This window comes from Nicotiana tomentosiformis, chromosome 7 (assembly GCF_000390325.3).
Source record: "Nicotiana tomentosiformis chromosome 7, ASM39032v3, whole genome shotgun sequence".
Taxonomy (NCBI): Eukaryota; Viridiplantae; Streptophyta; class Magnoliopsida; order Solanales; family Solanaceae; genus Nicotiana; species Nicotiana tomentosiformis.
Window position 1 is genome coordinate 126,905,576 of NC_090818.1, and position 144,179 is coordinate 127,049,754.

General features: G+C 37.9%; 2 protein-coding genes and 1 long non-coding RNA gene across 3 annotated transcripts in view; 2 read left to right on the forward strand and 1 right to left on the reverse strand.

Annotated features, from left to right (window-relative positions):
- Positions 1 to 2,853: 2,853 nt before the first annotated feature.
- LOC108945447 (uncharacterized) lies at positions 2,854 to 5,749 on the reverse strand. Its single transcript, XR_011409255.1, has 3 exons — positions 5,590 to 5,749; positions 3,231 to 5,460; positions 2,854 to 3,155 (listed from the first exon to the last, which is right to left on the reverse strand). It is a non-coding gene; the product is annotated as an uncharacterized lncRNA (long non-coding RNA).
- A 543-nt stretch (positions 5,750 to 6,292) lies between these two features.
- Positions 6,293 to 111,465, forward strand: LOC104120739 (uncharacterized). The gene is made up of 63 exons (XM_070179739.1): positions 6,293 to 6,545; positions 8,890 to 8,971; positions 9,411 to 9,514; positions 12,289 to 12,384; positions 12,520 to 12,567; positions 14,464 to 14,514; positions 20,198 to 20,301; positions 20,477 to 20,594; positions 21,981 to 22,082; positions 22,241 to 22,441; positions 23,211 to 23,368; positions 25,666 to 25,824; positions 26,900 to 26,992; positions 27,136 to 27,481; positions 28,465 to 28,578; positions 32,994 to 33,089; positions 33,176 to 33,243; positions 41,861 to 41,981; positions 42,056 to 42,265; positions 42,401 to 42,628; positions 42,715 to 42,824; positions 42,942 to 43,038; positions 44,542 to 44,640; positions 44,743 to 44,883; positions 45,037 to 45,105; positions 62,060 to 62,470; positions 62,562 to 62,885; positions 63,047 to 63,178; positions 63,402 to 63,515; positions 63,976 to 64,160; positions 69,236 to 69,344; positions 69,417 to 69,560; positions 69,929 to 70,204; positions 70,401 to 71,018; positions 71,765 to 71,980; positions 79,602 to 79,705; positions 79,790 to 80,085; positions 80,175 to 80,259; positions 81,325 to 82,020; positions 82,113 to 82,431; positions 82,614 to 82,772; positions 82,857 to 83,020; positions 83,122 to 83,299; positions 83,371 to 83,640; positions 83,732 to 83,938; positions 84,361 to 84,415; positions 85,042 to 85,172; positions 85,285 to 85,767; positions 85,848 to 86,666; positions 86,826 to 86,902; positions 89,179 to 89,632; positions 89,706 to 89,792; positions 101,314 to 101,466; positions 101,564 to 101,748; positions 102,969 to 103,502; positions 103,625 to 103,802; positions 103,906 to 104,048; positions 104,133 to 104,259; positions 104,786 to 105,007; positions 105,931 to 106,287; positions 110,045 to 110,203; positions 110,356 to 110,643; positions 110,820 to 111,465. The coding sequence occupies exons 1-63, from the start codon at positions 6,531 to 6,533 to the stop codon at positions 110,943 to 110,945; spliced, it is 12,615 nt and encodes a 4,204-aa protein (XP_070035840.1). The 5' UTR covers positions 6,293 to 6,530; the 3' UTR covers positions 110,946 to 111,465.
- A 27,433-nt stretch (positions 111,466 to 138,898) lies between these two features.
- The window catches only part of LOC104120738 (serine/threonine-protein kinase D6PKL2-like), a 5,489-nt gene continuing 208 nt past the window's right edge, over positions 138,899 to 144,179 (forward strand). The window contains exons 1-4 of the mRNA XM_009632562.4: positions 138,899 to 139,107; positions 140,137 to 140,210; positions 140,300 to 142,295; positions 143,418 to 144,179. The exon at positions 143,418 to 144,179 is cut by the window's right edge and continues 208 nt beyond it. Of these exons, the coding sequence (XP_009630857.1) occupies positions 140,195 to 140,210; positions 140,300 to 142,295; positions 143,418 to 144,179 (2,774 nt within the window). The 5' untranslated portion in view covers positions 138,899 to 139,107; positions 140,137 to 140,194. The remainder of the gene's footprint in view (positions 139,108 to 140,136; positions 140,211 to 140,299; positions 142,296 to 143,417) is intronic.

Consider the following 144,179-nt stretch of genomic DNA (forward strand, 5'->3'; position numbering starts at 1 on the left):
AGTTTAGGAGAGCAGTGCAGCGAGAGTTGGGCACACGGGTTGAGTTGAGTACAACATTCCACCCTTAGACGGACGGACAGTTCGAGTGCACTATACAAATATTGGAGGATATGCTACACGTTTGTGTCATATATTTCGGGGGTGGGGGGTGGGGTGAAGTTTCTGACGCTTGCTGAGTTTGCTTACAACAACAACTACCAATTGAGCATTCAGATGTCTCCGTATGAGGCTTTGTGTGGGAGGCGGTGTCAGTCTCCGGTAGGTTGGTCTGAGCCGGGTGAGGCTAGGCTATTGGGTACTGACTTAGTTTAGGATGCTTTGGACAAGGTTAAGTTGATTCAGGATCGGCTTCGCACGGCGCAGTCTAGACAAAATAGCTACGCCGATCGGAAGGTTCATGATGTTGCTTATATGGTGGGGAATAGGTACTACTCAGAGATTCGCCCATGAAGGTGTTATGAGGTTTGGGAATAAAGGAAAGTTGAGCCCTCGATATATTGGCCCATTTGAGGTGCTTGAGAGGATTGGGGAGGTGGCTTATAGGCTTGCATTGACGCATAGTATATCGAGTGTTTATCCAGTGTTTCACATATTCATGCTCCAAAAGTATGTCGGTGATCCGTCTCATATTTTGGATTTCAGCACAGTTTAGTTGGATGGTGATTGGACTTATGATGTGGAGCCGGTGGCCATTTTGGATCTGCAGGTTCGAAAATTGAGGTCAAAGAACATAGCTTCAGTAAAGGTGCAGTGGAGAGGTCAGCTAGTCGATGAGGCTACTTGGGAGACCGAGCGGGATATGCAGAGCAAATATCCACGCCTATTTGAGACTCCAGTTATGATTCTAGACTCGTTCAAGGACAAACGTTTGTTTAAGAGGGGAAGGATGTAACGACCGGGCCGGTCGTTTTGAGTGCTGCTACTCCGTTCCCCCATTTACTGCTTATTCTATGCTTAATTGTTGTTAAGTGACTTGCATGGGTAGTTGGTTTGGTCCCGGGGATGTTTCGGAATGAATTTGGACACTTAGTCCCAAGGTTGGTAGCCTAAATTGAAAGAGTTAACCGGATGTTGACTTATGTGTAAATGGCACCGGAATAGAGTTTTGACGGTTCTGATAGATCTGTAGTGTGATTTTGGACTTAGGAGTTTGTCCGTGATTTGGACTTTTTGAGTTGACTTTTGATTAAGAATTTAGCATTTTCATATGGAATTGATTCTGATAGCTTGTGGTATTGTATCGAGTTGTTTGTGGTCAGATTTGAGGCGTTGGAAGGCCAATTGCAAGGCAAAGGCTTACTAGCGGAGTGATTCAATTTGCTTGAGATAAGTATCATATTTAAACTCAGTTGAGACATTAGTTGCCTGAATTGTTGTGATAGTCACGTGCTATTGGGTGCGCACATGCGTGGGCATGTGCGGACACTAGGGTCATATATTCATGTTCCGGTTGTAGACAGACTCTTATAAGCCTAGAATTGACTGTTAAGCTTTAAGCTATGATATCTCACATGTTGTAACAGTTTATGTGATCTATTTGAGCCATGCTGAGGCTACTTAGAGATTTAACCCGAACGAACTTGATGAATGCTTTTCAGTGATGAAATTGTCGATTTGAACTACGATAGCACATTTTGCACATGCCTACACTTTAGCATGCCATTTATACCACTCCAGGAGTACGAGAATCTTATTTCATTCATCATATACATATATACTTGTTTAATTGCTTATGTATGATATGTTTGGACTGGAGGCCTGTGACGATGATGGGCGGATTATGTTATTGGCACGTAAGTTGCATGTGTATCACGTGAGTTATCTGTGCGGATCTATATATTGATATTATTGGCACGTGAGTTATCCGTGCGGATCAATACATTGATATTATTGACATGTGAGTTGTTTGTGTCACACGTGAGTTGTCCGTGCAGATTCATATATTGATATTATAGGCACGTGAGTTGTCCGTGTAATACGTGAGTTATCCATGTAAATCCATATATTGATATTATTGACACGTGAGTTGTCCGTGTCGTACGTGAGTTGTTTGTGCAGGTTCTATTGTTAAAATATGAGTTGTCTGTGCAGCATGTGAAATTTGTATTTTTTTATATCATTTATCCGATTTCATTGTTTCCTTCCTCTACATGCCATGATATTGTCTAAGCAGGGCATTTGAGAATTTTTGCACATGCACACATGTATATTCTTCTCACGAAATTTGATGCGTTGGTTTTAAATATTATTCTGTCTAGTTTAAGAAGGCAGAACCACACCGGAATAGCTAGTATCATCAATAATTTAAGCTTCTCTTACCTTGCCTTGTTTATTTACGATAATTATTGAGTTGGTTGTACTCACGCTATACTCTGCACCTCGTGTGCAGATCTAGGTACTTCCGGGCATGGTGGTTGTTGATCTTGGAGTTTTACCTGTTTGGAGATTATCGAGGTAGCTGCTTTGGCGTCCGCATACCTTGACTCTCCTTCTCTATATTTTAGATTTACCTATATTGTTCTACCTTCTTAGACAGTGTTTCAGACTATGTTATTGTATAAATGCTCTTGTACTCAGTGACACCCGGATTTTGGAAAAATTGTATTTGAGTCGCAATTGTTTATATCGACTATTTATGAGAATTATTACTGTTAAACTTGCTTCATATTATTTTTAATACAAAATGCCTAGTTTTATTGTGAATGTCGGCTTGTCTAGTTCTGTGATAGGCGCCATCACGAAATGTCGAGTTTTAGATCGTGACAAGCCCTCATCTTAGCTATCCTTATCATGACCTTTACTCTAATTTCTTCTAGCATTGACACAATTGTCTTGTGTCTAGCTCCCAATATCCAGGCATTAAAACTTTCAGACATATTATTGTCTACACTGTCACATTTAGAGAATTCTTTGAAGTAGACTTTGCACCATCTTTCTTTATTGTATGAAATAAGATCTTCAACAATATTGTGACCCAATGTATTTAATTTATCTAGCCTTTTTTCAATTCGGCCTCAAATGTTGCTCTAGCACAACTCCAAAACTTCTCCCTTCTCTCAATTCCCCTCCATTTTTTGACCAGTTTGACAAAATATGTCTTGTACACATTCTGTGCTCACAAGCTAGAAATACTTCTTCAGCATCACTAACCAAACCTTGAAAAAGTAAAAGGAAATAATAAATAACAATAAAAACAGTAAAAAGCAATAAATAGTAGTATGGTATCATACCTTTTGCATGTCACTTATTATAGTGACCTCATTTCTATCTCTAAGCTGTAAGTCATCTTGCAATATCCTTATAAACCATATCCATTTTTTTTTTTGTTCAGTCCCAACAACAGGACATGCTATGGGCAACCGCAACTAATAATTGTCCTTTGGATATCTCCTTCAAGAAACAACCATCCAGTCCTATACACTTTCTACAACCCTCCATGAATCCCTTCTTCATAGCAGCAAAGCATATATATAAGCTTATAAACTCTTTCTTATCATCTTCTAAATTAGCTACCTTAACTACACATGTGCTACCGGGATTTATTTGTAGAAGCACATCTCTATAGTCATAAAGTCTACCAAACTCAGCAATATGATCTCCCGTGACTTTTTTCAAAATAAATTTTCTTGTTTTTAAACAAATAGCCTTACCCACATACACACCAAAGTCTTCCCGGACAAGATTTTGTATTTCACACCCTTTAATAGTAGGTTGTGAAATAATTCTCTTTTTATAATGATTGGCTAGATATTTAGAATTGCAAAGAAAGTTAATATTGGTCTTATGGCATTTATGTCCTGACTGTGAAATTTGAACTCCTACCTTCCTTGGTAGCATATATCATCCATGGGAAACTATATTTGCACTCCACCCTAACTGTATGTGGCTCATTCTAATAATTGTCTAGTTGAACCCCTTTCTTTACAGCGTACTTTGTCAAATCCTCTTTAAACTCTTTCACATTTTTAAATACTTGATCAATCTCCCAAATAACTTTCTCATAAGAAGGGTCATATACTACCTTGTTACTCTTTCTCCTTGCCCTCAAGTTTTCTTCTGCTACTTTATCATCACTGACAGTTTCACTTTCAGATTCACTAGCAAAGCTGTCAGCCTCTGATGATTCATAATATGGCTCATCATCATCACCTCCCAATTTATCCTTCAGATTTTCTCTCTCTTTATCAATATCATCACAACCTTCATCTAGTCCAACCTCACCTAGAAACCCATCATGTCTTTCTTTCCTATTTTTTCTCCCCTTTTTTTTTCTTTTCTTTGTAAGCCTTCAGATCATGTTTCACAACCTTAAGTTATTCATGAACATCACTTCCATAATCATCAAAAAGTTCAAATTCATCCTCAGTGCCTACATCTTCTTCAGAGGAAGTAATGGAATTGTTTAGATCTCCACTAGCAGAACCTTCTCTCTGAACATCACCACTGGCAGCATCTACTTCCTCTCTTATATTTTTTCCAACCCTTCCAAAAGTGTTTAGAGTAGTAAAAAATTCTAGATCTAGATCTATAGTTAGAGCTGGTGTAATTATCTGTGGATGTGGAATAAATAAAGGCTCAGATTCCCTGCTACCCCCGTTTATATTAGTTAATTGACTACCACCTCATTTTTTACCATTCACATGTTGGCCAACATGCCCCACATCCTCAAAATTAGAGTCATTGCAGATAAATATATCTATTGTGTCCCCATCATTCAACAATACTCTAAGGTCTAACAAATCCTTGTCTTTCTCTAGTTCTACCAATTTGCCACCCTTAGAAGGTGCAATATAAGTGGTTCCCAACTTAGTAACCCCAAAATCCTTTGCAATATCTACTAATTCAGGGATAGATAAGTGATCAAATCAATGTTGAAGGAATACTCAGTCCTACCTCCAACAAAAACTAGCCCTACTTCACTCACCAATATTACATTAATTTTCCATCTAAAATTAAAGTACTTAGAAGTCATGGGACAACCTACAACCATATACACAATTCATCAATATTTAACATCTAAAATTAATAATACAATATTGTAACATATTAAAGAAATGTTAGGTACAAATAAAATACAGAAAAAGATTCACTTTTACATAAAAATATTCCACCAACAGTGAGCTAAAATAAAATAGCAGAAAAGTTCTTGCAATACCTTTAAAATAACTAAAATTACATGAATAACATATGTCCAAACAACCATAAATATAAAAATAAAAAGCCCCTAATTTTTATAAGTTATTACAGAAAACCCTACACTCCGTGCATACACAAAATCACTGATTTTATACATAAAATTTTTAATTATGAAAGCTTTAACTCAAGAAAATAGAAGATTGAAAGCAAATCGATATTCATCTTTGTTATATATCACAAAACCCTAATCGAAAAGTAAAGCTTGAAATCCCTAATCTTTTGATTTTGTCTGTTTGAAATATTTGAAGAAGACCACCGAAAAAGCTTGACGACCGGAGAAGAAACCACAAACGATCAGAAATACACCACAATTGAAATCTTATTCTACTCTATTGGAAAAACAAATGACATACATTAAACCACAAAATCAGCAACATAGGTTCAACAACTCACCAAAAATCGATTATCAGATATTTAGAGACCGAAAACCCAAAATTTCTATATAAATCAAAGTGAAATTGGGAGAGGCATTTGAGAGATTTTTTGACAGAGTTCTACTAGAGAGAGAGAAAGAAAGATAACGGTTTAGAGAAAAACGAAATCTTTATGTTTTATTTCTAACGTTTTGCGTGCCTTTTACTTTTTCTTTATTTTTCCCTTTTTTTCTTTAGTAATTAGTATAAAAATTTGATATCATTTTATTTGGCCTACGTGGAGTACAAATAAGAAAAACTGTCCAAATGTATCACGCGTGCATACACTTAACTACGCGTATGTGACCCGGGAATTTTTAAATTCAGTTATCTAGTGTAGGGGTAATTCGAACCCGAGATAGTTTGTGGAGAAAACTAATAATTCGCGATAAGTTTAGGGGGATTTTGAGGTATTTTTGCCGTGAGTTTAAATTGCAATGTTTTCTAGTAGTATAATCCTACCAACGAGCAAATGGAATTTCTCCAAAAACGCGGACTTAGTTGTAATGTTAAACACACGAAAAGGTCAAATCCTCGAGATTTTCAATTATTACAAATATAACCTTCAAGTTATAGTAATTATAGAATCACCCCAAACCAATTTGAACATTAAATGCGTGTTCGTTACCCAACCTCTTAACCCGACAGAACCCGACCCATTTTACAAAAAAACCGCACGGCCTGCAATGCACAGTATTTGGAAATGACCGCTTATGCGTTTTTATGTATACTTTCATCAGCCCCCTTCCTCGCCATTTTTCCCCTCCAAAAACTTCCAAAGCTACGTGTCGATCTTCGAGAAGGTGCTAGGGTTTCATCACATCTTTGTAAATGAACAGCTTGCATTTGAACGGTGATCGCCGCTAATTATATCGGCGTTCGATTCCTGCCGCCGTGAAAGATCGCCGTCGATTCATCATCATGTTCGAAGCTCATGTAAACAACTCTCATTCTCACTTTATTTTCCTTTTCTATTTTTTTTGTGCGTTATGAATTATTCAATGTTTGTACTATATTTTATGTTCGATAACTGCATTTGTTTTTTAGAGTTACAGGTTCTTCATTAATTAAAATTTGAAACTCGTGAGGTGAATTAGTTTCGACCTATTTTCTGAGTAATGTATTCGAAGTAGTGGACTTTTTTTGATGCCAGTTACTGAACTACTATTTTTATAGCTGTTGTGTTATATGCTACTTTAATTTAACTACTTTGAGAAGTCAAGTAACAGTACTTATTTGATTCACTGGAAAAGGAACTATATGCTGTTAATGAAATTGAAAATATGGACTGTGTTTGGTCTACCTAGGATCAAGTGGGGAGCTTTGACTAAAGACAGAGCACAAGAGTTGGGGATAGGTTGATGGCTATGCGATCATGGAGGAGTAGCGGGGACGCGAGTGGTATGTAGACCGCGACTGCGAATTGCATTAGGGAGGATGCTAGAGAGATATTAGGGGTCTCGAAGTGCTCCTCTGGTGGCCGCAAAGGGGATTGGTGGTGGAGTACTGAGGTTCAAGGCAAAGTAGAAGCCAAGAAAGCGGCATATCTGAAGCTTCAGGAGAGCGTGGATGAGGAGGTGAAGAGGACGAATAGGGAGCGATATAAGATGACTAAGAAGGAAGCAAAATTAGCAATTACTGCGGCCAAGACGACCGCATTTGAACGCTTATATGAAGAACCTGGAGGCAAAGGAGGGGATAAGAAATTGTACATGCTAGACAAGGTGCGAGAAAGTAAGGCCCGTAACCTGGACCAAGTGAAGTGCATCAAGGACGAGGAAGACATAGTTTTGTTGGATGAGGCACTTATTCGACGAATATGGCAGACTTAATTCTATAAACTCCTGAATGAAGAGGTGGATAGGAGCATTGAGCTAGGTGACTTAGAACACTCAGAGAGTCGTCGGGACTTTGGGTATTGTAGGCGTATAAGAGTCGAAGAGGTTGAGGGGGCTATGCATAAGATGAGCAGGGGAGAGCGACCGGTCCAGATGAGATCTCGGTGGAATTTTGGAAAAGCGTGGGTAGGGCGGGCTTGGAGTGGCTCATTGGATTATTTAATGTCATTTTTAGGACGAAGAAGATGCCCCAAGAATGGAGATGGAGTACGATGGTCCTGCTGTATAAGAACAAGGGTGATATCCAAAGTTGCAATAACTACCTGGGCATCAAGTTACCAAGCCATACTATGAAAGTTTGGGAGAGGGTGGTGGAGCTAAGGTTGAGGAGGATTGTGACTATTTCTGAAAATCAGTTCAGATTTATGCAGGGATGATCGAATACAGAAGCTATTCACCTTGTTAGGAGTTTGATGGAGCAGTATAGGGAGAGGAAGAGGGATTTACATATGGTGTTCATCGACTCAGAGAAGGCTTATGGTAGAGGGTTAGGACAGGTAGCCGAGCCTTGTCGGTAACTGTAGCTTTAGTAGGTGATTAATTGTTATTTGTGTATTCTCGTATCCCTTGACTTTTGTGATTACTTGTTATTGCTTTCGTGTCGGCTTTCTGATTGCAGTACCTAGTGTATTTAGTTTTGTATTTTTGCTTCAGTTTTCTAATTGGTATGCTTGTTGTTGTTGTCCTTCCTTTTACCTATCCTAAGCCGATGGTCTTCCGGAAAAAGCCTCTCTGCCTTCTTGAAGGTAGGGGTAATGTCTGCGTACACACTACCCTCCCCAGACCCCACTTGTGGGATTACACTGGTTTTTTTTTTTGTTGTTATCATAATCACTAAGTTTTTAAAGGCTTGCACGCCCAAATTTGTTGCTAATTATTGGCATATCTAAATACAATGTGCCCTCGTCGCACTCAAATCCTGGGTCCGCCTCTGCTTGAGAGTGATAAACCTTCATTTATTTTCAAGAGAGAAATAGGTGGAAACTTTTCATGTGACCGCACTTCTTCAACGTTCTTAGATTTGTGAGTATAATAACAACACCTTAACATGGCAAAAATAGTTGTAGCTGTTTTTTATGGCTATTAGACATTTGAGAAATGGCTGGTGTTTTTCTTTGAGACTACAACATGAGAGAAATGAACCTTCATTTATTGAAAGAGCAATAGATAATTAAACAATGAGAACCATAAGCACCAAACAATTTATGAGAAATAATGTTTTTTAGTAAATCGTATTTGACAGAATTAAGGAAAAGGTACGAGAAGCAATTTATTCATGTCATGTTTTGTTGCTGTTACTTCTTTTTCCTCCTTTTTATATATATATTATTTTTTTATTTTTTATATTAGCTTTGTTGAGCAATATTATGTACATGGTGTAGGTTCTGCATTTGCTTCGAAGATATCTTGGTGAATACGTCCATGGATTGTCGGCAGAGGCATTGAGGATCAGCGTATGGAAAGGTATATTCATATTTTTCTATTTCCTATATGGTTTTTAAATCTCCGATTCAATTACTTTATTCACGTTATACTAGCTGCAAGCTGAAGTGTTGGTGATTTTTTTCTCTAATGAGTAATTAGTGTATTGATTTGACAAGAAAAATGCAGTCTAAAAGGTAGGTGATTCTAATTTCCATGTTACAAGTGTACCATTTTATAATATTGCAAATTTTAGGATCCTTGTTGCGCTCTATCGAAATGCGTGGTGTCCTTCCTTTTTTTTTTTAATAAATAAATTCACCTTCATTTGTCATAAAAAAAGGGGGCTTGGCGTCCTAAAGTTGTGCTGGTATCCCCTGTTACAATCTAATTTCACCTTCATTTGTCAAAAACAAAAAGAGGCTTGGCGTCCTAAATTCATGCTGGTGTCCCCTGTTACTAACTTTAGATTCTTTTATAGGTGATGTGGTTCTCAAGGACTTGAAACTGAAGGCAGAGGCTTTGAATTCCTTGAAATTACCAGTTACTGTCAAAGCTGGTTTTGTTGGAACCATAACTCTTAAGGTATTCTGATATTTGATTTGTTTTCAGTTACCTTTTGGCCATTTTCTAGCAAGTCAATCATCCTTTTTTTTACAAATTATTTACTTTATGTCTTTATGATTTTCGTGGTTTGTAGTTCTCATGCAGTGCTTCTTATAGGTTCTATTCAAAGGTGCTTTACTTGTTATACCTAGTGTAGCTACTCAAGCATAAACTTGTCACAATTTTACTCTAATTGTGATTATATTGATTTGTTGTCATTACAGTAATGTTGTGCTTACTAAGGTCCTTATTTTGTGCCTGCTTTGAGCGGTTTTCAATTGTTTTGGTCAATACAAAATTCCATGGAAATATTAGCATATGTCGAGGTATTAGAACAAAGAATTACTTTATACCATTTTGATATGTAAAAAAAAATGAACCTCTAGCTCATGGGGTGAGGATTACCCAAGATCATATAAGGAAAATAATAACCTATTCCTTCCTCCAATGTGAGACATTTAACACTGCTTCGGCAAGCTCACACCTGGTCGTCAGAGCGTGGATAACATAACATGGAACATTGGCTAAACCAATGGGTATGGTTTTGATACCATGTTAAGAAACTAGATCTTGAGCCAAACTCAACCCGAAAAGCTATCTCATGTGGTGAGGAATGACCAAAACCACATAAGAGGATAACAACCCATTTCCAAACCAATGTGGAACATGTAACACGATATATCAAAAAGTTGGTATATATAAATATATATTTTTGATAAATTAAGGTAAAAAGTTGGTATATCTTTTTGCTTTTTTTGTTGTTTTATCCTTCTGATAAGTTAACAGTATTCTATATAAGCGGGAACGATGCCTGCTTTTGGTTGTGCAACTTGCCAACACCTGCGGATCACGTTGCCGTGCATTGAGCTTCAATAGTTTTACCTACCAATGAGTTTCCTTCCTTTCCCGTTATCTTTTTATCAAAGGACATTCTTGTCTCTTTTGGCCTAGAGACGGATGCAATGTATCGGCGCCAGGTTCAACTGTAATTTTGACGCGGAGCATAAATGTATATGTAAAAATTCACTAATGAGTTTCCTTCCTTTCACTAATGAGTAATTTCCCCCTTTTATTACCTTCTTTACCTACTAATGAGTTTCCTTCCTTTCCCTTTATCTTTTTATCAAAGGACATTCTTTGTCTCTTTTGGCCCATATTTTCCCCTTTTATTACCTTCTTTATCCTTGGGTTTCAAGTAAAATAAAACAACCTTTGAGTCTGATGCTTCAGGTACAATGTACAGGGTAAATTTTGCAGAAGTTTCTTTTTGCCCTATTTTGATCTGTTTTTACAATATTTGCCCTCAAATAATCCTCTAATCAAGCCATCATTTATATTTGCTCGAATCTGTTATTGCTAGTATCCAAAATAGTAATAGATGCTTACTTCATTAAAGTTAGTGCACACTTTAAAGAAGCATAAATGAGTTTTTGAATTCATGTGGAGAAATAGTCTCTTCGGAAATGGATGTATGAATTTTGCAACAAAAATTATTTTGTATAAACTATTATACTATCTTTCTGAAATTTGAGATAAAGGAGACAAAACGTGGTTGGTAATAAGACTACCTTACTATATTCTCCGGGCTTTGTTTTTCACTCCACATTATTTGTACTTCATACACTTATATATTTGAAGTAAATTATTTTTTATCCCAAGAATTTAATTTCTAATTCAAATAATTAATTGGGAAGTGCAATAGCTTTTACTATTCAGAGTGAAGGTACTCTTTGAATCAACAACAACAACAACAACCCAGTAAAATCCCACAAGTGGGGTGTGTACGCAGATCTTACCCCTTAGCCATATGAGGTAAGAAATTCTCAAGTACTGTTCTAAGGGAAGGAATTGAACTACCTATCTCTCGTTCACCATCGAACACCAGCTCGTCTGGAAAGAGCCCTATCTCCTTAGGCGTTAATTTCCTTCGAAAAAGAGAATCGATCATCTTCGCCTTCAAATAGGGATTGAGAGGCTTTCCCCTACCCAACCTGAATTCTAAGGGTAATCGATGTGAACCATAGGGTTTAGAAGCAGCCACTTTCAGAGTAGAGAGACTGTTTCCAATAGACCCTCGACTCAAGAAGACAAAAAGAGACAATAGATCAGTAACAACAACAGAGGCCAGAAAGATAATACCAACATCGTAAGAACCAGAAAATAGATGAAAAAAGCAATAACAATAACCAATAACAATGGCAAGGTACTATGAAAACGGAAAAATAATATGAACACAACATGAACCACTAGCAGTCTAAGACAAAACTTTATCAGACTAGCCTCACACCCACCCAGTACAAAGTAGAAGGTACTCTTTGAATCATGTGAGATTATTAACTAAGGTATAGTTGTCACAATCCTGTTATCATCTTCAAAATTTCTTTTTTCGTAGATGATCAGCGTAATAAAGCTCTTTTAAGTCACCTAAGTAACTAAAGCCCACAAAATACCGAGTTCCCGTCGCATGGGCAATCATGAAACTTGCTTGTAATCCATCACAAACTATTTTAATTAAATAAAACATGGATGCTCTTAAAAAGCCAAATCAAACACTGTCAACCCTTTTTCTTTTGTAATTAACATGTTGGCACGGGCCATCCCTCATCTAGTATCTGTAATTTACACCAAGATTGTATCCAAAACATTTAGAAATTAGGTGCGCATATTTTTTGCTTGTATAGCTCTCCCTTTTTTCCTTGACTGTTCTATGCCATGTTTTTGCTTTCTAATATCACTTCTCTGTTTGAATATAGGTTCCTTGGAAAAGTCTTGGCAAGGAGCCTGTTATTGTTCTTATTGATAGAGTCTTCATTTTAGCTCATCCTATTGTTGATGGAAGGTCTCTTAAGGTAGCAAGTACACAACATCTGTTGATTCGATCGCAATGATATATTGCAACTTTATTATTTGAAATCTCTAATGTTCAGAAAGCATATTTAAGTAGTGCAGAAAATTAATTTATGTTTTCATTTTGTTCTCATTAGGAAGAAGACCGAGAAAAACTTTTCGAGGCAAAACTTCAACAAATAGAGGTGGACACTCATTTTATCCAATTTACTTCGTCAAATGCTTTTGATTATTGTCAAAGACTCCTATTAAGTTGGACTTCTTCTCTTAAATATATATTGTTTGACCTATTACTAACATGTTTATTCTTCATTCTGCTAATACTGGTCAAATAGAAACCATTCTCTTGATTACTGAAGCAATGGGATGATTTAACTTGAATGGTGGCTATGCTAGGTGTCACTACTGTTGTAGTGATGGGATGCAGTTGTTCATAAAATTCTGAATGCATGTTCACCCTCCTCCTTAGGAAGGCACACCTGTGTTTCTATGGGAATAACCCCCATCCCTGACTTCATCCCTATCCCTCTGAAGAAAATCTCTTATTAGCTGTTTGGTCTTATTTGCTACTATTAAGAATTAGGTAATTGTTGACATGGCGAGAGGCCATTCCTTGTAAATATGGGAGATGTTTAGAGTCCTTATAACTGTGTAATTAGGTATAGGAAGTACTATCATTTCCTTTTTAGGATTACTTATAATTTAAACACCAACATACTTGAGGGAATAATTGAACAATTCATTTCCAACATCTCTTCTTTTTTCATACTTTACTTACTAGAGTAAAAGATGAAGTGGAGACTGGAGAGTTAAAGTGGAACTGCAAGTTTGTATTTATTCCCGCAGAAAAAAGAACAAAAAGAGTGACAAGGTTGCATGAGAATAGTTGCCTCCCAAGGAAGATAAGGAAACCCTTCCAAGTGGCATCTTTTGGAATTCTGAAGATTTTTTTTTGATGAAGTAAAAAAAAAAAACCAATAAATCAATTTATCTAGGAGGCATGGTGAGGTTATTCTCTCATCAACGTGATGCTCACTAGGTCTCTTTAACTGTACCAATCGCTACTTCTTCACTTAGATTCCACTAGCTTGGGTGATCGCAGGAAAATTGTGATGGATTGTCTTTGCACCCATGGCTTCTTTAAATTTTAATGTGAACGCTTTTTGACACTTCAAGCTCTTGTGCGGTGTTGGATGTGTACAAAAGCTTTCAGATTTCAAATGTTGTTTTGTAAAGTAGCTTGATCGTTTTCTGCTGATTGGATAAGATGGGAGCACTATAGGATGATAAGGGCATAGAATTGTAATGTAATGAGGATAGAAGAACTATCTGGAATGACGAATCTAACGTTGATTGAATCAATTGTTGCTGTATTCATTTGGATGCTGGATTGGATCACTTGCAGTTGTATATTCAAATCCTTAGAAAGCAAACTGGCATCGTATATTTGGGCCCAAAACTGTCTAAAAGTTCTGAGACTTTTCAAGGAATATCATGGGAATGGAAAATAACAGATGAGAAATTCTTCGATACAAATTAGTGCAAGTTCACAGATTTATTTATTTATTTTGATCAGTGAGTTCACATATTTATTATGATTGGATCAAACCGATATATAAGTGAGAACTGAGTAGTTGGATTGTAGGGCGAACTATGTGACTAAGCATTCTTTTAATTAAGAACAAATGATTGAACATAGGAAAGGAAATTGCCTTCCATGTTTAGTTGTTATATGATAGGAATCAGAATGGTTCAGTGCAATTCCCTTTGATATTCTTGTTTTACGCTGAATACTTGGCGATATGGATACTTTTGATGGACAGAAAATTTTATATGGTGTTTTCCCGGTATAGCTTTTCGTCAGAGGTTCTACTTTTTGCCCTTGAAATTTTATTTACCTACCCCGCCTCCCCCTCCCAACAAAATAAAAAAGGTTGCTTTGTAATGTCTGCTGTGCGGTTAAGATCCACTTTAACTTCCTAAGTTTCTTTCTGAATAGCACCTTTCTAAAAACTAATTCTTGAATAGTTTTTTCTTACATTGATGCTTTATTTCTTTTCCCTTGTAATGTGACGATGCAGGAAGCAGAATCAGCCACCCTTGAGGCATTATCAAGATCAAAGTTGGGAAGTGTATGTTTTAAACTCTGCCTATTATTTACAAATTGAAATGATTTTTGATTGGTTGATACTCATGTTTCACTCCTCCCATTTCTCTTTTTTCAATTTACTTTGGATAATTTCTTCTACTATCAAAGACAATGCAATAATATCTTTCTAAATAACATCTGTTGGACGCTAATTGTGTCTAGGTGTATCTCCGTTTCATAAATGGATGTCACTTGATCATCATATGTTTGTGCTAGTAATGCGTCCTGTGGTGTTTCTTAAAACTTTTTATTAGTATCTTCGGATGTAATATTTGGCCTTTTTTGAAGTTCGTTTCCTCCTTGAATAAAGTAATATACTATTCAAAAAGTAATCTGTTATTGCTTGTAAATGATAGAGAAATTGGAGCAATCTCCTTGTGCATTATTCCAAGAAGTAACACGTATATAGCCCTAACTATAGAAAGAATAAAAAAAAGGAGATCCTATAAATCTGCTGTGAATCCTTATAATTCTGCTAGCTATGCACATTACATAAAAGTATGTCTACATTCATTCTGTAGTATGCCTACATTCATTCTATAACACTCTCCCTCAAGTTGGAGCATAGATGTTGATCATGCCCAACCTGTTCCGAAGGTAATCAATTCGAATTCCATTCGGCGCCTTTGTGAATTAATCAGCTGGTTGCTCTCCCGTCTTCACGTAGCCAGTGGATATCAAGTTCTCCTGAATCTTCTCACGAATAAAATTGTAGTCAACCTCAATATGCTTAGTTCTTCATGATACACCGGATTTGACCCAATATGCAACTTGATTGTCACTCCAGAGTCTTGCTGGTATTTGTCTATTGGATGCTCCAACCTAATTTCAGTCAAAAGATGATGGATCCACATAATCTCACACATAGACTGTGACATAGCTCTGTACTCAAATTTTGCCCTGGATCGAGATATAACACTTTGCTTCTTACTTCTCTATGATACCAAGTTCTCTTCAACAAAGACACAATAGCCTGTAGTAGATCTTTTTTTCAATTTTGGATCCGGCCCACTCAGCATATGCAAAACACTCAATACGAGTTTGGTCGTGATTACTATATAATATGCCAAGTCCAGGAGCTCCTTTCAATTAACATAAAATCTGTTCCAAAGTTGACCAATGTTTGACCGTTGGTGCGAACATGAACTGGCTAACAACACTTACCGCAAAAGCAATATCTTGACGAGTCACAGTGAGGTAGTTTAATTTTCCAACTAACCTCCTGGATCCTTATGGATCATCAAAAGGATGGCCATCATCTTTCATAAGATGCACATCAGGAATCATTGGAGTACTACAGGGTTTAGTTGCCAACTTTCTAGTTTTTGCAAGCAAGTTAAGAGTATACTTTCTCTGAGATAAAAAAGTTTCCTTCTGGCTTCTATTTACTTCTACTCCCAAAAAGTATTTCAACATGCCCAAGTCCTTTGTATGAAACCTAGTGTGCAGGAAAGACTTGAGGGATGAAATACTTTTTGGGAGTAGAAGTAAATAGAAGCCAGAAGGAAACTTTTTTATCTCAGAGAAAGTATACTCTTGACTTGCTTGCAGAAACTAGAAAGTTGGCAACTAAACCCTGCAGTACTCCAATGAAACCTAGTGTGCAGGAAAGACTTGAGGGATGAAATCCCCCGCATAGTCACTTCCTGTGATAAGAATGTCATCAACATATACTACAAGAACAGTAGTTCCAGTTGCTGATAGAAGAATGAATGATCACACTTGCTCATTTTCAGCCCAAACTCCTGAACTACCTCGTTAAACTTGCCAAACCAAGCTCGAGGACTTTGCTTCAAGCCATACAAGGACTTCTTCAAATGATAGACTTTCTCATACTCCCCCTGAGAAACGAAATCGGGTGCTTGCTCATATACACTTCCTCCTGAAGATCACCACGAAGGAACGCATTCTTGATATCCAACTGATGTAAAGGCCAACTCTCAAAAGCAGCTACAGAAATAAATAGGCAAACATAAATGAGTTTGGCAACTGGGGAGTAGGTGTCGAAATAACCCACCTCATATGTTTGAGCATACCCTTTAGCCACAAGTCAGACTTTAAGTCATTGCCACGGAACCATGTGAATTAACTTTAACCGTAAAGACCCACTTATATCCAACCGACTTCTTTCCCTTGGGTAAACCCACCAAATCCCACGTGTGGTTATCCTCCAAGCCATGTATTTTCTCAAGCATTGCATCAGACCATCCTGGATGATTCAAAGCTTCCTTCAATGTTTTAGGTACCGAGATGGAGTCTAGAGAAACAATTATAGTTCTAGATGTAAAGGATAAACGGTCATAGGAAACAAAATTAATATGTGAATTTGCAAGTACGTGTACCTTTGCAAAGAGCAATAAGAAGGTCAAGGTTTTCTTGTGGATCAGGCGGAGGAGAATCTGATGATGCAGGAACTGTTGCAGGACATGTATCATTTGTCTCTCGCCCCCATGAGTAAACTTGAACAATTGGCGGTCTTGCTAACACAGTTGGAGCAGGTGCTGAAGGCTTAATAGTTGATTTGGTGCTCAATAGAAGAACTAGGAGATGGAGGAACATTTGGTTGTTCTGTCAAAGCACGGGTAACCTGATATACTAGCCACTCATCTTCCTCCCCCTCCCTTGGACTATAAAAATAGGAGGTGCATAGAAGAATGGTGTAGTCTCTGAAAATACTACATCAGTTGACACTAGATATTTGCCAAGTTTAGTAGAATAACATTGAAACCCCTTCTGAAGGCGAGAATAGCCCGGAAAAACACACTTCAATGCCTTGGGATCCAACTTGGTAACAAATGGTCGAACATCTCGAACATAACATGTGCATCCAAACACCTTAGGTTCCATCGGAAATAATGATTTGTTTGGGAAAAGAACACTGTAAGGTACATTACCACCAAGCACAATAGATGACATGCGATTAATCATAAAACAAGCTGTAGAGACTGCATCAGCCCAGAACTGTTTAGGAACCTTCATTTGGAGCAAAAGTGTCCGAGCTGTCACAACTCACAAGTAGATCTTCCTCTCAACAACTCCATTTTGAGAGGGTGTGTCAACACATGAAAACTGATGTAGTATACCATGTTTTCTCATGTAGAACCGAAATAACTCTGACATGTATTCTTTAGCGTTATCACTCCTTAAAATACGCACCGAAGCAGTGAATTGAGTTTTGACTTCAGCATAGAAGACAGAAAAGTGAATAAACACATCAAGGATGTAGAGATCACTTGATAAATATCCTTTATCAATAATCTTGTTCGTTGTAAGATCTAAAAACAAAAAATGGTCGGAAAAAAGGCGATACAAAATGAAGGTCTCTGGTGATTTTACTGACGGAAATCAGATTAAAGGCCAAGTTTGGTAGACTTAATACAAATGACAGGGTAATAGAGGAAATTGGTTTAACAGTCCCAGATCCAACACTGTTACAAGTTGATCCATCACCTACAGTAACAGGAGAAGTTGCTTTGTGTGACCGAAAACTAGAAAAAATATTTGGATTACATGTCATGTGATTTGTAGCACTTGAATCAATCACCAATTTAGTTGAAAAGGTGACAAGACATGTTTTATCTGACTCTGCAAAATCAGCAACCGAAGAAGGGAATTTTAGAAACTCATCCGAAATCAAGATTATTGGACTAGAAGACGTAGCCATAAGTCCACAAAATCAGTAAACAAAAGGGAACTTCAACAAACTGACTACAACTAGAACTTTACACAAATAAAGTTACCCCACGTGTTACGGAAGCAGAAGTTTACCCAATAAATTAGAGAATAAGTGAGAATCAAACAAAATAGATTTTCAACTGATATAATCGAAAAGTTCCATCAAGAATTTGCTCAACTAGAACACTCAAAGTATCAAAATAATGGAACAGGAACCAGTAAAATTCCACTAAAAAGATACCCCAACAAATCTCCAAAAGATCAAGTAACATAGTCTCTCTTCTAACCCAATCGCTAAAATGATCTTCACAAAATAAAGCTCAACAAGCCAAAGATTTAACGAGGAGAATTTTACCAAGAATATGGAGTCCTTAGATAATATTCAGACACCAAATCAGCAAGTGGAAAGTAAAAAAGAAGAAGATAATTTTGACCAAAGAAAACAAAATTGACAAAACCTGGAATGCTTTGAAATCTACCCAACCGACGTCTGATGAAAAAGAGACCACAAAATTCTGACCGGAAATATCGAGTCTACATTAGAAATGAAACCCCGAACTGATTCCCTCGTACCAGACCTGGTCTATGACCTCCGACGAACTTTCTGAACCAACGCCGGCGAATCAAATATCTCTGCTCTGATACCATGTAAAATATAGAGAAATTGGAGTAATCTCCTTGTCTATTATTCCAAGAAGTAACAAGTATATATACTAGTACATAGAGCCCTAACTATTGAAAGAATTAAAAAAAAGGAGATCCTATAAATCTGTTGTGAATCCCTATAATTCTGCTAGCTATGTACATTACATAAAAGTATGTCTACAATCATTCTTAACATTGCTAAAAAGGGAAAATCCTGTATTAGGAGGTAAACAAGAGGGCCCAAGCTTTCCCTATCTTTCAGTTTAGATTTCTAGAATGCTGAGAAAGGTATGTTTGTTCTGCTGTTAACATGAATAACTGTTAAGGGGCAATCTTAACTTCTGAAAATTTGAGGAGTATGACTAAAGCATATATCAGCATTCAACTGGTGCTTTATGTGCAAATGGTTCGGAGATGATGTAAACCATTTACCAGTGCGTTGTCAGATTGCAAGCCAGTTGTGGTGAATAGTACTGTACTGACCATGTTTGGAATACAACAGACAACACTGGGTACAATGAAGGATGTGATGTATAGCTTGTCCTTTAAAGGGAAACAAAAGGAGATGTAGAGCGTATAAAGTAGCTTCCTTGGCGCTTGTTGATACTTTGGAGGGACTATGGAGCATGAGAGCATTTGCTACTTTGTGGTGCATGTCACGCTGTATCATTAAAAGTGGAGTCTTAAGTATTCAAACACTCAAGGTGGTGGTTTAACAGTCAATGCAGTCGGAATGGACTACGGGAGACCTAGGTTCAAATCTCAATAGAGGCAAAAAAATCATCTGCTTAAATCTTGGTAGATAGAGTTATCCGTTGCCTGTGCTGGTAGATGCAAATTATCTGATTATGCCTGGCAAAATTCTGAATATTTTCTGGCATCTAATGCTCAGTATGTTTGGTATTTACTGCTTAATGCCCTCATCATCGAACAGCTTTTGTGGTGCTGGAAACTGAAATGAAGGAGAGATTAGCAAGCCATGATTTCCTCAAGCAGTTATGTTGAAAGGTTCAAGAGTGGGGGCCGGAGCGAAGGAAATCAAAGGGTTTTGACCTTTTCCTTGTTTATGTGTCATAGTGATTCTTTGAGCACCACCTTGGTTGCTTCTCTAATCTCTAGTATGATAGTTAGCATCTTTAAATGAATGTGGTAGGCATAAAGAACATAAAAATAGCATTTCTGTCCTCTCTTTCGGACTAATTATTTGAATTTGTATCCAACTGTAGTATCTGATCAATTGCTTTGTAATATTTACTCACATTGGCAAGCTCTTTACCTTTGTTTGTTATTCGCTGCTTGCAGTCTTGAGTTGCCTGGAAAATTAATGTCACCCTTTTCATTTACAGCCACCTGCTGGAAATTCTTGGCTTGGATCATTAATTGCGACTATAATTGGAAATCTCAAGATTTCAATTAGCAATGTCCATGTCAGATATGAGGATTCTGTCAGGTTTGTTCGTGTCAGTTATTGATGTCTTTCTAACCTGAGCTGAGTTTCCCTATTTCGTTGATTGTATTATATCTCGATTATTTAGTTTTTTAACTGTGATCTTTGATTTATGGCTTCTCACTTAGGTTGCTTTGTTTTTCTTTCTTTTGCATATAATGGGCGGCCACAAATTTAGCAATCCTGGGCATCCATTTTCTTGTGGGGTTACTCTTGCAAAGCTTGCAGCAGTTACGATGGATGAACAAGGGAATGAAACATTCGATACAAGTGGCGCTTTGGATAAATTGCGTAAGGTAAGTTGTTCTCTTTTTCATGCGAAAGATTTTCAAGAAAATTGACTCTGTCCCAAATTGTGACAATCTGTCTTCAAGGTCAGAGTGAAACAAAGCACTTGTATCTATAATCTATAATTTGCTTTGTTGTGCATGACCATTCTAATGTTGTGTCTTGTTTGGGATATTGTTATTCCTTTTCCCGCTCTACAGTGAGGTAGATTACATAATGCCATTAAGAGAGTAGCGAGAGTTTTTTCATAGATTGTCTGCAATTACTTATTCAGATACAAGATTAGATTTAGTTCAATTATATTTGCATGTAAGCCCGACATTTGGCGAAATGAAGAAGACTAAGAGATCTTTCAGAGAAGTGACAATATTGCCGTCAATCGGAATCAGTTAGTAGGAGATAAATTTTTTTGAGTGTGCCTAGGAATGACGTGGATCTAAGAATGGATTTTTTGAGGCTTAATCTAGTGGGTTGATTCTGTAATTGGACCTGTTGATGCAATGGGAAGTGAGCTGCAAACTCATGAAGAGTGACATACGAAACTAAGGTTCGAAGTTTGGTGATTTCTGGGATACTTAAATACTTGTATGCCACCGATTCTGCATATCTAACTCCAGCTTTCTGTGTATTGCTAAATTTATTTAATTGGTCAAAGTAAAGGTAGATTTTTCTTTCTTCTATTTGAACTGGCACACCTTTCTCTCCTTGGTTAATGAGTCCATAATGTTCTTCTGGCTGATTAACATCCTCTTAATTCGTTTCTAGTGTTCGATAGCATGCTTAATTGGTCTTGTATAGCATGTTTGCTGAAGCTGTATTCCGGATAAACTTCACGATCTGGTTATAGTTTTTCTGAGTTGCGGGTGTTTGAGGCTGTGAGTCCCTTCCATGATATTCTGTTGATTGATCTTGAGTGAGATTGCGAAGTCCTGTCTCACAAATATGGGGTTTTTCAGCGTGGTTGGCTTGTTTTTTTGCTTATTCACTGAAGCTTCAATTTCACTTACAAATAGGGAAAAAAAAGATATATATATATATATATATATATATATATATATATATATATATATATATATATATATATATTACATATATACTTTTTCTCTTTATACTGGAAAAGTAATTTTAGAATATATTCAAAAAAAAAAAAAAAATCTTCTTACACCAAATTTGTCTTGTTTTGTGTTCTATTATTTGAGAACATAGTACTGTTCCTTGTAATTGGTAAAGCAGACATTAGAATTCCTTAGTATGCTTCATGATTACTTTTCTTGGAGCATGCTACATGCCACAAGTGGTTGGATTTCCTGGTTTTCAACTGTAAATGTGTTTTTAGTTTTGCAAAGAATAACGACCATGATTGCTGAACTGGGTGCATTTTTCTTCGTTTATAGTTGGTGCAACTTGAAAGGCTTGCCATGTACCATGATTCAAACAGCAAGCCATGGAAGTTGGACAAGAAATGGGAGGATCTTACTCCAAAAGAATGGATTGAGGTACATTATTATTTTGTCTCTTACTTTCTGTTGTCCTATGACTGTGGTTAGAAAATATGCCTCTGATTTACATGTTCATGTTAGCCATTGGATAGGATTCATGTCCACTCCCATGATATTCTCTCTTTATTCCTTTCTAATCTCTTCTCGTTGCTCAGGTATTTGAAGATGGTATTAATGAACCTTCAAATAACAGTAGAAACTTATCTGGATGGGCTGAATATCGCAACTACTTGGTGTCACCAATTAACGGAGTCCTCAAGTATCATCGTCTGGGAAATCAAGAAAGAAATGATCCTAATGTTCCCTTTGAGATGGCTTCTCTGATCATCAGTGATGTATCGTTGACCGTCAATGAGGTGCTAGTCTTTCACCTTGTTTTGTTGCTAAATCTTTCTAAATAATTTGTGATAATTGTTCTGTTTTAAGAAATGCCAAATGAAATACAATCCATGAAAAATCAAAGCACTTGGACGCCGCACTTGCATCATACAGTGCCCTAGCGCCTTTACTTTGTTTTAAAGCACCTATTTATTTCCTTTGTATCTTAAAACACAGTGCTTTCGAGTTTCTTTATTCGCGTTCCTATTCTCTGTCCTCTTCAATCCTTAGCTGTTACAATCGATTTATTACAATTTCCTAAGTCTTTATCCTAAAGCTGGCATAAGATTCTTCCTCTGAATCCCTAGTAATTGCTTTAATTGCCCCTGACAGGAATAAACAAGTTGGCTTGGAGAGATTGCTTTTCATTTTCTTGTTTTACTTCTCTTTTACTCTCTTGTTTATAAAACGTACTGTTTCTATGAAGAAAGGTCTGGGGTTTCTACCTATGACCTTTTTCAAATTGCTACTGAAAACTGTGTGACTTGATCCCATCAAATTCATCCCTTTACTTTCCTGGTGTACTCGAGAAACTTCTTAGTTGTGTCCTGACTTTAAGTTCTTTAACGTTCATCCCTTAAAGTTCTTTCTTTTTGTACACTTTCTTTGGTTTGCTTTGGTGAAACAGGGGATCTCCACTACTTTCCCAACATCTAATGGAAGGGGAAAGAAATAGAAAGTAACTTTTATTGTTCAGTTGTTGTCTGCTAGCAATGATTTGAGTTCTTATAATGTCAACCATAACAGGTTCAATATCATGATTGGATAAGACTTATGGAGGTCATTACAAGATATAAGACATACATTGAAGTTTCTCATTTGAGACCAATGGTGCCCGTTTCAGAGGATGTCAGTAGTTGGTGGCGGTATGCCGCTCGTGCAGGATTGCAGCAGAGGAAAATGTGGTAAGTGTTTGGTGTTCTCAAATGATATTTTTGAGAAAAGGGTAACTATTATAAATGTTGCACGAATTGTGCTTGAAATCATTACGGAATGATCCAGTTTCACATGAAATCAGCATGAGTGTGTCTAGTAGAGATTCTGCATCATTAATCAATTCCTCTTTACACCAAAAAGAAGACAAAAGTATACAGTTGTCTTATATCTCTGCATAGAGCTAAGCATCTTGCATTTCTCTCTTTCCAAATAGTCCACCATGCAACGGCGAGGATATTTCTCCACCATTTCTGTTCTTCTTTTGGCATGTCTGTTCTATGCCAACTTCTCATCTAATCAGTTGTATCTTTAGGCATTGTCCATTTACTATCCAGCATATTCAGAAATAAATTCCATAATTGTGAAACAATAGGATATGCAAGAACAAATGGTTAATGATTTCTGGATTTGTTCCACAAAGATGGCACCTGTTACAGAGTTGAACACCTTTTTTTTCTGGAGGTTATCCTGTGTCTCAGAACAAGCCACTTTAAGTTGTGACTTTGATCTCCATATGTTCTTCCAAGGACATGAGTTAGCATTCTGTGGTTCAGCATCTAAAAACCTGTAATAAGAGTGAACAGAAAAGGATCCAGATGCGTAGCTGGTGATCGTAAATGATTTAAACATCTTTTCTTTTGGTGTTTCAGCCTGGATTGGGGCTTTGTGAAGTGTGGGTGGAAATGTATCTTGTAAAGTAAAAATCTAGGTGATAACAAAAAGGACAATGTAGTTAATCTAAAGCACAAATGTATATTTTTGCTTAATTTTTGGTGCAACATAACCTCGGCAAATGTTTTAGAGCCGGAGGCGTTGGCTGAATTTCTTAGCTCTTTACCCTCACTCTAAAGTTATCTTTTAGATGTACTTCTATCCAACTTTTTCTTAAAGTTGGCCCCCTCTTTACATCAATAAAATTCTTTCACTTACCTATCAGAAAACAACAACAACAACAACAACAACAACCCAGTGTAATCCCACAAGTGAGGTATGGGGAGGGTAGGATGTACGCAGCCTTACCCCTACCCTGGAAGGATAGAGAGACTGTTTCCGATAGACCCTCGGCTAAAGAAAGGATGGAAGAAGCACCTATAGCAAGTAATATCAATACAAGGTATTTAAAAAATAAAACCCAAGAAAGCAAAAGAGTTTGAAAGAAGCACTAATAGTCCGTAATAACAGTACACGATATGAAATGATAACAAACTAAGGGCGTATGGAAGGCAAGTAACAACACAAAATATGTGGTAATAGCAAACTAAGAATAAAAGGGATACCAACTAACACTAATACTATTGAACTAAGGAAGACAGAGAAATGCTCGACTACCTACTAACCTTCTACCCTAATTTTCAACCTCCACACCCTCCTATCAAGGGTCATGTCCTCGGTTAGTTCCAGTTGTGCCATGTCCCGCCTAATCACCTCTCCCCAAGATTTCTTTGGCCTACCTCTACCCTTCCTCTTACCCCCAAGGCCAATCTCTCACACCTGCTGACTGGGGCATCTGTGCTTCTCCTTTTAACATGCCCGAACCATCTTAGCCTCGCTTCTCGCATCTTTTCCTCCACGGGGGCCACTCCCACCTTGTCCCGAATAACTTCATTCCTAATTCTATCTAACTTAGTATGCCCACACATCCATCTCAACATTCTCATCTCAGCTACTTTCATCTGCTGGACATGGGAGTTCTTGACTGGCCATCGCTCTGCCCCATATAACATAGTCGGTCTAACCATTACCTTGTAGAACTTACATTTAAGTCTCAAAGGCACATTCTTATCACACAAGACATCCGAAGCGAGCCTCTACTTCATCCAATGGAAAAGGCATAAGTACACCCCTAGAGTGTTATATATGACGAGATAAATAGATGGCTATTATACAGATTTTTGTGCCCCTTCCCGTGATGATTGACGTAACGCTTATGGCAAATGCAACATACAAAGGAAAAGAGATAGTGGAAGAATTATGAAAGGCACCAGAGACGACTATGGGGAGGGGGAGAATATAAATGTTTTAAATGTAAATGGTAAATAGGAAAGGTTGAAATACGTTGACCCTATATACATTTATATACTGAATGCTTTTGACACCATCTTGATTGTATCTAATTATCATTCAATGAAAGGATAACACAAAGAAATGCTTTTGACACCATCTTTGCTAAGATTTTGCCGTCTTTAAGTGAATTATGTTGATCTGTTGGATATATTGTTCATGTTTCGTTCACAAAAAAAAATTGTTTGGTTGTGCCCTTTTGCAGCTATAGATTCTCCTGGGACCAAATTCAAGCCCTATGTCATCTTCGTCGGCGTTATGTACAATTATATTCTGATTCATTGCAACAGCTGCCGAATATTGATAGCTCAGAGATCAGAAACATTGAGAAAGATCTTGATCCTAAGGTTATTTTGTTATGGAGGTAGGTTACATAATGTTTGTTCTTATTACCCGTACGTTTTTTCATGTTTCTTGATATTGAAATAGCTGGTGCTTAACCTCTTCATTTTGACTCTTATTAATGCTCTCCGTTTTTTCCTGTAAAATTGTCACTAAGCTGATGTGGGTTTTTGGGGGGGGGGGGGGGTTGCTAGGCAGTACACGATAATGTTTCTTTGTCTTGTTTTTTCTTTTTCCATAATTTTTTGGGGATGGGTGGGTTTCAGATTAAGGTTTTATTGATAGCAACAGAATGTAAATCCCCTTATGCGTGTACACTGTCATAACACAACTTTACGTAAAAGCATAATATCTCAAAAGAGAGCCACTAGCCATTTACATAAGTTTTAATTACGTACATGCTACAAATTGTACGAAAACATGAAGTACGCAATGTTGCACGAAAGAGCTCTGTCACTTTGGAAGCAGTTTATTTCCTTCTTGATGTCTGCATAGGTGACAGTGATATTATAGTCCATGCTCGTTCTCTTCTTTTCATGATCTCGTTTCTCAGTTAAAGCTTGTATATACATTTCAGGTCGGTGTGTCCTATGTTTAAGTTGCTATGCAAATCAAACTATTAAAGTCAGCTATCATTTCTTTGCGTTATCCTTGAGATTGAGGTTTAAAGAGCTGTGCTTGTGGTATTTGGTTGATAGAAAGGTGATTTCTGATTGGAGAGAGTTGCATGTCTTTTCCTAGAGTTGCAAATCTCCATTCTTATCCTAGAGTTGCATATCGAGATCTCAAAGTTGATTCTTTTTCAGATATATTGTTAAATTGCTGTCAAACATAAAAGAAACTTGCATATTTATGCTAGAGGAGTTTCTTACAATGGAATTTTGGTGTCAATGGTGATATCCCATTCCAAATTATTGGTTTTTGATGTACAACCCTAAGATCAGTTCTCTCCTTCCTGAATCCTTTGCCTTCTTTCAGACCTCTTCTTTTCACCACATTGTTATATCCTTGAATGCTCTGAAACTTCATGTTGTTTCTTGATCGTATTCACTTCAATTAATGATGACATTTTTTTTATTTGGTGGACTGTCTTCTAGGTTTCTTGCTCATGCAAAAGTTGAATCTTTGAAATCAAAGGAGGCAGCTGAACAAAGGATGCTTAAAAAGAGAAGTTGGTTTTCTTTTAGATGGTTTGTCATAAACTATCCATTGATCTGTCACAAACAATTTTATATTTTATCTTTTATTTTTCTGAAATTCCTTATTTGTTGCTCTTATCTTAGCTATCTTTGTCACATTTTAGATTTTGTCCTTTTTTTCCTTGTTACCTTAGGAGTACAGCTACTGCAGATGTGTCTGCAGGGGATACTTCTGAAGAAGCTAATACACTGGAGGACCAATTGACCCGGGAGGAATGGCAGGCAATCAATAAACTACTAAGTTACCAGCCAGATGAGGAACTGGTGCTGCAGTATGGAAAAGAGAATATGATCCAGTATTTGTTAAATGTTTCTATCAGTAGAGCAGCTGCACGGATAATTGATATACATCACACAGAGATTGTTTGCGGTAGATTTGAAAATCTTTGTGTGTCTACAAAATTAAAGCATCGGAACTCCCACTGCGACGTGACCCTCAAATTTTATGGATTGTCTGCTCCTGAGGGTTCACTTGCCCAGGTGTGTGCTTATTTTGAGTGTCATCTTTCTGAATGGTCATAATCAACTTTATCTGTGAAACTAAATTACAGTGCATAAGGTGTCTCTGTATAGCCTTTTCGTTTAAGACGTGATATAATTAGAATATTTCAGTTGATAATATCTGGAGATAGTTGCTATTCAAGTTCCTTTTCTGTTCCTCTTTCGTGGATTTTTCTCTTTAATATTATTTTTAATGTCAGATGATCCTATAATTGGTGTTACGAAGTTTTGTAAAAAGAAGTTAACCTTTTGCATATAGAATCATGTTTTTTTTTTGGTAATGGTGATATCTGGCGCACTCCTTGATTACTCCACCGATTACCTACTATCTTCGACCAGCACATGTATTGGGTAACATTGTCCACTAAGGCTTGGACAAATAGGAAGAATTCATATATTGTCTTTGTCGCTGCTGGGATCTGAACCATGGTCTCCCATGATCTGTGCCAGCTTGAGCGGTAGGCCATACTTGGGTGCTAGAATCATGGCTTGACTGAGCATGAATCTGCATGTTTGCATTTTTCTATGGTGTGTGTTTTTGTTTATAGCTTTCATGTTTGATCTAAAACGGTTTAGGGTTAGTCTCTTGGTTGAAATATTAGCATGGAATATATTTTTGTTCTTGATTATGCATTTTCTTGTTTTAGGTATTCAGTTAGGCATATTGGAAAAGGAGAAATAGATTATCAGTTCGATTGAAATGAAATTCATTTCTTTTCATTTCCTAAATCCGTGAACCCCAGATGAGTTGCTTTCATCTGTGTTTGTGCTGTAAACTTAACTATCATTAGTCGTTGCGTTGTGCCCATCTAAGCACACCCGAACCTGAATACAGTAAAAATAAAGACGATCCATATAGCTGACACCAACTAATTCTGAATGGATACGTAACTGTTGATATATTTGTTTTTTGCTATACATTTGGGCATAGTTGACTGATTAGGCGAAGTATTTCTGTGCAGAGTGTCATTAGCGAGCAGAAGGTGAATGCTCTACAAGCTAGTTTCATACAAGCACCTTCTGGGGAAAATGTCGACTGGCGTCTATCTGCAAGAATCTCGTCTTGTGATGTTACAGTATGTGGTTATGATTTCCTTTCCTGCCTGTTTGTCCAGATCATCAGATGCATGTGAAAGTATATGTTTGTTACTTTGTTTAGTATTCACTTTATCAAGAAATTTTGCAAGTTGACTGATTTTGAACTGTTGGCGTATATGACCCTGTTTCTTTTGTAGTCCATTCCAAAAAGAATGTCCCTTTTTCTAAATTTGAAAATAATTTACTTAAACTTCCCCATTTTACCCTTAATGACAAGGCGCCACACAAATATTATGGCATGTTTAAGCCCACACAAATATTATGGCATGTTTAAGCCCACAAATTTCAAAAGTCTTCGTTTCATTCTTAAACTCCGTGCCCAATCAAATAGGAACACATAAATCGAAACGAAGGGAGTATTGTTAAGTTCAATATATTTAAACTTTTGAGATTTCATTCCCAAAGTTTAATTAATAAATGTGGTTTCAGAATTTAGGGTTCCTTTTTATATGTCCCCCTAGAATTGCAGGATACTAATGATGGTAAAGGTTAAGTGGTTTTAGTTGGATTGTTTTTTGTGACTTGTGATCAGGATTTCGTTTGATTGGATGTGAGTTAAAGGAGCATGAATGTTGTAGGATTCCTGCTTGGGTTGTTTTTCTATAACATACTATATAATTCAGAAGCTTGACGGTATTCCTCTTAATGAAGCCCAGTGCACAAGCCATCCCGCGTTCACGCAGGGTCTGGGGAAGGGCTGCACCCCAAGGGGTGTGATGTAGACTGCCTAACCTAATGCAAGCATTAGTGGCTGCTTCCACGGCTCGAACCCGTGATCTATAGGTCACACGGAGACAACTTTACCGTTGCTCCAAGGCTCCCCTTCTCTTAATGAACTCTCAGTGTCTAGAAAAAGAAGAATGGATAAGGATGTAGATGTGGATGCCCGCCCCTCCTCGCTTTTATTAGTATTTTATTGTTTGTTTTACTTGTCGTTGGGGGCAGCAGGGACTTATTATTGTTTGGCAGCCCAATTGAGACCTTTCTTAGCCACTATATTGTTTCATCTTTTGTTGGACATGGTCCATTATTTGACAGTATTGGCCTCCTTTAATGCGCTTTAGTCCATCTTATCTTTTTCTATAAACTAAGTAACAACAACATATCCAGTAATATCCCATACCGTGGGGTCTGGGGAGGGTAGTGTGTATGCAGACCTTACCCCTACCTTGTGAAGATAGAGAAGTTGTTTCCAATAGACCCTCGGCTTAGTAAAGCATAAGCACCACATTAATGAAAAACTAAGTAGTTTTATTAATAATAAAGTGAAATTCCCACATACAAGGTGTTCTACATTATACACCTAATTTGGGAATGTAGTAAATGATTAACATCCTCTTATCCCCATGCACATGAAATACCGACTAGTGTATATATCTTTTTCTTTTCTCAAGTTCTCTAGCTTTATGGTAGCTTCACAAGCTGTTGGCCATGCAAAGAAGCCGTTTTGGTTGGTGTTGTTGGAGTCAGCACTGAGATGTAAGAGATGTATGTCACCTCCCTTCATAGTAATCTCGGATCATTCAGATCAATCTTTGTCCCTGTCATCTTGAATTATAGTTGTTCATGATTGAGATTCTTTACTTGTTGAGGAACCCAAGAAGCTGTGAAATTCTTCCATCTCTCAAACCTGCAAATTTCTTCAGAATTTTGAAGTCCCGCAGAGTTCCTCCTTCCTGCTCCCTGCATATGACAGGGAATGCATTGCATAAGGAGGCATCTCCACATAACCTCTGTCTCCAAAGGCTGACTCTAGTGTCATCTCCCACTTTAAACTAGACATGTCTGTAAAAAGTAGCCCACATCTTAATGAAGCTTCTCCACAAGGCTACCCCATATGGTCCAGGTATTTGAAAGTTTCCTTCAACCTCTCTGATATACCCCAAACATGTCGATGGTGACCATTCTCCATAAAGCCTTGTTTGTCCTCCAACCCAAATCTCCAAATCCATTTGTTCACCAGGGCTCTATTGAAAACCTTAATATCTATGACCCGCAAGCCCTTTATGGGTGATTTTGCCGCATCCAGTTTATGAGATGGTATTTCTTCACCTCCTCTTTTATCCCACAGAGGATCTCCATTTTTCTTCCACATTAGTAGGTAGCATTAATAGCATAAGGAGTTGGTAAAGATGCTGGATATTGTACTCTTCATAATATTTCTTTCCCCCCTTTAGATAAATCTCTTTTATCATTCTGCTAGTTTTTCCTATACCCTTTCAATTGCTGGTTTCTGTACTGCAGAATCTTTAAGGGTCTTGGCCAACTCTTATTCTAAGTAAGTTGTAGGAAGTAATCCTAATTACACCTGTGGATCTCAATGATCTGTTCTATGTTCTCCACCTTGTATGTTGTATAATCTCATGCTTCTTTAAAGTCAAAACCGTAGTAGCATGTATCTCAATTACTGAATCTGAACCACCTTGGCATTACATTGGGCTAGTTTCTTCATTTTATACGGAACGTCTTTCTGAAAATTGATACTATTGATGTTTATATTGTAAACCTCGTGAAGCTATGGCTCTTAAGTCGTTATGCAAGTGATGAAGGAATCTTAACATATTAAAAGACAGAGATGGATCTTGTGTATTCTTTGGATATGGTTGGTATTAGCCTTTAGGTGCTTTTTCTTTTGAGTTTACCTTGATTTATTAATAAGTATTGTTTGGGAAGGAAAAAAGGAATTTTAGTTTTGCAATAGTAATAGCGTGGCCGAAGTGGAGCCTTAGCGTAACTTGTAAAGTTGCTGCCATGTGACCAAGAGGTCACAGGTTTGAGCTGTGGAAACAACCTCTTGCAGAAATGCAGGATAAAGCTGCGTACAATAGACCTTTGTGGTCCGACTCTTCCCCGGACCCTGCATATAGCGGGAGTTTAGTGCACCGGCTGCCCTTTAATAGTAATAGCGTGGCCGATGGAGCAGATAGTGTGCTTGAACGAACAGTATACGATGAATACCTTTGTCTCATTCGTTAAACTGAGTTTTTCCCCGTCATCTCCAGATTTAGATAGGTATATTAATATCATTGAAAATGCCCTCAATCAGAACATTATGAAAGTTGACTTGGAAGGACAGTCTTACATGTCTGTTTTGAAATGTTTTTATATTGATCCGAATGATGGATTTCTGTTCCCTGAAATTTAATGCACTCATAACTACAAAAATCTACTAGCTATCTAAGTAGTCCAGATATAGGGTTGTGTCGGGTACATATGCATACATGAAGTTTAGGGGGACAGGAAATTTCTTAAGTTAGGGGTACTTGATGTTATTTGGGCACAACATTATACTTGATGCATGTAATTTATTTTATGTGAACCTATAAAATACCCTTACAAAATAATAGTAACTGCTTATGTTGCTCGGATCCTTCAAAATCCTTGCCGCACCCGTGTTAATCAGATATTTGAGTGTGGGTGTGGGATCCACACATGATTTGGTCAATTTACCTTGGGTTCTTTGACTACACCTTTGGCCAAGAAGTATAGGTTGATTAGATATTTGGTCTGATTTTAAGATTTGTCACATATTATATTTATATTAAGTGTGAGAAGGCTTTGCGATCACATGAGATATCTTAGGAATAAAATACTAAATGCTTAGAATTTCATTATATTACTTTTGGCTCAATAACTTCAATTAATTATTGAAATATACTTATATATGTCGTAATAAATTTGTAGGTTTTCTACCTTTTGGTATTCTTTTTGTACGCGTGCATGCTCTTTTGCGCAAACATTAATATTTTTTTTTACTTCAATCAAAATATAACTTATATACGTCTTATTATACATTTATTGGTCGTATCTCAATGCCCCTACCTTACTCCTATCAGTATCCCCGGATCCTAATATTTAGGTGATGACCTATCTGACTTCTAGATCCCCACCCGTATCCGAGCGGTGTCAGGAGAGCACCGACATTTAGGTTCTTTTCTTCTTCAAATGGGATTCGTCTTCTTCTCCAATTAGGATTCTTATCAGATCTGATATAGAAGGAACGGTTATGGTTAATTCTGTTTTCTCTATCATCATTGAGTTAAGGTCAATTTCTAATGTTCGTGGCCTCATGGTTTTTTTTAAAGCTTTTATTTTAGTTACACTAGGACTCCTATATACTTGTCAAAATTATTTCGTCCTATTTGTTATGCCTTTCCTTTCCAGAATAGGAGAGTTGTGCTCAGTTAAGGGACATACTTGTCCCAAGAAAAATAAACTGCACCCAGTATAATAATTATGTGTTGGATTCCATGTCTAATTCACAATTTTGCATAGGCAATTGTGCGGGTTCTCATGTCAAGATTGTTTCTGGCTCTTTGATTTGTGTTTTTGGTATTGCATCTGAATATCAAGCAAATCTGAAATCACTTTATCTTTCAAAATTACTTGACAGGTTTTCAGGGAAACCTATGACCGGTTTTTAGAATTTATGAAAAGGAGCAATGCTGTTAGCCCTACTGTAGCATTAGAAACTGCAACTGTTTTACAGGTGATTTTTTTTGAATATCCTGAATATCATTTTTACTGCCATATAAATGTAGCATTTCGTTAATGAAGCTAATGTTGCTAATGCAGAATAAAATTGAAAAGATGACTCGCAGAGCGCAGGAGCAATTTCAAATGGTACTCGAGAAGCAAAGCAGGTTGCTTAATTTGCTTTTTGATTTTGCCATTATTTCCTCACTCTAACATAAAGAAATCTGGTGCCTGATACATGAGGGCTATGCATTATTCTTTTTTGGCATTTAACATTCTGAGTGATAGGGTTAAAAGCATATCTGATATCATATATGTTTCCTGGCAAAAGTAGTTGGAAGCTTAAGCCTTCCTATGATGTCAGTTGTCTGAAACTCTGAATAACTTTGTGCGCTTTGGATCCAGCCTTATGGTTATGAATTGAAGAAGTTCGGGTAACTTATTTAGTGTTGTTTGTTTTCTTTATTTGATTTTGCCTTGATTGATGAGAAAATTTAGAACAACTAGCAATATTAGATGGAGTGAATGTTGGGTTTCTGAGGCTCAACAAATCCAATAGATGAAATTGTGTATGTTAATATTTTCTGCGGTTGTACGAGAGTTGACAAATCTAATGTTCACATGATAGGTGATAGGGGAAATATATAGGGATTGGAAGGGGGTTGGATAACTAAAAATGTCACCATACCCTATGGATGCGGTTTGTTGAAGAATATTATGAAGGAATGAGAAACATTTAGCGCCAATGTGTCATTCAGGGTAGGAGATGGGAGGAGCATATGTTGTTGGGGGCATAGGTGGTGTGAGGATAACATTTTGAGGTTTACTTTCTCAAACATCTACAGTATTTCTTGTTAGAAGAAGTTGTCAGTCCAATGAGTCCGGAGACTACAAGATGGAGAAGCTTTTTGGGACTTGAGGTTTAGGAGGAACTTCCAAGATTGGGAATTGACAGTTTCAATGCCTAATTGATTTGCTTCAAAAACAAAGCTCTGTACAGTCTTATTACAGAGAGCTTCTGACTGGGGAGGAGGTTGCCTTCTCATATAGTTCGATTTGGGTCTCTAAAGTACTGAGAAAGGTTACTTATGTTAGTTGGTGCTTTATGCACAAGGGTTCAGGTGAAGACGTCGACCATCTCCTAGTACACTTTCTGGTAGCTTTTAGATTATGGTGGGAAATCATGAATGGTCTGGTATACTTTGGGTGATGCCAGGCACTCTGCAAGAGGTATTGTTTAGTTGGAATGGCTGTAGAGGAAGGAGAATACGTAGGGCGTGGAGTGTTGCTCCATTAGCACTCATGTGGGTGGTTTGGAGAGAAAGAAATAGAAGGGCTTTTGAGGGGGTGGAGATGAATTTTGTACAATTGAGGAGGAGTAGCCTCTTATCCCTCATCTCTTTTTGGTTCACCCATGAAGTTCCTGTTTATACAGAAGATCGGGTGGTGTTCGTAGAAAATCATTTCTTATTGTAGGTTTTCTACTTTTTGATATACTCCTTGTATACGAGCTATTTCTTTGCCCTATTTAAATAAATTTCATTACCTTACCAAAAAAAATATCCCCATGAAAGTTCTCCGTTTAACCATGTTCTACTTGACCTTCGCGTGTACTGGTCCATAGGTGTGACCAAAATGATGATTTAAGGGGATGACAATTGACGCAAAGACCTAAAGTCACATCGAGGAATGTTGTCTCCTACGACCTAAAATATCTCTGTACTAATGTGAACTTAGTTAAGAACAGGATAAATAGAAGCAAAGGATTCTGATATCAACTCGTTGTGCTTTGTTGTTATTTTTATGACACTTCCATTAGGTCCATTTGTGTTAGGAACATGTTTATGTTGAAGACTTATATATCCGTGTAGGGATAATTGAGATTAGAGAATCCCTATTTTGGAGAATCCTTAGTTTGTATTAAAAGACAACTTATTTAGGGACATTAGGTTCACATACTAGTTATGCAGAAGATTATAGTGCAGTGATAGTAAATGGTATAGATGGTGAATTATAGTAAAGCATTGTTATAAGGTGAATAGTATTTCAGGGATTGTTATTTGCTGAATTATGATATGCAGAATGTTATGCAGGGATTACTTTAAGAACTTTTTTGTCTTTGAATACTTTAATCTTTGTAATTGCTAGTATGCGTATTCTTATTCAACCTTCTATCTTGCATAACATAATCCTCAGCTTCCCATATTACTTAATACAAGTATTAATTAATTCCACCAACTAAATGTTGCATTAGTTATACAGTGATTATATTTTCTGATAGGCAAATCAACCTCTGTATTAGTTATGTGGGGATTATGTTCCCTAATCCCTCCAACAGAGCATTGTATATTTTATGTTGTTTTTCCCCCTTAATCTCTTGAACCAAACAAACCCCTTAGTATCATAATTAAATGGACCTCAATTTAGCGGAATAAACAGAGGATGTGGCAGATACCAATTGATTTGAGAGATTTAGGCACTGTTGATTGAGTTAAAATCTCAAGTAGGTGCTAGGCTTCAGCATTTGTGGAATTCAAAGAATATCTGCAGCTCTTGTGTGCATAATGAGTTTGATGAAAACTATATGCAAGAGATCACTACATAGTGGAGCTAGGGGGAAATTACAGTGACACGTGATCAAAAAGATGTTTGTCTTTTCCATAAGTAGGAAATAACATTTCATTTAGGCTCCTTGTTGACCAAATAGTTGGAGGTCATTATAAAACCAAAAATTCCTTTTTGGGTTCACTACACTAACCTTACTCCTAGATTAGAATCTTGATAAATAAAATGCAAAAACTTTTCTTCTAGTCGAACATAGACATACCATTGAATTAGTTGGGAAATTTTAGGCAGTGCCGTTCTTTATCCCCATTCTCCACTTTCTCTTTGTTTCCTTCTTCCTCTTTACTTTTACTATCTCATTCTTTTACTTATTTTATTATTATTGAAAGGCCACCATTGGCTGGACCGGTGGAGGGTTTGGGCATCTATTTCTTTTACTTGATCAAATAAAATAACTGTTCTGCCTGATTATATGTAAAGATTTTAGATTCTTAAATATCAGAAATGCTAAAGAAACTTTTTAGAGTTTCTGAAATGTACTTTATGTATTAGGAAAAGAATTGAAAGAGAGTATTGGAAATGTCTCTTGGAATATTTGAACAACTTAACATTTAATTTAAAAAAAAAAAACTATTTTCCTAAATCTTGTACTAGTTGAGAATAGGTTTTAGACGGTTAGAGAACATCTAATATTATTTTTATTATTGTTATTATTATTATTATTATTATTATTATTATTGTATGTATATATATATATATATATATATATATATATATATATATATATATATAGTAAAAGTGATCTAGCCTATCTTGCTCCTCTATGCAAAATAGCAGTTCGTCCGGCCGTCTTCTAGCTTCGACCAACCGAGAGGATTCCTATAAGTTTTAAGATTGATCCTGCACACTCTAGCCATTCAGGTCTATGGCCATTGAGAGCGTTTTCCCACATTGACTTGCTTTGTCTTGCTTAACAGCTCGGAATTTTTCTCCAAAAAAAATATAAATATATTTATGTGTATATATGTATATCGTTTTCACTTTTATTTTGTTTTGGTATGATGCTGATATGAGTGAGCTTAAAGAAAGAAGTGATGATTCATATAGCCAATCCCGACTCGTTTGGGATTGGAGGCATATTACTTGTTATTCTAAGTTCCACAACTTTGACTAGTTTATTCTTTTCGTGGTATTTGTTTTCTTCTTTTTGATATTTTAAATAATTTACCATATTTTGAAGCAACTTTTGCACTTCTGAGTTCTGATTAACATGTAACTGAAAGTAAAAGACAAGGGAGGATAGCCTAGTGGAAGGAGCGCTCTACCTCTAGCCATGAAATTTGGTGGCTTGGTGTCACCAAGGGACCAAAATGGTAAAAGCTGTTCTTTGACTCCTGGGTAGAAGAGTTTGGGAAGTGTTCTTTTTAATATTAAAAGAAGAGAAGTAGCAGAGAGTAGAAAATAAGAAGATATCAAAGGCAGAGTTGAAGGCGGAGACTAAAAGAATCTTAGGGAAAACCTGCCGAACTAATTCGATTCTTTTTTCCTATTTAACCCCATTACTAACTAGCACTAGGAATTCTGAAGGTTCTTCCATGGTGTATTCAATTAGAAATGATGTTTTTCTTGGTAACTAACTAGAAATGATGTTGACGGGAGAGGTCCTTAAAATTATGGTGGGAGGTCATGTTGTTTCCCTTCTATAGTTGACTTTCACAATTTAATAGGACTTATCAAATGTTAAGCCTTAATTCGCTAAGTTGCATACTCTTTCATGAATACAATTGTGAAGAAAATCTTTAAATTTGAAGGAATGAGCATTCATCTAGTTGGCCGTACATTCACGATAGTGCGAATAATCAGAGTACTGAACTCTCAAGAAATCCCCCTTTCTTCGTATGAAGCTGTCATTCTAAAATCTTAGGAGGCTTGTGTTGCAGTTCTGGATCTATGACAGTTTAAAAGCAAGTTGCCGCTACAATTTTTTTATTTGGTTTAACCTGACAAGTGACTGATCCACAAAATAGTTATCACAATCAGATATAATTTGGTTATTCCTTGAGGTGTAATATACAAGAACCTTAAAAGTGATCAGTCATCAAACACCCATCTTTAATCAGCCGTTTTGTTTGTTTGTTGATGAAGTAAGATATTATATTATCAAAAGCATCAAGAAGATGCATAGTTACAAAAGTTGAGATGCAAAAATAAAAGAAAAACTAGTCCCTTTACAGTATGTCAAACTAAGACAAGGGAACTAACAAAGTCCAAAAGATGATCAAAACTAATTACAGTAGCTATCTTAGTCCAACAAAAAAGATAGAGTAGGCATCTAGCTTTGAGAGACTGATTTGGAGTTGAGATCCCATCAAAGCATCTACTATTCCTTTCATTCCACAAACACCAAAAAATAACTGTAGGGATCATCAACCGGATCTTCTTGATGGTCTTGTCAACTCTCCATCGACTCCAGCTCAGGTGTGCCTGTTTTATGTTTTGTGGCATAACCTATTTGAGGCCAAAAATACAGTAAAACATGTTCCAAAGGTCAGTGGGCAATGCAAAAACAGATGGCTGACTGTTTCCATATTCTCCCTGCACATATAACATCTATTGACCAGCTGAAGGCCTCTCCTATTGAGATTGTCTTGTGTCAGGCAAGCTTCATGGAGAGCAATCCAGTCAAAGCAAATTACTTTAATAGGCAGCTTAGTTTTCCATATTAATTTCCAAGGCCATGCATCAATCACTTGGTTTTGAGAACATAGCTGCCTGTAACATTCTTTCACTGAGAAAGTGCCCTTACTCCCCCAACAAATGGTGTCTGGTGTACTTGCATTCATGTTGAACCTTTCCACTCTGGCAAGCAATTCTATCAAGTTGTCCACTTCCCAATCTTGCACTTCTCTTCTGAGATGAACATCCCAGTTATTGCCACTTCTGTTCTGAGCTATGGAGGAGTCTTTATCGAATGCAATCTGGAACATGCTAGGGTATTCATCCATGAGTGTAATGTTGTTGAGCCATTTGTTTTTCCAGAATCTGATATGTGCTCCATTGCCTGCTTTGAAGTAGGATTACTGATTTTCTTGATGTACTTCCAAGGGCCCACTCCATAAGGTGCATTGGAGATTTTGGTGCTCCAACTGTCTCTTTTCCCATGCTTTGCAATAATCACCTCCTTCCATAGACTTGAATCCCCTGTGCCATATCTCCAAAGCCATTTCATTAGTAAACACTTGTTCTGGACCTCTAAATCTCTGATACCCAATCCTCCCTGGTGCTTTGGTTGTGTGACTTTATCCCACTTAATAAGATGAAACCTGTGAGTGCTGCTGTTCCCTTCCCATAAAAAGTCCCTCCTGATCTTATCTAATTGTTTTAACACCTTTTTAGGAATAGGAAACAGTGACATGTAATAAGTTGGGATGCTGTCAAGTACACTATTGATAAGAGTTAGTCTTCCTCCCATGGAGAGGTATTGCAATTGCCATGATGCTAACCTCTTGCTGCTAGTAGCTTGGCCACAATCTTATAGACACTGCCAATCAGATTTATTAGTCTGTAGTCTCTAAGTTCAATAGCCCCTTTCTTTTTTGGAATCAAGGCAATAAAGGAGGCATTACATGATCTCACCATATAGCATTGCTGATGAAAGTGATTAAGTGCCCCAATCACTTCTAGCTTGATAAATTTCCATATTTTTTGAAAGAAAGCCATAGTGAAACCATCTGGCCCTGGAGCCTTATCTGAGGAACATGAATTAATGGTTTCATGCGCTTCTTCTTCATCAAAATCTTTCTCCAACATCTCCCTATCCTTTTTTGCAAGTCTAGCTACTTCATCAAATTTGGCAGTAGGTCTCCTCACTTCATTTTCTGATACAGATTCTGGTAGTTGGTCAAGATCTCCTCTTTAATCTGTGTTTTGTCTTCTGTTATTTCATCATTCATTTTGAGCTTGTCAATATTGTTGAATCTTCTGTGTGAGTTGGCTATGGAATGGAAATACTTAGTGTTCCTGTCCCCCTCTTTCAACCATTGACATCCTGACTTTTAATCAGCCGTTTCTCATTCACTTTCCATTTTCTAGACCAAGTCACCCTATTGACAAAGAAAATGTACAATTGAAGAAGTTTTACGTGGTTTCCAAAGCATGCTTCCATGAAAGTGAAATAATTCTCTATTCATTTATGTGGATTGTGAACTCAAGTCTTGCAACATAGAGCTCTTTAAATACTCTCTATGTGAATATTCAACTGGGCCTCTAAACTGCATTGGCAACTAGTGGACCTCTCTTCTGTTTAGATCTTTTACTAGTTCAAAAGCAAGTTACAGAAATGCATAATAGAAGAGACGTGTGACTGGTGTCTGCAAAAGCGAAAAGTGCAACAAGCTGACAATGTCCATGGATCTTGAAGCAAAAAGAGAAGTGAAACTCACAAGTTAGGATAAATGCGTGATCATGCCAGTTGGTGAGGTGGAGAATATTGAGGTCATACCACATGTGTTAAAGTGCAATGCTGGGGCTCTTCTTACGGCCTATCTTGGTTTACCACTAGGAGGATCTGGACTAAGCAACTTGGAACCTTGTGATAGATAGGGTAGCAAAGAGCCCCCACATATTTCATGTCATCGTTACATGCTACGGTCATCATCACATGGAAGTGTCACTTCGTAAATTGGAAGACTGTCACCGGGCCACAATGTTGTGGTGGACTTGGGATTAAAGATTTAAGGGTTTTTAACAAGGCGTTCTTGTAAAGTGGTTATTGAGAGTTGGAGTATGAGATAATGCCTTTTGGAAGGGAGTGATTGCAGAGTAGAATGGGGTTTTGGAACGAATGTGGAAGATTAAAAATGTCACATGTTGCTTCGAGTGCAAGCTATGGAGGGATGTCCTAAAGTGATGAGAAAAGTTTAATGGGAACATATCATTCAGGATGGGTAACGAGAGCAGGGTTATTTTTTGGGCGCATAGGTGTGCGGGAACAATATTTTGAGAATCACATCTCAAAAGATGTATAGATTTCATGTCAATAGGAGATGACAGTCCAACCGATACAACGTCTAGTCGTCTACAATGGGAGAAGTGCATTGAGATTTAATGTTTAAGGGGAACATACAAGATTGGGAGGTTACAAAATTTCAAAGTTTGGTTGAATTGCTTGACAAATAAAAAATTACACATTTTAGCCATGTATGGAGATGTAGGACAGTAGATAATGGTGTCTTTTCTATTAAGTCCTATTATGAGAAGCTTCTTATTAGGGAGAAGTCAGCTTTCCACATATCTCAATATGGATATGTGTGTATTTTCTTGGCCTTTTTCGAGGGGGGTGTTCTTGACTGCAAATAATTTGAGAAAGAGGAAGATGACTTGTGTGGTGCTTCATGGGTAAAAACTTAGGAATGTGATTTACCATCCTTTTTAGATTGTCGTATGCTGACTAGTTTGCGGTGGGAGATTTTTAGGTTGTTTGGAATTCTAAAGTGATGCCAGGCGCTATTAAAAAAATAATGTTTAGCTGAACCTTTTTAAGACGGAAGAGAAGAATGAGGGCATGGGATGTTTTCCGTCTAGCTCTCATGTGGATCGTATGGAGGAGAGGAGGCTTTTGATGGAGTAGAATGATAATGTACACTTGAGGAATAGCCTCTTATCCCTTATTTCTTTTTAGTGCACCGACGAGGTTCCTATATGTATTGAAGATTGGGTGTCATTAGTAGAATACCACATCTTTTTTTGTAAGATTTTCTACTTTTTGATATACTTCTTTTATACGGGCGTGTTTTATCCTTTTTTTTAATGAAATTTTATTACTTTACCAATAAAGAGTTATGGAAAATTTAAAAGTACCAGACCTATAAGAATTTAGTACTATAATAATCAATTTGCAATTAAAATAAGTAATTTTGGGATTCAATTTGTGATAGTGGTGATATTAATCCAACTCCTCAAAGTTGAGATTCAAAGAATCGACAGCTTCTCGTTGGGATCAATTTGCACGTTACTGTTTGAAGCGCTCACTTCTCCGAAGCGCATAGCGTCATGCGTGAAGCAATGACCCCTCGGTACATCGGTTAAGCGATGAAACAATGGCTTTTAATAACACTGCATGTGACTGACAATTCGTTTCTTATGATTTAGTTTCTTGCTTCTTGGATGTTTGCATCTTGGACTGGATTATGCTTTGGTGCTGATAACTTCGTTTCTCAGATTTGCCCTTGACATTGATCTGGATGCTCCAAAAGTTAGAGTTCCTGTTAGACCACGTGGCTCCTCCCAATGTGATAGCCATCTTCTTTTGGATTTGGGTCATTTTACTTTACATACCAAGGTATGTCAATGTTCAAGAAGGTAAATTGTTTTTATACTTCACCTAACCTATTAACATGCGTGTCTTGGATATAGGGTGATGGCCTACTAGGTGATCAGAACCAAAGTTTGTATTCTCGTTTTTATATCTCCGGAAGGGACATAGCAGCTTCTTTTACAGATTGCGGTTCTGATGATCAGGCTTGCAGTTTGTCATGTCAGCCTTCGGCATATCATAACCCGGAAGATGCCAAGAACTTATGCTCTCTTGTTGATAAGTGTGGAATGGCTGTTATTGTGGATCAGGTACAAAGTAGTAAAGTAGATTTTTTTGTTTTAATATCATGATCTCTAGTGTTTAATTAGAAGTTGGGTTCTGATGTTCTTGTGCTTGCTTAATTTGTTACTGTTTATCTTTTTTTTTTTTTTTTTGGGTTGAAGATTAAGGTGCCTCATCCCGGCCATCCGTCAATGCGTGTTTCTGTTCAAGTTCCCAATTTTGGCCTTCACTTTTCGCCAGTGAGATATCGCAGGCTGATGGAGTTGTTAGACATACTATACCGAGCAATGCCAGATACTGAGCAGCCTGCTATTGAAAATCTCCCACCAGAATATGCCCCTTGGTATCCTCCTGATCTTGCAATTGAGGCTCGGATCCTTGTTTGGAGGGTATGTAGGTGTTGTGTGAATTGCAGCCACTATATGAATCAACAATGGCTTAATATTGTTAACTTTACTTTGTTTTCTTGATTTAGGGGATTGGCTACTCAGTTGCTTCATGGCAACCATGTTATCTTGTGTTATCTGGTTTATATCTTTATGCATTGGACTCTGAGCTCTCCCACAGTTATCTTAGATGCTCAAGGTGCGTATATAAGATTTTTCATATTTGTCTTCATACTTTTATCCACTGCTTTGTTTCTTTCACCTCCTTGATATGGAAGTTGTCTTGAACCTGTTTTTGATGTGGTGAACCCTATAGCATGGCTGGTAAGCAAGTACTTGAAATTCCTCCTGCAAATATCGGAGGTACCTTTTCCTGTATCGGCATCAGCGCCAGAGGAATGGATATGCAGAAGGTATGCAAGTCTCCTCATTGAAATCCTGTCCCCACGCATAGATGACCATGCATACACTTGTTAAAATGCATGAGTTTGCACATACTTGTGAAAATGCAGTATAGGAGGAAGAAAGGTTAGAAGGTGGGGAAATCAAGAATCAAGAGAAAATGTGGAGACGAACGTAGACACTATTTGATAAAGGCCTAAAATAAATAGAGTAAGACAACGCGTAACCTATTGCCCGATGGAAGTTCTCAGAGAAAGGAACATCTTACTATTAAACAATCAAGTAATTCTAAAGAGAGATCTTTTGCGAGGAAAACCATCTTTGAAGAAAATCCTATAATTCAATGGAAATTGGTTTACGGAATTTGGAAGTCCGAGAAAATTGTTTGGGCAATGGTTGTGTTGTTTCGAGACCCCTCTAGTCTCTACATCAAGAAAAAAGGAGTTATGCGTTAAGAAATGAAGGGAGCACGAGTTTATACATGTTCATAGAAGAAAAGAATCATCGCACCAGAATCGTGGCTCTTCAATCTCTAAGAAAATGACGAATGAGGGAAATGGTAAACAAATCAATAAGACAAAGAAAAGGATTTATCAGCACGGGCCTAGATCAGTACAAATACTAGAAGAGAAGGGCCGTATTAGGTGCAAAGAGCAAATGAGCAATGCGGCCATGATGGTCACTTATCCCCAAGAAGAAATTCAAGATTAGCTACTTGGATTTCTCAGAGGATATTGTTACATATTTCATATCTATCTTGTAACTGGTTAATGATCTTTTCATATGTAGGGCTTTTTATACATGGTTAGGTTTAGGAAATTAATACGCGTAGGTCTTTTGCATAGGCTCAAAATGTAGAGGAGTGGGCTTGTATTTAGGAGGTACGGCAAATACCGCGTTCCTTCTTTGTAACTCATTGCTTTAATTTCTTTCAATGAACAAGCAGGGTCAGGGCTTAACGCACAAGCTTTTCAGGTCGATTATGATTAAAAAATTACCTACTTTGGGGTTTGGATACACTTTGTTAGGGAAAAAGTTGAAAACATGATGGTTTTCTTTTTGTTGGGAGAACCTGGGAGATCATACATACATATATTGTTAGTTTGAGAACTGTATAAATGGTCCCCTGGAACTTTTAAAGTATTAATACTTTCCTTAAAGTGAAAGCAGATATGATGTTGGGATTGCCATAAACGAGAGCTGAAGTATCTTATATCATGGATATCAAGGGTTCTTTCCAATAAGATATTTCCATGATCGCAACCAAGCCTTGGTAGTTTAGCTATTGGCTTACCTAGTGGATGTGGCTACATTAGTCCTTGAACCCTGATTATTCCTGCATGTACAGGATGAGTAGCATGGCTCTTTCTCATCTATTCTAATTATTGCAAATTTTGTGGTACCACAACCAATGTGTTTCTTTTTTTCTCTCTGCTATGTATTTTACTCTCCTCATTACGTCATGAGTCCATGTGCTTTTTTGTTCTTCCATGTGTTTTACTTTTCTTCATTAGGTTCTGGAGTCCTCTAGCACAATGATAATAGAGTTCCGTGATGAGGAGACGAAGGCTACTTGGCTGAGAGAACTTACAAAAGCCACTTATCGAGCTTCTGTATGATATACATATAGTGTCTATTGCTTTTCTCTTTCTTCTTTGTCTAACTTCCTGTAACCACCTCAAACTCAGTACCTTTTTACATGTCTTTGGGTTTAGGCTCCTCCTCCTATGAACATACTTGGAGAACTAAGTGATGGTGTAGCGGAAATTGCTGAACCTCGAGCTGTAAATGCGAGGACTGCTGAGCTTGTTGTTAATGGAACACTGATTGAGATGAAATTGTCATTATATGTAAAGGTTGGTTGTCGGGATTATCGGCCCTGCTAATCTTTGTTTTGTCCAGATTTCGTGGAAGTATTTTGCTTTACTTGGTTCTTTTTCCTTGTGATGATTTTAGTAGGTTTACAAAGACTTATGTTTCTTCCATTTTGTTTCCCATCAAATTTGCAGGCCGTAGATGATCTGGCAGAGAGACTTGACGAGACACTACTCCTTGATGTTCTTGCTGCTGGTGGAAAGGTTTTTCTTACTTCCTATACATTAGTACAATTTCTAGTTGGTTATCTTTATTATGTTGTATGTATTTAGATTCTGTGTAGGATTTGATCAAGTAAATTATCTGCCATGGATGGCAGTGCTCAGGACCTATCAAAAGAAAAATATGCATCAATAGGAGAAATAAAGTTGGGCAAATACTAATTGGTCGCTAGCCGGCAAGTGTATAAACTATGTATAATTTTTGCATATAATGCACATATATAAAAAATATACATTTTGTTGGATATTATTTTTGGGAGCGGCTAAAAATATATATTTCTTAATAAAGTTTGGGTTTTTTTTTTGGGTGGGGTGGGGTGGGGGGAGGAGATTGTTTGAACAGTTGTCTGTTGATGCGCGGCATAAGCACAATAGATTTTGCTTCCTTTTACTTAATTCACGAAGGACTTTGCCTTTCCCTACGTCAATGTATGCGAAAACTCATTTTGTGATTAAATCTTCAAGTGGTCAAGCAAGATGACCTATGACGTGTTATGAAGTTCCTTTCTCGTAAGTAAAATACTGCTCATGTAGTATTGTTTCTGGAGGAAAAAATTAGAAAGTAAATTGAAAGGTTTGCAAAATGCTGAGGTGTTTTAGCCCGTTTTTTTTTTAGATATTTGAAGAGAAATTGAAGCTCAATTTTGTACTTGTTTTGACAAGTTAAGGGGTCAAGAAGATACATGTTTTCTTCCGAAGTGCTTGACCGATTTATAGCCCTAGCTACACAAGTATCTATACTATTAAAATGGTGACTGCCCTGTCAAATTTTTTATCTCTTAACTACCCAAACTCATTTAGTCTTGCACACTTTATAAAATTGTTTCCAAGTTTTTACTAGCTTGCCTAGCAATCAAGTTCAAAACAATCTTTCTGCTAAACTTCATTTTTTACTTTTCAGCCATTTTCACCTATTCTTATATTTAATCTGTCTTGAATTCTTTTTTTTCAACATAAATTATTAACAATTTACATTGAATGTGAACGATCTAAACTTTTTCCAAAACATGTGCTGACATGGAGTGTGTAATAATTTCCAAGAAGAAAGAAAAGAGAGAGTTTTTTGGAATGTTCAGCTTGATTAGCTTGATGATTCCCTTAAGCTTGGATATTTAAGTTCCTTTTACAAATATTCTGAATTGGAAAATCACACACAATAAGTTTTTTCCAACTATTTCATAATAATATCTTCGAAGTTTAAGGCATAATTATAGTGTTGATACCATATTATTAAAATCTTAACATCTAGTATACTTATCAATCATACAAAGGGGTGGAACTAAGCTATTTATACTGGGGGTGGTGGTGGAGACCCCATTATACACGTGGACTGTAAGAGCAATTAACCACGCAACAAAAAGAATAGTGTGTTTTTATTCTGAAAGGTTGTGCTTTATTTGCACATCTTTGAATAGTTGGGGAAGTGGGAAAAGAGGCTTGGGTTGTAGTACTGCCTTGAGTAGTTTAAACACAGACTCAGTTGTCTAGCATCACACATATTATTCTCCCTAATCCCATAGATTATGAGATATGACTTCTTAATCACTCTGACTATGAGATAGCACCAATTAAGCAGTTAACTGATGCGCACTACTACAACAACAACATTAACGACAACATACCCCGTGTGATCCCACAAGTGGAGTCTAGGGAGGGTGTGGTGTACGTAGACCTTACCCTTACCTTGTGTGAGGTGGAGATGCTGTTTCCGATAGACCCTCGGCTCAAGAAAAGTGTTTTCAAAATAGGTTTAAAAAATAGAGTAAAATACTATTGTGAGAAGGCACGGGAGAAAATATGTTATTGATATATTGAATGAATGAATAATACTACACAAGAGGTCCTTATTTATAGCTATACTATACAAGGACATACTACTCCTCTACCAATGTGGGACAATACTACACTATATACATGCTGTAAATTAACACTCCCCCTCAAGCCGGTGCATACAAATCATATGTACCGAGCTTGTTACATATATAACTAATACGAGGACCAGTGAGAGACTTGGTGAAGATATCTGCAAGTTGATCATTTGACCTCACAAACTTTGTAGCAATCTCTCCTGAAAGTATCTTTTCTCTGACGAAGTGACAATCAATCTCAATGTGTTTAGTTCTCTCATGGAACACCGGATTTGATGCAATATGAAGGGCAACTTGATTATCGCAAACAAGTTCCATCCGACTGATTTCACCAAATTTCAACTCCTTGAGCAATTGTTTGGTCCAGACTAGCTCACATGTTGCCATAGCCATTGCTCGATATTCTGCTTCTGCACTAGACCGAGCAACTACATTCTGTTTCTTGCTCTTCCAGGACACCAAATTTCCTCCTACTAAAACACAATATCCAGACGTAGAACGTCTATCAGAAGGTGATCCTGCCCAATCAGCATCTGAGTATCCAATGATCTGCTCATGACCTCGATCCTCAAAGAGTAACCCTTTGCCTGGAGCCGATTTTATATATCGAATAATGCGGACAACTGCATCCCAATGACTATCACAGGGAGAATTCATAAACTGACTTACCACACTCACAGGATAGGAAATGTCGCGTCTAGTCACTGTGAGATAATTTAATTTTCCAACCAGCCGCCTATAGCTTGCAGGATCGCTAAGCGGCTCCCCCTGTCCTGGCATAAGTTTAGAATTCGGATCCATCGGAGTGTCAACAGGTCTGCAACCTATCATCCCCGTCTCCTCAAGAATGTCTAAAGCATATTTTTCTTTGAGAAATAACAATACCTGAGCTAGACTGGGCAACCTCAATACCCAGAAAGTACTTCAATCTGCCTAGATCCTTAGTTTGGAAGTGCTGGAAGAGATGCTGTTTCAGGTTGGTAATACCATCCTGATCATTGCCAGTAATAACAATATCATCAACATAGACTACCAGATAAATACAGAGACTTGAAGCAGAGTGCCGATAAAACACAGAGTGATCAGCTTCACTACGAATCATGCCAAACTCCTGGATAACCGTGCTGAACTTACCAAACCAGGCTCGAGGAGACTGCTTTAGACCATAAAGTGACCGACGCAAGCGACATACAAGGCCACGAGACTCCCCCTGAGCAACAAAACCAGGTGGTTGCTCCATATAAACCTCATCCTCAAGATCACCGTGAAGAAAGGCATTTTTAATGTCCAGCTGATAGAGGGGCCAATGACGAACCGCAGCCATGGATAGAAAAAGGCGGACTGAAGCCACTTTAGCCACGGGAGAGAAGGTATCACTGTAATCGAGCCCAAATATCTGAGTATATCCTTTAGCAACAAGACGGGCCTTAAGTCGATCAATCTGTCCATCGGGACCAACTTTGACTGCATAAACCCAACGACAACTAACGGTAGATTTACCTGAGGGAAGAGGAACAAGCTCCCAAGTACCACTTGTATGTAAAGCAGACATCTCGTCACTCATAGCCTGGCGCCATCCTGGATGAGACAACGCTTCACTTGTAGACTTAGGGATGGAAACTGAGGACAAAGAAGATATAAAAGCATAATGGGGAGATGACAGACGATGATAGCTCAAACCGACATAATGAGGATTAGGGTTAAGTGTGGTCCTTATACCTTTCCGAAGTGCAATCGGTGTACTAGGAGCAGGGTCCGCAGCAGGAGCAGGGTCAGGTGCAGGACGAGAACCAGTTGGGCCTGATGGAGGACGCAAACGACGATGATAAGTCAAGAGTGGTGTTCCTGTGGCCGGGGAACTAGGGGGAACAACACTAGACTCCTCAACGGTTGGTATGGATGAAAACTCTGTGGTCGAAGGTGGAGGATGAGCTATAGTAAACTCCTCAAAGGTCGGTATAGGTAAGACCTCAGATATATCATGGTGGTCAGCAGAGGTAAAGAAAGGTTTAGACTCAAAAAATGTGACGTCAACTGACATAAGGTACCTACGAAGATCTGGAGAATAACAACGATATCCCTTCTGAACACGAGAATAACCAAGGAAGACACACTTGAGAGCACGGGGAGCTAACTTATCTTTCCCAGGGGCTAAGTTGTGAACAAAACACGTGCTCCCAAAAACACGAGGTGGAAGAGAGTATAAGGGTGACTGGGGAAACAATACTGAATGCGGAATCTGATTCTTGATGGGAGATGAAGGCATCCGATTAATCAAATAACAAGTTGTGAGAACTGCATCGCCCCAAAAACGCAACGGAACACGAGATTCAATTAGAAGTGTGCGAGCAATCTCAATAAGGTGCCTATTCTTTCTCTCAGCAACCCCATTTTGCTGAGGGGTATAAGGACAAGATGTCTGATGAATAATTCCCTGAGAAGTCATAAATTGCTGAAATTGAGAAGATAAATATTCTAAGGCATTATCACTGCGAAAAATGCGAATAGAAACACCAAATTGGTTTTTGATTTCAGCACAGAAACTCTGGAATATAGAAAATAACTCAGAACAATCTTTCATTAAGAAAAGCCAAGTACATCTTGAATAATCATCAATGAAACTGACAAAGTAACGAAATCCCAAGGATGAACTGACTCTACTAGGACCCCATATATCAGAATGAACTAAGGAGAAGACAGACTCTGCATGACTCTCAACACTACGCGAAAAGGAGGCTCGGGTATGTTTCCCAAGTTGACACGACTCACAATCTAATGTAGACAAACTAGATAAACTAGGCACCATCTTCTGAAGTTTGGATAAACTCGGATGTCCTAAACGTCTGTGGATTAGATCTGGAGGATCTGTAACTAGACATGTTGTGGAAGGACTGGGTGAGTTAAGGTAGTAAAGGCCTTCTGATTCACGTCCTGTACCAATTGTCTGTCCCGTACTGCGGTCCTGCATAATAAAAGAATCGTCAATAAAGTATATACCACAATGGAGGGCACGAGTCAAACGACTAACAGATGCAAGACTAAAAGGACAGCCAGGGACATAAAGAACGGAATCTAGGGTGATAGAAGACAAGGGATTAGCTTGTCCAACTCCTTTTGCCTTAGTTTGACATCCATTGGCTAAAGTAACAGTGGGAAGAGACTGTGAATATACAATATTTGACAAAAGTGATATATTACCAGAGATGTGATCAGAAGCGCCGGAGTCCATGACCCATGGGCCAAGAGTGCTAGACTGGGAAACACAAGCAAAAGAATTACCAGAAACAGAAGTATCAGTCTGAGCAACTGAGGCTACTTGTGGAGATGTCTGCTTACTTGCTCGATACTGAAGGAGCTCATTATATTCTTCTTTAGATAAAGAAAATCCTTGGTTACCTGCAGTGTCGGTCTGAGCAATGTAAGCATTTTTGGGTGGACGACCGTGTAAGGAATAACACATTTCACGAGTGTGTCCAAGTTTGTGACAATAAGAACACTTGGGTCTAGATCTTCCAAAACGACCTCCTCCTCGTCTATGCTTCATAGTTTGAGATGCCCGAACATCTATTGTCTGGGATGCAAGAACAGAGGAATCAAGTATCTGTGATGAGCTCACTGGTGGACTTGGTGCTGCAGCAAGGCGGAGTAATCGAGAGAATAATTCATCAACTGTCGGGACAGACGGACTAGCCAAAATCTGGTCGCGTACTGAATCAAGATCATTAGGAAGTCCAGCGAGGGTAAGAACGAGAAACATCTTCTGTCGCTGCTCTTGTTGTTTTTCCACACTAGCAGAAACTGGCATCAACTTCTCAAATTCCTCCATGACTGCATGTACTTGACCCAAGTAAGTAGACATATCCAATTCCTGCTTTTTTAAGTTTGTCATCCGTGATATCACATCATAGAAGCGAGATATGTCATTAGTGTATAAGGTGCGTGCCTTTGCCCAAACCAAATAACATGTCTGGAATGGACGAAACAAGGGCATCAACTTGGAATCAATAGATCGCCACAAGATGCTACATAACTGAGCATCGATTTTTGCCCAAAGTGCTATTGCCTTTTCATCTCCATCGCTAGACTGTTTGATTAGATGATCCTTGAACACCTTGACCTCTACACCATAACTCGACAGATGAAGCCCAAGCTAAGTAGTTTGAACCTCCCATTAAAGGTTCCGAGGTAATAATAGCACTAGAGCTTCCAGAACTCATGTTTCTAGACCCAAAAGCATCAAATCCCAAAGACATTGTTGCAAATTATTACCAAATAGGAGAAAGAATCAACTGTAATCCACTGAAACAGTGTACGGAAACACAGAAACAGAATACTGAAATACTGTAGCTGCCGGAATCTACTGTAGCTGTCGGAATAGTACTGTAGCTACCGGAAAAAACTCAAAGTTGTCGGAATGAAATGAAAACAGTAGGGGTAGGATCGGAATTACCAGGCGACCCAACTGTTCTGAAGGAAGATTTTCAAAAAATGGCCGGAAGTGGTCGTACGCGCCGGCGCGTGAGCTCACGCGCGTGAGCTTCTGGTGGCGCGTGGAGGCGCGTGAGGCTGCTTCTGCCGGAGTTGTTCACTGGAGTTTGGTCGTCGGACAGTGACGACTCTTGTGGTAGTGTTGGATTTTGCACAACACTGACAGAAATGAAGCAGATAGAAAACAACCTTAAAAAAATACTGATTTCTCTTTCCCGGAATCGCTGGAATTTATGCACAGCGATAAGTCTCTCACAATTGCTCTGATACCATGTGAGAAGGCACGAGAAAAAATATGTTATTGATATATTGAATGAATGAATAATACTACACAAGAGGTCCTTATCTATAGCTATACTATACAAGGACATACTACTCCTCTACCAATGTAGGACAATACTACACTATATACATGCTGTAAATTAACAACTATCATGAAGAGAAGAAGTATTGAGAGCGAAAATGAAATAATAATGATACTGACAAAGGGTAATGGTACTTTAAACTAGAACCATGCTTTCTTACGGAAAAGAGAAAAATTGCCTAACTACCCACTAACCTTCGCTAATCCTCGACTTTCATGTTCTCCTATCTAGGGTCATGTCCTCGTTGAGCTAAAGACGTGCCATGTTCTATCTAATCACCTCTCCCTAATTTTTCCTCGGTCTCCCTCTACCTCTCCTTAGACTTATCACTGCCAACCTCTCGCACCTCCTCGCTGGAGCATTTGTGCTCCTCCTCTCTACATGCACGAACCACCTCATCCTCGCTTCCGCATTTTGTCCACTATGGCGGCAACTCCCACCTTGCCCCGTATATCTTCGTTCCTAATCTTATCTCTCCTACTATGTCAACACATCTATCTAAGCATCCTTATTCTCGCTACTTTTTTGACCGGTAACACTCTGCCCCGTACATCATAGTTGGTCTAACAATCAGTCTATAAAACTTATCTTTAAGTCGCGCTGGCACATTCTTATCACATAGGACACCGGACGCCCCGTTCCAATTGTGTGACATCGTCGATACCATTTCTTGGATTATTAACGCAAGATACTTGAAACCTCCTATCTTGGGGATGACATATGTATTAATCTTCACTTCCACATCTGACTCATATGACGCGTCACTGAATTTGCACTCCATGTACACTGTTTTAGTCTTGATCAACCTGAAATCTTTAAACTTTAGGGTCTATCTCCAAACCTCTAGTTTATCGCTTTCTCCGCTGCATGTCTCGTCAATCAATACTCTACAATCTGCAAATAACATACACCATGGTACCTCCCTTGAATATGCCGTGTCAATTCATCTATCACCACGGCAATTCCAAAATTATAAGTAATAAATAGCTAAACATGTCCTAACAATCAAGAGTATCATGCATGCCTTTAACAAAAAGAATGCGATGCAGACATGCGTACTGTGAGAAATAATGGGAAGAATATATTATTGATGTGTTAACTATAATACAATGGGCCTATTTACAACAATACATAATAGATACCCTAATTCTATTCCATGTGGAACTATACTTATTTACATTGCTATCTAACACTCTCCTTCAAGCCGGTGCATGCAAATCATATGTACCGAGCTTGTTACATATGTAACTAATATGAGGACCGATGAGGGACTTGGTGAAAATATCTGCAAGTTGATTATTCGACCTCACAAACTTTGTAGCAATATTTTTCGAGAGTATCTTTTCTCTGACAAAGTGACATCAATCTCAATGTGTTTAGTTGTCTCATGGAACACCGGATTTGATGCAATATGAAGGACATCTTGATTATCACACACAAGTTCCAGTTCTATCGGGCTGATTTCACCTAATGTCGACTCCTTGAGCAACTATTTGATCCAAACTAGCTCAATGTTGCCATGGCAATTGCTCAATATTCTAATTCTGCATTAGATTGAGTAACCACGTTCTGTGTCTTGCTATTCCAAGACACCAAATTTCCTCCTACTAAAACACAATATCTAGACGTAGAACGTCTATCAGATGGTGATCTTGCCCATTCAACATATGATGATCTGCCCATGGCCTCGATTCTCGAATAATAATCCTTTGCCTAGGCCTGATTTTATATACAATGCGGACAACTGCATTTCAATGGCTATCACAAGGAGAATCCATAAACCGACTCACAACACTCACAGGAAAAGAAATGTCAGGTCTAGTTAGTGTGAGGTAATATAACTTACCAACCAACCGCCTATATCTTGCAGGATCGCTAAGCGGCTCCCCCTGTCCTGGCAGAATTTTAGAACTCGAATCCATAGGAGTGTCAACGGGTCTGCAACCTGTCATTCATGTCTAACGCATACTTCCGTTGTGAGATCACAATACCGACCTAGACTGAGCGACATCAATACCTAGAAAATACTTTAACCTACCCAGATCCTTAGTCTGAAAGTGCTAAAAGAGATATTGCTGCTACTTAGTAATACCATCCTAATTATTGCCGGTAATAACAATATCGTCAACATAAATAATCAAATAAATACAGAGATTTGAAGCAGAATGCCTATAAAACACAAAGTAATTAGCTTCACTATGAGTCATGTCAAATTCCTGAACTGTGTTGAACTTACACACCAGGCTCGAGAAGACTGTTATAGACCATAGAGTGACCGATGCAATCGACATACAAGGCCACTTGACTTCACGTTCATCGCTCCGGCCAGATGTCTGTGATGAGATCACCGGGTGACCGGGTGTTGAAGTAAGGCGAAGTAATCGAGAGAAAAATGCATCAACTGTAGGACTAGCCAAAATCTTGTCGTGTACTGCATCAAGGTCATTAGGAACTCCAGCGAGTCTAAGAACTAGAAACATCTTCTGTCGTTGCTCTTGTTGCATTTCATATTAGCAGAAACGGGCATCAACTTCTCAACTTTTTCCACGACTGCTTGTACTTATTTCGAGTAAGTAGACATATCCAATTTCTGTTTCTTAAATTTGTCATTTGCGATATCACATCAGCGAGTCTTTTCTCAAACTAAATGACATGTCTGGAGTAGAGGAAACAAGACATCAATAGATCGCCACATGATACTACATAACTGAGCGTCGTTCTTCTTCCAAAGTGCTTTGGTCTTTTCCTCTCCCTCACTAGCTTTTTTGGTGAAGTGATCTTGAACACCTTGACCCTTATACCATATTGAAATAGAGGAAGCCGAAGCTAAAGATTTTGAACTTCCCATTATGGGCTCTGAAGTAATCATGAAGCTTGAATTTTCAGAACTCGTGTTTTAAGAACCAAATACATCAAATCCCAAAGATACCGTTGGATTGAAGAGAGGTCCTTGCAAAATATCGCCAACTAAAACAATCAACGGTATCTTGCTGAAACAGATGAAGGAAACAATGTTTCTGCTGGAAAATCACTGTAGTTGCCGGAAAATTTGCAAAGTTATCGGAATTAAAAAAAAGGACCGAGAGCCATCACAAAAAATGCTCCCAGGCACCTTTCCCGATGTTAACATCTCCTAACTTTTCCAGCTAGTTACACCACCTTCAAAGGGTTTTCGCTGGCAACGTCAACAACATTTCTTAGCGGTAATGGATGACAAGATGATATATTTTGCTGTGGGTTTCAAATCGTATGATATTACCAGGGATGAATCAAGGGCAGAGACATGGTACAACTGGACAGAACAAAGTTTTAACATGATCACAAGAACCTTTTTCAGCCAAAAGACGATGGAATGACTATGTTATGCCATCAAGGAAGCTTCGAAAATAAAAGGAAACTCCGTAAGACGATGGAAATTCCATGAAATTTTTTCAGAATTTTTCTGCTCGAGAAACTACAACAAATATGGTCGCTACATCAGTATTATTGGCTTGCAAGGCACTCAATACATGATGGATGGACATTGCATTTAAGACCTCAAACTTCATTAATTTCAAAGCCCAGAAGGCAGTTACATTTATTCCTAGGAATACAGTTGATGGCCTTCTTTACACAGAGACAATCAGAAGAAATAAATGGACTACTAGAGAAATAAATGAAGCCAATACTCAGGCCTGAGTATTGGCTTCATTTATTTCTCTAGTAGTCCATTTATCAGCATCTCAGAAGGACTCGACTCTTCTTAAAACGAACTCCTTTCAAGGAGTGTAGTGGGTAGTCTACCTTTTGGGATCTCTGACACTCCCACTCTTTCAGAAATTCGTCGATGGGCTAGTAGCACTTGGAAGCAGTCACACTCCACAAGTTTCTCCTTCAATGGTGGTCTCCAACGGTGGGCTCCTTCTCAAGATCTGATGATATTGGCAAAACCTGCATCAGGCTAGTGGGACTGCCTTTACACCTATGCTCTCAGAAATTTTTCAGAAAAGTGGGAGACTTGTGGCGGCTGGATTCAGACTGAAGAAGAAACGGAACTCAAAAATCATCTTAAATGGGCGAGGTTGCTGGTGAAAGGTAACCGAGATTTAATCCCAAAGATGGTCGACATAGAGCATGCAGGGATTATATTCTCGATTCATATTTGGTGCGAAGCTCCGGTGAGATTTTGTTTCGGCAATGGCAGTTTGGAGAAAGATCTGGACCAAAGGATAATATAGCAGCCTATAATAACAGGGGGAGGGGCTCAAGACTTTTTGCGATGGGATGGGGCACATGGGTTGTTCTAAGGAAGTACATCCTATGTCTAATGCTATAAAGGTCACACGTATTCTGGCACATGAGGAGGCTGAACCTTCTTCTGATCCTTTAATTAAAAGGCCCCAATTCAAATTAAAGAAGAATTTGGGCCCAGATTTTGGCCCAAAGCCTCATGGAGGACAAGTCCACTAATGGTCTTAAATCGGACATGAGGCCTGACCCACTGGTTGAAGAAATAACTGTTAACTCTCCTTCTTCTCCTATCTTTATACAAGATGCAACCCACCATACAAAACCAAATCTGGAGAACACGATCAAAACAACTGAAGAAGAAAGAAACTTAGAAACCCTAAGTAATGCATGCAACGAAGAAGACAACACGAATTCTGCCAAAGAAATAGCAAGTTCCTCGATCGACATACAGAACTCTAACAACATGCAAATCATCGTAGTAGGGGAAAAAACGACCTGGGCAATTGAAGTGGTAGAACCACTGAATATTCGAAACCAAGAAGTTGAGAAGGACCCCGAATTCGACACTCCTATTTGGATTCACCAGAATATCATCAAACTAAACAAAGAATTTGGTGTAGACTTCAAAGGATGTGAAAAGGAGGCCTATAGTTATTCGTGAAGATCGATCATAAGAGGCAAACAAACAAGGGCGACACAAATTTGATGGTGTCATCAACTCCAAAACCAAAGGGTTCCAAAGAGCTCAAAAGGTTGGATATAGGGAGTAACTTTTAAAGTAACGACACCAGAAGTAGGGGGTTTCCTTATCAATACAGATCAATGAAACTCAACATTATATCATGGAATGTAAGAGGTTTAAACAGGGCAAGGAAGAGAAGAATGATCAAGAGTTGCATCAACACCTGGAAAGCTGATATATGTTGCTTTCAGGAATCCAAATTAGAAAGAGACATCAAGAAAATTGTAAAAGATCTTTGGGCAAACAGATAGGGGAAATTTGCGCAGTTGGAAGCTAGTGGAACCGGGGGAGGCATCTTAATTATGTGGGATAACAGGATTTGGGAACGGGAAATCAGCAGCTTGGGATCCTTTCTATTTCTTGCAAATTCACTGGGAGAACCTAGGATTTTAGCTGGCATTTAACCTGTATTTATGCCCCAAATGATGGGCGGGGAAGATAAGAGGTTTGGTGGGAAGTTACTGCAGCTAGGGGCTTGTTCTTTGGCCCTTGGGTCATTTGGGGGGATTTCAACACAGTTCGATTCCCCTCAGAATAAAAAGATTGTACCAGATTCACTAGATCAATGAATGATTTCTCTGAATTCATTGAAGATATGGGCTTGGTGGACTTACAATTGTTTGGAGGAAGATTTACTTGGAGGAGAGGAGTTAGACATAATACTGCTACTAGACTACAAATTCTTGATCTCCGAAGATTGGGATGAGGGCTTTAGAAACATAAAACAATTGACTCTTCACAGGGTGACTTCTGATCACACCCGGCTTTTACTGCAATGTGGGAACTGGGAGCCAATTAAAACTTATTTCAAATTTGAAAATTGGTGGTTGAAGACAGAGGGATTCTCAGACAGAGTTAAAGACCGGTGGAGCTCAATTACATGTGAAGGAAGACCTGACTATATCCTAGCCTTCAAACTGAAAGCCTTGAAAGACAAACTTAGAAATTGGAGTAAAACTATTCAAGGGAACCTGGAGATGTAGAAGCTCTGTATGACCACCCAATGGTCTGAGCTAGATTAGATTTAAGATTACAGGAACTTAAATGAGGAGGAAGTACTCACCAAAGCTGCACTTGCTGTGGAGTTTGAGGAAATTGCTAGACATGAAGTGGTGGCATGGAGGCAAAGATCCAGGGCAACATGGTTGAAACAAGGAGATAAGAATACTAAGTTTTTCCACTGAACAACTAATGCTCGCACGAGGCAAAACAACATCGACCAGCTAGAAATAGAAGGACAATCTATGAGGAACCTTGCCGACATAAAAAAAGAGATTGTAACATTCTATCAAAGCTTGTACTCAGAAGCAGAAGAGTGGAGACCTCAAGGCAACCTCAGAGTATGCCTCACAATCACCGCAAAAGAAAATTATATGCCACAAAGTCCATTTGAAGCTCAAGAAATCTGGAGCAATGTCGAAGCATGCGCCGGAGACAAAGCTCCTGGCCCTGATGGCTTCTCCATGGCTTTTTTCACTCATTACTGGGAGGTGGTCAACACTGATGTTATAGCAGCTCTTCAGAACTTCCATGAAGGAGGGGTCTTCGAGAAAAGCTTCAATTCCACTTATGTGGCCTTGATTCCAAAGAAGAAGGGTGCAAAAGAACTGAAAGATTTCAGACCTATAAGTCTTATAGGTAGTATCTACAAAATTATCTCAAAGTTACTGACCGAGAGACTTGAGAATGTCGTGCACAAACTGGTAGACATTCAACATATGACCTTTATCAAAGGTAGACAGATTATGGATGCTATTCTCATTGCTAATGAGTGTATAGATGCTAGAATTAAAAGCAAGAAATCAGGAATACTATGCAATCTAGACATCCAGAAGACCTTTAATAATCTAAATTGGAACTTTCTGCTTGGACTTCTGGTAAAGATGGACTTTGGAGATAAATGGGTCAACTGGATCAAGTTCTGCATAAGCACAGTAAGATTCTCTATCCTTGTAAATGGTTCCCCAGCTGGTTTTTCCCCATCACAGAGAGGGCTAAGGAAGGGTGATCCCCTATCTCCTTTCCTATTCATTATTGCAGCGGAAGGCCTAAATGACATGTTGAAAACTGTTCAAACAAACAACTGGATCAAGGGTTTCAATGTGTCTCACAGGGCAGATAGCAACCTGGAAATTACACACCTACAATATGCAGATGACACACTGGTGTTTGTGATGCTGACAGAGAACAACTGAAGACGATGAGGGTGATTTTCATTATATTTGAAGTTATTTCCGGGTTGCACATTAAATGGAGCAAGAGCCACTTCTATCTAGTTAATGAGGTTAATGGATTTCAAGAACTGACTAATATCCTACGACGGAAGATAAAGGAACTACCTGTTATTTATTTGGGTATGCCTTTGAGAGCCAAGAGCAAGTCAAAGGGAATTTGGAATGAAGTTCTGAAGAAATGTGCAAAGAAGCTTGTCAACTTGAAAAGTCAATACTTATCTTTGGGTGGTAGGCTAATCTTGATCAACAGTGTACTTGATGCCTTACCTACTTATATGATGTCTCTTTTTCCCATCCCTCCTAACGTGGTCAAAAGAATAGATGCAATGAGAAGAAACTTTCTGTGGCAGGGCAATAGTGACAACAACAAAATTCATTTGGTCAAATGTGATACTTTAACAATGAGCAAAAAGGAAGGGATCACGAATCAGGAATCTGAGAATACTAAATCAGAGCTTAAATATGAAGTGGCTTTGGAGATATGCTTCTAATGAAACCTCACTTTGGAAGGAAGTAATCAAAAGAAAATATGGAGTAGAAGGAAATTGTACAACCAGACCATTGAACAGCCCTTAATGGGTAAGCCTCTGGAAGTCTATCAGGAACTTGTGGCCAAAGTTCAGAAACAAAGCCAAGTTCAGAATAGGTGATGGCCTGAAAACTTCCTTTTGGGAAGACAACTGGCTTGGTCAAAACACACTGAAGGAGCTATACCTTGACATCTACAACTTGAACCTACAACAAGGAGCTACTGTTGGAGAGATATGGTCAACTCAAGGTTGGAACCTCAGCTACAGAAGACTTTTTTAATGATTGGGAAATTGCAAGGATAACAGAATTCTACAACACATTGAATCAGTTCAAGGGGGCAACTTTCTCTGAAGATTGTATCTTTATGGCAAGGGAACAAGCAAGGAAACTTTACAGTCAAATCAGCATACAAGGAATTCAACCTAGCTAACAGCCAGATTGGTTCCTGACTATGGAAGCTAATTTGGAAAGTCAAAATTCCATTCAAAGTTGCCTGCTTTACATGGCTGTTGGCTAGAAAATTAGTTTTCACACAGGACAATCTCGTCAGGAGGGGCTCTTAACTATGCTCCAAATGCTACTTATGTGGTGAAGAAACTAAGACAATCAACCATCTTTTTTAACACTGCAAGATTACAGAGCAAATATGGAGGGTTTTTATTAATTTGAAAGGGATCATGTAGGTAATGCCTAGGGGTATATTGGATGTTTTAAGATGCTGGAGCAAACATGGTACTTCCCCCAACCAGAAAGAGATGGAAGATTGTCCCACCCTGCATTTGGTGGACAATTTGGTTAGAGAGAAACCAAAGATGTTTTGAACATAGAAGAAGCACTATCCAAAAATTGATAATGAAATGCTTACTCCTTTTCCACTTTTGGTGTAAACAAGAGTATTTGGAATATCCATAATCTATTATTGAATTTTTAGGAACCTTATAGTGTAGAAATCTGGATCTTCATATACCATTTTTTGTAAATTGGGTAACTGTTTCCCTTAATGCAGTCAATATATATATACAAAACTTGTTACCTTCTCAAAAAAAGAAAATAGTATGGGTAGGTTCGAAATCGCTGGACGACCAAACTGTCATGAAGGACTTTTGTCAAAAACTGGCCTGAAAGTGCCTCCCGCGCTGGCAGGTGAGACGGAATCTCGTCGAAATTTTTTCTTTGGGCAGCACGTGAGGGTGCGTGGGGTGGAGGGAGTTGTGCCGGAAAGTTTTTTACGGGTTGGTCACTGGAGGCTGATCTACCTCGTGGTGGTGTTGGCTTTTGCACAATATCGACGGATAAAAAATTTCCGATTAATTGATTTTTCTTCCCGGAATCACTGGAATTTTTGCATAGCGATGAATCTCTCACGGTGGCTCTGATACCATGTGAGAAATAATGGAAGAAATATATTATTGATGTGTTAACTATAATACAATGAGCCCTATTTATAACTATACACTATACATACTCTAGTCCAATTCCACGTGAGATTACTTATTTACATAGCTATCTAACACGTACACACTAAGAGAGACACATTTTATGGATATGCCTACACATGCGCACACTCAGAACTTCGCATGGATATGTGTCTAATAAATCTTTATATAAAAGATGTTACCAACAATCTAGTAATAGTCAAAGCTGTGTGTTCATAATCTCCTTACTGTGCTTTGTCGTACATTTGTACGAGATTTGTATTTCAGCTGTCTGGTGTTTGACTGAATGCTTGCTTCCCTGTCTTTGGTCAATAAGTTATAGAAAAATTGTTGATATATGACTTTGGTTGTCAATTGAATTACCGTAATATTGAATATTGATAGGAAAGGAAGGGCTGGTAAAAGGGTTTTCAGATTTGAGATCCTGTTAGTGGAATTCAATGAACTGCGAAATATTCTCAACCTTGTAGATTGAAATGATGTTCTGATCTTGAAATATCAACGTGGTATTCTATGCATGCTATAGGATAAGCATCATGAGGAGAAGTTACAAGTTTGATTATCTGATGCCAACAAGCTCACATCTAAGCCTTTTATTTTGCAAAGCTATGAAGGACAATTTTGTAAACATTTCTGCATATTGTTATATTCAGAATTAGTCTTCTTTATAAAGTTCAAATTTGTATCTCGAAGTGGAACTTACTCAAGAATTTAAAGGGAACAAGGACTTGCCATGTAGCTGCAATAGCTCTTTGGTTCTTGCATGTCTGACAGACCATATTCTGCAGGTTATGCAGTCAGGAGGGATTTTAGTATTGTGGACTTCACTCATGTTCATGTAGACGATAACCCTTTTCTATGTACAGATTGTTAAATGCATGTGGAATCAAGAACCCTGTTAACAATTTAGTTTCAAATGCTGTCTTGTGAAACTCCTTTCACAATTTAGCTTTAATTAGTGATAGTTAAACTGAAATTCATCAGATACTATGCATCGTTGTTTTAAAAATTAAACATTAAATGGAGTTATATTCTTTACCAGGTGCGTGTATTGCATTCTGAAGGTGACTTGACAGTAAAGATGAAACTGCACTCCTTGAAAATTAAGGATGAACTTCAACGTTCTTTATGTTCGGGTCCCCAATATCTGGCTTGCTCTGTTTTGGTGGATCATGGTGCTGCCAGCTGTCCTGACCCCTTGGAACCTCATGGGAAAGAGCTACCTTTGATGGTAATAGAAGAGGATGATATTTTCAAGGATGCCTTGCCAGATTTCTTATCCTTTACAGATTCTGCTGAAGCTACTACCCCTGAGAAGGAGCTATTGAGGGGAAGAAGTGTTCCTGGTGATATTTTCTATGAGGCATTGGGGTCTGATGACTCTGATTTTGTGTCTCTAACATTTATAACAAGGACTCCTGATTCTCCTGATTATGATGGCATAGATACGCAGGTAGCATACTTGACTTGAATATAGCTTTCTTGAAGGAGTAAAAGCTGGAGAGATTCACTTACCTGTTGCTTTTCCCTTTGAAAAATTTCAGATGAGTGTTCGTATGTCCAAGCTGGAATTCTTTTGCAACAGACCTACTCTTGTTGCTTTGATCGATTTTGGCTTTGATCTGAGTTCAGGAAATAACATGTTAAATAATAAAGATCTCCCGAAAGATCCAGATGAATCTTCAGTGAACAAAGAGAAAACAGAAGAACAGGGCCATACACATGTCAAAGGGTTGCTTGGTCGTGGAAAAGACCGTGTTGTGTTTTTTCTAAACATGAATGTTGACAGTGTTACAGTGTTCCTCAATAAGGAGGATGGTTCTCAGCTTGCTATGTTTGTGCAAGAAAGTTTTCTGCTGGATATTAAGGTGGGACCCTTGCATGATGCTAAATTCATATTGCTTTTTCTCTCTTTTGAATTTTGATTGGCCATTCAGACATTCTTGTTGGATTCCCACATATGATCGCAGTTTTAGAATTTATGCCTTTATATTTTTTGTCCTGATATTTTACTTTTATATCTGACAAGGTTCATCCAAGTTCTACTTCCATAGAAGGTACCCTTGGAAACTTCAGGCTATGTGATCTAACACTTGGCTCCGACCAGCGATGGGGTTGGCTATGTGATATTCGTAATCAAGGGGCTGAATCACTCATTCAGGTATTCAGTTATTTCTTTGAACAGAATTTTCAAGCCACCACCATTTCATGGATGGGAGTCAGTTGACCAATTTCTCTCATATTTATGCACACACACACACACACACACACACACACATATAGAATATGCGATTAACTGGGGTTCTGTCGTAGCTACCTGTTTTTAATCTCTTAAACAGATATTTCGACTTCTTTGTACTAAGATGATTTCTCCTTTGCATCAGTTTGTATTTAAGTCTCATAGTACAGAAGATGATGATTATGAAGGATATGACTACAGCTTGCGGGGTCGACTTTCAGCAGTTCGTATAGTTTTCCTTTATAGGTTTGTTCAAGAGGTAAGCCTTTTAGTTCTTTAACATATAAAACTTGCTCTTTCCATTTGCCTTCTTTGTGACTTAGCATTTCTTGATGCATTGCTCTAATTATAACTAGTGGGTATTCTCACTGTCAACTGTGTGGTATGATTTCTTTCAGTACAATACAAAAGAACGTAATCGTTTTTTTTGGAGGTGAACATGTACTTCCACATGGACCTGGAAAGCGCTAGATCAGTTTTTGGTTCCTTAAGTTTTCTAAATCAGAACATTATGAATGAAAGCAGGATTAGACATCATGCATTCGTGGACCTTCCACGTGGATGTCTGATAGATGATAAGAGTTGTTAGGTTTTTCCTCTGTATATTATACTAGGTTTTGTTTCGTCAATCGGAGGGATACTTTCACGGTATGTATGTCTGCATGAAAATTTTGGATTGTTATAGGAACTGAGAGATTCGTGCCTTTTCTATTCTGCAGATTACTGCGTACTTCATGGAGCTTGCCACACCCCATACTGAGGATGCTATTAAACTCGTTGATAAAGTGGGAGGGATTGAATGGTTGATTCAAAAATATGAGGTTGATGGAGCCTCTGCAATAAAGCTGGACCTTTCACTCGATACTCCCTTAATAATTGTCCCAAGGAATTCCAGAAGCGAAGAGTCAGTCATTAACCTACTATCTTTATTTATTCGAACTCTAGCTTGTCTACATTATGCATTTGTCAATTTAGAGTTTTGTCTTTCCTGGAAACTAGGACACTTAAAATTGAATGTCATCTTCCAGCTATTTAGCTGTTCAAACGGTTGTTTGTCTGCATTATGCAATTTCAGTTAAGAGTAGTTTTTTCCCTGAAAATGAGATGCCTCATATTGAAATAGGAAGTTATTTGGTGCAATAGCTCTAATAGCTTGGACTCTTTTTTTTCGATAATCGGGAAATCCCCGAGGGTCAGCCGGCGCACGGTTCAACACGTAGAAATGGCGTGGGATAGCCACTTTTTAACATGGTATTTAGTTTTTATCCAGTATTTTTAATGCTGAGCAAAAATAGCCATTACTCTATTAAAATTAATACGAAAAGACGTTGTTACCCTTTCTTCACGAGTGTTGTGTAAATATTAAGGACATGGTGTCCTTAACATTTACACTGCACACATGAAGTTAAGGACGCCATGTCCTTAACATTTACACGGCACATATGAAGTTAAGGACATGATGTCCTAAAGTTTAACAACGGAAGGTGCAAATACATGACACTTTGTCCTTAATATTTACACAACATTCATGAAGTTAAGGACACCATTTACACAACACTCATAAAGTTAAGGACACTATGTCCTTAACATTTACACTGCACACATGAAGTTAAGGACACCATGTCCTTAACATTTACACTGCACACATGAAGTTTAGGACATGAGATCCTAAAGTTTAACAACAGAAGGTGCAAATACAAGTTAAGGACATTATGTCTTTAACATTTACACTGCACACATGAAGTTAAGGACGCCATGTCCTTAACATTTATACTGCACATATGAAGTTAACATGATGTCCTAAAGTTTAGAAACGGAAGGTGCAAATACAGGACACTTTGTCCTTTATATTTACACAACATTCATGAAGTTAAGGACGCCATGTCCTTAATATTTACACATCACCCATGTCTAGCACAGTGGTATTTTTCGTTCGGGCGGGTAAAAATTTATTAAGCACTGGCTAAAGAGTAAATACATTTTAAACAGTGGCTAAAGAGTAAAGACATCTCTAATTAGTGGCTAACTGTGCACTTCCTCCGTTCAACACTCGGTGGATAATGGGCATGTCTCTCTACTTTTCTCCACTTAAATACTAGGCTTTATGTCTGAGAAACTTTGGAGCTCGTGACATGCACCTAACCCACATATTACTCGTTGTGCTCTTACCAGAACCATAGCTCAGGTGGGAACCTCTGATAATTAGGACTCTTACAATGACTTCATTACATGATGCTATGCTGTTTTGTAAGTGCATGTATATAGTTGTGCTTTTGGAGTTCAGAGATTTTGCTTACACCTCTGACAATATACCACCTTATCACTAATTCCTGAAGTACTTAATCTAATTGAACCTTGCTTAACCCAATGATTTGATGAGCTGCAAGAAATGATAATTGGGCAATTGTGGAGGATGATCTTTTAGTGTTCTGCCGTTTTCTCTTTCCGTATTGCTGGGTTTATCTGGCAAAAGCTCCACTCGAATCAATTGGTCTTCTGAAAAAGTTAAGAAAGGCTTAGTAGCGCCAGAATCTTGCACTATACCCAAAAAATTAGGAAGGTGCCAGAAGGTTCTGGCTTTCAGTTGGGAACACCTTGTTATGCGAGAAGGTTCTCACAATTGTTTTTTGTTTTTGATAATCCAGTAAATATCGAGGGTCAGTGAGGCATGGATAATGGCTCACAAGCTTATGCACATATTTTCACCTCTTGCTCCTTTATTAGCCTTTCTTACACATTATTTTTCTTTCTTAAGATCACTCCTTTTCTTTGCCCCATTTCCTGTATTTTTGATTCTACACTGATCTTGGTTGCCTTATGCTCTCTATCATTTTTTATAAGGTAAATAATTTTTATAAATATTGGGAAATCTCGAAAAGAAATCTATTGATCCTGTCCCAATTGGTTGGATCATTGGTGTGATGATTTATTTCATAGGCAAATTTTTTAGTATTTTTTTTTTAATTTCATAAGTAGCATTAAATATATCCATCTCCAATATACGAGCAGTATTCCCAAAAGTAGAGAATCTACAACAGATGAATCTCTAGAGACGACATTCTATCTTCTATACACAGTAGAACTTCATGGATGCACCAAAAAGAAACTAGGAATGAGAGGGTATTTTTGAAATGTTACATAGTGGTTCTCTATGCCATCAAAAGATCTCCTATTTCTTTCCTTCCACAGCATCCACATAAGTACTAGTAGGTCCTGCAGTGGTTTCAGTTAGTATCAGGACTCAAAAATCAACATCGGCAAGTGTGAGATTTTCCCGGTAGGTGAGGTTACTAATATTGATGCCTTGTCTGGTGTTCTCAGATGCAAAGTGAGCTCCCTTCCCACTACTTACCTGGGCCTCCCTTTGGGCGCTTCATATAAGGATACTACGGTTTGGAATCTAATGATCGAACGGGATGAAAAAAGATTAGCAGGGTGGCAGAAACGGTATTTGTCAAAAGGAGGTAAGGAAGTGCTTATCGAAAGCACTTTATCGAGTATGCCCACCTATTACTTATCACTGTTGCAAGCACCGGTGAGCATCACAGAAAAATTGGAGCGACTTCAAAGGAACTTTCTGTGGGATGCGGCGGATGGAACTAGAAAGTTTCATCTAGTGAATTGGCAGACAGTCACTTCCCCAAAGAAGTGGGGTGGACTTGGAGTGAAAGATATTATGGTATTTAACAGAGCTTTAATGGGAAAGTGGTTGTGGAGATTCGGGGTAGAAGAGCATGCTCTATGAAAGGAGGTCATAGTAGAAAGTACGACTCAACGGGAGGGGGTTGGAGGACCAAGGCGATCACAACACCTTTTGGGTGTGGCATGTGGAGGAGCATCATGAAGAATTGGGAAGCATTCAGTGGCAACATCACTTACAGGGTGGGAGATGGAAGGAGAATCAGCTTTTGGAATCATAGGTGGTGTGGAGAGGATACTCTGAGGGTCTCCTTCCCCCACGTCTTCAGAGTTTCAAACCAGAAAGAACTGATGGTCCAACAGATTCGCAAGGAGCATGAAGGGGGGTAATGTGGGACCTCTCTTTCAGGAGGAACATGCAAGATTAGGAGATTGTGGAGCTCCAAGTTTTGTTGGCGCTGCTATACGGGCAAGACAGGCTTCAGCCATCCTGTGACTCTTGGAGATGGGGCTTGCGTGGCGATGGTTTGTTCACCGTAAAGTCCTTTTACCAGAGTATGTTGGTGAGAGAGGAGGCTACTTTTCCATACTCCTTGATCTGGATTTCTAGGGCACCCACGAGGGTGTGCTTTTTTGCATGGCTAGCGGCAAGGGGAGTGATCTTGACTGCTGAAAATCTCCGAATAGAGGGGAATTACACTTGTTAGTTGGTGCTACATGTGCAAAAGCTCAGGGAAGAAGTTGATCACCTTATGTTGCATTGCCATGTGTCCTCTGCTTTGTGGAGGGCAATCCTGAATATTTTTGGTGTTCAATGGGTGATGCCAAGCACTGTAAAGGAAATGTTACATAGCTGGGGCGGTTTTCGTAGAAGAAGAAAGCAGAAGGCGTGGAAGTTCGCCCCGTTAGCTCTCATGTGGGTAGTATGGGGGGAGAGAAATAGGAGAGTTTTTGAGGAGATTGAGTCTCCTTTTTCACATCTTAAGAATAGTCTTTTATCTTTGATCGCTTTTTGGTGCACTCATTTAGCCCCTACTTGTATAGAAGATTGGGCGTTTTTTGTAGAGAATCATGTTCTGATGTAAATTCTCTACGTCTTTGGTATACTTCGTGTATACGGGAGTTCTCTCCCTTTTGATTAATACAATTTACCTTATCAAAAAAAAAAGGTACTAGTAGGACAAAACCCTAAGCTCTTTGACTTCTCTTCCTTCTTCTAAATTTCCAGCAGGAGAGTCACTCTTTCACTGTGCTCGGTATCGCCCATGGCATCTTGAACCATCTGAAAATCGCATACTACAAGCGAGTTACCACCGAACAATGTATTACAAGGTGGTCCATATCTTCACCTGAACATTTGCAGATGAAGCACCAATTGACATATGTACTCTGTTAAGAGTCTCATATTGGTTGAAGGATGTGTTGTCTGTCTTCTTATATGGTCTTAGGCCATCCTCACCTCATGAGCAAATTTTTTGTGGTTGAGTTAACCCAAGGTCCATTCTCTTAACATGGTATCAGAGCCAGACCCATCCCTGTTATTGTATTTCTTAATGTTGGGCCCCCATATGATGTTATCCACCGTCTATTTGACATGCAAGGGAATGCAGGGGACTATTAAGAGTCTCACATTGGTTGAGGGCTTGGTTGTCTGTACTTTTATATTGTCTTGGACAATCCTTACCTCATGAGCTAGCTTTTAGGGTTGAGTTTGGTCCGAGGTCCATTTTCTTAATGTAATCCACCTTTTCCTTAAACTTTCAACTGTCAATATAATTCCCCGCGCTGCAAATCAAGTGAAAAAACACGCCTTCCTTGGTGCCCTGGGAATCCAAACCGATAAATGTGGAAAAAGAAACTCTTCCCTCACTAAAAGCTTATAATAAAATGACTTTACTGAAAACAAACCATCTCTTCTCACCCTCTATTTCCATGCGTCCTGAATAACCTGAGATGTTGCTATCTCTATCATCTAACCGACTGGCGAATGCCTAATTGTATGTGCATATTCTCAAATAAGACAGAACCAATAAGTTTCATGTCAAAAATATGCAAACATGTTTTGATGTTGGATAAATTGAATCTCTTTTTCCTTACTGACTATTGCCACTATGTTCTACATACTACTGCTTGCTCTTCCCCTCGTTTTTTTTCCTATCTATTTTCTTGATCGTATGTTTTTCACTTTGTAAGCCAAAGGTTTTTAGCAATTTCTTTGTATACTTGAATTCAAGTACAAAGGTCTTCAGTTCTCTAGGCTTTAGCACTTGTGCCATTTGTTTTCTAGTGCAGTTCATTTCAATTAATTTGCGAAGACAAATATGTTTCCTTTATGTGCAGTTTCATGCAACTTGATCTTGGCCATCTGCGTGTCCAAAATGAATTTTGTTGGTTTGGGTTCCCCGAAAAAGATCCTTCAGCTGTCCATCTCGATATTCTTGATGCAGAGGTACTTGATTTCTGCTTTTAACAATCTTGGAATAAAACATAGCACTTTCTAAAATCTTTTGTACCATTTCAGATTTTGGGGATTAACATGGCCGTGGGGATCAACGGATGTATAGGCAAACCAATGATACGTGAAGGCAGAGATATTCATGTTTATGTTCGGCGCAGTTTGCGAGATGTTTTCAGGAAGGTCCCTACATTTGTTCTGGAAGTAAAGGTTGTTGTTCTGTCAGTAACCTTCCTATTCATGGTTTCATATTGCTTTATGTGTAATATAATATTTTTTAGATCATATGCTGTTATATTAATTTTTCTATGACTCGTATTTATTTGCGGCTCATTATATTTTGTCTTAGCTTGTTATATTTTATTTACAAGTCAGTTTACCATTATTTGGACTGTCGCTGGGCAGAGGTTTCTTGGTTCAGCATTTGCTGTTTTTCTCATTTTCATTAGAGCCCAAAAGTTGATACCTTTTAGGTTTTTTTATTTTTATTTTTTTAAATTTTAATACGTTATACTTTTTTAGGGTTTGATATTCCTTATGTTATAAGTCTTAGTGTTTATTTTGGGTTTTTGAAACAGGTTGGTTTGTTACACGGTGTGATGTCAGATAAAGAATATAATGTCATTCTTGATTGTTTCTACATGAATTTCTCTGAGAACCCAACACTTCCACCTAGTTTCCGCAGCAGCACATCTGCTTCAAAAGATACAATAAAAATGCTAGCTGATAAGGTGAACGTGAACAGTCAAATACTCCTATCACGAACGGTTACCATAATGGCTGTGGAAGTGGGCTATGCCTTGCTGGAGTTGTGGAATGACACTCATGGGGGGTCATGCTTGGCTCATGTTGCGGTGAGTGGTTGTGTATGTGACACTAAATTATGATATGTACAGTCTGGACATTGTATTTGAGCTCGGTCTGACATTTTGCTTCTTTCTTCTCCCCCTTTCTCTTTTTTTTTTTCTTTTTTCAGTTGCAAGTTGTGGTTTGGTAATTTTGTATCCATGTCGGATTTTACCTTATTGTGGCTCTTCACTGTCTTTGCAGCTTGAAGGTCTTTGGGTGTCGTACCGAATGACATCTTTATGTGAGGCGGACCTTTACATAACTATCCCAAAGTTCTCTATTTTAGATATTCGCCCAGATACAAAGCCTGAAATGAGGCTGATGCTTGGGTCGTGCATTGATGCTCATTCACAGAACTCTCCTGAAACTGATGTTGGATTTCCAACTTCAACAATGTTTGTGATGGACTGCAGATGGAGATTGTCATCTCAATCATTTGTTCTTCGGATACAGCAGCCTCGTATTCTTGTTGTACCAGACTTCCTACTATCTGTTTGTGAGTATTTTGTGCCATCTTTGGGAGCGCTAACTGGTAGAGAGGAGATCATGGATCCCAAGAATGATCCTATTAGCAAAAACAACAGCATAATCCTCTCTGCTCCTCTTTATGAGCAGAAAGAGGATCTAGTAATATTATCTCCCAATAGACAGCTAGTTGCGGATGCTGTAGGGATTGATGAGTACACGTATGATGGTTGTGGAAAAACAATACGCCTGACCGATAAGGTGGAAGTGAAGGGGATCCATTCATCAGGAATTCAACATATCATCATTATTGGACGTGGCAAGAGACTGAGATTTGTGAATGTGAAAATTGAGGTACTAACAACTCTACCTTAGAAAATGCCAATTTAGAGAGCATCCTTACACAGCAACTGCTGTACCATCAGTGCTATCTTGATTGTGGAGGGGATATTCTCAATAGTTTCTGTGTATCTTGTTGTTCTTTTGCAAGAAAGCAATAATGTTTATCTCCTTCCCTGATCCCCGGAGAATAAGCTGATACTTTTGGGCATAAAAACCTTTGTGATGCTTTCTTTATTTTTCCTGATGTAATTTTATAACTTATTGATATGATGCGGAAACCCCGGAAATAAGGAGTAACTAAAGTGGAGAAGTTTACAAAAAGACATGATTTTGCATAAGAGTATCCATGTACTGATTGATAACTGGAAAATTATAGGTGCTCCTACAATATACTAAAATTAAAAGCATTATTGTTCTGAGAGACGGTCACCTTAGTTGCCATGCTCTGTCCTTGTACCCAGTGTACATCTTGAATTTCTGCTTTTCCCCCCTCTTTCCTTATCCATTCCTTTGTCCCTTTTGTGTTTTTTTCATTTCTATACACTTTAATATTTTTTATTAGTTGGCTTGTTGCCTTTGTGAGTGCCAAATTCCTTTGTCCCTTTTATGTTTTTTTCATTTCTATACACTTTAATATTTTTTATTAGTTGCCTTGTTGCCTTTGTGAGTGCCAACGTGGATGATCACCCTTCCTGGTCATAGAAAAGCTCCTAGTCTTTTGAAAATGACGCCGTGCCCTTAATTTGTTTATTATGCAGAATGGTTTGCTTTTAAGGAGATATACTTACCTGAGCAACGAAAGCAGCTATTTGGTCTGCCAAGAGGATGGTGTCGACATAATGTTTTCTGAGAGTAATTCTGACAATGATGAAAATGGTATGAAGTCCATGGAAGATTTGTTATATAATTCAGATGCTTCCGATTTTGACCCTAATGGATCTAGTAAAATACAAAGCTTCAGTTTCGAGGCTCAGGTAAATCAGTAATGTTAAATTGATTTTAAATTCTCTGTGATCTATTATATATTTTTGTGTTTCTTCATATGTAAATTGTGGTCGTGATATTACAATGTTAGCCTTTGTTTATTTATTTCCAGTTGTACTTTGGGATATAATTTTCTTTATTAGCAGAAGCTGAATACAATTGGGTGCCTAACAACAAAACAATAAAATAAAACAAACCCAGCATTTTCTATCTTTAAGACCTACCACCTGAAAACTGAGTCTTTTCTTCCATTCTCGTTATTGTCTTGATTGCATTTATTACGGGAACTCCGACTCTATCAAGTATTATTTCATGATACAAGAGGTCCATCTTACCTATTTATAAGATGGAAATTGTTAGTTTACAGCATGTATGTAGTGTAGTATTGTCCCACATTGGTAGAAGAGTACTATGTCGTTGTATAGTATAGCTATAAATAAGGACCTCTTGTATTGTATTGTTCATCTAATATCAATAACATATTTTCTCCCGTACCTTCTCACATGGTAATGAGAGCAATTGTGAGAGACTTATCGCTGTGCATAAATTCCAGCGATTCCGGGAAAGAGAAATCGCTGTGCATAAATTCCAGCGATTCCGGGAAAGAGTAATCAGATCTTTTTTAAGTTTGTTTTCTATCTGCTTCATTTCCGTCAGTGTTGTGCAAAATCCAACACTACCACAAGAGTCGTCACTGTCCGGCGACCAAACCCCAGTGAAAAACTCCGGCAGCAGCCTCCTCACGTGCCTCCACGCGCCACCAAAAGCTCACGCGCCGGCGCGTACGACCACTTCCGGCCATTTTTTTGAAAATCTTCCTTCAGAACAGTTGGGTCGTCTGGTAATTCCGATCCTACCCCTACTGTTTTCATTTCATTCCGACGACTTTGAGTTTTTTCCGGTAGCTACAGTACTATTCCGGCAGCTACAGTATTTCAGTATTCTGTTTCTGTGTTTCCGTACACTGTTTCAGTGGATTACAGTTGATTCTTTCTCCTATTTGGTAATAATTTGCAACAATGTCTTTGGGATTTGATGCTTTTGGGTCTAGAAACATGAGTTCTGGAAGCTCTAGTGCTATTATTACCTCGGAACCTTTAATGGGAGGTTCAAACTACTTAGCTTGGGCTTCATCTGTCGAGTTATGGTGTAGAGGTCAAGGTGTTCAGGATCATCTAATCAAACAGTCTAGCGATGGAGATGAAAAGGCAATAGCACTTTGGGCAAAAATCGATGCTCAGTTATGTAGCATCTTGTGGCGATCTATTGATTCCAAGTTGATGCCCTTGTTTTGTCCATTCCAGACATGCAGGACCGCAGTACGGGACAGACAATTGGTACAGGACGTGAATCAGAAGGTCTTTACTACCTTAACTCACTCAGTCCTTCCACAACATGTCTAGTTATAGATCCTCTAGATCTAATCCACAGACGTTTAGGACATCCGAGTTTATCCAAACTTCAGAAGATGATGCCTAGTTTATCTAGTTTGTCTACATTAGATTGTGAGTCGTGTCAACTTGGGAAACATACTCGAGCCTCCTTTTCGCGTAGTGTTGAGAGTCATGTAAAGTCTGTCTTCTCCTTAGTTCATTCTGATATATGGGGTCCTAGTAGAGTCAGTTCATCCTTGGGATTTCGTTATTTTATCAGTTTCATTGATGATTATTCAAGATGTACTTGGCTTTTCTTATTGAAAGATCGTTCTGAGTTATTTTCTATATTCCAGAGTTTCTGTGCTGAAATCAAAAACCAATTTGGTGTTTCTATTCACATTTTTCGCAGTGATAATGCCTTAGAATATTTATCTTCTCAATTTCAGCAGTTTATGACTTCTCAAGGAATTATTCATCAGACATCTTGTCCTTATACCCCTCAACAAAATGGGGTTGCTGAGAGAAAGAATAGGCACCTTATTGAGACTGCTCGCACACTTCTAATTGAATCTCGTGTTCCGTTGCGTTTTTGGGGCGATGCAGTTCTCACAGCTTGTTATTTGATTAATCGGATGCCTTCATCTCCCATCAAGAATCAGATTCCGCATTCAGTATTGTTTCCCCAGTCACCCTTATACTCTCTTCCACCTCGTGTTTTTGGGAGCATGTGTTTTGTTCATAACTTAGCCCCTGAGAAAGATAAGTTAGCTCCTCGTGCTCTCAAGTGTGTCTTCCTTGGTTATTTTCGTGTGCAGAAGGGATATCGTTGTTATTCTCCAGATCTTCGTAGGTACCTTTTGTCAGCTGACGTCACATTTTTGAGTCTAAACCTTTCTTTACCTCTGCTGACCACCATGATATATTTGAGGTCTTACCTATACCGACCTTTGAGAAGTTTACTATAGCTCCTCCTCCACCTTCGACCACAAAGGTTTCATCCATACCAACCGTTGAGGAGTCTAGTGTTGTTCCCCCTAGTTCCCCAGTCACAGGAACACTACTCTTGACTTATCATCGTCGTTTGCGTCTTCCATCAGGCCCAACTGGTTCTCGTCCTGACCCTGCTCCTGCTGCGGACCCTGCTCCTAGTACATCGATTGCACTTCGGAAAGGTATACGGACCACACTTAACCCTAATCCTCATTATGTCGGTTTGAGCTATCATCGTCTGTCATCTCCCCATTATGCTTTTATATCTTCTTTGTCCTCGGTTTCCATCCCTAAGTCTACAGGTGAAGCGTTGTCTCGTCCAGGATGGCGACAGGCTATGAGTGACGAGATGTTTACTTTACATACAAGTGGTACTTGGGAGCTTGTTCCTCTTCCCTCAGGTAAATCTACTGTTGGTTGTCGTTGGGTTTATGCAGTCAAAGTTGGTCCCGATGGACAGATTGATCGACTTAAGGCCCGTCTTGTTGCCAAAGGATATACTCAGATATTTGGGCTCGATTACAGTGATACCTTCTCTCCCGTGGCTAAAGTGGCTTCAGTCCGCCTTTTTCTATCCATGGCTGCGGTTCGTCATTGGCCCCTCTATCAGCTGGACATTAAAAATGCCTTTCTTCACGGTGATCTTGAGGATGAGGTTTATATGGAGCAACCACCTGGTTTTGTTGCTCAGGGGGAGTCTCGTGGCCTTGTATGTCGCTTGCGTCGGTCACTTTATGGTCTAAAGCAGTCTCCTCGAGCCTGGTTTGGTAAGTTCAGCACGGTTATCCAGGAGTTTGGCATGATTCGTAGTGAAGCTGATCACTCTGTATTTTATCGGCACTCTACTTCAAGTCTCTGTATTTATCTGGTAGTCTATGTTGACGATATTGTTATTACTGGCAATGATCAGGATGGTATTACCAATCTGAAGCAGCATCTCTTCCAGCACTTCCAAACTAAGGATCTAGGTAGATTGAAGTACTTTCTAGGTATTGAGGTTGCCCAGTCTAGCTCAGGTATTGTTATTTCTCAAAGAAAATATGCTTTAGACATTCTTGAGGAGACGAGGATGATAGGTTGCAGACCTGTTGACACTCCGATGGATCTGAATTCTAAACTTATGCCAGGACAGGGGGAGCCGCTTAGCGATCCTGTAAGCTATAGGCGGCTGGTTGGAAAATTAAATTATCTCACAGTGACTAGACCCGACATTTCTTATCCTGTGAATGTTGTAAGTCAGTTTATGAATTTTCCCTGTGATAGTCATTGGGATGCAGTTGTCCGCATTATTCGATATATAAAATCGGCTCCAGGAAAAGGGTTACTCTTTGAGGATCGAGGTCACGAGCAGATCATTGGATACTCAGATGCTGATTGGGCAGGATCACCTTCTGATAGACGTTCTACGTCTGGATATTGTGTTTTAGTAGGAGGAAATTTGGTGTCCTGGAAGAGCAAGAAACAGAATGTAGTTGCTCGGTCTAGTGCAGAAGCAGAATATCGAGCAATGGCTATGGCAACATGTGAGCTAGTCTGGACCAAACAATTGCTCAAGGAGTTGAAATTTGGTGAAATCAGTCGGATGGAACTTGTGTGCGATAATCAAGCTGCCCTTCATATTGCATCAAATCCGGTGTTCCATGAGAGAACTAAACACATTGAGATTGATTGTCACTTCGTCAGAGAAAAGATACTTTCAGGAGAGATTGCTACAAAGTTTGTGAGGTCGAATGATCAACTTGCAGATATTTTCACCAAGTCTCTCACTGGTCCTCGTATTGGTTATATATGTAACAAGCTCGGTACATATGATTTGTATGCACCTGCTTGAGGGGGAGTGTTAGTTTACAACATATATATAGTGTAGTATTGTCCCACATTGGTAGAAGAGTAGTATGTCGTTGTATAGTATAGCTATAAATAAGGACCTCTTGTATTGTATTGTTCATCTAATATCAATAACATATTTTCTCCCGTGCCTTCTCACAGAAATCATTGTGCTTTACTGGTGATTTGATCTGCAAAAATGATAAAATGCATCGTCAACAGATTTCATAGGTTTAACCATCTGTTAGCTAATTTTGTTTTAGGGCTGGCAGTTTGTTGGCGTCATTGTTAACTTTTTCTTTACCCATCAAGTATACAAGGTTGGTTGTTGGCTCACAAAGCTCTCTCTCTATCTGCTGTAAAGAGAGGAACTAGGGTCCTAAACTCTCATTCTTTTTGGTGGATTATTTTGGTCATATGGAGTCACAAGACCCATCATCATTTTATGTTTATACAGTACTGCGGGAAGAGAGGTTGAGATGGTTCGGGTATGTGAAGAGGAGGTGCACGGACGCCCCAGTGAGGAGGTGTGAGAAATTGACGATGGTGGGTCCGAGGAAAAGTAGAAGTAGGCCGAAGAAGTATTGGGGGTGAGGTGATTAGGCAAGACATGGCGCATTTTCAGCTCATCAAGGACATGACTCTTGATAGGCGGGTGTGGAGGGCGAGGATTAGAGTATAAGGCTAGTAGGCAATTGCAAATCTTCCCTCTTGTTCCAGTAGTAGTAGCGTATTTTTAGTAGTTTCATATGCTTAAAATTCTATTACAACCTGATGTTGCTTGTGTTTTTGGTTTCTATTTTTTTGCTGTTGTTACTGCTTCCCTAACTTTTACACTTCTGTATTTCTTCTCTATACCGTTGTGATTTACATGCTTGCTTGGAGCTGAGAGTCTACCGGAAACAACATCTCTACCTGCATGAGGTATGGGTAAGGTTGCGTGCACATTACCCTCCCCAGACCCCTATTTGTGGGATTACACTGGGTTTGTTGTTGTTGTTGTTGTTGTTGTTACAGTAATGTGAAAGGAGAGAGAAGAGAAAAAGACTTCTTAATGACTTGCTTAAGTGTTCCTTAGTCTAAACTCTTAAGTTAGTATAATATAATATGTAGTTATTCTCTTATTTGGTCATATGGAGTGACAAGACCCATCATCATTTTATGTTTATACTGAACTGTGAAAGGAGAGAGGAGGAAAAAACTTCTTAATGACTTGCTTGACTAACAATGTAGAGGAATTATTCCTTAGTCTTAACTTAGTACAATATAATATGTAGTTATTCTCTAATTCTAGCAAGTTAAGTATTCTGCCATAATTGCATAATATTCTGCAGAATCGTTCTGCCATAATTGCATAATATTCTGCAGAATCGTAGAAAATGTTCTCCAATATTCAAATATTTAAGTTAAATAAATCTAGACACATGATATTATTTATGCTAGTCGGCAATGGGGTGTTTGAGTGATTAAGGGATAGAAGTAACATCATGAAAATACCAAGTTTAAAGTCCAGCTACAACATTCAGTTTGAGCCCATCTGCTCCATCTTCGTGTGACAATATTATCCAGCACCTGCGCTTGTGGGCTGTAGTAGGCTACCTAGTGGATCAGTTGAGGTGCATGCAAGTTGGCTGGGAGTCCACCGTCATAATAAAAATGATGTCATTAATTCTTGACTTACAACACGCTTCCCCTAACTCAAAGTGGTTTTTAAATCACTGAAAAGACAAGTCAGAGTAATTTGTACCAACCTCTCTGTCGCACCATGAGGAAAAATAACGGGATAATTGTTCTATCCTGAATTCATGAGGAGAAGTTGTGTTCCCTTGGAACAGTGACAGGAAATTCAATTGTCAAAGGAGGGAGTCTGATAGCATGAAGAAAAAGACTTTCTGGATCAGTGACGGGGATATGTTCAGATGAGGGGTTCAATATCTAACATGCCCGGTCAAACTCAAGATAGTGAAGCGACTTGAGTTTGAACCACTGGAAAATTAAGGCAAGTAATATGGTATGGAGGTAGTGTTGTTGAAGAAGCTTTCAGACCGCAACATTTGGTAACATACATAAAAAGTTTTTCCATCTTTTTTTCCTCACCTTCGGTCATAATCAGTTCATTATTGTGGTTGGATAGTTGAAAGCTGATGTCATTTAATTCCCTACAAAGCGTCGACCTATTGATGCACCGGTCTGTAGGTGTGAAACTATGGTGATGGAAGGTGTTAAAAAAGGATGGGGTAGACCTAAAAATCACATAGAAGGAACTTGTCTCGAAAGACCTACAAATCTTTGAATCAATGCAGACTTAGCTAAAGATAGGGCACAATGGAAGAGAAAGATCCATATATATATATATATCCTGAATTCATGAGGAGAAATTGTGTTCCCTTGGAACAGTGACAGGAAATTCAATTGTCAAAGGAGGGAGTCTGATAGCATGAAGAAAAAGACTTTCTGGATCAGTGACGGGGCAATGTTCAGATGAGGGATTCAATATCTAACATGCCCGGTCAAACTCTAGATAGTGAAGCGTCTTGAGTTTGAACCACTGGAAAGTTAAGGCAAGTAATATGGTATGGAGGTAGTGTTGTTGAAGAAGCTTTCAGACCGCAGCATTTGGTAACATACGTAAAAGTTTTTCCATCTTTTTTTCCTCACCTTCGGTCATAATCAGTTCATTGTTGTGGTTGGATAGTTGAAAGCTGATGTCATTTAATTCCCTACAAACACTCTACCTGTTGGGTATTTCATAAGTAGGAACACTGATTTTACTTCTTCAACTTGTTATCTTGGCATTCCGTTGATTTCATTTTTCTTGAGATGGTTGGTCATGTTCATGTCCTGCGTCGACCTATTGATGCACCGGTCTGTAGGTGTGAAACTATGGTGATGGAAGGTGTTAAAAAAGGATGGGGTAGACCTAAAAATCACATAGAAGGAACTTGTCTCGAAAGACCTACAAATCCTTGAATCAATGCAAACTTAGCTAAAGATAGGGCACAATGGTAGAGAAAGATCCATATATATATATATATATATATATATATACTTTCACTTTTATTTTATTTTGGTAATGATGATGATATGAGGTGAGCTGACTCCCAACTTGTTTCAGACTGAGGCGTAGTTGTTGTTGTCGTTGTATTCCGTTGATTTCATTTGCAGAGTTATACCCACTGCATCAAATTTCTGGTAACTTCATGATGATCAGAAATACTTATTGTTCTTCGTTGTTTTTGTTGCATATATGTTTCCTTCTCTTTTTTCTTCCAACTTCTTTCTTGTATTCTAGTTGTGATTGTTACAGCTCACCGGCTTTTGGTCAGTTCTTAAACACTATCATTCTGTTTCTTAACATCTAAGTTTTTTTTTTCTAGATTGAGGCATAATTGATTGATTGCTATATTGCCTCTCCCAGGTTGTCTCTCCTGAATTCACATTTTATGATAGTAGTAAATCATCTTTGGATGACTTTGCTCATGGTGAGAAGCTCCTCCGGGCGAAAATGGACCTTAACTTCATGTAAGATGCTTGTCACTGAAAGCTACCATTGTTTCCCAGTTATTATATTTCATTTTCCAGATATTTATAGATTTGATGCAACAGGTATGCAGCTAAAGAAAATGATACATGGATCCGGGGACTTGTAAAGGATTTAACTATTGAGGCTGGTTCTGGTCTTATTATTATTGACCCAGTTGATATATCTGGAGGATATACTTCTGTGAAGGATAAAACAAATATATCTTTATTGTCAACGGATATATGTGCCCACCTATCTCTTGGTGTTGTCTCCCTTCTACTCAATTTGCAGAGTCAGGCAACCACTGCTTTACATTTTGGGAGTGCTGATCCCCTGTTGCCTTGTACTCAGTTTGATAGAATTTGGGTTTGTCCCAAAGGTATTTCTTTTTTCCATGTCTTATAAATTCGTTGTTGTTAATCTGTTCTGTTATTCATCTGGATGTTTGATTCTATTGCACTTGCGCAGAACATGGGCGTCTTAACAACCTTACATTCTGGAGGCCCAGAGCACCGTCGAACTATGTTATTCTGGGAGATTGTGTCACATCAAGGTTAGAAGATCCATAAAGTGTGCGACCGCTTTGATTAATTCGAAATTTCTCCTACTTTGTTTGCGAATTTCAAATGCAATATTTTCATACTGTTGGTACCTGATTCTTTGTTAATCTTTTAGTGGAAGACGTTTGATGCTTTCATTTTATCTGGGCGAGTTGATATAGGATTGGTAATGCTATGATTTCAGGGATAATGATTTTCCCCTGCTCCAAAGAGCACTGATATAATTCAGTATAATTAGGGTTTTAGCTGTCATTGAAACCGTACAACATTTGTATAATGGTTCATATCATGTCGCTTGTTATTGTACTGAGTGAAGCTTCATACCCAATTTTACAACTTTCATTAACTGAAATGAAAAACTTATGTAGTAGTTTATTCTATTCTTTTAAATATCATGCTGGTGGTACTGCATAATAGCATCTCAGATGCCCCAATAGCTATAGGCAAGTAATACAGCCTTGTATCTGTTGTTACATCAGAAGATTGGTCAGATTAAATGATCCTGTTTAGAACTGTTAGAAATTTTCTTTTTGCACCAGAAGTATACTACCATGCTTAAAATAAACAGCTGAAGTAAAAAAATGGAACTTTATTTTGCTGGTGATATGCATAGAACAATTGTTGGCAAGGCTTGTTTTTTGGAGTTAGAGCATTGGATTCTTCACCGTGGTGCTTAATTTTGCTGCTGGTTCTCCATTGCTTGTAGTCTAGGATCAAACAATGAACCTTCAGCAAGATGTATGGTTGTAAACTGTAAATTTTGTTTATTCAATGTTTCCTCCATCCATATGCTCTGAAGTATCTTTGTAGTCATTACAAGTTCAATTTCAGTTCAACTGTCATTATTTGAACTTTTAACACCTTTATGAAACGTAGTAGCTTTTTGGTTGACGTAGTTTTTCTTCGGTATTCTTGTGCCATATAAGTTCGGGTATTGTTGTCTTTTCAAAGAACATGTTATTGGACATAGAAGCAATATTTAAGCAATAATTATGTTTGTTTTTTGCTTGAAGAATCTAAATGTCTTGCCTAATGCATGATCATTTCACTCATGTCAGACCAAATCCTCCGTCACAAGCTGTTGTCGCTGTGAGCAATACATATGGGCGTGTTAGGAAGCCCCTTGGTTTCAGGCTGATAGGTTTATTTTCTGATATTCAAGAATCTGAGGAGGCACAAGATGCTGATGATTGTTCTCTTTGGCTGCCTATTGCACCGCCTGGATATGTCACAATGGGTTGTGTTGCTCATGTAGGAACACAACCACCTCCTAATCACATAGTTCATTGCATACGTTCTGATTTGGTAACATCAACGATGCTTTTGGAATGTATCTTCAGCATTGCTGCTAATACTGCATTCACCTCAGGTTTCAGTATTTGGCGTTTGGATAATGCTCTTGGGTCATTCTATGCCCATCCATCTAGTAGTCATCCTCATAAAAGCTGTTGTTTTGATCTGAATAATCTTCTTCTTCTGAGCTCAAGTTGGTATAATTCTTCCTTAAAAGTACCTACTATAGATTTAACTAGTGAGAGCGAGCACCTGCATCTCCAGACAAGTAAACAGAGTGCAACTTCATCAGGATGGGACATTATCAGATCGATTTCTAAAGCAACCTCTTGTTATATTTCAACTCCAAACTTTGAGCGGATCTGGTGGGACAGGGGTAGTGATCTTCGCCCTGCAGTCTCTATATGGAGACCTATAAGACGTCCTTGTTATGCAGTACTGGGGGACTGTATTACCGAAGGGTTAGTTGTTTATTTTGCTTTCCTTGATTCTACTTTGCCTGCTTTACACCAGTACATCTTGTTTGACATGTGGGATGATTCCTTTGCTTCAGCTTAGAACCACCTCCCCTTGGTATAATCTTTAAGGCTGACAACCCTGAACTTTCTGCAAAGCCTGTGCAATTTACAAAAGTTGCTCATATTGCGGGCAAGGGACTGGAGGAAGCTTTCTTCTGGTACCCAGTTGCTCCTCCTGGTTATGCTGCTTTGGGTTGTGTAGTGACACGTAGCAATGAAGCACCTGATCTGGATTATTTTTGCTGCCCAAGGATGGATCTTGTTAGTCAAGCTAATGTTCTTGAGATGCCCATTTCAAGATCTTCAGGCTCCAGAGCTTTTCAGTGCTGGAGCATTTGGAAAGTTGACAATCAGGTCAGAGTTATTATCTTCTGCATGTGCCCTTTTATTATTTTATCTTAATCATCCTCAATTGTAGTATCTGTTGCATTGTTGCTCTATTTTCCCCTGGAATGTGTAAATCCAGAGTGGCTTATACTTCCTTGACTTGCTGTTTACGTTCCTTGACCACACAATAGTTCTGTACTGCATTACAGGCTTGCACTTTCCTTGCACGCTCTGATCTGAAAAAACCTTCCAGTAGATTGGCATTTACTCTTGGTGATTCAGTGAAGCCAAAGACAAGGGACAACATAACAGCTGACATGAAAATCAGATGCTTTTCTGTGACTCTATTGGACAGCTTATGCGGAATGGTCTGTAGCCCTAAGAAACTCTGTTAGCTTATATGATTTTTCTCCATTTTTGGCTATTTATTTGTGCATTTATTGTATTTTCAGGTAACACCTCTTTTTGATGCAACAATCACTAATATTAAGCTTGCAACACATGGGCGACTAGAAGCAATGAATGCTGTTCTCATTTCTTCAATGGCTGCTTCCACCTTCAACACGCAATTAGAAGCGTGGGAGCCACTTGTTGAGTCTTTTGATGGAATATTTAAGTAATATCTTTCACCATGCACCCATTGTCATTTGTTACTATGTTGACACATTTTCTTCTGTTGTTGCTGCTTTACCACATCTGTTATTCTTCATTTTGCAGGTTTGAGACTTATGAGACCAATTTACATCCGCCTTCAAGAGTTGGTACAAGGGTAAGAGTTGCAGCAACCAGCATTTTGAACATAAATCTGAGTGCAGCAAATATTGATGTATTGGGGCAAGCTGTCGAGTCATGGCGAAAGCAGAGAGAACTGGAAAAGAAAGCAATTAAGATTAAGGTGATTGTGTGATGCTCAAGATACGCTTCAGTTACTGTTGGTATGTTTCTGATTATTTCTTGCTTCTGCAGGAAGCTCGTTCTGGGGATGCACATCAAGATAATACTAGTTTTGTGGCACTGGATGACGACGACTTTCGGACGGTGGTGGTCGAAAATAAACTTGGGTGTGATATGTACCTGAAAAAAGTTGAGCAAAACTCAGATGTATTTGAGTTACTACCTCTTGATAATTCTGTTTCTGTATGGATTCCACCTACAAGGCATTCTGACAGATTAAATGTTGCCAATGAGTCAAGGGAACCTCGACGTTATGCTGCTGTTCAGATAGTTGAAGCCAAGGTGGTTGACATACTGATTTCTATTAGTGGGGTTTGCTGTCATTGAACCTTAGTTGCTCATGAGGTTCTCATTTTATTTCTCTCTCTAACAGGGTCTGCCTGTCAATGATGACGGCAATAGCCATAACTTCTTCTGCGCTTTGCGCTTGGTTGTGGAGAATCAGGATTCAAATCAACAAAAGCTTTTTCCTCAGAGTGCAAGGACGAAATGTGTGAAGCCAGTAATTGCTAGAAAAAATAACGTGGATGAAGGCACCGCTAAATGGAATGAACTCTTCATATTTGAAGTTCCTTTGAAGGTAATTGGCTGAATGGATTAAGAGAGATGTGTACTTGTAGGCACTCTTTTTTCCCCAGTTGCATAAACTTTGTAATGAAACAGAAATAAGAGTAGGAGGGCGAGAACAACGTGTCAGTAAATGAGTATGGATGATACATAGTACCAGTAGAGCTTTCCCATATCTTTGGATGTCTTTTAAGGCTATTCTTGAACACCATAAGGTAGTCTTAACTCTTAAACAGAATGGCCAAAAACCTGCTTTATCCCATGAATAACATGATTACATGAAGACATTCGCCTACTTGGAAACATTCTCAATCTTTTCTCAGTCCAAATCCTCCACCTGTGGTGGAAGTTATAGTTACTGGGAGCATTACATTTCTTTCAGCACATCCAATAAGCATTTTCCATTCTTAAAATCAACCTTCCATTTTCTTATAGGGGCTGGCAAAGCTGGAAGTGGAGGTGACAAACCTTTCTGCAAAGGCCGGAAAAGGTAACTTGGTGCTTTAAAGCATATTGTTCTTCCTTATAAACTCCTAATCTGTTTATTTGTTAAGGAAAATGAAAAATTACAATCTTAAATTATTCTCCCCGTATTGATATTATACTTTCGGTTACATAAATGGTGTATCTCTTGGTTTGTATTTCAATTTTCTGTCTCAAAATGCATGCCAAAGAAATTAGTCACTGTTACAGCTTTCTGATTTTTGTATGGAAATTGGAAGGGAAAAAGCTTTTCTTTGCAATTTTGTTTAGCTATAGCTTAACTGAAAATGAAGGAAGTTTCTTCCATCTCCAAAAAAAATAATATTGAAGGAAGTTTCTTCTGTTCTGAAGGATTGTTCATCATAAATGCTGTAGTTTGCGGAACTTCAAATTTCTTAGTCTCATGATTTGGAGTTTTACTTTTCTTTTATTAGCTAGTTTTATCACTTCAGTGTACCTTAGCCTCCCTCATTCTACTCCATCTCTTATCAATATCATTTCTTGGTCTACGAGAAGTTAGAGTTATTTGACTTCCTCTAAAAACAGATCAGCGAGGCTGGAGTTTGGTTTTATTAAATGGAATTCGTTCGATTAATTGATTCTAAAATTTGTCATTGCATAATTTCAATGCAGGTGAGGTTGTTGGCGCATCGTCCTTTTCCGTCGCACATGGTCCAAGTATTCTAAAGAAGGTTGCTTCACTCAGAATGCTGCATCAAGTGTCTGACGTTGAAAACTTTGGATGTTATCCTTTAAGAAGAAGGGTTAGTTGCACTGCCGCGTCTTTCATCTTGGTTCTTTTCTGTTTCTGTAATTTTGGAAATTTTATTGTGACAATATTACATCTTTCTGTGCTCATATCAATATGATTTCCAGGGCCAACTTAACAGTAATGAGACAAATTCTTGTGGCTGCCTTTTTGTCTCAACGTTGTACTTTGAGAAGAAAATCGTATTAAACTTTGAAAATGACGAGGGAGAAAAGAGTGGTGCTAGTGATACAGGGTTTTGGGTAGGACTTACACCTAAAGGTCCATGGGAGAGCATCCGCTCCTTCCTACCGCTATCAGTGGTCACCAAAACATTGGGAGATGATTTTGTGGCTTTAGAGGTTGTCACCAAAAATGGAAAAAAGCACATAATTTTCCGGGCACTCGCTACAGTTACGAATGATTCAGATATCACATTGGATATTTCATCATGTCATGAGTCCATGATTCATACTCAGGATCTGTCTTCAGAAGGTAGAAATTATAGCATATTTGTTGAGGAGATTTTTGAGAATCAACGCAATCATCCAGTTTCTGGTGGAAATGACCCAGGGCGGTGGAGCACTAGGGATTATGCCTATTCCTCAAATGTGGGTATTACCTGACTTCTGCTTTTAAAATAGTTGATGTTGATTAGCTTTTGTTGACCTTTCCTCTTTTATTGTGAAAGGACTTTTTTGAACCTACCCTACCTCCTGGATGGAAATGGATATCGTCTTGGACGGTTGACAAATCTCAGTTTGTTAACATTGATGGATGGGCATATGGACCTGATTTTCAAACCTTGAAGTGGCCACCAAATTCTTCCAAGTGTAGCACAAAGTCAGCTCACAATACTGTTCGTCGAAGACGTTGGACTCGTACAAGGCAGCAAGTTAAGGAGAGGGGTGCAAATAACACAGATCACATTGTTACTAGTCCTGGTTCTTCGGCTATCTTACCTTGGAGATGCATGTCCAAGGACTCTAACCACTGTTTACAAGTTCGTCCATGCCTTGGTTATTCTCAGACTCCTTATTCGTGGGGTCGTCCTATTGCTGTGGGCTCTGTCTTTGGCTTGGGTAAGGACCAAACATCTATCGAAAGCAGTGCACTTTCTCGACAAAATACTGCAAGGCAGGGAAACAAAATACCTATTTCTGCACTGAAGCTAAACCAGCTTGAGAAAATGGATCTACTTTTATGTTGTCCTGGTGGCAGTGGTAAACAGCTTTGGCTCTGTGTTGGTACAGATGCCTCTGTTCTTCACACAGAGCTAAATGCCCCAGTTTATGATTGGAAACTATCAATTAGTTCTCCCTTGAAATTGGAGAATCGGCTTCCTTGTGGAGCTGACTTCACGATCTGGGAAAAACTGAAAGATGGCAACACTGTAGAGCGACATCGGGGTTTTATGTCATCCCGGGAGACCGTGCATATATATTCTGCGGATGTGCGCAATCCTATATATCTGATGTTATTTGTTCAAGGTGGTTGGTTTATGGAAAAGGTAGTTGTTCCTGGAGTAAATATTTTCATATTTATGCTTCTGGATATCATATGGGTGTCCCCACACCGACACACACATGTACATAGCATTTTTACATTGCAAGAAAAGTTTTTTGTTAGTAGACCTGCTCTGATCAGCTTTTTTCCTTTATGCAAACAGGACCCCGTACTCATCTTGGATCTTACGAGTAACAATCATGCTTCTTCATTTTCTATGGTTCACCAACAAAGGAAAAGGTTTGTATTGCTTGACGTAGAAGTATATGCACCAAGAAATGGCTCATTGAGCAACATCCTCACTGTGCTCTTTTTTTTTTTTTTTTTTTTGGTGTTCAAAGTTGGCCACCAGCAAAAATGGCCATCAATATAGAACTTAGAAAAATAATTGAAACAAACAAACAAATAAATACATCAATGAATTAATTTTACCCCAAACCGGAGTTACTTGGGGTTTGGCTATATTAATGCTTTGTGTCATTCAGCTCTAAAATAATTATACACTGTAGCAATTATAATAATACTTCATTTACGATAGGATGCAGCGAGAAATCTATTGACAACAAAATAATTAGATAGAAAGTTTAGCATGGTGCTCTGTCAAATTATTCCCATTGGATAAACTCTGGCAAATTCTTTCATAAAATACAAGGCCCATTAACAATTTTATCAAAGAAGTGTGCCAAAGCATAAAGCCCACCCTAATGCAAAACTATATAGGCAGAAAGCAAAGTAAGAACAGCAATAAATGTAAACAACTCTTTTTTAGTCTTATTAATAACTACTTTAAATTACTATTACTAATAATAATAATAATAATAATAATAATAATAATAATATTGTTATTATTATTCTTAGTATTATTGTTGTTGTTGTTGTTGTTGTTAATCAAAAGAAAACATTCTGGCCTAGAAATCAAAAGAGCCTACAAAATAGTGATTTTCCTAGTTTTGAAAATTATTTAGAAAATGGACATTGGGCTACCTTGATTTCAAAAACTAGCTCATGGGTAGAAGATTGTCCGAGACCATATAAGGAGGCCACAACTCATTCCCTCAACTAATATGGGATGCTAACTCTATGACAACAAAAGTTTGAAATGTATTATCTATGTTTATTAAAAGTTTTGGGTTTGAATAAGAAAATATTCTTTCTTTATTCTCGAAACTATCATATGCGATACACATCCATGCAATATAGTCCAATGGAAAAGTCCGGTTTGACATTCCTTGCACTATCAAATGTCTAATCTAAATTAGTAGTTGTCAATGAGATTTTTTGTTCTCCTAATGACCTTTAAGAAAAATAATTCGCATATGATCTTAGTAGTCTGACGAGGAGTTTTATCAATGTGCTTCTCACTTATTGCCTGTAAGGTGCATGTGTGGTAATCTTGTGCCTTTCGGTTTCCTCCCTTTCTCTTCCTCTGTGAGTGGGAGATGGATGGTTCCATTTGGTGGTTTTCAATCTTGTTTCAGGAGTTACCAAGCTAGACCTCAGTCTTTCCATTACACAAGAGCTGCATTTTTAAAACAACAACAACCCAGTGATTTTTCACAAGTGGAGTTTGGGGAGGGTAAGATGTATGCAACCTTACCCCCACCCTGGAAGAGCAGAGAGGTTGTTTCCGATAGAACCTCGGCTGGAAAAAGGATGGAAAAAAAGTAATGGCAACAAGTAGGAACAACACCAAGATAAAAAGACCGAAACCAAAAAAAGCAGTTAAACTCTAGGTAGTAATAGCAATCTATGAATAAAAGCATATCATACTAACACTAATGCTAGCGAACTGAGTAAGACAAAGAGAAACGCTCGACTACCTACTAGCCTTCTACCCTAATCTTCGACCTCCACACCCTCCTATCTAGGGCCATGTCCTCGGTCAGTTCCAGCTGCGCCATGTCCCGCCTAATCACCTCTCCCCAAGATTTCTTAGGCCTACCTCTACCCTTCCTGTTACCCACCAGGGCTAACCTCCCACACCTTCTAACTGGGGCTTCTATACTTCTCCCCCTAACATGCCTGAACCATCTCAACCTTGCCTCCCACATCTTATACTCCACAAGGGTCACTCCCACCTTATCCCGAATAACTTAATTCCTAATCTTATCTAACCTGGTATGCCCACACATTCATCTTAACATCCTCATTTCAGCTACTTTCATCTTCTGGAGATGATAGTTCTTGACAGGCCAACACTCTGCTCCATACAACATAGTCGGTCTAACTACTACCTTGCAGAACTTACCTTTAAGTTTCAGCGGCACATTCTTATCACACAAGACACCGGAAGCGAGCCTCCACTTCATCACACAAGAGCTGATTTCTTACAAAAATTTAATTTATACGGAAAAAGCTATGTTTCTATGCCAAGTGGAAAATAGGTCTCTTTGTGCGTTTGTATATGCTCCTGCGCGTGCACGCACGCACATGGCACACCATGATTTTTCTCTGTAATTATCTGTTTGCGGAGACTATATGTGATACTAGTTTGTATGGAATCATGCCTTGTACAGGAGGTTGCGGATTAGTGTTGAACGTGACATGGGAGGAACTACTGCTGCTCCTAAAACCATACGGTTCTTTGTTCCATATTGGATTAGCAATGACTCATTCTTGTTTTTGTCTTATCAAGTTGTGGAATTTGAGCCATTGGAAAGCTCAGATGTAGATTCACTTTCACTTTCCAGAGCTGTTAAATCAGCTAAACTAGCATTGAAAACTCCCCCTACTTCAGTGCTCAGTAGACAGATAGGTGCAAGGAAAAACATTCAAGTACTTGAAGTTATTGAAGATTCCAGTCCAACACCCAGCATGCTTTCTCCACAACACTATGTTGGCCGCGGTGGTGTCATGCTGTTTTCATCGCGTAATGATGCCTATCTTTCATCACGGGTGGGCATTGCTGTCGCTCTTCAAAATTCTGAGAACTTCAGTTCTGGGATATCTCTTCTTGAGCTGGAAAAGAAGGTAACATGGATAAATTTTGGGTGATTCACAATGGCTAAAATTACGACTCTCATTAAACTTGGCTTTCCTGCAGCAACGTGTTGACGTCAAGGCCTTTGGTGCGGATGGATTTTATTACAAGCTTTCGGTGGTACTGCGCATGACTTCAGACAGAACAAAGGTATTCTTAATTGTCGCCACTCCTTGTCATGTTGAATGGTGCTTAGTGGTGAATAGACTGCTTGTTATTTGTCCTGCCAAATTGTTTTCAAAATGCATGTCATTTAACCAACTTTGTCATAAATGTATTTCAGCTAGCCCAATCATATAAGGAAACCAGTCTAGAAATTCTATGCGAAGTTCAAAGTTCTTGATGAATTTTTCTTGTAGAGAAGGGCTTCAATGTGGTTTAGTCCTGTCACGGAATACTTTTATTCAATAATAAAATCATAGGCAAAATTATTGGATGTGAATGTTCTAAACTGAAGTCTTGGAAGTTGCAACATATGCTTCAAAATCATTCTGTCATAATCTGCTTCTTTACGTATTCTGATGTTGCATTTAATGTAATAATTCTTAATTTCGTCTTGCTTTTCCTAGACCTTCCACAAAACATAGTTTTGATCTTTCAGATGTCACTGGAAACCCATGATACACATTATTTTCTAGCATTACATTATCAAAGAAAGATTTTTGGCTGCTAAATGATCCCTCAGCTACTTGAGAGAGCCTCTAAGTAATTAGCCCACAAACCCTCCATGATTTTTTTTTCTAGTAGAGAGAATTTTAACTTCTAAATAAAAGCCACAGTAATTATCCCACAAACCCTCCATGATTTTTTTCTAGTAAAAAATATTTTAATTTCTAAATAAAAGCCATAGGAATAAAAGTTAAAAGAAAATTGCCAGCATCAGCTGTGATCAGGTTTCTCCAAAGAGAACTGAATTCTCTGAATTTCTCTGATGGCAAGCATCTCATCCTTCGTGAAACTATTTCACCAGCTCCAACTGTTGAGTTATGGAGAAGAACAGTTTATAGTGAAGCAACAAAAGAACTACAAGGGTACAGGAGATTATATGACACTGAGAATAAAGGTAGACTACAAGTAACAAAACCACAGAGCAATGAGAAAAATAGAATTAGAGAATGGAGAGATCATAGGATCCAATGATGATGGATTGCTAAAGCAATACATAAGAAATTGTCCCACATTATGGATATCTTATCTATCATATGGATAGAATAATTTGAATGGATAGGAAGACCATATTGGAGCTCAAAAAGGTAAGATGATTCTTTAGAGCCGGAAGTAAAACACTTGTTTGATTGGAGAGTTGATGGAGCTTTCCCCTATGGATATAGAAGCTTATTTGAGTAGTCATGTATCATGCACTTGATATACAACTACATCGAGTAAATGCATTTCTATTAATGCTAGTCTCTATGTTCGTGCGTTGCACGAATATCGTATATCAATATCACAAAACGCGTATAATAAATAATTAACTTTCAACTCCATAGGAATTATAGATATAATTGTTTAAGTTCAATAATTAGTTTCCTAAAATTAATTAATTTAACCAACTCATCAATAAATTTTCGATACATTAAAGCACAAAATGGAATTAAATATTCTAAAATTGCAAAGTTATACAATTTAAGTTGTAAAATAAGTTAAAGAACGCAATAAAGTGGGAGACATAGTTTGTGTTAGGTTGTTCTTCAAACAGCCTGTGATCTTATTACCCTGCAGCCTGCACGCCTGCCAACAAAAACTGCCACATAGGAGAACCTTTGAGTAATAAAATTATCTAACATTATTTTCTTCAAGAATTGTATTACAACTGCAATTGAATCCTGATGCCAATATTGTCCACTTTGTGATTATTGTGGAAAAAAATATTAATCATCTTTAAAGGTTACAATAAAAACCTCACATGTAAAATCGAATTTCTCAGCTTTATACAATTTAAACCATCAATGTATATAAACAAAAGGAAAAATATGAATAACAAAACATAGTTGATTAATATTTTTCTGAAAATCATCTTTAAACAATAGTAACACGAACCAAAAAAAATTTATAAACACAAGAAACAGTAGATTAGTTTTTTTTTTCCTTCTAAAACCATCTTTATGCAAAGAACAACAAAAATAGATAAACATCCTTTAGACTTAAAAAAGAAATCTTGAAATAAATATGCAAAGTTTTAACATCTAACCTCTGTAAAAGTAATACATGCGGACAAGAAGCTAAAAAAGCAGAATGAAGCAGCAAATTGACATAGGATTCAATGATTGGTATTTGTTTGAGAGTTAGCTATGTAGATTTGTCCCCTTAAAAGGAATTTGAATTTGTGCTGAATTCTTCCCAGCATAATGTGAATAAAACATTATGGTCAATGTGAGAAAGCACGGGAGAAAATAGGTTATATGATATTAGATTATAAATACAATACAAGAGGTCCCTATTTATAGCTATACACTACAAGGAGATATTACTCCTCTTCCAATGTGGGACAAGACTACACTATACATATCTGTAAACTAACACTCCCCCTCAAGTCGGTGCATACACATCATATGTACTGAGCTCCCTCAAGTCGGTGCATACACATCATATGTACTGAGCTTGTTACACATGTAGCTAATACGAGAACCAGTAAGAGACTTAGTGAAAATATTTGCTGGTTGATCATTCGACTTTACAAACTTTGTTACAATATCTTCTGAAAGTATTTTTTCTCTGACAAAGTGATAGTCGATCTCAATGTGTTTAGTCCTCTCATGGAACACCGGATTTGACTCAACATGAAGAGCAGCTTGGTTATCACACACTAGTTCCATCTTGCTGATTTCTCCGAACTTTAACTCCTTGAGCAACTGCTTGACCCAAACTAACTCACACGTCGCTATAGCCATGACTCGATATTCGGCTTCGGCGCTAGATCGAGCAACTACATTTTGTTTCTTGCTCTTCCACGAGACCAAGTTACCTCCTACTATAACACAATATCCAGACGTAGAACGTCTATCAAAAGGTGATCCTGCCCAATTAGCATCTGTGTACCCAACAATCTGCTCATGACCTCGATCCTCAAATAGTAATCCTTTGCCTGGAGCTGACTTTATATACCGAAGAATGCGAACAACTGCATCCCAGTGACTATCACAGGGAGAATCCATAAACTGACTTACAACACTCACTGAAAAAGAAATGTCAGGTCTAGTCACTGTGAGGTAATTCAATTTGCCAACCAACCTTCTATATCTCGTAGGGTCTCTAAGAGGCTCCCCCTGTCCAGGCAGAAGCTTAGCATTCGGATCCATAGGAGAGTCAATAGGTCTGCAACCTATCATTCCAGTCTCCTCAAGAATGTCTAAGGCATACTTCCGCTGTGAAATAATAATACCTGAGCTAGACTGAGCGACCTCAATACCTAGAAAATACTTCAATCTGCCCAGATCCTTAGTCTAGAAGTGCTGAAAGAGATGTTGCTTCAGATTAGTAATACCATCCTGATCATTGTCAGTAATAACAATATCATCAACATAAACCACTAGATAAATACACAGATTAGGAGCAGAATGCCGATAAAACACAGAGTGATCAGCCTCACTACGAGTCATGCCGAACTCCTGAATAATTGTGTTGAACTTACCAAACCAAGCTCGAGGGGACTGTTTCAAACCATATAGTGACTTGCGCAATCTGCACACACAACCATTAAACTCCCCCTGAGCAACAAAACCAGGTGGTTGCTCTATATAAACTTCTTCCTACTATAAGGGACTTTTAAGTTGGATCTAGTTCTGGTTAGGATAGAGGCTAGTTCTCCGGCGTAACAAGTAACAATGAAGGAACCCAACCGGAAAACCTTGATGGGTTATTCTCAGGATCGCACCACCACCCACCAAGAGACAAGCCTATCGCGACCAAAACCCAGCTAGAATCTCTGGCGTACAACCACTCATGCGCGGCCCAGTTCTGGCGACCTCTTAGCCACACGCTGGCGCGTGCGGCATATCCCGGCCAGATCTCACTTTTTCTCCTTCAGACAGCCTCATCGCGAGGCTGTTCCGAGTCTTCCCATCCAAGAACATCCAAATTCCGACGTTATTTACTATTTTCCGGCGACGGGTAAGGCTTTCTCCGACCAGACCTCAATACTTCTTCTTCAGACAGCCTCTTCGTGAGGCTATTCCGAACATTCCCATCCCAGTTCCTCCTAAATCAGAAGCTTCTTTTTATTTTCGGGCGAAAATCTTCAGATTCAGGCGACATTCTATGAATTTTCCGGCATCATGCAGCACCGGAGTTACAATAGTATTTTGGGATAGCCGAAATTAGATATGATGGACTCTAAAGAGAGATCCTACTTCTCTTTAGAATCTAGAAAGCTGGAAAACATGTCTTTCATCACAGCTGCCTCTTGGCCAGCCCTAGAACTTGGGGGAAGATGCCATCGAAAGCTCGACGTAGGGCAGGAGCCGCACTTCTTGCCGTCTCAGGAGCACACCCTCAGGCGCAAGGATTTCTTGGAATCTTGTCTGATTGGATCTTTCTCCAAATGGGTTGGCTCTCCAGAGGCTGTTAGGAACTGGGCAGCAGAGGTATGGAACGTCAAGGACGGACTGAAAATATCGCAACTGGGGGAGACACAATATCTCTTTCGATTTGTCGATGAGTCTCAAGCTTCAGAAATTCTTGTCAGAGGAAACAAGTGATTTGATTGGAACTTCTTAAAGCTAGACAGGTGGGTGGAGCACGATAGGTGTCTCGACCCTCGTTTCCCCGGGAAACTTTGGTGGTCAACATGGTGGGTCTCCCGGTGCATCTTTGGTGTCTTGACGTATTCAAGAAAATTGGGATAATCTGTGGGGTTTTTATTGATGTCACTTACAGCCTACACGATCTCTCGCGAGTGAGGATTGTGGTGAGGAAAGGGGGAAGAATCCCTGTCTCCACTGTTATGGAAGATGGCTACTTGAGTTACAGGGTTTGGTTGAGCCCTGAATTTCACCCTATATTTATGCCTGTGGTAGTGGCGGAAGAAAAGGGAAGGTCAAATAGAAGGGAGGGGAGGGCTCACCGGATCAGTGGACTAAGCTGGAATCAGACGCTAGATCAAGAAGAGACGGGGGGTTTGAATTTGGGAGAAGAAGACAAAAATTTATCGGGAGGAAAAGACGTGAATGCCCCTAGGTTAGTGATGCGGGCTGGAAAGGCAGAATGGGCCGGTCCTCGTATAACTATCATAGGGCCGGGCAAGTTCTCAACAAGTATAGGCCTGGGCCTCCACACATGGGCCCAACAACTTTTCCCAATTCTATTAGAATTGACCCCAAGGGGCCCAGATTGTATCAACCTGCGTCTGATAAGGCTCCTAAGCATAAGGGAGCAGTCGCTCCTTTTTCTGCCAATGGTGCTTCACACAGTGGTATTTCTTCACCAAGCTCTAGTGACATGCGCCCCTCTTCGGCCGCTGATCCAGGGGTAGCGCCAGCTAAAGCTGGTGGTGTTATTCCACGACCTCCCTCCTCTGATGGACCCAGCTCCATCGCCCCGTCATCTCCCCTGTGCTTAGCTATGTTGAGGTTACACTACAAGCTCCTTCTCTTGGGGAGATTGTTGCGCCTGCCCCAATTGATGTCAGTGGCGGTCCAGTAATACCAATTAATATGCCGCCAAAGGTTCCATCCCGATACCCTGTTGGCGTTTCTGGTCATTCTAATAGCAGCGAGGCATTTATTTCAGAGGTAGGTGCCTCTCAAGGAAATGGTGAGATCCTCCCGGCACCTAAAGTTCCTATTGCTAGCAATATTATGGTCTTGTATTCCTCCGGTAGGGGCAAGGAAAGGGTACATACAGAAGACGCCTGTCCAATTTCGTCACGGATTGGAGAAGGGGATATGTTCTTCTGGATGGAGGATAAACTATTAAACTTTGGGAAGTTCTTAGGTGTTTGTTTTGAATGGAAGGGAGATAAGGTGCTAGAACTGTTGAGGGAGATTGAGCAACAGTCTTTTTATGAAGGTGCAGGGAGGGAGTTGGGTAAAGGTGCTAAGTAAAATAATTTAGGGGATGTAGTGGTGTACCAGAGAAGGGTGTGTGACAGGGAGAAAGGGACCTCGGCTGGGGGGGTGGGGAAAAGGGGGATATTGTTACTTATGGAAGTTAAGATTCTTTCATGGAATGTGAGGGGGATGAATGACCCAAACAAAAGGGCCATCATCAAAGTGGGAGTTAGGGAGTGGGGTGCCAACCTAGTTTATTTTCAGGAGACCAAAATGGAAGTTTTGTCGGATGTGATCGTGAGAAGTGTCTGGGGAGGTAGTTGGGTGAAATATGACTGAGTCCCAGCAGCGGGAAGTGCCGGGGGCATTCCTCTTATGTGGGATGATAAAAGCTTGGAGGTAAAGGAGATTAAGAAGAGAGTTTTTTCTTTAGCAGCTCTCGTCAAAGATAGAGTGAGTGGGGTGGAGTGGGGATTTGGGGGAGTGTACGGACCGGTAGGGGAAGGGTCCAAGGTGTCTTTCTGGGAGGAACTGGCCAATATTATGGGGGAATGGGATATTCCATAGGTTCTAGTGAGAGACTTTAACACTATTAGATTTCCGGAGGAGAGATTAGGGTGTAATCTGATTTCGAGGGCCATGGAGGAGTTTTATGACTTCATCAATAAACACTTTCTCATTGATCTCCCTCTGTCAGGGGAAAGGTTTACTTGGGTTAGGGCGGAGGATTTTAACTCAAGGTCTAGACTTGATAGATTTCTGATATCGCCTTCCTGGGATGAGTTGGTGCCGAATGTGCTGCAGATTCCTTTACCTAGGCTGACTTCGGATCATTTGCCTATCTTGCTAGATGGATGCAGAGGGAGGGGGTGCGTGCTCCCTTCCGATTCGAGAACATGTGGTTAAAAGTGTCAGGATTTGGTGACAAAGTGAAATAATGGTGGACAAGCTACGGGGTATCAGGGTCACCTTCATTCCGTCTTTCGAAGAAATTCAAATTGCTCAAGGGAGATATTATTAGGTGGAATAAGGAGGGTTTTGGGAGGGTAGAGGTTAAAATGAGGGAGTTTGTGTATGAATTGGGGGAATTAGAGAGAGGGGAAGGGGCAAGGGAGCTAGATGAATCTGAGAAAGCAAGATTGGGAGAGGTTAAGAGGGAAATAATCGAGTTAACAATAGCTCAGGAGACTAGTTGGCGGCAAAAATCGAGGGCGCTCTGGTTAAAGGAGGGGGATTCGAATACCAAGTTTTTCCACAGGGTTGCGGTCGCAAATCGAAGGAGAAACTTCATAGAGTCCTTAATTGTGGACGGGGTGAGGATTGAGGGAGAGGAGGAGGTAAAAGGGGCGATAGTGGGGTTTTATGAGAACTTATACAAAGAGGAAGTTAGTTGGAGGCCTACTTTGGGAGGGATAGAGTTCAACCACATAGGGAAGGGAGACAGTGAGTTGCTCTGGTTAAAGGAGGGGGATTCGAATACCAAGTTTTTCCACAGGGTTGCGGTCGCAAATCGAAGGAGAAACTTCATAGAGTCCTTAATTGTGGACGGGGTGAGGATTGAGGGAGAGGAGGAGGTAAAAGGGGCGATAGTGGGGTTTTATGAGAACTTATACAAAGAGGAAGTTAGTTGGAGGCCTACTTTGGGAGGGATAGAGTTCAACCACATAGGGAAGGGAGACAGTGAGTTGCTAGAAAGGGCTTTCGAGGAGGAGGAGGTGCACGAGGCTGTGTCGAGTTGTACTGGTGATAAGGCCCCCGGGCCTGATGGTTTCTCCTTGGCCTTCTTCCAGCTTTGTTGGGACACCATTAAGGGGGAGTTGATGGAAGCCATTGAATACTTTCACGTGAACGGTGTTTTCGAGAGAAGTATCAATACTTTTTTTATCACTATTGTGCCTAAGAAAGAAGGCGCATCTTGTATCAGAGACTACAGGCCTATCAGTCTCGTGGGGAGCATTTACAAGATTATTTCTAAAGTGCTATCCAACAGACTCAAGAAAGTTCTTGACGTGTCTGTCTTGTTCTCCCAGAATGCGTTTGTGGAAGGTAGGCAGATCCTGGATGCTGCTTTGGTGGCAGATGAACTTGTAGACTCCAGAAGGAAAAATAGAGAACCCAGCTTACTGTGCAAGTTGGACCTTGAGAAGGCTTTCGACCATGTCAATTGGGAGTTCCTGGATTTCATTATGATGCGGATTGGGTTTGGGGAAAGATGGAGAAGATGGATCAAGTTCTGCATTTCCTCAGTCAGATTCTCTGTCCTGGTTAATGGTAGCCCGTGTGGTTTCTTTGGTAGCTCCAGGGGTCTCATGCAAGATAACCCCCTATTCCCCATGTTATTCATTCTAGTGATGGATGTTCTGAGCAAAATGATGGATCGTGCGGCGGGTGGAGGCTTCTTGAGAGGATTCTCAGCTCCGATCGGGGTGCTTAGTGCCCGAAGAGTCTCTCATTTGCTTTTTGCGGATGACACCTTGGTTTTCTGTGATGTCGATATGGACCAGTTGACCTGCCTGAAGCAGGTCCTGCAGTGGTTCCGGATAGTATCAGGACTCAAAATCAACCTCGGCAAGTGTGAGATTTTCCCGGTGGGTGAGGTCGCTAACATTGATGCTTTGTCTCATGTTCTCAGATGTAAGTTGGGCTCTCTTCCCACTACTTACCTGGGTCTACCATTGGGCGCTTTGCATAAGGATACTACCATTGGGCGCTTATCAAAAGCACTTTGTCGAGTATCCCTACCTATTACTTGTCCCTGTTGCAAGCTCCTGTGAGCATCACAGAAAAACTGGAGCGGCTTCAAAGGAATTTTCTTTGGGAGGCGGCGGATGGAACTAGAAAGTTTCATTTAGTGAATTGGCAGACAGTCACTTCCCCAAAGAAGTGGGGTGGTCTTGGAGTAAAAGATCTTAGGGTATTCAACAGAGCTTTGCTGGGGAAGTGGCTGTGGAGATTCGGGGTAGAAGAGAATGCTCTATGGAGGGAGGTCATAGTAGAAAAGTACGATTCCACGGAAGGGGTTGGAGGACCAAGGCAATCACAGCACCGTTCGGGTGTGGCATGTGGAGGAGCATCATGAAGAACTGGGAAGCTTTCTATGGCAACATCACTTACAGGGTGGGAGATGGAAGGAGAATCAGCTTTTGGAATCACAGGTAGTGTGGAGAGGCTACTCTGAGGGTCTCTTTCCCCCACGTCTTTAGAGTTTCAAACCAGAAGGAATGGATGGTCCAACAGATTCGCAAGGAGCATGAAGGAGGTTGTATGGGACCTCTCTTTTAGAAGGACCATGCAAGATTGGGAGATTGCGGAGCTCCAAAATTTGCTGGCACTGCTATACGGGTAAGCCAGGCCCCATCCATCTTGCGATTCTTGGAGATGGGGGTTGCGTGGCGATGGTTTGTTCACCGTAAAGTTCTTTTACCAGAGTATGTTGGTGAGAGAGGAGGCTACTTTTTCATACTCATCGATCTGGATTCCTAAGGCGCCCACGAAGGTATGCTTTTTTGCATGGCTAGCGGTGAGGGGAGTGATCTTGACAGCTGAAAATTTGCGAAAGAGAGGAATTACACTTGTTAGTTGGTACTACATGTGTAAAAGCTCAGGGGAAGAAGTTGATCTGTTGCATTGCCCTGTGTCCTCGGGCTTGTGGAGGGCAATCCTGAATCTGTTTGGTGTTCACTGGGTGATGCCAAACACTGTAAAGGAAATGCTATATAGCTGGGCCGGTTTCCATAGAAGAAGCAAGCAAAAGGCGTGGAAGTTCGCCCCGTTAGCTCTCATGTGGACTGTTTGGGGAGAGAAATAGGAGAATTTTTTAGGGGATTGAGTCTCCTTTTTCACATCTTAAGAATAGTCTTTTATCTTTGATCGCTTTTTAGTACAGCCATATAGCCCCTACTTATGTAGAAGATTGGGCGTCTTTTGTAGAGAATCAAGTTGTGATATTAAATTCTCTACTTTTTGGTATCCTTCTTGTATACGGGAGTTTTCTCTCCCTTTTGATTAATACAATTTATCTTATAAAAAAAAAAATAAACTTCTTTCTCAAGATCACCGTGAAGAAAAGCATTCTTAATGTCTAACTGATAAAGAGGCCAATGACGTACGTACATATGCTACTTTAGCCACGGGAGAGATAGTATCACTATAATCAAGCCCAAAAATCGGAGTATATCCTTTTGCAACAAGACGAGCCTTAAGCCGATCAACCTGGCCATTCGGGCAGACTTTGACTGCATAAACCTAACGACAACCAACAGTAGACTTACCTGCAGGAAAAGGAACAAGCTCCCAAGTGCCACTCGCATGTAAAGCAGACATCTCGTCAATCATAGCATGTCGCCATCTTGGATTAGATAGTGCCTCACCTGTAGACTTAGGAATAGAAACAGTGGACAAAGAATATATAAAAGCATAATGAGGTGACGACAGGCGATGATAACTTAAACCGACATAGTGGAGATTAGGATTAAGTATGGATCGTACACCTTTGCGGAGTGCAATTGGTTGACTAAGATGAGACAAGTCCGCAGTAGGTGCAGAATCTTATGCGGGGCGTGAATCACCTGGGCCTGATGCTGGATGTGGACGACGATGATAAGTCAAGAGTGGTGGAGCTGCAGAAGGTTGAACTGTATTATGTGGAGGAACTGGAGCTATAGGTGGTGGAGCTGGAGTGACTGAATCTCCAAAAGATGAAACTGGTAGTACCTCAGAAATATCTAAGTGATGGCCCAATTTTTGAGGGATATTTTCGTCATGCAACATTTAGTGTTTTAACATTCGTACTTTTATAATAGTATAGATATATTTACAGCACGTAGGCCTCTTCTACTAGCTGGCTAATCCCCCCATGTATGAGATTTCTTCATTTGGTCACTTCTCCTCGTTCTATGAGCTTCAATTTTTATAAAATGAAAATAATCTCGTTAAGGAAAAGAGGGAAAAAGATTTCCTCAGCCAGATCTAGTAGGGAATACCTGACTTGAGCATTGAGTGTGAGATCCCTACTTATCCAAAGCAGACAGAAAGAGAAATATGAAATGCTTTTTATAAAAAATAAGAAATGGCCATCTTCCTAAAGCTTTTAAGGTTTTATCATGATGTTTGGAAAGTCCAAAACATTTCAGCTGTGATCATACTACTATGACATGTCTAGCCCATTTGCCAAACACCAGGTTTTTGTATAACTGTATATTAATATAATTATGGATTTATTAAAAGAAAATGATATTTGTAGCCCTTAGTTAGTTCGGGTATTAAATTAAAGTCAGGAAAAGGTCAAAGAAAAGCTATGTTAAAAGTAGGACTTGGCTTTACAGGAAAGACAACATATGAGTAAAATTTTCTTTCAGTGAAATTTTCTCAACAATAGGCATCATATTAGAAAATTCCTAACTCCCAACTTACGGAAGAGCAAGCTTTGGACCATCAGGATGATACGAAACTTACTCTTGGTACCAAGTTGTTAGGAGTCGTGATATCAAGAGAAAAAGAGAAATATTGTGCAGAAATGATAGTCTTTGAAGGATGTGCACAGGAAGTATTTTTATATCCCTACTTACGGGCTGATTCGAAACATGTGATATCCATGTATTCTGAAGTATCTGATTCTTGAAGATGTCAAATGCAAGAAACGACCGAGATGTCTATTTAATACTGAATGAGTGATCCATCTGCAGGTTGTCCATTTTCAACCACATAGCTTATTTATCAATAGGGTTGGATGTAGTGTGTGCCTGCGTCAGTGTGATTCTCAGTCAGTGGAATGGATTCATCCTTCAGATCCTCCAAAACATTTTTCATGGCAGTCTAGTAAAGTGGAACTTTTAAAGGTCGGTATATAATCAACATTATTCTCCTTGCTGTTAGTCATAGTCTCCCTCAATATAAAAGTTAATCTGTTAATTCATTCTTATTTCTCTTTCTCAGTTGCGGCTTGATGGATATGATTGGAGTGCACCATTTAGTGTTGATAGTGAAGGTGTTATGTGTATTTGCTTGAAAGATCAGATCACTGATAACCTAATGCATCTCAAGGTTGAAGTGAGGAGCGGAACAAAAAGTTCACGCTATGAAGTCATACTTCGTCCCAATTCCTTCACCAGTCCTTACAGGTTTGACTGTTATCACATACTTGCATTCTGATGCTTCTTCTCTCTGGAGTTTTGACATTTAATCCTTGATTCGTTAATTTATTCTGTTTGAGGTGTTCGTGCTGTCATTACTTCATTCTAGTGGGAATAGCACCGCATGTTTGGTTTCGCTATGATAGTCTTCTTAAATACCATTGATATTGGATGAGCTAGAAAATCCTTACATTTTGTAAGCTGGAGATAGAATATCTCCAGTGGATAGAGATACGAAGGCTGGTAGAGCCTGTCTCTCTTTTTTTTTTCCTCTTCTTGGGGAACTTGGATAAATTGTATTTGGTTGGATGATCTCAGTTTCATCTCGATAGATGTTCTTATGTTCTCTTTCGCTTATCCTTTTTGTTACAGCAAACAATAGCTTTTGATACCCTGTTGGGTCCGATTATTTTTCCTTCTTTAACCTTCATTTTTATTAAATCGGCCTCTCAACTGTAATAGTTTTTGGTTCATATGCAAAAAAAATAAATTGTTGAATTAGTCATCTGGTTTAGAGAAAATATGGTGCAAATGCTTTCAACTTTAGAACTGGAGATATAGAAGTGGTAGCTATGGATTAGAAGAGCTGTCGTCCCGATCATATACCTACACTGAAAGCAATTGAGAAAATAAAAAGAGCCCATTCATTGTTGCTGATATAGAGGCTGTGTCTGCCTTCAGTGCAATAAGGCACCACCCTGTTGTGCCTGCAGCCAACGCCGGCGTGTCCGCAACAATTTGCATGAAAGATCAGATCACTGATAACCTAATGCATCTCAAGGTTGAAGTGAGGAGCGGAACAAAAAGTTCACGCTATGAAGTCATACTTCGTCCCAATACTTGTCTAGATCCCAAGTCTCCTTGTTCGTTCTTTTTAACATCTCTTTCTATTCTTCTAAAGTAATGCTATCAGTCACCTCGGTGCTGCTTCATTCATTATGCTCTTAAATTTCATGAGTTAAATATTCATTGGGATGAGGAGACGTGTTATTCTTTTTGGTCTTGCTGTTTCTCCTTCTTTCAGATCACATAAGTTTCCATTGTCATTTATGGAATGGCTGGCAGGATATAGGACGTTAGAATTGACCAGTCGCACTTCTTCCAACATTTTATCTCTCTTCACTTTCAGCATCTGCCATTAAAATTATCAGTTTGGAATATTCTGTCATGACCTTCTCTACCAAATTACTGACTGTTTGTGTTCACAGGGTTGAAAACCGCTCATTGTTCTTTCCTATACGTTTCCGGCAAGTGGATGGTGCTAATAATTCATGGAAGTTTCTTCCTCCCAATGCCTCAGCTTCCTTTTCTTGGGAAGATCTTGGTCGAAGACGATTGTTGGAGGTCTTGATTGATGGATCTGATCCTGCAGCATCACTGATTTATAATATTGATGAGATATGTGATCATCAGCCCATCCATGTCTCTGGAGGACCTGAGAAAGCTTTACATGTCATTATCCAAAAAGAAGAGAAAGTTAATGTAGTCAAAATCAGTGATTGGATGCCTGAAAGTGCAACCTACGCTATTTTGAATAGAAATCCTTCTTTATTACACTCTTCTGGAACTAGTTCTGTGTCTCAGCAAACACTTTCTAACACAGAGAGTGAATTCCATTTCATTGTTGAGGTCGCAGAGCTTGGATTATCAGTTATTGATCATACACCAGAAGAGATATTATATCTGTCAGTCCAGAATCTTGTGCTCTCATATTCAACAGGATTGGGGTCTGGAGTCAGCCGGTAATAATATATTTGTGCCTTCTATATAGGCGATGGATGCTATACTATTTTACTCCTGTTTAAACTTACATTATTTATCTATGAAGTTACTGATTTAACAGATCTGAGATTTTATTATTCAGGTTAAAAGTAAGAATGAGGGGTATTCAAGTGGACAATCAATTGCCTTTAACTCCAACCCCAGTACTCTTCAGGCCGCAGAGAGTTGGACAAGAGAACGATTATGTTTTGAAATTTTCACTGACGCAGCAATCTAATGGATCATTAGATCTATGTGTATATCCATACATAGGTTTCCAAGTTAGTAGATGAACCCATTCCTTTTTTATGAAAAGACTGCTCCCTTATATTCATTTCTGTTATGCTTAGTATTGCTAATATCATGGGGGCACATTTCTTTCAGGGACCTGAAAATTCTGCCTTTCTAATTAAGATTCATGAGCCAATAATTTGGCGACTGCATGGGATGATTCAGCAGACCAATCTAAGTCGATTGTACAATACAGAAACTACTTCAGTCTCTGTTGATCCCATAATACAGATTGGGTAAAGGTTCACGTTTATTATGCTATTATTTAGTTTCTGAAATGTCCTAAGCTTTTATAATAAAAGGCCTTTTCTTATTGACAGTGTTCTCAACATATCCGAGGTCCGCTTGAAGGTTTCTATGATCATGTCCCCAACACAAAGGCCAGTGGGTGTTCTAGGGTTTTGGGCTAGTCTGATGACTGCGCTCGGAAACACTGAAAATATGACTGTAAGCACTTTCTGGTGCTTCAACTCAAGATTTGAATTTTTGTTTGCTGTTTTTAGGGGTTATAATTCTGGGGGTCATTTAGTAGCACTGGATCTACAATCAGGAAGCTTAATGCACTTATTGAGGTAGCTTAAAACTACTTATAAAGATGGACCTCTCTAACTTATACCCAAAAAAAAAAAAAAATACTAAACGAGAGAGACCTCTCTAAGTGCTAGGACCTTTGATAGTTCTCTTATTAGAAACCTGCACCCTTTTCGTATATGCAGTCTGCAATCAAGAAGAGTTTCATGTGCTCATGTATTTACTTTACTTAAATGAATCGCTTAGTAACAATTCAGTCTTGGTCACCAACCACTTCAATGTTCAGCTAGCATGGTTGTCATTTCTTTTTGTTCTCAATACTAGGACCATTATGTACGGATTGTTTCTTAACTTAGTGGTCATGTCATCTTTGGGCTCCCTTTTGTACCTTAGCTGTTAAGTTGAATCTGATTGTGTGATTTTCTTTTTCATATTATGTCAGGTCCGGATAAACCAAAGATTTGTGGAAAATGTATGCATGAGGCATAGTGTTATGATTAGTAGTGCTATCGCGAACATTAAGAAGGATCTTCTTAGCCAGCCTCTCCAGCTACTGTCTGGTCTTGATATATTAGGCAATGCCAGTAGCGCACTTGGACACATGAGTAAAGGTGTTGCTGCGTTATCAATGGATAAGAAATTTATTCAAAGCCGACAGAAACAGGTTCATCAATGTCTTAACTTTTCTCTCATCTTTTTTCTATTTTCTTATGTCTTTTCTTTGTGAAATTTGCTAAAGATGCATGGAACTTTATCTCTTGAACAGCAATAAGTACCAAATACATTCTTGCTCTTGGAAATTTTGTTCGAAAACAGGAATGCCTCGGAATAAGAAAATGCTGCAATTGAACTCTGATCAATGGGATGGTGCACCAGAACTTATCATATTAAAAGCAGGGCTCTTTTTACATGATTTTCCTCATGTTTTCACTGTCCAGTTAAACAACAACACGCCCAGTGTAATCCCACAAGTGGGGTCTGGGGAGGGTAGTGTGTACATAGACCTTACCCCTACTTGTGCAGGTAAGGAGGTAAGGAGGTTGTTTCTGATAGACCCTCAGATCAATGAGAACAAAAACATAGCAATTAATGTGATTCGATGATTGATTTACAAGTCATGTAAAATTGCTAAAATTCAGAAAATGTAAATCTTTGGTTTTACCTTATCTATGATGTGCATGCGGTGCTGCAAGAAAAACAGGGATGCCTGGGAACAAGAAAATGCTACAATTGAAATCATGTGAGATGGTGCTCTAAGAATTAACATGTTATTGAGCAGGACTCTTTTAATATGGTTTTCCTCTGTCAAACTTCTTTAATCTTTCAATGCTACTGAATAGCAATTAATGTGATTCGACCACTAATTTACAAGTCATATTAAATTGTCTGAAATTTAGAAACTGTTAAATCTTTAACTTTACCTTTTCTATAATGTGCATGTCTTCATCTTTATTGACATTGTAACACTTCCATGAAATGTTAATGTCCCTCCTAAATGTTACATTACTATGTTGAATTTACATTTATGTTGTGGAAATTTAGTTCTGGTTGATATTCATTCTCTCTGGTCTATTCTTTTTGTTTCAGGAAAGCAAAGGTGTGGAGGACTTTGGTGATGTTATTAGAGAAGGTGGAGGAGCATTTGCAAAGGGTCTCTTCCGAGGTGTCACTGGAATTTTAACCAAACCCTTGGAAGGTGCCAAAGCTTCAGGAGTTGAAGGTTTCGTACAGGGTGTGGGGAAAGGGTTAATTGGTGCTGCTGCTCAACCTGTTAGTGGTGTCTTGGATCTTTTGTCAAAAACAACTGAAGGTGCCAATGCTATGAGAATGAAAATAGCATCTGCTATTGCTTCTGAAGATCAACTCCTTCGAAGGAGGCTGCCTCGAGTGATAAGTGGTGATAATCTTGTTCGACCCTATGATGAGTTTAAATCACAAGGACAGGTAGAGAACTTGGTCTACTTTGCTGGAGTGGCCCTTTCTTTCCTCGTCTTTCCTACTTTGTGGCATTCTAATATGCTTGAACATGAGATTCATAACAGCAATATGCTACACATTAAATGGGACAAGCTACTATGGACCCTTGCTTCCTTTCTTTCCTGCTATTTGACGTGCCAATATACTCGATCATAAGATTGAATAAGGAAAAGGTACCAAATATTCGAAGCATATAAATAGGAATAGTACAAGTGATGTAAGTCTTAACTGAGAGAATAGGAATAGTACCCTGAAATTTGTGTTTTCTCTAAAGCCATCAAGGGGGAGTTGATGGAAGCCATTGAATACTTCCATGCGAATGGTGTTTTCGAGAGAAGTATCAATGCTTCCTTTATTACTATTGTGCCTAAGAAAGAAGGTGCATCTTGTATCAGAGACTACAGGCCTATTAGTCTCGTGGGGAGCATTTACAAGATTATTTCTAAAGTGCTTTCCAACAGATTTAAGAAGGTACTTGACATGACTGTTTCGTCCTCCCAGAATGCGTTTGTGGAAGGTAGGCAGATACTGGATGCTGCCTTAGTGGCAAATGAACTTGTAGACTCCAGAAGGAAAAATAGAGAACCCGACTTACTATGCAAGTTGGATCTTGAGAAGGCTTTCGACCCTGTCAATTGGGAGTTCCTGGAATTCATTATGATGCGAATGGGGTTTGGGGAAAGATGGAGGGGATGGATAAAGTTCTGCATTTCCTCAGTCAGATTCTCTGTCCTGGTTAATGGTAGCCCGTGTGGTTTCTTTGGCAGCTCCAGGGGTCTCAGGCAAGGTGACCCCCTATCCCCCATGTTATTCATTCTAGTGATGGATGCTCTGAGCAAAATGATGGATCGTGCGGCGGGCGGAGGCTTCTTGAGAGGATTCTCAGCTCCGATTGGGGTGCTCAGTACCCGAAGAGTCTCACATTTGCTTTTTGCGGATGACACACTGGTTTTCTGTGATGCCGACATGAATCAGTTGACCTACCTGAAGCAGGTCCTGCAGTGGTTTCAGTTAGTATCAGGACTCAAAATCAACATCGGCAAGTGTGAGATTTTTCCGGTAGGTGTGGTTACTAATATTGATGCCTTGTTTGGTGTTCTCAGATGCAAGGTGGGTTCCCTTCCCACTACTTACCTGGGTCTCCCTCTGGGCGCTTCATATAAGGATACTACGGTTTGGAATCCAGTGATCGAACGGGTTGAAAAGAGATTAGCAGGGTGGCAGAAACGGTATTTGTCAAAAGGAGGTAAGGAAGTGCTTATCAAAAGCACTTTATCGAGTATGCCCATCTATTACTTATCACTGTTGCAAGCACCGGTGAGCATCACAAAAAAACTGGAGCGACTTCAAAGGAATTTTCTGTGGGATGCGGCGGATGGAACTAGAAAGTTTCATCTAGTGAATTGACATACAGTCACTTCCCCAAAGAAGTGGGGTGGACTTGGAGTGAAAGATCTTAGGGTTTTTAACAGAGCTTTAATGGGGAAGTGGTTGTAGAGATTCGGGGTAGAAGAGCATGCTCTATGGAGGGAGGTCATAGTAGAAAAGTACGACTCAACGGGAGGGGGTTGGAGGACCAAGGCGATCACAACACCTTTCGGGTGTGGCATGTGGAGGAGTATCCTGAAGAATTGGGAAGCATTCAGTGGCAACATCACTTACAGGGTGGGAGATGGAAGGAGAATCAGCTTTTGGAATCATAGGTGGTGTGGAGAGGATACTCTCAAGGTCTCCTTTCCCCACGTCTTCAGAGTTTCAAATCAGAAAGAACTGATGGTCCAACAGATTCGCAAGGAGCTTGAAGGGGTAGTATGGGACCTCTCATTCAGGAGGAACATGCAAGATTAGGAGATTGCGGAGCTCCAAGTTTTGTTGGCGCTGCTATACGGGCAAGACAGGCTTCAGCCATCCTGTGACTCTTGGAGATGGGGCTTGCGTGGCGATGGTTTGTTTACCGTATAGTCCTTTTACCAGAGTATGTTGGTGAGAGAGGAGACCACTTTTCCATACTCCTCGATCTGGATTCCTAGGGCGCCCACGAAGGTGTGCTTTTTTGCATGGCTAGCGGCAAGGGGAGTGATCTTGATTGCTGAAAATCTCCGAAAGAGGGGAATTACACTTGTTAGTTGGTGCTACATGTGCAAAAGCTCAGGGGAAGAAGTTGATCACCTTATGTTGCATTGCCCTGTGTCCTCTGCTCTGTGGAGGGCAATCCTGAATCTTTTTGGTGTTCAATGGGTGATGCCAAGCACTGTAAAGGAAATGTTACATAGCTGGGGCGGTTTTCGGAGAAGAAGAAAGCAGAAGGCGTGGAAGTTCGCCCCGTTAGCTCTCATGTGGGTAGTATGGGGGGAGAGAAATAGGAGAGCTTTTGAGGAGATTGAGTCTCCTTTTTCACATCTTAAGAATAGTCTTTTATCTTTGATCGCTTTTTGGTGCACTCATTTAGCCCCTACTTGTATAGAAGATTGGGCGTTTTTTGTAGAGAATCATGTTTTGATGTAAATTCTCTACGTCTTTGGTATACTTCGTGTATGCGGGAGTTCTCTCCCTTTTGATTAATACAATTTACCTTATAAAAAAAAAGAGTCAAATAACAGTCGTAAAGTGAACGTCATTTTCTCAACATGGAACAAGTAACAGAAGAATCTCTTGATGTTCGGTAAGAACCACTCTAGTAGCGATGAAGTTATCAAAATATTTTTCAAGTTAAACACATTTTATTTCCTTCTCTTTAAGCCTTATTTCTAGTGCAAGCCAGAAGTGCATTGCTAGTAGCGGTCTCTTTAAGCCTTATTTCTAGTGCAAACCAGAAATTCATAATTGTGTTAATAGGGGAGAATGCAAGCATAACTAAATGTTTTTCCTGGGGGGTTTGCATATGAACAACTGATTAAGTATCCGAGCTTTAAGTTTCTGGTAACTCTGCTGTTACTCGGACAAAGTGTCAAATTATAGTATATCCGTTACATAGGACTACTGTCCATGTAATTTGAGTAATCTTCTTAAAGAACCAGAGAACTTTTTCTAAAGAGAACGTTATATTGCCTCTGTCCCATTTTATGCGTCTCCATTTGATTGAACACAAATGTAAGAATGCACGGGAGAAAAACTGACTTTTTGGGATGAGTTTGAGGTATAAACTATGTATTTTCCCATTATTGTTTCTTGCATTACATGTATATTTTTTTTCCCATTCATCCTTTCTTCGCTAAAATGAACTCTCCAGTTGCGTTTTATGCTTTAAGCCCTAGTAGAATTTGGTTCTTTTCTACACTTCTGCAGTACCATGTTCAAATATTTATTAGAATAATTTAAGTTATGCCGTATAGGTTTCAGAGTTGTGTTAGAAGAAAACATCAAATATAGTTGTTGGGTCTGAACCAAATTATCTTCTATTAAAAGGAAAAGTAAATGGATATCGTAGGAGCCTAAGTTTCATGTAGCTTGCGAAAATTGTGAACAGACCAACAAAAAGTGTGGTAATGCAAAAGGTGAAACTGAGGTAGTGCTAGTTGATTGATATACATAGAGATGCAGATGAAAATGTTGCTACCAGATTTGAACTTTCTTCTATGTGTACTACATGAATGAAGTCTTTCTTACACATATTGTACCTGTTTCCGTGCTCCTCCTGTTTGCTTGTGACTTTTTATGGCATTATTTGTGGGTTCAGATTTACAGTCAGATGTAAACTAAGAGTTACTCTCTTGTCTTTGTGAAGGCAATCTTGCAACTAGCAGAATCTGGATCATTTTTTGGCCAGGTTGACCTTTTTAAAGTACGTGCGAAGTTTGCCTTGACCGATGCCTATGAAGACCATTTCATGCTACCTAAAGGAAGAATAATTCTTGTTACTCACCGGAGGGTTATTCTGTTGCAAGTAAGTGAATAAGTCAAATCATTTGAATAATTGAAAAGGGACTAAAACTCTTTTTTTTCATCCCAGCATTCTTTCGCATCTGAACCCTTTTCCTGCACTGTTTTGTGCACTTATCCTCAAACTGAAAATAGTTTCTACTTTGTCGTTGGCAGCAACCTTCAAATCTTATTGCACAAAAGAAGTTTAATCCGGCTAGAGATCCATGTTCGGTTTTATGGGATGTCCTGTTGGAAGACCTGGTGACTATGGAATTGACTCATGGAAAAAAAGATCTTCCAAATGGTCCCCCTTCACGGCTTATAATGTATCTACAAAGTCGTTCCCTGGAGGGAAAGGACCAAGTTCGTGTCATAAAGTGTCATCGTGAATCTAATCAAGCATTTGAAGTTTATTCTTCTATCGAGCAAGCAAGAAATGTTTATGGGCAAAGTCAATCAAAGGTATATGTTTATGATTTGTGTAAGAAATTAAGTGCACTTAGTGATCAAGGAAAAAGGTAACTCCAGCGCAAATAGGCTACTGAATAATGGAAGATGCATAACATTGTGATTATTGCTGCTAATATTTGTTTATTCATGTGTATATGTTTGTGTAATTGTTTCCCCCTGATGTTCAGGCATTGGTTAAAACAAAAATGACTAGGCCATATTCTCCTATTGCTGATGTGGCCAGCGCTGAAGGAATTTGCACCTGGTCTCCTCAACAGATGCCTGCTTCGACTTTTGGAAGCAGTGAGCAGTGAAGGAATAAACAATGATGGTAGCAAAAAAGTGAAGGATAATATCACCAACTAATACCTTTTCAAGTTATCTATCGCTTTCCTGGCTAGAATAGCACAACACCCGCAAGGTACGAGCGGCAATAAGCAGGACTAGTCAAGTTGCATCTTCACATTAGAAATGCTTGTATATATGTGTATCAGCCTATCAGGTAGATGTGCTAGAAAGTTTTTAGGAGCAGATACAACCCTGGAAACGTGTACAGCTTTTTACGTCCCTTTTATACCTGTACTATAAGTAGGTAGGTCATAAGCCAAAAAAAATATACAAGTAAGCTTCACCATGCTCCATTACTTAGAAACTGTACAGCTTGTGATTTACCAAATATGTCAATACATTAGTCCTAATATTTCCTTAGATATACGTAGCCTACGTATTAAGTCAAACCTGAGTTTTTCGAAGGGAAACTTTTTGTAGCAATTCCCTTGATGTTGTTGACTAACTTCTCAGCAGTTGCAAGTGAATTTCATTTATTGTTTGCTATTTTCCTGCTGCGTATGTTCTCTCTTAAAATTGTAAAATGTTTCTGTTTGTTTCACACCAGCTTCATCCCCTACTCCTTCTAGAATAGTTTAGGCTAGAGATATACACTGCATTCGAATAATATATGGAACGCTATGTGGGGATCACCTACTTTAAGAGCATTGTGTCTTTAAGTTCTCTATCCACCTATTGTCAATCCATGTATTCTCGCATTAAAGTAATACATAGATTTTTGCATAAGTTAAAATGTAATACCCAGCAAACACTCAATTAATTTGAACGATTCCCAGATTTTCGTATGCTATAGTCCATGCCATCTGCATGAATTTTAGCGATCGGCCCTAAATCTCCTAAAATTTGCGGGCCCATAAAAATGACCTAATGAACAATAGTGATCACTTTGCCAGGATCATTCCTCGTTTTTGGCATTTTAGGGCCATAAAATTGGAATTCAAGATGATTTCTAGATTTTCGTGTATATATTCATGAAATCGGGTAACGGCCTCGAATCTCCTAAAATTTTGTGGGCCTATCAATATTGATCTAATGAACAATACTCTCGCTTTGTCACAACTGTTTCTCGTTTGTTGGCGTTTTAGGAATTCAAGACGATTCCCAAATTTTCATATGCTATAGTCCACGCTATCTGCATAAATTCGGGCGATCGACTTTGAATCTCCAAAATTTTACAGGCGCATCAAAGACGACCTAATCAATAATAGTCATCTCTTCACCATGAACATTCATCATTTTTTAGGGCCATAAAAGAGGTATTCGGGACGATTCCCATAATTTGTGCTACAGTCCACGCCATCTGCATAAATTCGGGCGACATGCCCCGAATTCCCTAAAATATTGCTAGCCCATAAAAAACGATCTAATAATTAATAATCATCGCTTCTTCATGATCGTTCCTCGTTTTTTGGCATTTTATGGCCATAAAACACGAATTTATGACGATTCCCACATTTTCGTGTGTTATAGTTCACGCCATGTGCATGAATTCGGGCGACCAGCCCCGAATCTCCTAAAACTTTGTGAGCACTTAAAAAACGACCTAATGAACAATAATAATCGCTTCACCATGATTGTTCCTCATTTTTTTAGGGCCATAAAACAGGAATTCAGGACGATTCACAGATTTTTCGTGTATTATAGTTATAGGTGTCAAGGGGCCGGGCCGGGCCGGTCAGGGGTAGAGGAAAAGGGAACCGGTCGGTTTCATTACCGGGCCGGTTCCAGCTGTTTTTTTACCGCGTTTACCGATTCTGGGCTTTCCTGGTGCAAAATTTAACCAAAATGGTTCCGAGCCTAATGAGACGGGCTGGGTCAGGCTTATTTAATTTTATTTTTTTTATATTTTGTATAACAATCGTAATTTATATTAAGATAAAGTAAAAATGTAAAACATTAAAAACTAACGTATAAAAAGAATGTTTGAATAAATTTTAAAATTTAAAAAATTCATTACGAATTTAAGATAATACAATGAACATGAAGAAAATATAACTTATAGTATAAATCTTATACTGGACACTAGAATGTTAATAACTTGATATGTAAGGATCAAACTTCAAAGGTTTTCATAGTTTCATTTCAAATTTTCATTGCATAATAATTCAAATTAATCTAACAATCTAAAACATTAAGCTTAAATAAGTCTAATAATTTTAAAATAACATAAATTGTCTCAAATCAACTTAAATACGAATTTCTGGAGGACGCTCAAGACAACTCTTCATATGCCTCCTTAAACAGCATGTGCCCTCCCACTTTCGACGAAAATTTAAGACTCGATCACAGTTCTTGCACTTTAATTTGTGAACCTCTTCATTTTCTTCTACTACTTCAAAGTGTTCCCAAATATATGAGCGCACTCTAGAAGCACAGGGCATGATTTAACTTGAATTGAGAATTTAGGTTTGAGAATTGAGAGATGAGTGAAGAAATGAAGAAGAAGGGGTTTTTTTTTATTGTTTTTCAAAAGGCTAAATTAGTAAATAATAAAAGTTTTATTTTTGAAAAAATGCCCAAAAAAGGCTATTATTGCAAATTAGTCGTTGGGCAACGGTCAAAATGACAGCTGACTGTTGCCAAACGGTCAACTTTATAAAATTAAAAAATTAAAAATAAAAATAGCCATTGAACCGGTCTGGGCCGGTCTGGTTAACCGATTCTCTCAGGACAGGCTAAGTTTTGGGTCTTGACAATTACGGGCCCATTAATAACGACCTAATGAACAATATTCATCGCTTCGCCATGATCGTTCCTCATCTTTTGGCATTTTAAAGACCTAAAACAGGAATTCATGACGATTTCCACACTTTCGTGTGCTATAGTCCTCGCCATCGACATGAATACGGGCGACCAGCGTCGAATCTCTAAAAATTTTGCGGGGCCATCAAAATGACTATGAACAATAGTCATCGCTTCGCCATGACCGTTCCTTGTTTTTTGCTTTTTAGGGCCATAAAATAGGAATTCAGGATGATTTCTAAATTTTTGTGTTAAAATCCACGCCATCTGTAATAGCCATCGCTTCGCCATAACTGTTCCTAATTTTTTGGCATTTTAGGTCCATAAAATAGGAATTTAGGACGACTTTCAGATTTTCGTGTGCTATATTCCACTCCATCTACATGAATTTGGGCGACCGGCCCCGAATCTCCTAAAATGTTGTGGGCCCATCTAAAACGACCTAATGAACTATAGTCATCACTTCTCCATGATTGTTCCTCGTTTTTTAGTGTTTTAGAGCCATAAAACTAAATTCAGGACGATTCCTATATTTTCGTATGCGCTATCTGAGTGAATTCCGGCGACCAGGCCCGAATCTCCTAAAAATATTCAAGCCCATAAAAAATGACCTAATGAATAATAGTCATCAATTCGCCATAATCGTTCCCAATTTTTTGGCGTTTTAGGGCCATAACACAGGAATTCGGGATGATTCCTAGATTTGCGTGTGGTATTGTTCATGGCGATTTTGTTAAATTCGGACGACCGGCCCCGAATCTACTAAAATTTTGCGGGCCCATAAAAACGACCTAACGAACAATAGTCATCGCTTCACCATGACCGTTACTCGCTTTTTTGGTGTTTTAGGGCCATAAAATAGGAATTTAGGACGATTCTCAGATTTTTATGTATCATAATCCACGCCATCTGCACGAATTCGGGCGACCGGGCCCAAATCTCCTAAAATTTTGCAAGCCCATCAAAAATGACCTAATGAAAAGTAATCATCGCTTCGCCATAACCGTTCCTCTTTTTTAGCGTTTTAGGGCAATAAAACAAGAATACAGGACAATTCTCAGATTTTCATGTGCTATAATCCACGCCATCTGTATGAATTTAGGTGACCGGCCCCGAATCCCCTAAAATTTTGCGGGCCCATAGAAAACGACTTAATGAACGATATTCATCGCTTTTGCAATGATTGTTCCTCATTTTTGGCGTTTTAGGGTCATAAAAGAGGAAGTCACGACGATTCTCATATTTTCGTGTGACATAGTCCACACCATCTACATGAAATCGGACGACCCGCCCCGAATCTCCTAAAAAAAATTGGGCCCATAAAAAATGACATAATGATCAATAGTCATCGCCTCGCTATGGTTGTTCCTCATTTTTGGCGTTTTAGGTCCATAAAACAGGAATTCCGGACGATTTTTAAATTTTTGTTTGCAGGGTCATCTAGCATGAATTCGGGCGATCAGACCTGAATCTCCTAAAATTTTACGGGCCCATCAAAAATAAATGTATATGACTATAAATTCGTGTTTCATGACTACGATACGCTATATAAAAAGAACTACAAAGTCATGGTGAAGCAATGAGTATTAGTCACTAGGTCGTTTTCTATGGATCTACGAAATCTCAGGCAAATCGGAGTTCGTCCAAAAAGATTTACAACATCAGCATTTACTAATACACAAGAAAAAAAAACCTAATTATAAATTTGTGTCATATAACCACAAAATGCCATTAAATGAACGAAAGTTATAGCGAAACAATGAGTATTAGTCACTGGGCCATTTCCTATGGACCTACGAAATTTCAGACTAATCGGAGTTAGCTAAAAAAATTCCAGAACATCAGCAGTACTAATACACATGAAAAAATAGATATAGTCAAAAATTCATATTTCATGACCACAAAATGCTATAAATAAACCTAAAAGTTATGGTAAAGTAATGGGTAGTGGTCACTAGGCCATTGCCTATGGACCTATAAAATATCATGCCAATCAAAGTTCTTCAAAAAAATTCTGTAAAATCAGCATGTATTAATACACACGAAAAAGAGGATATAATAACAAAATCATGTTGCATGATCACGAAATAAATTAAAATGAACTTGCAAGTCATGGTGAAGCAATGAGTATTGGTCACTATGTCGTTCCCTATGAACCTACAAAATTTCAGGCCAATCGGAGTTCGTCAAAAGAAATCTGTAAAATCTCACATGTACCAATACACACGAAAAACTGAATATAATCATAAATTCGTGTTGCATGAGGCTGAAACGCAATAAAATGAACCCCGAAAGTCATGGCGAAGAAATGAGTACTGGTCAATAGGCCATTTTCTATGTACCTACAAAAATCCAGGCCAACCGAAATTCGTCAAAATTTTTTTACAAAATTAGCATGAACTAATACATACGAAAAAATGAATATAGTCATAAATTATGTAGGACCATAGGAAACGGCCTATTCACTAATACTCATTGTTTAGCCATGACATTTGAGTTCATTTTATGAGGTTTCAATATCCATTTTTCCGTGTATATTAGTACATGCTGATTTTGTAAAATAAATTTGGCGAACTTCGATTGGCCTAAAATTTCGAAGGCCCATAGGAAACGCCCTAGTGATCAATACTCGTTTCTGCGCCATGACTTATTTTACGGCGTTCCGTAGTCATGCAATTTATGATTATATCCAGTTTTTTGTGTGTATTAGTACATGTTGATATTGTAAAAAAAAATAATGGTTCTGATAGATCTAAAAAACAATTGACCATCGAAAACGGTCTATTGATCAATATTCATTACTTCGCCATGATCTTTTGGTTCATTTAATGGCGTTTGGGGTCATGCAACATGAATTTATTATGATGTTCTCTTTTTGTGTGTATTAATTTATGCTGATTTTGTAGAATTCTTTTGACAAACTCCAATTGGCCTGAATTTTCATAATTTCATATGAAACGGCGTAGTGACCAATACTCATTGCTTCACCATGACTAATGTTGCTTTTTGATTTTCTGAGTTTATTTTATGGCTTTTCGTGGTCATTCAACACGAATTTATAATTATATTCACGCTTTTCGTATGTATTAGTACATGCTGATTTTGTAAAAAAAAATATTACGGACTCCAATTAGTATAAAATTTTGTAGGTTCATAGGAAACGACCTAGTGACCATTACTCATTACTTCGCCACGGCTTTCGAGTTTATTTTATGGTATTTTAGGGTGACGCACCATGAATTTAGATTACATACACTTTTTCGTGTGTATTAGTTCATGTCGATTTTGTATAATCTTTTTAATAGACTCCGATTAGTCTGAATTTTCGTAGGTACATAGGAAACGGCCTATTGACCAATATTCATTTTTGTACCATGACTTTCAGTTTCATTTCATGCCGTTTCGAGATCATGCAACACGAATCTATAATTATATCCACTTTTTCATGTATATTAGTTCGTGCTGATTTTGTAGCATTTTTTTTTTGGCGGATTTCAATTAGGCTGAATTTTTGTAGGTACATAAGAAACGGCCTATTGACCAATACTTATTTTCTCGCTATGACTTTCGGATTCATTTTATGGCGTTTCAGGGTCATGCAACACAAATTATGATTATATATATATTTTGGTATGTATTAGTTCATGCTGATATTGTAGATTTTTTTTTTACGAGCTCCGATTGGACAAAATTTTTGTAGGTCCACAGAAAAAGGCGTAGTGACCGGAACTTATTGCTTCACCATGACTAACGTTATTTTATGGCATTTTGGATTTATTTTATGGTATTTTGTGATCATGCAACACGAATTCATGATTATATTCACTTTTTAGTGTGTATTAGTACATACTGATTTTATAAAACAAATAATTGTGGACTTAGATTGGACTGAAATAATAGGTCCACGGAAAATGATCTAGTGACCACTAACTATTGCTTCGACATGACTTCCTGGTTCATTTTAAGGCGTCTTAGAGTCACGCAACACGAATTTAGATTATATCCACTTTTTTGTATATTAGTTCATGCTAATTTTGTAGAAATCTTTTAACTGAATTCGATTGACCTGAATTTTTGTAGGTCCATAAAAAACTTCCTAGTGACCAATACTCGTTGCTTCGCCATAAATTTCGGGTTCATTTTATGGCGTTTCATGGTCATGCGACACAAATTTGTGATTATATCTATTTTTCGTGTGTATTAGTGCATGCTGATATTTTAGAACTTTTTTACGGTCTCCGATTGGCCTGAAATTTCGTAGGTCCATAAGAAACATCCTATTTACAAGTACATGTTGCTTCGCCATGACTTTCGGGAATATTTTATGCTGTTCTGTGGTCATGCAAAACGAATTTATGATTGTACCCGCTTTTTCGTATGTATTAGTACATGCTGATGTTATAAAAAAAATTTGACGGACTCCAATTGGCCTAAATTTTTTTTGATCCATATGAAACGGCCTATTGACTAATACTCATTGCTTCACTATGATTTTTGAGTTCATTTTAAGATATTTCGATATTATATATATTTTTTCGTGTATATTAGTACATGCTAGTTTTATAGAATTTCTTTTGACAGCCTGCGATTTGGCCTAAAATTTTGTAGTTCTATAAGAAAACAGCCCGGTGACCATATTTTTTCATGACTTTCGGGTTCATTTAATGGTGTTTTAGGGTCACGCAATATGAATTTAGACTATATCCAATTTTTCATGTATATTAGTTCATGCTGATTTTATAAAACAAATTGACGGACTCCAATTGTCCTGAATTTTCGCATGTCCATAGGAATTGGTATTCTAACAATTATTCATTGTTTGGACATGACGTTCGGGTTTATTTATGGACTTTGATTGGCTTGAAATTTTATAGGTCCATAAAAAATGTTCTAGTGACCAATACTCATTGTTTTGTCATGACTTTTGGTTCATTTTTGTAACGACCCGACCGGTGGTTTTGAGAGTTCTATCTCATTTTGTGGTTACTTGACTTGCCGGGGTACTTGGTATCGGGTTCGGGAGAGTTTCAGAGTAGAATGGGACACATAGTCCCTAAATTGAAAGTTAAAGCCATAGGAGTCGACTGTAGTTCGAATTGTGTGGAGACGACTTTGTAATGCAGTTTTGACGGTTTCAATAGTTCTGTATGGTGATTTTGGTTTTAGGAGCATATCCAAATGTTGATTTGGAGGTCCGTAGGTCATTTCGGCGTTAATTGGCGAAAGTTAAAAAATTAGAAGATTTTGGATGGTTTGACCGGGAGTGGACTTTTTGATATCAGGGTCGGATTCTGATTCCAGAAGTTGGAGTAGGTATCTAATGTCAATTATGACTTGTGTGCAAAATTCGAGGTCAATCAGACTTGATTTGATAAGTTTTGGCATCGAATGTGGAAGTTAGAAGTTCAAAAGTACCACATCAAAATTATCAAAATTTTTAAGAATTCTTTCAACATAATTTTCTTGAGTCAACATCAAGCTATTGTCATCCCTTATAATTTTCATGCCTGAAATAACACTAGTTTTTCTCATGTCTTTCATCTCAAAATTAGAAGACAAGAAAAATTTGGTTTTATGTACCAAATCAAGACTAGAACTAAAAATAAGTATGTCATCCACATAAAGGCAAATAATAACACATGTACCATCTACTCATTTTGTATAAACACATTTACCTACTTCAATTGATGAAAAACCATCATTAATCAATACTTGATCGAATTTTTCATGCCACTATTTAGGTGCTTGCTTTAGATCATAGTGCAAACTTCAAGTGTATGTCCCATTTTCAGAATTAGAACAATAATTTGGACAACGTCAAATTTGATTCTCCATAAAAATGTGGAAATATCATAATTGGTATTCTCCATAATAACATCGCGAAATAAAACTTGACTTCTTTACAAGTGCCTTTTGAAATATTTTCCAACACATAAGAACTTATTTTCTTTTTGTGTCTTCCATAGTCAAGTACCAAAGTAAAATTTTCTAAATATAGAAGCAACTTTAACTTCTATAGAAATATCTCAAATCGGTAGGAAACGGGTCATAATTCAACGATTTCTTCACCCAAATAACTAAGAGACCCGAAGCAACATAACTTTTCAGAGCCAGAAATACAACATATTTTTTATCTTCCAATACAAATTTTTGCCACAAAAAATCTCAATTTTGTAAGGCATTATTATAACATTAATAAATAATTTTTCTCATATTTTTCCTTCTTAGGATGAGGCTATATAACTCTGGACACCACAGTCCCCAAGTACATCAACATTGAACATCGATATACCGCCTAGGGGAATTAGAACAATGACTAGAATAGTTTGTGCACCCAACATAGGATTATGGAGAATATTCTTAATATTGTTGGAAAAATATTTGATTATGGAGAATATGATTTATCAAAGTTTGAGGCGTGTCAAGGAAACTGTTCTTAAGGATATTTTTCTCACACAATAATGAATAAAATTAGGCATATCCCCCAGGATTCAACAAGTTTTTCCAGTTATAAAACTGAGAACAGAACTAACAGAAAATTCAAGAAAGAAACCCAGCATATAGAAGGAAGAAGATCATTCAGAATGTTATGTTAAAAAGTGTGTCTTTACCTCTCCAAAGGTCGTGTTTATATAGGCGTTGCTCCAACAACTAAATAACGGTTAGTTAACGGCTAGTTTGACTCTATTAATTGTAAAATAACTTACTAAATAATAAGTAGATGTAAATAATATTTCAAAGAGAAAAGATTTTTCAAACCAAGATGGACATTACCTTTTGAGATATCACTAATTTTTCAACAAATAACACCCTCCCTCCGCCCGTTCACATATTTACGAAGAATTCAATTTCATCGGGTCCATTTCAGAGACAACGGGGCAGTTATTACACCATATTCTATACGTACTCTTATAATCTACCCAAAAAAAAAAAAAATTGCTATTTCATAGATCTAGCAACCTGCAAGTTCCGTGGAAAAGATTCTACCGAACACTTTTCTAAATATATTTCTCCTTATGGTAAATAAAAGAAATTTTATTACCAATGATATTTTGTATCGGCAGTGGCAAAGCCAGAAATTTCTCCAAGGGTGTTCAGATTTGAAAGAAGTAAAAATATTTCCGAAAAGGGTGTTCTATATACGTTATATACATCTAAAATCTAATATTTTACTTATATATACAGTATCATTTTTCGTAATATTTCGACTCCCCCGTGTATCGGTTTCTCTTCTTTTAGAAGAATCAACCTAAATAAGTGCTTATCCAATCGGTTAAATTAAAAATAGTAAAAAATATAAAATTTATGTATTATATATAATATGTATATAATCATATATAATCTACTGTATACTGACTAAAAAAATAAAAAATGAATCTTACCCAAGTAGACTTGGGTTACTACTTTGGCCCAAACAGAAGTTGGGCTATATTCTGTATGAGCAGCCTTTTTCCTTAATAAATTTCCTAGGAGTGAAAAGGAATCACACACGACGCAACCCACCTCTCACTATTTGGTGTTCATATTTCTTCACCTAAAGAATAGAAAAATTCTTAATAGCTGAATTTATATTAATCGACCCAGTGTGCTTCAGATATCATCCTTAGTTACTCAATTGATTTCATGCGAAATCTCTTGTTAATAAAATAATTATTTAATTATATCAATGTGGTTTTATCTTAAGCGAAACTATTGCAATGTTTTACCCTAATGACAGCATTTCTAATCACACCTTATGGGGTATTTTCAACTATTTTTCCTCACTATCTATAAGGATGTTAAGGTGAATGTGTGGGTATACCGGGTTACATAAGATTAGGAATGAAGTTATTCGGGATAAGGTGGGAGTGACCTCTGTGGAGGATAATATGCGGGAGGCGAGGTTGAGATGATTCAGGCATGTTAAGAGGAGAAACATAGAAGCCCCAGTTTGAAGATGTGTTTCAAGTTTGAATTTGTTCATTTGGAATCTGGGTTCTTCTATTTTATATTTATTTAATATAAATATTTTTTCGCTCTTTTTGTTGTATCATTCCTTAAGTCCCAGAGGTTTGATCCTGTAAGATGTGACCCATTTTCTCATTGAACGAAAGATACGAAATAAATTAGATTGATAAAAGTACCATATGAAATCTTCGATTTTCCCCTTCCTTAATCCTTATCCCATAGGTTAGGTACAATGTTTGAATCAATAGAGAACCTTTTCAACTGTATGAATCGATATTATTCCATTCCAAATCTTTCCCGATAACTCCCAAGGAAAATCTCAAATTTGGTTCTCAAATTGACGGGTTAGTGTGAGCTTATTCATGCGATTATGCGCTCTTTGAATAGGAATCCGTTTTCTGAAAGATCCTCGCTTTCGTAACTTTGGTGGGTCTCAGAGGTTAGCCTTGGTGGGTATCAGGAGGGGTAGAGGTAGGCCTAAGAAGTCTTGGGGAGAGGTGATCAGGCGGGACATAACGCAGCTGGAGATGACTGGGGACATGGCCCTAGATAGGAGGTAGGGGTATACAAATGAAACCGACAAACTACACCAACCCGATAATCCGAGTCAACCGAGAAAAAAAATGGACTATGGTTTGGTTTGATTTAGTTTGGTGTTGGAAAAAAAACCCGACCATATTTGATTTGGTTTGGTTTTAATTAAAAAAAGTCAAACCGAAACCAAACCAACCCGACATTATATGTATAGAAGTTGTAAATATATTTAATACATAAAAATATTTATTGTAGTGTAGTTAATAAATATTTCTTAAGCTTTTTCATAATTTTATCTTTTAATGTATTATTTCAAGCTTGGACTTATAATTTTTGGATGCTCCAATAAGTAAGTTTATAGTCCATAAATGTTAGTAACTCAAATAAATCCTAAACCAAAATCAAATCAATACTAATGCTAATAAAAGATATTCAATTCAATTGTACTATGAATGAAAATAGTGTTGGATATTTATTTTTTAGTTTTTTCATGGTTTAGATAAAATGTATAACTTATTTTTCTTTTAGTGGTGTCATGTAAATAATAGTACTTATTAGTCGTAATTTTAAATTATGTTTGTTTTCATTATGGATTATTAATAATATTTATTTTACGCGATTTTATTATCTTTATTGTTGAATATTTTAGTACAATGCCACGACTCATCTCATATTTATATTATTTTATTAAAAAACACCTTATATAGTTCTGTCTTACTAGGATTAAAGAAATATTTGGAGCACAAATTTTACGTTCTGTGCTATGAAGACTTTACGAGAAAAAAAACCCGAAAATCCAAAAAAATCGAGAAAAAATGAGATTATATATAAACCCCGACTTTTATTGGTTTGGTTTGATATTTAGATTTAATAACCCGATACAATTAGTTTGGTTTGGTAATTAGAAAATCAGAACCAATCCGACCTATGTACACCCCTAATAGGAGGGTGCGGAGGTCGAAAATTAGGGTAGAAGGCTAGTAGGTAGTCGAGCGTTTTTTCTTGTCTTACTCAGTTCGCTAGCATTAGTGTTAGTATGATATCCTTTTATTCATAGATTGCTATTACTACCTAGAGTTTAACTGTTTTCTTGGCTTCGATCTTATTTTTATCTTGTTGTTATTCCTACTTTTTGTCACTTTTTTCATCCGTTCTCCAGCCGAGGATCTATAGGAAACATGTTCTCTTTCCTTCCAAGGTATATGGGTAAGACTGCCTTCATCTTAACTTCCTTAGATTTCACTTGTGAGAAATTAATGGGTTTGTTATTGTTATTGTTATTGTTGTTCCCTCACTATCTTCTTCTATAGTTTCCTCTCTATCTTCACTTACATTCTTTCCAACAAAACATAAAAGATTACTTAGGATTCAATGCAATTCCAACCCCATTTTTCATTATTCAGATTTTCACACAGGCCACAAGCATTTAAATTGTTAAGGGAAGGACCACATGCAAAAACCCTATAAAGCCTTCTTCTGATTCCTCCTTTAAGATATTTGCCCATGAAAGTTAGTACAAAAATCTGTAAATCCCCAAGTACCAAACCCAAAACTTAATTTTCATCGCTGAATTTTGCAGTATCGATCGCAGGCTTGTTATGCCGTAAATAATAAGATAAAAATTATTATAAGGTGAATAATAATGTAGAGATGGTTATGTAGGAATTTTTTATTTTTAAATTATTTTTATCCAGTAATGCTAATTAAGGTATTATTCGACACTATATCCACAAGCAAATTATAAAAAAGTCAAAGTATTGTAAGCAAATTAATTATAAAGAACATGCATAAGAAAAAGGCTCTTATATAATATATTGAATTATCAGTCACATTCCCTAATGACAAATAATTAGTAAAATTGTTGTCATGTGATATGGAGATCACGAGTTCGACCCGTAGAAACAACAATTTATAAAAATACATATAATACTGCGTACAATATACCTTTGTGGTCAGACTCTTCCCCGACCCCACGCATAACGAAAATTTAGTGCACTGTGCTACTCTTATAGTCGCATTCCTTAATGATTTCCTCATACTTTCTTTAGCCTTTTACGTTTATTTTAACGTTTTTATAATTATTTTATGTGATTGTCAAGAATCTTACAAGCATTATTTGTTTAAGTAATTTTGTATTTCTTGAGAGGGACACCAACAAATATACTCCTATTGTTATTTTGTGGGGGGCCAATATAAAACATCAACCATCCCTTTCCCAAAGCGAAATTCCCACGAAAGTGATAGTTACTGCTTTTCGACAATTGACACATCAAGGAACACAACTACCACTTTCATCTTTTTTACCCCAAATGTTCGGTCCGAGTGTCGGAACTACCTCCTCTACTTTTTCTTTTTATTCCATTTCCCCCCTTGTTCTTTTAAACTTTTGGGAATCAAACCGGGTCCACGGCTAAGATTCTCTTAGAGAGAGAGAGAGAAATTTAGTTCAAAAGGAAGCAAGATATTCTTATAACAAATTAAATTCTAGTTCGAAATTATATCTGAACAACATGATATTTGAATTGAATTGGCATGGAAGTCGAACATACGTATTAGATAAACTTTTAGCAAATAAATTTAACTTTTGTAATAAAAATATTTCCCAGGATTTGCACTAAACGGCCGGGAATAAAATAATAATTGTATAAGCATCAGAAACAAAATCATTGGTTAAAATTGTTTTTGGTTACAAAGAAAAATTACTTCCAAAATAGTTCAAATGTTTTCACTTTATTACTAGCTCTGTACAAATCTTCTTAGATGTTCATAAAACTAAACAGTACATTGAAGTACAATAAGCAATTATCTTGAAAATCCCATAAACACTTCGGATATTTACAAAGAGATCACGATATCTAAAAATTTCATAAATTCATAGAATATTCACAAAGAGATTAAAAACATCAAATATTATCTTTCTCAAAATCATGGAAGTAATCAAGAGACGTTCTTCCTTTTCATGGAGATCAAATATACCCCAAAGAGGTCTATATTGTTAGGTGTTTGTCCTTATTTTCTTACTATGTTTGGTTTTCCTACCTCTTGAAGGAAAGGGAAACATATTTACCATAATTAAGTTTTTCTTTTACGAAAAGAAAAATATAATTATTTCATATTTTGCTAGTCTTTTTTCTTGGAGGAAAAGGTTTTAGACCTCTATAAATTGAGGATCTTTCCTTTTCATTCAGTAGCATCCACAATGTAACCATAAGGAGTTTGAGAGTCTTGTTTAGGGGGAGAACTTTTCGGAACAAGTGTTAGTGTATCACTTGTGTTTGCCTCTTTGTGAGGTTGTTCTCTCGATATTTTGTACTCTCTTTTATATAGTGGATTGCTCATCTCCGCCATGGACGTAGGTCAATTGACCGAACCATGCTAAATGTTTGTGTCTATTTTGTTGTCTGATTTATTGTCGTTCAAGGTTTGCTTTACTAGCTTCCGCATGACACCTGATTTTTTTGATCCCAACAACTGGTATCAGAGCGAGGTTCAAAACGGGTTCATCTTGGCGGGTTTAGCTCTAGCAGTAACCTATTTGATGGTAATCATAATTTTTGTCTGAAAATTTTGACCGGAGTACTACTCACGTTGAGACAAACTTTGTGGTGGAGATTTGGAGATGTGACATATTGAAGGCTATGTAAAAAAGGTGGATAAAATTTATTTTGTCAGAAAATTCAAGCAAATTGGGAAAATTATTAGGTGTTTGTCCTTATTTTCTTACCATATTTGGTTTTCCTATCTCTTGAAGGAAATGACAACATATTTACCATAATTGAGTTTTCCTTTTACGAAAAAAATATATATATAATTCTTCCATATTTGGCTAGTACTTTTTTTTGGAGGAAAAGGTTTTAGACTTCTATAAATTGAGGATCCTTCCTTCTCATTCAGTAGCATCCACAATGTAGCCATAAGGGGTTTGAGAGTCTTGTTTAGGGGGAGAACTTTTCGGGACAAGTGTTAGTGTGTCACTTGTGTTTGCCTCTTTGTGAGATTGTTCTCTCGATATTCTGTACCCTCTTTCATATAGTGGATTGCTCATCTCCCTCGTGGACGTAGGTCAATTGAGCGAATCACGTTAAATATTTGTATCTCTTTTGTTGTCCGATTTATCATCGTTCAAGGTTTGTTTTACTAGCTTTCACATGACACCTGATTTTTTTTATCCTAACATATATCATCCTTCGAGAAATAAGCAGTTTCAACCCTCGAATCACATAGAATAATTCGGAGAGAAGAATTTAGATAGCAAACAGAATTATAACCATAAAGATTCATCAATAAAATTATTTTTCATTTTAAAAAAAAATCAAAATAAGCAATTGCCTCCCTCTTTGGTATCGATCCGTGTTCAATTTTACATAGACAAAAATCTCTTACAAGGTAAGCTAGAAACCAACGGGTTATTTTGACTCTCTTTTACACTCAAGATTTTGTATTTTTATTCATAGTGGGGCAAAGCTTGATAGATTAGTCACTTTTAGCACGTAGAAGTCTTTTTATAACTCTCAAAAACTACGCTCCAACTTGCCACAATCATTTGTTGCAATGCCCAGCAATTTCGTCATTCTTTTCACATCCCTCTTTTTAAGTCATGTCAAAAATAATTGTGATTTGTCCCTCTTACCTAGTCTTTTTGTTCAATTACCGTAATAATGTTTGCCGAAGGGAGCCTTGGAGTAATGGTGAAGTTATCTTCGTATGACCTATAACTTACGGGTTTGAACTGTGAAACCAGCCACTAATATTTGTATTAAGGTAGACTCCCTATATCACACCCCCTTGGGGTGCGACCCTTTTTCGAAACCTGCGTGAACGTAAAATATTTCGTGCACCAGGCTGCCTACATCACATCCGAAGTAGTGAATGACTGTGTTGGACAAAAATCTCTGAAAGGGAGATGTGAACGATGAAAAATTGGAGAATGACGATTTTTAGTTATCCACGGTGGTAGTGTTGCTGGTAAAGCTAGAAATTTAGAGTTTTGTTTATGGCTTTCTGCTGTGAAAAATGGAGAGAGGTGGTCAAGGGTGGGGAGGAGTCGAGTGAAAAAAGAAAAAGAAAATTAAATTATGAAATTAAAGTCAAAATAATTATGATGTGTCATAAAAAATCTGATTTGGAGGATGATGTGTCATCCACATTGTATATTTGAAGAATACACGAGGTTGGAGGGGTTTAAAGTAGTATGTTTTAACAACTATGAATGTCTGGATGAAATTTTATGAAATATAAGGACCGTGATGACAAATCAGGAGAAATAGAGTTATTTATTAGACTATTCTGCCTATTAAGTTTTTCGATATTCAAATTCAAAAAGTTTGGTTAAGGATGAAGAAATTTCAACCCGCCCTAAAATTATGAATTGGCGACTAAACTACATAAGGTAACTGATTAACATGTATGATGATTTATGCCGGGCATGTCTTGGTGTATATTAAAAAAAATATATTTAAGGGTAGCTTGGTGCACAAAGTATCCCACATTCATGCATGGTCTGGGGAAGAGCCGCACCCCAAGAGGTATAATGCAGGTAGCCTATCTTGATGGAAACAATAATGATTGATTCCACGGCTCTAACCCGTCACCTATAAATCATACGAAATAATTTTACTGTTGCTCCAAAGAGCCAAGCTTCCCTTCTATATTAAAAAAATTCTTCTATACCAAAGTTCCTTGAGTACCAACGAAACAAAATGGACTTGTTCATTTTTCAGCATGGGCAATTCTAATTTCTTTTTTACTTTTGTTGCCTTGATTGCTAGATGTTCTTAATCATATTAGCCATTTGGTAGGCTCCCCTCCATGAGTACATGTTGTATAATATAAGAAGATACAATGTATTTCTACTACCTATATATTAATTAATATTCTAGCCAGTATAGGTTTGCTTTTCTTGCACCTCTGGTTATGAACCTTAACGCATGATTGTATTTTTTCGTCGAGAACTCTTAAGAGTGGCCCTAAAATGATTTTCAAACAATAGCCCCAGAATCATAAATCTTTTTTAAATGGAGCAATTCATTCGGAACCTCTTTTCATATATATTTTTGGGACGTTAGAAGCGGATCCAGGATTTTAGCTCAGGTTCACATTTATTATTGAAACTATTATATTTTAAAGTTATAAGTTAATATCTATTATTTATTATAATTTTAGTAGATTTTTATACATAAATTTGTAATACGCATGAAAAATATTAGGTGCAGATGAACCCGTTATCCGAAAGCTGCATCCGCCCTTGGGTTTTGGGGGGGCGGAGGGAGAGGGGGATTGAAATGGCTATTTATTTAACAATTCACTACTTTGCTAATGGAAAAATACTTGATAAAACTATCCTCTATAGAACAAAACTAGTTTTAATTTTATTATTAGTAAATGAAAACGACAAATGAATTGAGATGAAAATTTTAGGAGTATTATGTTTGAAACTTTTTAGAACACCGATATTCATCTTCAGAAAATATTCTTGTTTGGTTTTAAGGCTTTTGGAATGCACACCAAACTCCAAAGGGTCCCTCACATACGTAAAAGTCCAAAAATAGGCAGAATCAGCCAAAAAAGAATTGTACCTGGAATCTGACAGACACCTCATCCCCTAAGCTGCTAATTCTGACATTGTTTAATTCCTATTTATGAGTTCCATTATTTATTTTGTCTTCATTTTTTTATTCTTATTTTGCTTCAAATGGGTTCCATTATTTTCCTGTATTAAAATTAGGACTTAGGGATGTTTGATTTACGGACAACTTAAAACAGATTCTAACACAAAAAATTATATTATATTATTAAAAAAATATTAAATTATTTAAAAAAATATTTTTTGTATATTTAATTGATCGCAGCAAAAACTGTACATACGAAACGTTTTTGGTTTATGGATAAAGATTTGTTTCGAATAACAATCTTGGCATATATTACATCACTTTATCAGATTTAATTTTTGGTTTATTATCACACGTGATTAAAATATATTAATAATTATTAAATAAAATAAATATAGTGTTTGATTAAGAAATGAAATAAGATTCAAATAAGAAACAATTTACAAAAAAAAAAAGAGTTATATAAAGTAATTAAAAAACTCTCCTGCGCTTCTCTTCTAAACATGGTTTTGTTTTAACCAGCCTCTTATAATAACTTTATGATCAATACTACAAAATTACAAGAAACAAATGAGAGATAATTATATTTAAAAACAATGAACAAAAACATAACTTCCGTATTACTGTATTCTTATTTGTAATACTATCCAACTCTAAACTTTCTGGATTCATTTGTCTTGTTATGTTGTTACTTCCATCAAATGAGCAATGTGCTATAATGTACTTATATATAAAGCCCAAAACAATTACCAATAAGGATGGTAGTGGAATGATAAATACTTTGTACTGCTTCATCTTAACCTGAAAGCTTGGATTCAAGTCCTGTGTATAAACTTGTCTTTTTAGGGAATACTTTACCCCGATGCAAGTATAAGATTGTTAGCGCAGAAATGGACTTGGGAAATGAGCATTGCAATTGGCATTGCGTTAGTTGCAGCTGTCAGAGGAGTTAGTTACAGTTAGTTACGAGTTAGTTGAAAGTTAGTTAAAATAATTAGTGGAAAAGTGCATTATAGAGAGACTGAAATTAGCATTGTTGCTAATTAGATGTGATATAAATACATTGCTACATTGTAATTTGATTAATTCATGAAATAAGATCATTTTATTCTCTTTTCTCATATCTCCTCTAGCTAATTTTCTCGGTTATACCTTGAACTAGCTATCATCTTCTTCGAGCTTAGCTCCTAGACTAACAAATTCCATTGCGATCTTCCCTGATTGTATCAATTGATATCAGAGCAATCGATTCTCAGAATAATCAACAAGACTCGAACCAAAAATCAAGACAAACCAGTCAAGGAAATGGAGGACAAACCGTCTCAGATTCAAGAGCAGTTGCACAAGGTGATGGACGGCATGGTAAGCATGAGTGAGAGGAATTCACAAGTTGATAAGGAATTGCATGGCCTTAAGAAAGCCATTGGAGTCATCACTCAAAGAGGAAAAGAATAAATTGTAGCCGAGTCTTCGATTAACAGAGGGGAACCAATAGAGGTTTAAAACAAGAAATCACACAGTGGTTCTGCTCATCAAGGAAATGGTAACTTCTTTACTCGATTCTCAAAACTAGATTTTCCTTGATTTTCTAGTGTAGATTTGCGTACATAGTTGTATAAAGTTGATCAATACTTTTCTATGGATGAGATTCCATTTGAACAAAGGGTGAAAGTAGCATCTATTCATATGGATGGTGATGACATTGCTTGGCATAGATCTTATGTAAAATCTAGAGCTTCTACTATAGACTTACCGTGAGCTGAATATTTACTAGCTTTGAATTAAAGATTTGGGGATAATTTTGAGGATCCTATGGAGGCTTTGAAGAATTTAAGCCAAACTGCTGGGGTTAAGGAATATCAAGCAGAATTTGACAGATTATTAATTGTTGTTAATCTGACAATTGAGAATGCTATTAGTTATTTTTTAGGGGGACTTAAACCAGAACTAAATAAAGCTGTCAAAATTCAAGCACCAAGAACTTTAATGCAAGCATATAAGATTTCCAGATTACAGGAGGAAGTTTTTGATGCCCAAGCCAAAATCTGGGGATTGAAACCTATTTCCAGATCTTTTCACTCTAACTTCAATTTTATTTTACCTACTCCAATTGCCTTCAGATCACAGAACAACTAAAAAACTTTTGCACCAAACCCCACTCACCAAAGAAGTACTGATATCAACCCAAACAAACCAAATAGATTGGGAATGAGGCTAACTGCTGCTGAAATGGATGAAAAAAGGCTAAAGGTATGTGCCTCTTTTGTGATGAAAAATATGAGATGGGGCATAAATACAAGTCTAGGAAGCAGTTGTTTATGGTGGAGGTGTTAGAAGAAGAAATAACCATAACAATTGAGGTTGAAGAGGAGGTATTGATCCAGGAAGTTGTAGAACCTGGAAATGAATTTGTGACTATATCCTTGCAAGCTTTTACTGGTGTGTCTGGATACCAAACAATTAGAGTCACGACTATCATGAGAAGAATCCCTTACAAGTTTTGATTGATACTGGTAGTACACACAACTTTATTGATCAGGAAGTTGCCAAAAAATTAGGGTGCCAATTTAGCTATATAGTAGACCAATCTATCAGTGTAGCTGATGGTAGAAAAGTACATATTGTTGTTGTATGCAAGAACCTACAATGGCTACAGCAAGGAACAACATTCTTATCGGATTTCCTATTGCTACCATTAGGGAATGTGGACATAGTACTGGGAGTGCAATGGATCAGCACCTTAAGGAAGAATTATGTTTGATTTCAGGAACAGAACTATTGAATTTGTATACCAAGGCAAGAAGCATGTACTGAGGGGTGCTAACAACCAATTTCAATCAACTAAAACAATTTCCTTGCCCAAACTAAATGACTCAGAAGCTCAGTTTTTCATGATGTCATTGATGGACAGGGATGCAGAAGGGAAGCAATGCGATAACATTACACAGGAAGTTGTACTTACACCAGCCTTGTCTGCTTTCATCAAGCAGTACTCATATATTTTTGAAGTGCCTACAACCTTAGCCCCTCATAGAGGCTCTTTTGATCACATAATTCCTTTGATAGAGTATGAAAATCCTGTGAACAAAAGACCATATAGATATCATAGAATAAAGAAGGATATTATTGAGAAGTTAGTTCAAGAAATGATGGATCAATGGGTAATTCAATATAGTACCAGTCATTATGCATCACCTGTTATGTTGGTAGGGAAAAAGGATGGTAGTTGGAAGTTGTGTATTGATTAATGGGAGTTGAACCACATGACAGTTAAGGATAAGTTTTCTATACCCATTATTGAAGATTTTCTTGATGAATTAGGGGGCGCAATTGTGTTCTCTAAGATAGATCTTAGATCAGGGTACCACCAGCTAAGAATGGCAAGAGAAGATACCCACAAAACAACTTTCAAAACTCATGAAGGCTACTATGAGTTCTTAGTTATGGCTTTTGGGCTCACTAATGCTCCTTCATCATTCTAAAGTCTTATGAATTCTATTTTTAAACCCTTGTTGAGAAAGTCGGTCTTAATATTTTTTTATGACATTTGATTTATAGTAGAAGTATGTCAGCTCATGTTGATCATGTGAAAGTTGTGTTTGAACTGATGCAACACTATCAGTTGTATGCTAAGATGACCAAGTATGCATTTGGTGTATCTAAGGTGGAGTACTTGGGTCATTTCATCAGTGATGAAAGGGTTTCAACTAATCCCAAGAAAATATTGGTTGTATAAAGTTGGCATGTTCCTTGCAATATTAAGCAACTGAGAGGATTTTTTAGCCTTGCTGGTTACTACATGAGGCTCATCAAATGGTTTGGTGCTATATGCAGGCCATTACATGATCAACTTAAGAAGGAAGGCTTCTCTAGGACTGAAGAATACACCGAAGCGTTCAACAAGTTGAAACAAGCATTAGTTTCTGCACGTATTTTAGTAATGCTAGATTATGCTAAATCTTTTATTGTGGAAACTGATGCTAGTGGGAAGGGTATTGGAGCAGTTCTAATGCAGCAAGGGTATCTTATAGCTTACATTAGTAAGTCTTTAGCTCCCAGACACCAGGCAATGTCAATCTATGATAGAGAACTGTTAGCACTCTTCTTTGCTGTTACCAAATAGTCTCACTACCTGCTGGGAAGACCATTCATTGTGAAGACAGATCAGAAGGCACTGAAACATCTGTTGAATCAGCATATTCATACTGATTTTCATGTTGCTGGTATCTCAAAGGTCATGGCTTTTGATTTCTTTATTGAGTACAAAAAAGGGGTGGAAAATAAGGTTGTAGATGCCTTATCCAGGAAACTAGATGCTGAGTTGTTAGCTCTTTCCTTGTTAACTCCCAATTATTCCTTGTTCCTTCAGATTGAGGACACTTGGCTCATTGATCCAACATTGCAAATGATGATCACTAAACTCATCCTATATTTGGTGTAATAATTAACCAAGGTGAAAGAGCAAGCTTGTGGTTGGTGATAATGTGCAATTAAGAACCACTATCATTGAACTTTGGCATGCAACTCCTCAAGGAGGTTACTCTGGTATGGATGCCACAATTAAGAGACTGCAATACTTGTTCTTTTGGAAGACTCTCAACCAGGATACTAGGTTGTACATCATCAAATGTGATATATAGCAGAGGCACAAATATGATGTTGCTGCATCTCCTGAATTGTTGCAGCCTCTACCAATTCCTGAAGGAGTTTGGGCTGATATTTGCTTGGACTTTATCGAAGGTTTACCTAAGTCCAATGACAAGGAGGTAATTTTGGTTGTGGTGGATAGATTGAGTGAGTAGATCATGTGTTCCTCAGTGGCTTTTGGCAAGAGCTTTTCACACTGCAAGGTGTCCAATTGTAGAGGTCAACTGCTTACCACCCTCAAACTGATGGCCAGACAGAGGTTTTGAATAGAACATTGGAAACTTACTTAAGGTGTTTCTGCTTTGATAAGCCCCATGATTGGTCCTCTTACTTGTCATTAGCAGAATGGTGGTATAATACTTCTACTCATACTGCCATCAGATGCACTCCTTATGAGGTTTTGTATGATCAAAAACCTCCTATTCACTTTCCTTATATGGCTGGTGAGGCCACTTCTGATATGGTTGACAGGTCCTTGGTAGTTAGAGAGGCAATGATTCAGTTGCTAAAATTCTATATCACACTTGCTCAACAAAGGATGAAGGACACTGCCAATAAGCACAGAACAAACATGTCTTTTAATGTGGGTGATTAGGTCTACTTGAAGCTCCAGCCTTACAGACAAGTCTTAGTTCCTACTTGACCCTTCAACAAGTTGGCAGCTAAGTATTTTGGCCCATATCTTATTGTTGAGAGGATTGGTATTGTTGCCTATAGGCTGCTACTTCCTGCTGATGTGCTAATTCATCCTACCTTTCATGTCTCTCAACTTAAGAAGTGTATTGAGATCCCTACTACCATTAACCATCCACAAATTTTCCATCTTTCCGGTCCATATTGCTTTATCCATGAGTCTGAATTGGAGAGGAGAATGGTTAAGAAAGGCAACAAAGTTGTATGTCAAGTCTTAGTCAAATGAACATGCATTGATGATGCACAAGTTAATTGGGAGTATTTGTCTAAATTACAACATCGATTTCCAGCATTCCATCCTCGAGGACAAGGATCATCTTTAAGCAAGGGGTATTGAAGCAAATATAAGATTGTTAGCGCAGAAATGGACTGGAAAAATGAGCATTGCAGTTGGCATTGCGTTAGTTGCAGTTGTCAGAGGAGTTGGTTACAGTTAGTTACGAGTTAGTTGAAAGTTAGTTAAAACAGTTAGTGGGAAAGTGCACTGTAAAGCGACTGAAATTAGCATTGTTGCTCATTAGTTGTGATATAAATACATTGCTATATTGTAATTGGTTTAATTCATGAAATAAGATCATTCTTTTCTCTCTTCACTTCTCATATCTCCTCTAGCTAATTTTCTCGGTTATACTCTGAACTAGCTATGCTTAGCTCCTAGACTAACAAATTTCATTGCGATCTTCACTGATTGCATCATACCCCCAATATGGGATTATTTGGTATGAATCCGAATGTAGTTGGACCCCGATATAAATAATGAAGCGGGAAACAACAAAAAAAAAAGGTTTTAAATCTTAGCTAAAAACGGATAACAAAAGGGAGACCTTGTAAAAAATCAATTTCTTCGGGTGGACAGTTTAACGTTTAACTATAGAAAGCTACATGTTCCTACTAAATTTAAGTCCCATTTATTTTATTTAATAGTAGTATTATTGCGCTGAAAAAGGTATTTGCACTTCAAAAAAGTAGCGAAATAATTATACAACATGGTTTGTCTTAGGCAGCATGTATATTCTTTTTCTCTTTTTGAGAGGAAGCAGAATGTTTATTTCAGATCCAATTGCCGACAGTGTTTTCGTATGTATAAAAGGAAATACTAATCTAAAATAGAAGAATTAACCCAAATAGTCGCCCACCCAACCACTTAAACTAAAAATAGTTGATGAATGTATAATATATGCATAATTGTGTATAATCAATGTATAATCTATGTATATGGATAAAAAAAGTAAACAATGAATATGACCGACTATTTGTGTAAAAATTCCTTTAAAGTATCACAAATTTGACGAATTAATTTGACCATATCTCGTCCTTTTAAATGACATTCTGATTGTAGCAAAGCAAAGAGCTGAATTTATTGGTTGGTGGTAATTAAGTAGTAATTCTATAAACACTTTGAATAATTATTGTTACAAATATCAGTGTCTAGAATATAAAGTACAATGGGTAGGTTGTGTGTCGTTGTGATAAGATATGCTTGGCATAAAGGGAGAAAGAATTGAAGTAGAAAAGGGAGAAAATCTAGTTGCTCTAACCACCAACTTTAGAGGAGTTTATCTTTTTGAAGAAATCAAATCATATATAATTGATGTCGTTCCATGCAACTTCTAGTTGCTTGGAATAATTGATAGTAATTGATTAGCACAATTCTTTCGTTCCTAAGTACAAATAATTACTTTTTCTTCTTTCTTGGTGAGCTAATAGTGCTAATTATTAGTTACTATATTTGTTTTTTATCATTTAGTGTTCAATATACTCACTGATTCAACAAATTTAGATTGCACAGTGTTAAGCACAATTAAGAAGAGGGAAACACTCCCTACCAATGATTCGAGTTAGGTACATTTCAATTATTAGTATTTTTTTTAGTTGCATAATAATAAGAAAATGTAGAGGCTCTGGATTTCTTTCCCCCGCACCTTGCTAAAGGATTCTCGTCTTCTCCTGCATGTCCTGTTGCACATGTGGTACGTACCAGCATTTGTTCTTGATATGACTTTTGGTTGATGGTTGAACAACGGAAAGCATGGGAGAAAAAAAGATACGTAACGAGCGAGTTCAGTCGAAGAGCGTAACGAGTCTAAGGGACTCAAAATTAAAATTCTAAATAAAGTTAAAATTTTCTTATATCCATACCATCATATTCCTTGCTTTTGTTGTACATAGTAGTGCTAATTAGTTTTTTAGATAAGCTTTACACCCATAATTGCACTCTATATCAAAGGCGGATCCAGGATTTCGATTCTGTGGGTTCAACTTTAAGTTTTTTAGCATTGAATATTTTTAAAGTTATGTATTCAAACCACCTATCATTTTTTGCAATTTTTATGAAATTTTACACATAAAATTATGCTCCGCGACGAAAGTAATGGGTTCAGATAAACCCGGTAGCCATACTCTACATCCGCCCTAGTCAATATGCCATTAACACTTTAGAAAATAATTAATTTCAACTTGAACCCCCAAAATATAGATTGGTAGTGCTAACGAGGGAACATTTTCCACCAAGCAATAGTAGTATATATCTGCATTTTAAGAATTTGACTTAAATATTTTAAATATTTGTACTTTGTTTCGACAAGATTAATTGAAATTACACTGGCATCTAAAATATTCAAATCGAACAAAAAAATAAATAAATTATACGTATGAAATTAAAGTCTCTTAAATGTTTCATAATTGAGCTTCTTAATAGCTCCACCTATCTATTAATAGTGTTTGATAAGACCATTAATTGCCTGTAATGTTAGGCCAATTTTGAGTAAAGTGCTATGTTATGGAAAATTCTAATAATATATTTGCAGTTACTTAAGGAAGTAGGCAATTTTCCATCAAAAAGTGAATGAATTCTTTGAACAAAAGATTAAATAATTGTTACTTGTGAAAAAAGAATATTGCTAAAGTAGTGTCTAGCAATCAAAGGTCATATTATTATGATAATAAAATAGGAGACCTTATTAAAGCTTCAGATTATAATGATTAGCGTTTAACCAGCGTGCTATTTTGTAGCTAACTTTTAAAATATATTAGACATTAAAATTATTTAAAAATAGTCTGTATCACAAATTTTTTATATCTTTAGTGTATAAATTTGTCCTTCCAATGAAAAAGATGCCCCGATTCAATTCCAGCAATCATTTAACTAATTTATCTTCTTTTTTTTTCCGTACACATTGAACATTTTCTTTTTTTAAACATATCTAAAATTTGAAAGTTCATAAAAAATATTAATTACTTTAGTCCCTCAAATATTGACAATTTATAATTTTGGTCATTGTAAGAACATTTAACATTCAATTAATTGAAATATAATTTTGATCCCTCTACTTTTGAATCCTCACAAATATCATGAATTATATGCCATTACATCATTTGACCAGCCATATGCAACTTAAGTTTGTATTATTATTCCATAATTGATGATACTACTATTATAAAAATAGTCAAATGTAACATAATTTCATTTTTAGAGGGACCAACATACACATTTTAATAATGGAAGGTTAAAAATATTTAGTTTTATATCACAAGGACCAAAATAACCAAGGCACCAAAAGTGATATTATCGCAAAATTAAAAAGTACTCTCTTTGATTTAATTATGTGATATACTTTTTATTTTAGTCTGTTCCAGAAAAAGTACTTTTTTTGTATTTAAAAATAGTTTAATTTTAAAATAGCCAAACAAAGCCACGTAAAATTGGACGGAGAAAGTATGAAAAATGTTAGTAGTACTTGCTTTGTGCCAAAAGAATAAAGTTGTTCACAATGCGATGATGAGATTTTCTGAATTTTAATTTAACTTGAATATTGATTTTTTTATTTTAAAAATAAAATAAAAAATAAAAATACATAAAAAGTATTATAAATTAAACTATTTATAATTCAAAGTATCTAAACAATGATAAAAAAATTGTACTAAAAGAAAAGATTGTCCAACTTTGTAAATTGGAATAATATCATATAAAGGAAAGCGCAGGAATTATCAGGTAGTAAAATATTTTTATTTTTACATTAAATTATTGAATTAAAAAAAATTAGAAAAATATTTGGCAAAAAAAATGTCTCTAGTAACTGATTGGATAACTAAAATATAAAAATGAAAACAGGTATTAAAAAATTGATAGACTGAAGCATCCTAAGAAAGCAAGATTTTTTTTATTATTTTAAAGCAAAATTTTAGAGGTCAAGCACGTTGTGACGACGTGCTTTATCCTTACTGCCCTTCCAAACAAGATTGCTAATAACTTTTTAATTTCACTTTAATCATTAATTTATTATACACTGATCTCCTAGGTAAACAAAAACTAATTAATTAAATTTTTTCAGTTAACACGGGAAGCTACTGCCGCTACCATTTAGTGCAAGTAAGATAAACTTCGCACCTGTTTATGCCCGCAAATTACACAAAATAATAAATCGTACTAAGTAAATTTTATGCGACGGGCTCGACCGAGAAAGTATGCAAGTGAGTTTCGAACCCTAGATCTCCCATTTGAAAAATTTCCTTGCTCAAGCAACTCAATCACCCGAAGGGCAGCTAATTAATTAATTATCCAGCTGAAATATTTAATAAAATATTAACAAGATATGTAAAAAAAAAAATAAAAAAATTTAGAAATCCTAAAGATACAAAACACGGGACCCACTTTCTACCTCTCAGGGAGTGGACCCCATGTTTTTTGCAGAAGGACCACATAATGTTAGAAAAAAATAAACACAGAAATTAGAAATTAGAAAAATATGAAGAGTTGAGAATAGTTTGTGTCCCTTTTCTCTCTTTCTTTTTTCTTCATCACATCTTTGTTCACCGAAATAGCATAAGCAGCATACTATGCTCTTCTTCTTCTTCTTCTTCTTCTTCTTATTTGAGAATCTGAAGCCATTATTTACTTGTAAATTTATACAAAGTTTTGAGCTTTAGATCTTTCATTGTATCTCAGTTGATTTTTCAGGTAAAAATGTCTTCTTTTCTATTTCATATTTTCAAGATTTGCTTGTTTTGTTTAGCTTTCAACTTTTTGTTCATAGTTTTAGACACCCTTTTGCTTAATCTTTAGTGGGGTCTCTTTAGTTAACCTTCTTTGCATTCATTTCTAAGCTTCTCTTTTTATTTTTTTAAGCATTATTTATTATTATTGTGTGTGACTTTATGTGCTTTTAGATTTGTACTGAAACTTGTAAGTTTATATTTTGGTTCCTTCTAATGGGAAAGTAATGTTTACTTGCTAAAGTTTTGCATTTAGTTCTTTTGGACTTCTCATTTGATAATTTGCTTTTCTTGTTGTTTTCTTCATTTTTGTGGGGTTGAGGTCGTTTTTTTATTTTCATTTTCTCTTGCAGAAATGGTGGAAGTTGAAAAAATAAATACTATATTGAAACTATTTTTCTTGAAAGTTGTAATCCTGTGCCTATTCTGAGGATTTTGATGTACTTCCGTTAAACTGGATTTATGCTATTTAACTGAATGTATCTTCATAGCTGAGTAATAAGAGGCAGAGACATGATTTGATGTTTATGGGTTCTGAATTTGCCACCGAACTCATAGCTTGTATTAGTTATTGGTTTTGCAATTAAATTTTTATACATATTTATGGATTTTTTAAATACAAATACAACGTATAAGCAAAAGCTACTGTCTATCCTCTGGCTCCGCCCCTGGCCTGAGTTAGGCTTCTAAGGACAGTTTGAAAGTTGATGAAATCTAAAACTTTGCAAGTATTTAACAACATCCACTACTTTATTTAATGAAAGGAGATCTGGTATAGTGGAGTCTTAGATATTGTGGTTCTTGACCGGGCGTCTATAATTCTGTTCTCTGTTAAATGAAATGCTTGATATTCATCCATCTAAGTATCCTCATGTTTTATACCTCTTTTGTGTGTTTATTTTTCACATTTTTTTATGGTTATGATTATGATTATTAAGGAATACAAATAGCTGGTATTTTACTTATTTTCTAATTGAATTTAACAATCTTACAGGTTGAATGGTAGATTGAAATTAGAAATTTGGATTACATGTGAGTGAAGGCTGAAGCTCATGTGCGGTTGTAGAGGTTGTCGCCAGTTGAATGATGGTTCAGTTTAGACTTTCAAAACTATTCCTTTTACCTTCTGATTGCTGAGTGCTCGTTGGTTTGTCCAGATAAGTTCAAAGCGATGGGTTCGTTTGCTGGTAGTTGTGAAATAATTGAGGCCAAAGATGAGCTGGATTTGTTTCAACATTCTGAAAGGTCTCGTCGAGTACGAGAACTGGGAAGAAAGCAGAAGCCTCCTTTGGTTAGAAAAGGACATAATAAATTCTTAGAAGATGATATTAATCAGCTTTTTGAATCTATCAATCTGAGATCATCAAAGAGTCTTGATTTGTCAGATCAAGTAATAAGAAGAGATGCCTCAAAAAGGCCAATGAGGGGCGGCGGATCTCATTCTCCAGGAATTGGGTTTTCCGAGCCAGTTTCTTTAAAGCAGGCATTACGAGGTTTGTGCATTTCGCAGGCGGCAGAAATGGCCGCGACGAAGCGGTTATCCAAGCCACCGGGTATACAAGATGAAAGCACATCAGGAATATTCGACAAAGTGGCCCATTACCGCCAAGAACTGTACGTTAAATCAGCAAACCATAGTCCTCATTCTTCTCCGCGACTTGTCATTAAGCCAACCATCTCAATGCGCCAAAATCACAGAATAGTGCCAGCAGAAAGCACGTCTAACTCTTTCCAGAGGACGAAGCCTCAGTACATTGGAGAGCCCAAGCTACAGTCACCAGGTCAAACCACCCTTTGTTCTCCTAAATATGTTAGCAAACAGACTATTAAAAGTGCAGAGTCCATTGCCAAGCAAAACGAGAGAATATTGCCGGAAGAAAATGTTCCAAACTCCAGTAAAATGGTTTCTCAACAGCTTACACAAGCCAAGTTGAGGTCACCAAACCAAACTGCTTTATCTTCGACTACACTTGATAAACCGGTCATTATGTGTGCTGAGTCAACCGTGCGGCGAAAGGAGAGGATGGTTGATGCACCAATTACTGAGTGTTCTAACACCCCTAACCAGAAAAAGGAGAATGCATCTGCTTCGAAGCATCATGAGATTAAATCTGTACGAACTGTGTTAATTGAGGAAGAAGCCGAAACTTCAGCAGCATCCTTATCTTCATTTACCTCTGGTAATGATGTGTTGGGGTCTGGACCAAAAAGTTTGCAACATAATTCTAATAAAAGTGTTGTTACATCATTTAGGATTGCAAACAAAGCAGCTCCTAAGCTGAGACGGAAAGCCAGGTTGCAAAACGTGTCTTCATCTAGTGCCACGAGAAGCAACAAGGAGACTAAATCAAACAAAAGCAACTCTCATGCTGTAAAGCCAACAGCAAAACCAGCAGTCAAGAACAAGGCCCTTGTCAAGAAGAAAGTGAAACCGGAAACAACAGTAACATCTGGTACTTTTAATCTGACCTATGAAGTAAATGGTCCAGTGGAATCACCGAAGCAACTTATCTGCCAGAAATGTCAGTGTTCTCTCAAGAATGTGGGAAACGGTTCTACAACCGCTGAAGCCAGTGAAAATGGCAGTGACTGTGGTGCTACTAAACCAGGCTTCGCCAGTAATGGCCATAAACTCAATAAGCCGTCAAAGTGTAGAGAGCAAGGGGATTTTTCACAGAGCTCAAAGAGTAGTATAGGTGATTACAGTTGTAGCACAACAATCAGTGATGAGAGCAATCTAAGTGGGTCCAGTACTGGGAATAGGCCGCACATGTCTAAAGATGGCAAGTGGGCGGCTATAAATCAGGTGCGGAAACATCACGGATTCTTAGGGTTGAGTCATTTCAATTTATTAAAGAAGCTTGGTTGTGGAGACATCGGCACAGTGTATCTAGCTGAGCTGCTGGAAACTAACTGCTTGTTTGCAATAAAGGTTATGGATAATGAATTTTTGGCAAGAAGGAAAAAGATGCCCAGAGCCCAAACTGAAAGAGAGATTTTGAGAATGCTAGATCACCCTTTTCTACCAACACTCTATGCGCAGTTTACATCCGACAATTTATCATGCTTAGTTATGGAGTTTTGTCCAGGTGGTGATTTGCATGTCCTCAGGCAAAAGCAGCCGGACAGATATTTTCCTGAACCAGCAGCACGGTATGATATCCTCCAAATTAATAAATTTTACTAAAAACTACTATTATAAAGCTTTGGTAGGAAAAAATTTATTGTTTGATGAAGTGGTAGAAAAGGTTTATTTTCAACATAAACATAACACATGTGCATTTGCTCTCCTCTGATTTCTGGTCAGGGGTGATAAATTGTATAAACTATAAACTAGTCTGAATTTTTTTTCTGGAATAAATGGAGGAAGAGGAATAAGAGAGCTTTTGAAGGGTCGATAATATATTTACATGCGAGGAGTAGCCTCATGTCTCTAGTTTCTTTTTGGTGCACCAGCGAGGTTCTTGTTCGTATAGCGATTGGTTGACTTTTTGTAGAGAACCATATTTTTGTCTTGGTTTCTCTACTTTTCGTATACTACTTGTATACGGGGATTTCTCCAACATTAACAAAACTACTTACCTTATAAATTTTTCTGTGGTTTAGCCTTACAATGTGTAGAGGCTTATTCACACGGCAAATTATTTATTTGCTGGCCAGTGTCTTTTGTTAGGTATATCTTCCTCCGTTCCTCCTAATTCAACCCAACCCTATCCGATCAACCCCCAAACCAAAAAAGGAGAAAGAAAAAGGTAAAAGTTGAACTCCACATTTCAAAAAAAAAAAGATAAAAAGGAAAGAAGAATGAAGATTAAGAATTCATTTGATCGGTAATTATTTAAGTTCTCTTAGATGTGTGTATTTAGTTTATCTGTAGTGAATCATAGTTAATTGATTAATGTAGCGATGCTGTGTCAAAATCCAAAATCTAGGTTCTGCAGAAGTTAGATCACTAACTTTTTGGGGATGCTATATTAATTTTACATGGAAAGAGAGAACTTTCGGACTGTTATTTTAAAAATTGTCCCCGTCGTCAATGACGCTGTCTTTAAACAAAGTGGAAGGAGTATTGTTGACATAAATGTGACAATAATCAAAGGTGGTACATAGCAACATTGTTTTGCATTATCAAAAAAAGAAGCACAGGGATAACAGATTCATTGTCTTGCTAATCTTTTGGCTTCCACATTCCCCGGACCTCACGCATAGCGGGAGCACAGTGCACCAGGCGGTCCTTTTTTTTTCCGAGTACTTTCTAACTCATGGTAATTGCAGGTTTTATGTTGCTGAAGTTCTCCTTGCTCTGGAGTATCTGCATATGCTAGGAGTTGTATACCGGGATTTGAAACCAGAAAACATATTGGTCCGAGAAGATGGTCATATCATGCTTACTGATTTTGATCTCTCACTCAGATGTTCAGTTAATCCGACTCTTCTAAAATCGTCTTCACTCGGGGTGGAGGCTCCCCGGATCTCTGGTCCATGCACGGGTTCTAACTGCATTGATCCGTTTTGTTCTGGACCGTCATGTCAAGTTTCTTGCTTTAGCCCCAGAATTTTACCTGCCACCGCACGAGCAAGAAAACTAAAAGCAGAAGCGGCATCCTTTAGCAGATCACTGCCTCAGCTTGTGGTAGAGCCAACAGAAGCACGGTCCAACTCATTTGTTGGTACACATGAATATTTGGCTCCTGAGATTATTAAAGGCGAGGGCCACGGGAGTGCTGTTGATTGGTGGACCCTAGGTGTTTTTCTTTACGAGCTTCTATATGGGAAGACGCCATTTAAAGGTGCTGGAAATGAAGAAACTTTGGCCAATGTGGTCATGCAAAACCTCAGATTTCCCGACAGTCCGATGGTTAGTTTTCAGGCGAGGGATCTAATCAGAGGGCTTCTTGTGAAGGAGCCTGAGAATCGATTGGGAACGGGAACAGGAGCAGCTGAGATTAAACGACACCCCTTCTTCGACGGCCTGAACTGGGCATTGATAAGATGTGCCATTCCACCTCAAGTACCTGATCTTTGTGACAATATTGG

Excerpts from the sequence above, each read along its gene's own strand:
- LOC104120739 (XM_070179739.1), top strand. Across the intron at positions 82,432-82,613 it reads TTTGGAAAGTTGACAATCAG|GCTTGCACTTTCCTTGCACG; the intron begins GTCAGAGTTATT and ends ACTGCATTACAG. Across the intron at positions 83,021-83,121 it reads TCTTTTGATGGAATATTTAA|GTTTGAGACTTATGAGACCA; the intron begins GTAATATCTTTC and ends TTCATTTTGCAG.